Raw genomic sequence first — 121,896 nt, 5'->3', positions numbered from 1 at the left:
CAAAAGGTCTGGGTCCATTGTGAGTCCTAGATTTGTTACCAGCTGGCTTTGAAAGACTTTGACGCCGTCTAAGTCTAAGGTCAGATTAGATAAATCATTTCTGTATTTTTTAGGACCGAAGATTTTTACCTGGGTTTTATCAGAATTAAGATGAAGGACATTTGCTGTCATCCAAGTTCTCAACCCAGAAACACATTTTTCCATAGCATGTGGAAATACTCCAGACTTTATAGACATTCATAGCTGAGTATCATCTGCATAACGGTGAAAATTTACCCCAGAGCTTCTAATTATGTTTCCTAAAGTCAACATATAGAGTGAAAATAACAGAGGGTCTAGAACTGAACCCTGTGGTACTCCATATTTTCATATTTTACAGTGGAGCTCCTGGATGAGCAGCCATCATAGTGGAGATATTGTGATCTATCAGATAGATACGATCTAAACCACTGAAGTGATAAGTGCGCTAAGGCAGGAACAAACCATTTCATGCCGATACAGGGGGGTGGTCGGTCAATATCGATGTTTACTTTTTGGTCAATGGGGATATTTAACTTATATTGCCAAACACAAGTAAAAACAAATAAATCATTAATTGTATTATTATTTTTGAAATATATATACATATTAGTGGTGGGCATAGATTTATTTTTAAATGTAGATTAATATCACCGTAATCTTGGAGTTAATATAGATTAAAATGGCTCATTTGAATTCCGCCGAAGTTTGACGACGACTCTTCCCTTGCGCTACATCAGTGCTTCGCCCGGTATCTTCCGCATTAGCTAAGGGATGCTTTGCGTTCAGGTGGTATTTGAGAGTGGAATAACTCCTACAATAAATGAATTCCGCATTGCACAAGGTGCAAACAACCTTAGTCTTGTCGAGGTGTCCATTGGGAAGCTTCTTAAAAATAAATTTTCCCGGAAGCCAACCCGGTGGCTTCATAGCGAATCCATGTTAGCACGTCACGTTTGATGTGGTAATTTCATACACAAGGCATACACACAGGTTCGAAGACTCGTTCTCGCCCCCTACAGTGGAATTCGGCTAGGTATACATCCGCGCTAAAATATCAAGTAGAAAGTCATCATAGCTTGCGTTGTTCAGACCCAGCTCCCAACCCAACTTTAAGAATAGATTAACGGCGATATTTTTTTTTTCGCCCACTACAAGTCTCACGTTAACACAGCACGTTAACGCCGATAACGGCCCACCACTAATATATATATGTATATATAAGCCTACTCAATGATGATGGTTTATATGATGTTTAATATAATTTACATTACATTTAGCAGACGGAGCGACTTACAGTAAGTATATGGACACGTCATTTTGCATGGCCGGGAATTGAACCAGCAACCTTCTGATTACTAGCCCGATTCCCTAACCACTCAGCCACCTGAGCGAAACTGATTATGTAATTTAATATTAGTTTTTACCTATTTTAGGCCCTTAGAATCGTCCTAACTTTCCCCCCTATACGGCGCCCCTGTACATTACAGTGACGTGAATCGTTTCGCCTGCCTTCCCATAGTGCACCACGCCCGGGGGCGTGGCAGACAAGTGAATGCAGAGTTTTAGTTTTTTATATATATATATGTTATATATACATATATAACTAGACCAAGCTACGGGGCTCTTAAAGATGGCGTCCCCGTTCATTTCTATGGAAAGTGCTCAGTGGCGCAGTAAGGCAAGCGAGAGCAAAAAACAGACCGCACCATATTTCAAGTTCCGTCTCGTCCAAAACAGACGCTTGTCATACTCCTATCAGAGCCCGTCTACGGAGAGCCTGTCCACTCCCTGTTAAGCCCCATTGTACTGAATTTGGTTGCAAATTATTTAGACTCAAATTTGATAGACTCAAATCTTTTCAGCTCGAATTTGATACTGATTTTTTGGTCTCAAATTTTTTAAGCTCCACATTTTCCAGCTCGTATTTGATAGGGTCGAATTTTTGGGCCTCTAAATTTTTATGCTAACATTTTTTGGGCTTGAATTTGAGCCTTGAATGTTTGGATCAGAATTTTTTTTACATTGAAATATATATTAATTTGTGAATTTGGTGTTGTTTAAATTTCAATATTAAGTATTCAATGCCTTTTTAAAATCCAAAACATTATGTCAGTGATTTGCTTCCATACAAAATTAATGGGAGTCTATGAAGCTAGACGGCTACTTTTGTCTCTTTCACCTGATTGTCGTTGAGAAATCTCAGATTTGATTGTAGTTTTTGCAAGTTCAACATGGATTAAATTATAGGTCGAAAGTTGAATGAACGAGTACTCATGTCCTTTTGATTTATTACAGTGAGTTGTTGCCCATAAAATGCTAGCATTCTGCTACTAAATGCTGATTGTATGACGTCATTGACATTTTAAAAGGCTTTTTAGAACAAAAAAGCGACTAGATTTTTTTTACACCCAGCAATGTGTATTTTCTTTGCCTCCTCTTTCGAATGCAACATTCAAATTATGAGACAACAAATTATATCCTGAGAACAGTCATTCTGCACTCACTGTTGAGCGCCCTCAACCAGAGTGGAACTGCAACCAGATCAGAAGCCAGGAGTTTCCCGAGAGTGGCAGTTCTCACCATATTAGACATTCTCTGCTACTATTTTCGAGGCTCGGTCCAACTGCAGACTCTCTCCTCAGGCCCCTCGGAACAGAACTCTCTCCTTAGGCCCCTCTCATGCAGAGTTGAGCCTGCTTGACAGTTGTAGCAGGCTCAACTGCGCATGTCGGTAGCAAAAGACGAACTTCTCCCCGGTCTATTACACTTGGAGTGTCGATAAGGTCATCATTTTATCTCTGGCCACTGGATTGCAGGGCTAGATATTAACTTTTTGAGGGCTCTTGGCCTTTGGATAAATACATTTACGTTTCACTTGTCTATGCGCAAAAGTCACTTGACCCCGATACCCTTAAATAGCCTGACCAAGTGATCGGGCCAAACTAACCTGGCTAACGGAGGTCGCTTTCTCAGGCAAATGACAAATGAAACAGGCTTGGTTAAAGAAATCCGAGATGCTGGCTATCTTCATCAGGCTCGTATCTACATTGGGCAGTCCTCCCTGACGTTTCTGGTGTAGAAGAGTGAAATACATTGTGCACACTGCCTGTGAGCGAGTCTGACTGAGGCTAACGTCAAAACAGTGTAACGGGGACGCAGTCTCACTCAGATTGCCAGTTTAAACAAATCAGAAACATAATCGGACCAGCTGGCTAAAAGCAGAATTCCCATATCTCTTGAAAGCTGCCCTGCTCGACTTTTTAGATGTAGAATTGACTGTAAAACTGTAAAATGATGAACTTTGTGACATGACGTGAAGACATGAATGCTGCTCGACCATGCAGTCTGTAGCAGGCGACACTCAAATGTCAAGACTTTCGTGACCCAAATCAAAATTCTGATGCGACAAATCAATGGGTAATCGCTTTCTCTCTTAAAGGCTGTCCTGCTCGACCTTTTTGTTCTTTTTAAATCTAACTATTTGTATTATCCGTGTGGTCCTTTTGCCATTTAAAATGCTATCCTTTCCCGGTTTTCTGCAACCACATTGCGCGCACATCCCGAATGTTTACAAACAAATAATTGGTCTATTGATTTTTGCTAAAACCAAAGTTCATTAAGTAACATTACGTGCAAAGTTAATATTTTGCAGGTTTCTTGTTTTTATTTTTTTTCACCGAGTCCAGTAGGCTACTGCAATTGAACTAATGCGATTAACAAAGGCATTCAAAATTTAATGAAACTAAGCAAAGAAAATAGGGAAATTCAGTTTCGTAATTTTGAAGCGAATTTGCTTTTACAACCGATTTTCAGCTGCTTTCAAAGGGGCTGGCTACCTAACAGAACAATGATATAAAGTGGAGATACTTTCAGTATAGATCAGTTAATGTTGTTAGGCCACATAAATAAATGCATTTACTTATGTCAAAACTGCCTAGGTAGCCTACCGCGATTAACAAAGGCAAACTGAAGCTAAGCTTAGTAAGGAAAAAAATTCTGTTTTGTTTCAAAAAATTACGACAACTGGCTCAACCATTGTGCATGTAATGACTGAACATTACCAAATTTAAAATAAATACTGATACACAAAAAATCACAAATTGTGAGTCTTGAATCTGTCCATTATCAGTCCAATATCAAAACAAGAGAACACGAGTTGTCCCCAAGTGAAATCTCAAAATCTTCAAGCTTTATCCTCGTGGGTTGGCTCGCCATCCAATTCAAAGCATCCCCCCCCCCCAAAATTACTTACCTAGATGTGTTGCAAGGCCAGAATATACAAATCAATTTACCATTTCACATATTGCAGTACATGTTGTCTTCCTTCAAACTAAATTACTTAAATCACATTTAATTAACTTTAAATAAGGAGCGGACATCAAAGTTGTAGGCTACATACATTGTTATATTCATGCCAGCCTCGTAGTAACATAAGTGAAGCTTACCAAGATTATAAAAAAGTGTGCTACTGCCGTTTACAGCAAACACCAATGGATCCAGGCTAACAGATCAATCTCCAATAATAATATTTTTATCATTAATTCGTTTTACGGGCCATTTCCCGAAGCCATTGTAGCCATAGAGCATGTAAGAAATAACGATGGTTCGTTGTTGTGTAGTGTTTCAAAGAAGATGAGGAGACTGTCATGCTTTGCAGACACTTTATTACACAAATAACATTATTACTGAAAATAGTATTCTTGCAATAAAACCTCAGTATGTCACAATAAATATCAGACACAGCTCACATCTGATTGTAAAATCTCATAAATACAGCTTTAGATATACAGGATAATAATCTTTTTTTCCTTTCAATTGAATGCAATACAATAAAACGTACATGTGACACTAGCAGCAGCTCTTTCCATTATGTGGCACGTTTCTAATAATTGGTGCTGCAGAAAGGCAAAGTACTTAATTAAAAAGGCACAAATGTACAGATAAAAGTGGAATTTAAATATTGTGAACCAAAGTATAAAATCCTAAAAGGATAAAAACTGAATAACATTTAGCTGATTAGGTATGTGGATGAAAACTCTCCTATCAGAAAAAATCATTATAAAAATAAAAGTATTCTTGCTTTCTTGTCTCCTGTTAAAATTATATTCTATATAACTTTTCTGATTTCTAATAGTACTCAACTCAAATCTGGTCCAGATAACTTACATGTATAAATAATGACAGTTACACAATATACTTGGGAAAGTAGTATGTTTCCGCGCGCAAAAAAGAAAGAAAGATTGGCAGCCAACACAAAACTGTTAAATATACAATTAAAGTACATCCTGGGAGCATGAGCGGAGAGAGTTAGTCAGTGTGCGGGTGCAAGGGCAGGCATTGGTTTAGAAGACACCAAGGGGTCTTAGGAGGTGGAAGAAGGGACGGGCGGAGGTGGGGCAGAGTACTCCTCGTTCTCTGAGTCTGTGGCGTCCTCATCATCCTTCTCCTGGTCGCTGCCCTCTGTGCTGAGGCGATCAAAGCCTTGCCTGCTGTAGCCCTTGTGAGTGGCAAAGAAGTTGCCCAGGTTTAGACTGCCAGCTGCTTTGCCTGTAAGACAAACACTTTGAAGTTATCCCAACCTGCTGCAGGGATGGAAGCACAAACATTTCATATAAATGTCTGGGACAAAACAAAACATACAAATGGTGTTAAAATGTCTCTGTTTGAGGTTATGATTATACTAGTGCTGTCAGTTTAACGCGTTATTAACGGCGTTAACGCAAACCCAAATTAACGGCGTCAATTTTTTTATCGCGCGATTAACGCTCTTTTTGACCTAGCAAACTTTGTAGTTTTTTTTTCACATTCTGTTGCAACAACCACTGACGTTAGAAAAACTACAATACCACACCGGATCTAGCTAGACTGGAAACAAAACAACAGGCACGCCACACCCACTTGTTTGGGCTTGCGAGCCGGCTAAAAAGTCGTAGCAGAGCCCGTTTACGGATATTAGACATTCTCTGGTAGTAGGCTAACATTATGTTTTGAGTTGATTGCCAGCGCCAGACGCCGAAATGGATGCCAATAAGATTCTGAATGGAAAGTTTACTTTTAAAAGGTTGCCAAATGGTTCCATTGACAAGACCAAAGTGATCAGTGTGTTCTGTCGTTGTGAACTGAGCCGGAGGGAATGAGCTATCATCGCAGCACGTCTTGGAGTCGAAAATATAATTTTGATGGCACACAGCCAAGCACACAGCTGATGCGAATTCTCCGCCTGCTCGTCAAAGCCAGGCGATTGCAATGTTGTTTTCAATAAAAAAAAAAACATTTGCACTAAGCAATCCGAACCACTTTTCCATGTCGATAAGAGCATTACAATTTGAAAAAAGAATGGATGAAAAAGAAATCAAGGGACATTTAAAATAGATACAAATGTGCGATTAATTGAGATTAATCGCAAGTTAACTATGACATTAATGCGATTAATCGCGATTAAATATTTTAATCGTTTGACAGCTCTAGATTATACTCTTAATTCACGGCCTGGATCTCGGTGTTTCTGAATGCACATTTCATGCACAGGGGTTTGAGGAATTCTAATATTATTAACTAATGCCTTCTGATTCTGATTATTGATCACTTGCATTGCTGATTCTGATAGCTGATTCAATGTTCTAGGAATTTGGAGGGGAGCTTGTGTTAACTGTTTTGTACATGGAGCAAGGAAGACAGAAGGAAGAAAGAAGAGAACAGAAGATGCCCAAATAGGAATTCAAAGCCATGTCTCAATCTTTATGTTTGAGTGTAAACGACACCGGCCTGCGAATGTGCTTGAAACCAGAGTAACTTTTGACAGGTCTCCCTCCATGAGCTGCATAGCTTTGCCTTAGTGTGTGTTCTCTCATCTTAAATCACTTTAATCTCACTTTCGGGATGGCTTGGATTGCTTGTAAAATGAACCCAAATCTATCATTGCTATGCTAAAATGAAGTTATATTTGCATATTATTCACCAGCAGATGGCGATCTCTGCATGACAATTAATTGTGCTGTGTTGTCTGACGGAGAACAAACTGGACTCATACCAAGGGAAAATTCCCTTCAGGGAAGGAATGCAGGAGTGAATCTCTCTCTCCCTCCACCTGTTCTGTCCATCTGTCCATCACTATAGAGGTGAGCTCCAGGGGTCAAGAAAGAAGTCTGTTAATGCAGTCTGGCTCCTTCACCTCGTCCTAAGCAGTTGGCAGTTGGTGTTTTTATAAGGGAGTCGGACAATTATGCTGGAGGAATAGACTCTTAGGACTCATCCAGGTTTCTAATCATGTCTTCTTAATGGTACAATAATGGCCAGAGACAACCGCGAAAAAGGCCAAAGATTCCTATATAGTGTTTTGTTAGTGGTCAACCAAGAGATTTCAGACAGGTGGATGTACGTGTTGTGGGAGAAATCTGGGATTTTGTATGTGATTGTGTTAAACAAAATCAGTAGATCAGCTATTGCCTTATTATCTGTTAATGTATTCTGTGGCTCAGCTGGTTGTCAAACACTTTGTCACTGTACTTATTCCTCCGATGTTACCTGTAGCCTGACAACTACTCCTTAATCTTCCTTCTCACATGGGGATAGCCAGTGATGCTGTGTTGACAGACAAGCTGTGACCCTTGGGAGGCAGTGCCCACAGGTCTGTGGTTCACCATTGGTGCAGAAGCTTCATTAAGTCATATTGGCATGAGGTAACATACATTAGCTCCAATTACTTGTGGGTGCTGGTGTAGAACATTCTTTTTTATTAAGATGGCTAGATGTATGTTGGTGATTGTATTGTGATTCTCTTTGATAAGGATAGTATGCTATAATATTTACATGGTTGGACATCAACGCGGATAGACAATAGATTAAAATATATAGAAAGTTTGTGCTTTTTTTGTATTCCGGTAGAGTTAGCATCTGGGGTCTCATTTATAAACGTTACGTACGCACAAAACGGGGCTGAAAATGTGTGTACGCCACTTCCCACGCAAAGGTTGTGATTTATAAAAAACAAACTTGATGGGAGAATGTACGGTCCTCCACGCAAACTCTGACCCATCCGTAGGCCTACGCACATCTTGGAGACAGTGGGAATTGGCGACACAGATGACCGTACTGTAGTCAAACTGCAGAAAGTAAATGTGGGACAAACGATTACTCGTAATATTTATATATTTTGTTTAGCGCAAACGTTTGTTTTACTCCATTTCATCATCATCATGAACATTACATCCAGCAGTGTTATTTGCACTTGTATCGAGTGATAATTGTTCCATAAACACCTTGTACCATCAAAATTCAGCGCTCAGGGGCGGAGCAAGGGTTGTGTCTTAGGGGGGGCGGAAACTGATTGGGGGCCCCCCTGTTATTAACAGTTTGCAGCGCAATAAAATATAACAATAAAAAGTAACCAATGGCAACCTCTATTGTGAACAGCACATATAAGCCTATCTAATAAATGTGTTCAGTCATCATAGCCCCTAATGTGCGAACAAAATTTAGGCTTAGGCCACTAGCCTCGCATTTAGCATTCATTAGAATCTTTCACACAGTAGGCCTACACAAATCCATGCATAACATGGGTTTAATGATCTGTCCATTTACCAAATACACTATATTCAAATTCAACGATAAGAGGTCATAAGCCCCCCAAAATTAGTTAAAGTTAAAGAAAGTAGCCTATAGTCAACCAAAGCGTGACAACCAATAATAAACAAACATAGGCCTATATAACAATTCTTTCAGCAACAATTTGGGCAAGCTGCACGCGAAACAAGCCCCAATGAAAAAAATGAGTGTGCAACACACACATGACGCGCACTGCAGTTGACCACCTACAGGTATGCTACGATTGAACTAAAATTCCCCAAGAATATAATCATTTTCTTTTCCGAACTGACATGTATTGTGCATCTCTCAAAACCAGCAAACTCATAGCCTACACACAGGTCAAAATACAAACACATTATTTATCAACTTCAGATGGCTGAAAGTCCTCTCTGCCTTAGCACTGCTTATCGGAATTGTCAAGTACCTAAAAGAATGGCAAGGTTGGGAAAGCACGGTCCATGTCGTTGTCAATGAGAAATGTTGTGTTTCTCATTTTGTGTTTAGTTTTTCCATGCTCACCTCACGGTACATTGTACGAAGTGTAACAAATTCATCAACCACATCATCGGCCTTAGACAGATATTCCGAATAGAACTCCGCAAGCGCTCTAACTTTCCGAACTTTTTAAAATTGTATTTTAGTTAATCCCCGTGCTTGATGGAGTAACAGGAATGAATGAGACACTAAAACCACCTGATGATCACGATAATCCTTGTTCATACAACTAGCCCAGGAACACTGCGCCACAATCATAATCTCAGCTACAAAGAAGGAATCTGATATATTTGCACACAACTATATAGAAAAACTATATTTAGTCAACTTGACTACCATGGATACAATCAACGTTTTGTTGCCAAAGAGAAATTATGAAAAAAATAAAATAAATCAAGATCGCGGGGCGCCCCCGCCCCCACTCCGCTACTGTCAGCGCTGTTTCACCATTGGATTGTCCACTACGTGAGTGCAGGAGGGGGAGATGCCCCAACTGCATGGAATACAGGATAACATCACATATCCGACTTTACATAACTGAAAAACACAGTGTAGCCTATAGCTAAATATATTTCTTTAATATTGTGCATATATCATCATTTGTCCAAAACTGGAAATACAGCCGTTAAGCTCCCGTGCAATTGCTACACTACGTCCTCGTTATCAGTCCAAACTTTAATACTATTCATAACAAAACCGGCAGGAAGAAACATGTGTTTACGCATTTATTTTCAAATTGTTACCTCACATTGCTTTTTTATTTATTTGTGATCCCGCTGCTGTGGCCACCAAATAGGCTTATGTGTTTTTTTGCTACTCCCTCTGGCCTACAAGTATTTCAATGTCAGTGTCTGAGAAGTTGCGCCTTTTCGTTCTTTTCCCTCCTGACGCCATGATTTAACGTAATGTAGAACAATCGCATGCCAGGGCCATTAATATACTGGATTAGCATTCATTCGTGCGTGTTCAGGGCGGGGTAAATTGCTGATTCATGTACGCACAATCGTGGGCAATCTGTGATTTATAAAGGGAACAATGCTTACCGGTGTGCGTAAGCACGGTTTTATAAATCAGATTTTTTTTTTCTCACCCTCCTGGGAAATCCATAAACCTTTTTACAATTATTTATTTATCTTGCTAGTCAGGTACGGTAGTTAATTAAGGGACTAAGTGGTAACATGCATCCAACATGCTGCACATACTGTAACCACACACCTCTGAGTTTTCCCAAGATTCCTCCAGCAGAGTTGGGTTCCAGTTTCACCTCACACCCATCTGTGAGAAAAGAAGAGGATTCCAATTTCATAATTCCATCCCATTGACATAAAGCCCAGCAAGTATTGGTTAAAACACTTGAATCTTGTTTAGCTGTTGTTGCATTTTCAAGTGTTTATACCTAAAGACAGAATTGACCAACAGATTTATAGCAACTACTACCCCCCATACCTCTTTATTGCATCGTCGGGTTTAAACACACAACTGTGCTAAATGAACGCATTACTATTTACCAGTCACTTTTATCCAAGGCAAAGTACATGTGGGGGAGGGATTCAAAACTGCGAACCTCTTGAGCTGCAGTCTGTACCAAGCCATCAAAATATTTAAGTCACCATACACTTCGAATACAGTGTAAAGAGTTAGAGTGTGTACAAACACTTTACCAACAAAGACCCTTTATTACTCAAGGCAGTAGTCATCACAGCTATATGAAGAAGCAGCTGCATTGGGTCAATTTGCGTACCTCCATACATCCTGCTCTTCCTCCAGCGGATAAACAGCCCAATGGAGATGACCACCACCACTGGGATGAGCAGGAGGGTGCTAATGACAGCCGGGGACACTCCCCGGGCACTCTGTTTGGCTATGGTCTTGACCTTCTGCTTATCCTCCTCATGGGTCTGCTGCTGCTGGGATTTGGGGGGTGGAGGTGACTCAGGGGCATGGTGGTGTTCCTGGGTGAGGACCTCTGGGGGCTTCTGTTGACTGGCCACTGCCACATGAAAGGACACCGTGTGTACAGGCTTCAGGTTGGTCTGGACGAAGGTCTCCGTTTCTATAGAGAGGTGTATTTATGATGTGGATGGTAAGTTTACTATAATTGATTGTGACATGAGAATTAAAGTTCACATGTAAATGTTACTAGAATTTTTTTGTTGAAACATTGCATTAGTTCTGCTTGAAATCTTGAGGTATTAACTAAGTGTGGGACTCTTATAGTACCTCACGATTCGATTCTTGGGGTCACAAATCGATTGGGGTCACAAATACTGAACTGCTACGCTGACGACACGCAGCTGTACCTGTCGTTCCCCCCGACTGATCCGGGGATCTCAGCTAGGATTGAGGCCTGCCTCGCAGACATCTCTGCCTGGATGACCGGGCACCACCTCCAGCTGAACCTCGCCAAAACAGAACTTCTCATCATCCCGGCTAAACCCTCCATCTCCCATGATCTGTCAATCACCCTGGGATCTGCGACGGTGACCCCTTCGTCCTCTGCCAGGAACCTTGGGGTTACCATGGATGACGAGCTCTCCCTCACGGCCCACATTGCCGCAGTCTCCCGGTCTTGTAGATTCACCCTCTACAACATCCGGAAGATCAGGAGATACCTGTCTGAGCACTCCACCCAGCTGCTAGTCCAAGCAATGGTCCTCTCCAAGTTGGACTACTGCAACTCGCTGCTCGCTGGTCTCCCATTATGTGCAACCCGCCCTCTTCAGAGGATTCAGAACGCAGCGGCCCGCCTGGTCTACAATCTACCCAGACGCTCCCATGTTACCCCGCTCCTCATCTCTCTCCACTGGCTACCCATCAACGCCCGTATCAGATTCAAGACCCTGGTACTGACCTTCCGAGCAGTGAACGCGACTACATCAAGTCTCTCCTACAACCTTACACCCCCACCCGACACCTACGGTCTTCCTCAGACAACCGCCTGGTGGTCCCACCGCTCAAGACTGCCAGGTCCCAACACAAGCTCTTCTCCTGCCTGGCCCCCCAATGGTGGAACCAGCTCCCCACCTCCATCAGGGACACCGACTGTCTCCCCACCTTCAAGAAAAGGCTCAAGACACACTTGTTCCGGGAGTACAACGGCACTTAGGAATGCTTGGCTAGACCTGTTGCTAGTTTCCTCCAGGATCACAATGACTCTTATTGAGTGACTTGTTGCTCTTGTAGGTTAGTTATAACAAAGTTAAGTCTTGTACTCGCTGTGAAATATTTTACTATTGATTGTTCTTCCACAGGTACAGTCCTGCACTTTTTATGGTTCATGTTGTTTTAATTTGCACTTTTTGTGGTTCATGTTGTTTTAATTTGAAAACTTGTATACATGTAGTTGCATGCAACTACATGCTCTTATGGGTCTTCCCTTTTGGCACTTGTTTAGTTTTCCACAATGTATGCTTCATGTTTTGGCTGCTTGCAATGTTTGGGACTACCTCGTTGTTATGATCAGTGACCTATGCTCTTTTGTAAAGCTCTCTCTTGGAAGTCGCTTTGGATAAAAGCGTCTGCTAAATGCATAAATGTAAATGTAAATAGATTTTTTGCGATTTTTAATAAAAACAAAACTAAAAAACAAAGACTGAATCGTGATTCAAATGTGAATCGATTTTTTCCCCCACCCTAATTTTCAACATATTTTTTGCCCCAAATACTGAAAGTCCTTAATCTAGCACAGCTTTAACTCCAGGAAATAAAAACTCTAATATTGATAGACTCTCAGAACATTTTTAAAATATAGCTCTACACACAGAGCTTCTGTGGTTATTTAAAATGAATAGCCACACTGCTGACCTAAACAATTCTAACAAAGACCGGAAGTCTGAGCAACAAGTTTCCCTTTTATATTAAAAGATAATTCAGGGCTCCAGACAAAAATAAATTACTAGGAGCACTGTAACCCCTAACTGAAAATGTTAGGGGCACAAGAAGAAAATTACAAAATGTTCAGGCATTTGGGGCTGGTTTTGAGCTGATTTTGGGGCTGGAAATCTTTGCTGGACCTGGCAACCCTGGGTATAGGCTACTTTGTGGGTAGCTAGCTTTGTTTTCTGTTCAAAAAGTCTTGTCTTTGTAGGCTTATTTGAATAAACGACGCACAAAGCTGTGTGTCAAAAGGGAGAAGTTGGCCAACCTCCCATCCAACTCCTCACAGGCGCATTTGTGCAAGTGCAAACAGGTCTCGAAAATGGCACCCGCAAAGCGCCAATGGCGTGTAGATTTTTGGAATGGCGACTAAATTGTGTCCGATGCTCCGCCTTTTGGTGAGTGAAATTGCGGAGTACAGCTGCCAACTACCACACCCGACATGGTTAAAAAAAGCTTGCAACGCCAACACGAACAGATGTGCGCGCATCTAGGTGGCAGAAAACCGGGAAGATAGCCTTTATAACAGCTAAAGAATGACACGGATAATGCAAAAAGTTAAATTTAATAAGACTAAAAGGTCGAGGACGTCAGCATTTACGAGATAAAGCAATTCCCCATCGATCTGTCACATCAGATTTTGATTTGGGTCATGAAAGTCTGGAAATTTGAATGAGTGTGTCCCCAGATAGACCGCATTGTCTTACTAGGCGGCAGCCATGTGTCTTTCTTGATCATGTCATGTCACAAAGTTCATAATTTTACAGTTTGGTCAATTGTACAACAAAAGTTTTACACCAAAAAAGTCAAGCCGGGCATTTCAAGAGATATGGGATTTCTGCTTTTAGCCAGCTGGTTCGATGCGAAGACCAAACCTCATGGACAAGGACAACCCATCTCACATTGAGCAAGAGGAATAGTAGGCCCCTGGAACCCCCTGAATTAATAAATTATTAAGTAAAATTGGTTCATTTTGTTTAATCCATTTTGTGATTTACAATTATATTAAAATCATAGGTAAAGGTTGTTTATGTCAAACAATTTCAGAGTACGTCTGAAATGCCAGGTTTAATTTTGGTTGTTTTCGTAATCTTTTTCGAAAAAGAAAAAATATAATAATAATTTGCAGTTTGCACATGTGCGAGTAGTAATACAAGTAAAAATACTTGCACAGTCTCAAAAGATTGTCGCAAAATATGACCTTTAGGTCACAATCTAAAGTCCTGTGATTGCAGTAGTTTATCTTCAAGCAGACCAAGTCAGGTCTTCAAATATCTTTAACGGTGCGTTCACACTGCAGCGACGCGAATCACTTGCCATTGCTCGCCATCCCACAGTGCACCACGCTCAGGGGCGTGTCAGACAGATTCATGCAGAATTGTAGTTCTCTAAAAGTCAATGTTGTAGTGCATATAACGTCATGGCAAAGTGTGCAGACTTGGATTTACATACTCGCAATATCAATCAAAAACAGCTCTACAACTCAAAACTGTTTAATACACATACACGTTGACATGTGTAAAAACGTTTCACTATATTAGTGTACTCGAAGTCTGCTAATCGATACGACTAGGGAGTCCCAGCCGGGCTAGCTACTTACCACAGAACAAAGTTACGTAATGTGACAAGACTAAATTTCAAAGTACAAAAAACCCACCAGGAGCACCGACAACGTCGGCAACCCTGCACCATGCATCATTCTTTTTGTTAATGTCTCTGTACAAAAACAGAGAAGTATCGACAGGACTGGGTACGCAGCCACACAGACGATTAGTTTCTCCTCCATCTTGAAGCTGAAAACTAGAAATGTTTACCATGGTTGCTGCGTGACGAGAAACAAGAAAACACTCCGATTGGCCATCGCTAGCAAAAATCGCTCCTCATTTGCATAAAGTTGAGAAAGTCTCAACTCGAATCGCGTCGCTACCCACAATGCACCACGCAAGCGATTCGCTTGGCTCCATTGAAAATGAATGGAAAACATGTCGCTCGCATAGCGTCGCTGCAGTGTGAACGTCCCGTAAGACCTACTACTAAAGTATGCCATTAACTAAAACAAATATCCTCACTAGAAGTTAGCCAATCCCACTCAGTTAATTTCTGATGATATAACTGAAGACTACACAATGGCCTTCTTAGGCAATCAATGTGATGAGTAAAATGCTGCCCTGTAAGGAATATGTTCTACAATCAAAATCCCCCAAAAGTTTAAATATAAAATATTCATAAAATGTAAAATGCACCTTCTATTTCTTGTACTTCGATTCCACCTTTCTTAACAGAACGATGTTCAGCTTCTGAAACAAAAACAAAGAAAAGGCCTATCCTTGTTACTCAGGCAGGATATATTAGATTTGCAATGATTAATGATTTGAACTAGGTAATTCATTTTCATTTTAAATTCCAGGCAAGATAAATTAATCAATCAGTTTTAGAACGGGACAAAGCCTTTTCTTGAATATACACGAGAAACAAATATGCAAAAAGGTTATGATGGGGGGGGAGGGGGGGGGTAACGACATTGACTGCTCTTATTTGGTATTATTACAGCTGAATGTAATTAAACTTATTTAATGAGTGACTCAATTCAATTGGAACGAAAATGATTTGCACATTACTGCTTGCACGCCACTTACTTTCAGAAGTAAACTTTATTACTGAGTCTGAGGCTGCATCACCAACAAAGACAGCACCGTCTTTGTTCACAACTATATCATGAGGCATCTTAAACTCCTGAAAATTCAGAACAAAATTGTAAAATAATTTGTGTTCAACAAATGTTAGCATACAATCCACAAAAAATATAACACATAAATACAATTAAATCACAGCTCAGGTTAAAACGGCTTCACAAGCTAAAGAAGAGTTTCTGGAATCATAGATGGATTGTTAGGCTGCAAGGTGAACCACGAAAAGTCTTTTAGAAAATGATTCCCACTCCACAGTGTAGCTTCTACACAATCTTTAGCTTATAAAAAAGAGCGAGTTGTGCTAAGCTACCAGAAAAAAGTTTGTCGCTAAAATTCCAGTCGATTGTCGATGCGTCTAGTTTTTCAGCACGTAATAGGATTTTGGTGCACGGTTCGACACGTGATCGTTCTACACCAATAAGGTAGCTGCTTTTATCAACATGGATAGATATGGTTGGCAAACAGAGGATGAGACCTTGCACGTCACCTCACAGTCATCATCTCACAGTCCCATAATTGTACTGATAACTGATGCAATTAGACACAGATGAAGCTTTATTTCTCAACAGCACTGGAACTTTTAACTAAGCATCTATTACTGCACTTACAATAACAATCTTTATTAGATTTGTTAGACTGTAACAAATATCGGCACTGCAATGAAAGTGTTGTACCTTACCCTTTCATCGTTTCACATTTGGGGGAGTGTGCCTTTGTATTTGGGGGGAGTAGCATTAAAGGGAGCATTTCATCCTATTTGGGTTGAGTTTACTCGTATTCGGGGGGAGTGTGTTCATACTCTGGGAATGTGTGTGTGTTCATATATAGGGGGAAGATTTCTCATATTAGGAGGAGTGTGTTCATTTGGGGGATGTACTCGTATTAGTGGGTGTGTTTTGCACTTCAGGGCCACCGTATAATACCCCTCCTTGCCACAGTTGATTTTGTGATACAGTAGTGTGTAAACAGCTAAATGAGTGATTGATCAAATGAAGCATCATGTCTCTTGGTGCGCTTGATAGTCATTTCCAGTCAGATTGGTTTTGAATAACCTACCTGAGAGTCTGGGCTGTATGTGTCCAGGATCTCTTTGGATGAATAGTTTATCACAAAACCGCTGAGAGGAGCTGAGCGTCCATATGGTGATTCCCCATTCACAGCATAAATCAGACCACCTGGATACACACATTCACATCAGACATATATATATCATGAATATGGATTTTGTTTTCAACCCTCCATGAACATGAGGCAGCTGCACAAGATAAAAGCCTCATCACAAAAGCTTACATTTTAATGAGGCCCACGTGATTACCCCCTCAATAAATACAATATTGTACTGATAATACAAATGTGTTATTTTTGTAAGAAGTCTTTTGTTTTTTTTTATTAAAACATGTCAACTGAGATCAATGGCTGCTGAGATTTTTGGGACTTTGCAACTGGGATGCGTATTGTATATATTCATGAACCCCAGGCAAAGCATAAAGCCAACTCTGTTCCATAATGTCCTCACCAAAGAATCATGTCTGCTACAACAGTTATATGTTACTGCTATCTAATTAAATTCCCCATATTATGACCTTCCAGAAGAAAAAGCCCCTCCTTGAGTCACCACCTTACCGCGGTGGAGGGGTTTGCGTGTCCTAGTGATCCTGGAAGCTATGTTGTCGGGGGCTTCATGCCCCTGGTAGGGTCACCCAAGGCAAACAGGTTCCAGGTGAAAGACCAGACAAAGCGTGGCTCAAAAAACCAACCATGAAGAAATACAACAATGGTTCTCAGTTGCCCCTGCCCGGAAGCGGGTCACCGGGGCCCCCCCCTGGAGCCAGGCCCGGGGGTGGGGCTCGATGGCGAGCGCCTGGTGGCCGGGCCTTTTCCCATGGGGCCCGGTCGGGCACAGCCCGAAGAGACAACGTGGGACCCTCTTCCAGTGGGCTCACCATCCGCAGGAGGGGTCATGGGGGTCGGGTGCAGTGTGAGACGGGCGGCGGCCGAAGGCGGGGGCCTTGGCGGTCCGATCCTCGGCTGCAAAAGTTAGCTTTAGGGACGTGGAACGTCACCTCGCTGGCGGGAAAGGAGCCTGAGCTGGTGCGCGAGGTAGAGAGTTTCCGGCTAGATATAGTCGGCCTCGCCTCGACGCACAGCGTGGGCTCCGGAACCAGTCTCCTTGAGAGGGGCTGGACTCTCTTCCACTCTGGAGTTGCCCTTGGTGGGAGGCGTCGAGCTGGGGTGGGAATACTGGTTTCCCCTCGGTTCGGCGCCTGTACATTGGGGTTCACCCCGGTGGACGAGAGGGTAGCCTCCCTCCGCCTTCGGGTGGGGGGACGGGTCCTCACTGTCGTTTGTGCTTATGCACCAAACGGCAGCTCAGAGTACCCACCCTTTTTGGAGTCTCTGGGGGGGGTGCTGGAAAGCGCTCCTCCTGGGGATTCCCTCGTCCTCCTGGGGGACTTCAATGCTCATGTGGGCAATGACAGTGAGACCTGGAGGGGCGTGATTGGGAGGAACGGCCCCCCCGATCTGAACCCGAGTGGTGTTTTGTTGTTGGACTTCTGTGCTAGACACGGTTTGTCCATAACGAACACCATGTTCAAGCATAAGGGTGTCCATATGTGCACCTGGCACCAGGACACCCGAGGTCTCAGTTCGATGATCGACTTTGTAGTCGTGTCATCGGACTTGGGGCCGCATGTCTTGGACACTCGGGTGAGGAGAGGGGCGGAGCTGTCAACTGATCACCACCTGGTGGTGAGTTGGCTTCGATGGTGGGGGAGGACGCCGGTCAGGCCTGGCAGGCCCAAACGTAATGTGAGGGTCTGCTGGGAACGTCTGGCGGAACCCTCTGTCAGAAGGAGCTTCAACTCCCACCTCCGGGAGAGCTTCGATCATGTCTCGGGGGGGGCCGGGGACATTGAGTCCGAATGGGCCATGTTCCGGGCCTCCATTGTTGAAGCGGCTGACCGGAGCTGCGGCCGCAGGGCGGTCGGTGCATGTCGCGGCGGTAACCCTCGGACCCGGTGGTGGACTCCGGAGGTGAGGGATGCCGTCAAGCTGAAGAAGGAGGCCTATCGGACTTTATTGGCTGGTAGGACTCCAGAGGCAGCTGATGTGTACCGGCAGGCCAAGCGGAACGCGGCTTTGGCGGTCGCGGAGGCAAAAACCCGGGCATGGGAGGAGTTCGGCGAGGCCATGGAGAATGACTTCCGAACGGCTTCAAAAAGGTTCTGGACCACCATCCGGCGGCTCAGGAGGGGGAAGCAGTGCTCTGTCAACACTGTATACGGTGGGGATGGTGCGCTGCTGACCTCGACGGGGGACGTCCTGGATCGGTGGAAGGAATACTTCGAAGACCTCCTTAATTCCACCAACACGCTTTCCGACGTGGAGGCAGAGTCTGGGGACATCGGGGGGGGCCCTTCTATCTCTGGGGCTGAGGTCGCCGAGGTGGTTGAAAAGCTCCGCGGTGGCAGGGCCCCTGGGGTGGATGAGGTCCGCCCGGAGTTCCTTAAGGCTCTGGATGTTGTAGGGCTGTCTTGGTTGACACGACTCTGCAACATCGCGTGGACATCGGGGACAGTGCCTCTGGACTGGCAGACCGGGGTGGTGGTTCCCCTCTTTAAAAAGGGGGACCGGAGGGTGTGCTCCAACTTTAGGGGGATCACACTCCTCAGCCTCCCTGGGAAAGTCTATTCAGGGGTCCTGGAGAGGAGGGTCCGTCGGATTGTCGAACCTCGGATTCAGGAGGAGCAATGTGGTTTTCGTCCTGGCCGTGGAACAGTGGACCAGCTTTATACCCTCCGTGGAGTCCTGGAGGGTACATGGGAGTTCGCCCAACCAGTCTACACATGTTTTGTGGATTTGGAAAAGGCGTTCGACCGTGTCCCTCGGGGGCTCATGTGGGGGGTGCTCCGAGAGTACGGGGTACCGGATTTCCTGATCGGGGCTGTCCGGTCCCTGTACGACCGGTGCCAGAGTTTGGTCCGCATTGCCGGTAGTAAGTCGAACTTGTTTCCGGTGAGGGTTGGACTCCGCCAGGGCTGCCCTATGTCACCGATTCTGTTCATTACCTATATGGACAGAATTTCTAGGCGCAGCCAGGGTGTTGAGGGGGTCCGGTTTGGTGACCTCAGGATCGGGTCGCTGCTTTTTGCGGATGATGTGGTCCTGTTGGCTTCATCGGGCCGTGACCTTCAGCTCTCACTGGAGCGGTTCGCAACCGAATGTGAAGCGGCTGGGATGCGAATCAGCACCTCCAAATCTGAGGCCATGGTAATCGACCGGAAAAGGGTGGAGTGCCATCTCCGGGTCGGGGAGGAGATCCTGAACCAAGCGGAGGAGTTCAAGTATCTCGGGGTCTTGTTCACGAGTGAGGGAAGAATGGAGCGCGAGGTCGACAGGCGGATCGGTGCGGCGTCCGCAGTGATGCGGGCTCTGCATCGGTCCGTCGTGGTGAAGAAGGAGCTGAGTCGAAAGGCGAAGCTCTCTATTTACCAGTCGATCTACGTTCCTACCCTCACCTATGGTCACGAACTATGGGTAGTGACCGAAAGAACGAGATCGCGAATACAAGCGGCCGAAATGAGCTTTCTCCGTAGGGTGTCCGGGCTCTCCCTTAGAGATAGGGTGAGAAGCTCGGTCATCCGGGAGGGGCTCAGAGTAGAACCGCTGCTCCTCCGCGTCGAGAGGAGCCAGCTGAGGTGGCTCGGGCATCTGATTAGGATGCCTCCTGGACGCCTCCCTGGTGAGGTGTTCCGGGCACGTCCCACTGGGAAGAGGCCCCGGGGAAGACCCAGGACACGCTGGAGGGACTATGTCTCTCAGCTGGCCTGGGAACGCCTTGGGGTCCCCCAGGAAGAGCTGGCGGAAGTGGCCGGGGGGAGGGAAGTCTGGGCCTCCCTGCTTAGGTCGCTGCCCCCGCGACCCGATCCCCGGACAAGCGGCAGATGACGACGACGACAGAAGAAAACACCCAATTTATCTTTCTGGCCTTGAATACAACCATAAAAGACTCACCATGAGCCGGCGTGTAAGCGATAGCAAACACTTCTTCACCAAATTCTTCCTTCTTGATCTCCTTGACAAATTCCCCGGATTCAGCTACAAAGCACTGAATACGGCCATTCTCCCGATCAGCCACACACAGCTCCCGTCTGTCGGGCAGGAAGGCCAGACTGTGGGGGATCCGGAATGGGAGCCTCCTCCGTCTGTCAGACGAACCTGATAGGGAGGGACAGAGACACGAGTGGGACTTTAATGTGGGGATTTGGGGTTTGAATTATTGAGTAGTGCAAAGATACCGTTTGTGTCGGTAGGTAGATACATTTGGTCAGTCTTTATGGTTACAATTACATAGATATGACTTAATATGAACAAGCTGTGCAGTTCATCTTAGAACTTGAAAGTGATTCAGGTTCAACATTGCACAACAAAGCATTGTACTTGAGGTAATAAAGAAATCTCAACTTTAACTGTCAGCACAAAATATCGGCATAATATCACAGGTAAATCAATAAGAATTCAAATGCATGTTGTCAAGCCTTAATGTTGTCGTATGTTGACCCAAATGCATGTTGTCGAGCCTTAAAATGTCCTTCCCAGCAGACAAACCAGTGATAAACATTTTACTCTATTGCGTGCGTACCTGCTCCCCAGTGCGAAAGGTATTTGCCCTCTGGTGAGAACTTGAGAACCCTGGCATTGCAGTATCCATCAGATATGTAGACATTTCCGGTCATGGTATCGACAGCTACATCAGTGGGCTTGCAGAAGTGCTCTTTATCACTTCCTGGTTCAAAGGCTTCACCCAGAACCACCAGGGGCTTGTCCTTGCCCTTGTTTCCCACTTTGAACACCTGGATGGACGCAGTCATGTTACAGTCTGGCAGGTCAGATATCAGACAGAAGTTGTTTACATTTACATGTATTCATTTAGCAGACGCTTTTATCCAGAGCGACTTCCAAGAGAGAGCTTTACAAAGTGCACATGTCACTGATAATAACAACAAGATAGCCCCAAAAACCTTGCGAGTAGCCAAAACATGAAGCACATATGGTGAACAACCAAAATAAGTGCCAACGGGATGTTTAATGTGAAATATATGGCAACTACACACTCTATTGACAAATATGGAAATATGGAGCTCAATATATTTAGATAAAAAGGAAGATAACCAAATAAAAATCCATAAAATAAAAATCTATATCTGTGACTTTTAAGAAGGCACTTGGGTCAAACTACATGTACAAATTAGCATATTAGAAGGGCATTATTGGGTGTGCTCAAGCCTTCTGCGAGCACAACCATTGTTCTCTTTCATATATATTTGGTGGCCAAGCAGCAAAGCAGCTGCACTTAAGTATTTCTACCTTTTCTTATTAGGATTCCTCTGTCAGGAGGAAACCTATTGTTATTGTTAGTATTACGGTTGTTTCAAGGGAGTCAATGGCAGCCCCTAGACCAAAATGGTAAAAACCGTAGTTTAGGAAAGTTAAGGCTACTTGGTTCCCCTTTGATCTTTTGGTGAGCAGTCTCACAAGCCCTACTTACCCGGTGTCATGGAGCCGACCAGCTAAATACTTATTTAGCACTAGCACTAGCGTTTCAACCTGCATATACCTACAACTGCCAGCTGTGCTCTGTTTTGCTCCTCTTACTCCTCTAGTTCTAGGTTAGTTATTCTCTCTTCAAGCATTACATCTTCTGTAACACTTCCATAATGGAAATGCATTTGGGGCATAAAGGCCAATGAAAACAGCCAATGAACATGAAACTTACCTGATGAAGGGCCACATCAGTCACCCAGTAATTATTATGTGCATCTGTAGTTATTCCATGAGGCAAGTAAAATCTGTGGAAGGTAGTAACAGCAAATTCACCTTAATTTCCGATATTAAAGACAACATTAACCCACAGTGTCTTAAAATAAAGAAACTTGTAGTGTAATAATAATAAATCCCATGTTTGATTTCAGACTTGTCAGCATTTCTCTTCTGTAGAACACAGGGAAAGCCCCATTTGTGCTTACATGTTTCGTCCGGAGGCCTTGAGGACATTGCCCTTGACAGGATCTATGACTAGAATGGTGGATTGTTGGATAGGACCAAGGGAACGTTGTTGGTATCTGGCCTGGTTGTCAAAGGAGCTGCAACAGAAGACTCATGAATTTGCTATCCACAGGCAAACAATGTTAAGAAGTCTAAGGTTTTGATGAAAGAGTGATATTTATCATTTTATATGATGATATGTGTGAGGTTCACACTTTTGTGAAAGTAACAGGGACCTCAGAATCAAAAGAAGATTTGTGGCACAGCTAACCAATACTACTGCAAATATCTAATAACTATGACAACAATAAGGTACAGTCATGATCTTATGATTAGTCTGAAGGGGAAAATAGTCACACAACAAAATTGTTGTGTATTTAATGTGTAAAATGCTTAGGGGCTTGTCGGCACAGTAATATATGTAGTCTTGTACATTCTGTCTTTTCAAAGTGTAGCTGACTTTGTTTTCTGACACTTTTACCAGTAGCCTTCCAATGAACCTCAATCTAACATGAAAAAGAGCCTTATGCATAATAAAATACTTTTGCCTGAGTAACCGCAAAAAACAAACAAAAAAATGATAGTATTGAGTATCCAGCACTCTAATACTACAGGGACATTGGTCGTTCTAAAACCTGAACTTTACCCCTTCGACTAATTCAGTCCTAATTGCATACAGATACATGATATAGATAGAGGACACTTCCTGACTCACTTAATGACCTTGCTTATTACCATCCCCTCTCATTTACTTCTGCTTGTAGGCAAGCACCAGTAAATCTCCAAAGCACAGAAGGTTAACTGTTAATATTGTTTCTTCTCTTGTAAATTACAGGGGACTGATTTGTATGATCAATGACTTGGCTTCAAATTAAGATGTGAAATATTTCTAGCGGTGGGCCGTTATCGGCGTTAAAGTGCTGCGTTAACGTGAGACTCTTATCAGGCGATAAGAAAAATATTGCCGTTAATCTATTCTCAAAGTTGGGTTGGGAGCTGGGTCTATACTACGCAAGCTATGATGACTTTCACCTTGATCCCTTACGGAAGGAAAATATATTGCAGTATATTGGAAAATATCATGTGATATATTAGGCAATATATGTCCATATATGGGATTCAATAATTATATTGTACCGAAATACATGGGATAATATATTGATGATAAATATATTACTAATATTTTATAAACTATAATTTATATTCATGTAATATATTGCAATATATTGCAGAATACAGCAATGATTGCCGTTTTCCATAAATTGCAACATATTCAACATGAATATATAATATATGTGTTTATATATCCCAAAATATATGCAATTTTAAATCTATAAATACCACCATAATGTATTCCGATTTATATGGGAAAATGTATTGGTAATATATGTAAAGATATAGTGTCACATGTATGTTTAATATATGGTAGATTATATTTGAATTATATGGAAAAAATATAGCTGTAAGCAGCAATGGTGAATTCCTCGAAAATGGCAAAATATTGTAAAATTGACATAATAGATAGTTACACCGGGATTACCTAGAAAACTAGAAACTGTTTTGTAAAAAAAAAAACAAAACGCCTATTTCTGGAGTTGAACCTGGAACCCTTCGGTTACCATAACAACCTCTCATCCAATTGAGCCATTCCAAGATCTAGACTTTGCAGTGTTCAGTTACTGAATAATAAAATAAGACGTTTCTCCTATGGCAATCATAGTCACATTTGGTCGAAGCTCAAACAGCTCTAATTCAGTCATATTTTCACATATTAAGGTGAAACTTTGCAGGGTACTTCAGGGGGAAGTCACCTTAAAGCCTATTGCTGACGGGGGAATCCTAATTATATGGAAAGATATACATGAAATAAATGTACAGATATGTGTTCAATATATTGTGGAATATATTTGAAATATAGGTAAGATTTATGGAAAAATATTTGAAATATATGACAAGGATCGCTTCCAGCAAACCTCTTTTGAATTAGCCACTTCTCCGTAAATAAATGTCAATCTTACGGTATTTACGTATCTGGGGGCACATTTTCAGTTAGCAGGTGGTACTGTTTGAATCGGGATTCCATTTGAAATACTGCTGTTGACAACCTTATTAGAATACCTTCTAGATGGCTGAGCGGTTAGGGAATCAGGCTATTAATCAGAAGGTTGCCGGTTTGATTCCCGGAAGCGCGAAAATGAAGCTGTGTCCTTGGGCAAGGCAATTCACCCTACTTGCCTCGGGGTATGTCCCTGTACTTACTGTAACTTACTGTAAGTCACTAGATAAGATCGTCTGCTAAATGACTTAATGTAAATATCACTATATATGTCTGTACATTGTATGGGCATGTTCTCATATATGTACACATGCATTGTACAATATATCTTTCCATATAATTTTACATATATTTAAAATATATTCTACCATATATGAAGCATACATGTGACAGTATATCTTTACATATATTACCCATACATTTTCCCATATAAAGCGGCATAAATTAGGTGGTTATTTATGAATACATAATTGCATATATTTTGGGATATATAACCACATATATTATATATTAATGTTCCATATATTACAATATATGGAAATATTCTGCAATATATAGCAATATATTACATGAATATATATTATAGTTTATAATATTAGTAATATATTCATCATCAATATATTATCCCATGTATTTCCATATATTATATATTGGTCAATGTAATGGAAAATAATATATTACAATATATTAAAATGTATTTCAAATCATATATTGGTAAATATATTTTCTTTCCGTAAGGGATATTATAGCGTGGATCTATACCTAGCCGAATTGCACTGTAGGGGGCGAGAACGAGTCTTCGAACCTGTGTGTTTGCCTTGTGTATGAAATTATTACATCAAACTTGACGTGCTAACATGGATGCAGCTATGAAGCCGCCTGGTTTGCTTCAGGGAAAATGTATTTTTAAGAAGCTTCCCAATGGAAACCTGTTGTTTGAGTGCAACTGAGGCAAGCTATCTTAGGCAGCACAGCTCTATCAGCCAAGCTAACTAATCTAATAAACAGTTAATAAACACAAGAACATCTTATCGAACATAATTTATTTTCATCATCAATTATCATAGTAGAACAGCTTTCTAAAGGAGTTTGTAATGCATTTTGGAAACAGGAGATGAGCCCCTGGTCTAATGTGCCACCTGGCTTGCGAAACCCGTCCTTTTTAGTCATTATTTGGGTAGCACACATATTCTGAATACCTTCGGCAGAATTCAAATGAGCCATTTTAATCTAGATTAACTCCAAGATTACAGTGAGATTAATCTACATTTTAAAAATGTATCAATGCCCACCACTAAATATTTCATAAAAGCTTCCAAATAGGAATACCCAACTATCCAACCATGTTTTTCACACACTAGTTGCAAACCAATTGTATTGAAATGCCAAGCCAGACATCTTTACAAAAAATCTTTGCAAATAATAATAGGCCTTACTCTTCTGAAATATTACCAGTGCTTTCTCTTATTCATAGGACCACATGGACCACAATTTATGCTAACCTAAGGACCTGGGGAGCTAACTAAATTTGACTGGGAAGAGGGAAAACAACATTTTCAGGGCCTAATGACAGGGTAAAATACTGATCGCTGGAGGAGTCAGTTCAAATTAGTGACTCAAACTTGTTTCTCTGAACAAAACAAAAAGCTGTAAAAACATTTGCATAACGTTGCCAAGAATTAACACACAGCCTGAAAGACTCACACTGCACAGACATTATTACATTACAGGGGCTGAATGCATTATACAGCAGGCCTGAGGTAAGACTGACATTGAAAAACAACAAAGAAGTATTGAAATACTCTGATGTGGTTTCTCATGTCTGAGTCATTCACTAGGGTCACACTAGACAAGTAAATTTGTGATTTATCTTTCACCTGTCTATTAAATGTGCATCCAATTAAAGAATGGCAAGATGTGAAAGAGAGAAAACATTCATACAAAGCTATATATGCGATTGTATGAATTACTAATTACAATCGTAATTTCTGCCCGTCAAACCCGCTTTCTAAATAGACATATTGTAACCCTCACAGAACAACACATTTGCATTGGCACACCACTTTTGTTAAGTTACTTACTTGACACCCCATTGGTGGTCTCCTCTTTGGAAGATGACAAGGTTATTATCTGAGTCAAGGGCAAGACCAGACACCTGACCCAGTTGTAGTGGGTTTTCCGGCCAGTCCATCACCTCCTCCAGGTGGTACCCTACACGCATGCATAAACAAACAAGCACACACACACATACACGCATACATACACACATAGACAAAATGGAGGTGAGTCAAGATTCTGCTGTCAGCTTTGAAAAGTCACATGGTTGTTTGAAATGGGTAAAATTAAAGAGGCAATCGCAGAGGCGATCACTAGCATGGGGTAATGTAAATAAAATAACAGTCTCACTGCTATGACATCTGGCTCTCTTATCACCCACTTTTTTCTTGCTAATTCATCTAATCATTTTGGATTTGGCTCACACAGATGATCACAACAGGAACAGTTTGTCTCGCCGTTCAGAAACCATTTAATCCCACTATCGATGCAATTGTGTTTCAATAACAAAATGGCAAATATGATGGGTGGCTGGCAAAGCTGATTGCACCTTAGATGACAGTGTAAAATAACAGAGGTCAAAGAAAGTTTGCTGTGAGTTAATGGATGTATGCCCAAATGTATGCATGGAATCTTATTGATGAGCTATTCAGAAGTCAATTGACATTTAGCTGCTAATGTGCATCTTCCTGCATCTCTTCCCTCAGGGTGAACTGTGCGGTGATGGTGTTGTCATCTCAGAGTTCATTAGAAGACAAAAAGCCTTGTGGCAAATGTTGAGAAAGCTATGAGTGGTGAAACTATGTGTAGGGATATTGATTAATAGGTCATGGAGAGTATTGTAATAGACCCATGATCATAACTGTTTGTCTGAGCACTGATCCTACATCTATAAAGTTAAACAATTTGGATTTTGGTTTCAAAACCTATTGACACTGTATGACTATGGTTAGCCTGTGTTCTGCTCCTCTCTCTCACCAACAGTCTCTGGAGGAGGGGATCCCTCTCTGAATTACTCCTCCCAAGGTTTCTTCAATTTTTTCTCCTGTTGGGAGTTTTTCCTTGTCTTCCTTGAGGGTTTAGGTTGGTTGAAGGGCAGTTCTATGGGCGTATGTGAAGCCCTCTGTGACATGCTTGCGTGTAAAAAATTAAAAGATTTGATTTGATTGAAGGGACTAACAAAAAATCGGTTTCATTGTGGTTTATAGCATAAACATTAGAGCAAAAATTCTCCAACCAAATATACAATTGTTTCAAAAATAAACTCCAACGATGCATTTAATTAACAGCTGAATTACTAAATGCAAACTTATAAAGTGGCAAAACCTTTGCTAAGCACGAGTCAGATGTTAGCAATTTGGTAAGAAAATGACTTGCAACACTTTAGCTTGTGAAACAAAACTAGATTGACCTTTTCATTATAATAATTGAGGGCACTACATGTAATGGTGCATGTAATCACAATAACAAGATTTTGAGTATGTTCTAAACAATTACAAATAAATTCAATGGGCCTCATTCTCGAACGCAGTTAGGAAGAATTTAAGAAGGAATTTCTTCTGAATTGGATTTAGGAAAACATTTGGCATTCATGAAAGTTTTCTCATCTGGGATTTGTTCTGAACTTCAGAAGACTTTCCGAACTCGAAATAGCAGTCGTAAATCGTCCAGTTGTCTCAAATGCGATTCCTTAAAAAAACAAAAGGGGAATCGCATTTAAGAAAACTCCATGTTAGAAGTGTTAATGAATTTGTGAGAAATAGTTGGTGATTGCGTTCACATCAACTTTAGACTATGGCAAGCCGTTTTATCATTTAACCAATGAATTCTTGATATCCAAAATGCATATGATTGCAGATATCAAGAATTCATTGGTTAAATGATAAAACGGATTGCCATAACAGACATCCTCGGATTTAAATAACAGTAAGAACAAATTAACCTTGCTTAGTGTGCACACAGTTAGATCCAGTGGAGAACAATTCCACTGCTCATCTTACTGGTATGATGTTGCACCGTTGCTTTTCGCTTGGACATAACTTGCGTTCCTGCTGCTTTCCTAATTGTGTCGATTCTGACTGTACACGTCACTGCTGTTGCGTGCCCTTATAAGGAGCTGTCTGGGCGTGTATGTATGCAAATTCAGGAGCACGAGGACGCGCTTTCAACCTAAGAAAACTCTTCCCGGGGAGCACAGTTTAGAAAACTTCTGCAGCGTAGGAACACATTTTCAAGCGTTCATGAATTTGGCGGATGTCTTTTTCTTACGTTGTTTTTCCGAAAACCGTTCAGGGTAAAGGGTGAAGAAACAGGGTGAAGAAACTTCAGAACATTTTCGAGAATGAGGCCCAATAATTTTCAGCAAATGAAATAATGAACACCCGTGGCCTCATCTTAAATCTTAAGTAGTTTGGCTAAATCTAAAAGTGTTAAGCCAGTTTTACGTAATATGTTAAGAATTGAAACTGACTAACTTGATTGAGCAAAAAGGAGATGTTTTTCACTTTCTTGAAATGGATCGATGATAGAAAATATAGTTTTTTTATTGGGGAGAACGGCTAAAAAAGGCTACTGTTGTGACTGAATGGGGCCAATATTTAAGGACGTCACATGGAAAAAAATATTTTATGCTTTTTTTTTTTCACACAGAATTGGAAGCAAAGTTGACACAGCCCAAATATTTATGACAATCAAGCAATTAATAATTTGTTACGATGCATATGTAGTCATGTTGCACTTTTCTACTATCTAATAACTACATCCAAAATGTACTCCTTGATAGAAGGGAACAATTAGGCCTGCCTAATCAATTACTCATTCTCATCAGTGTAAACTAAGCCCATCTACTCTGCTTGCAAACTGTCCTGACTTCCCTTTTTTTTCCAGCCCGCAAGGGCACTTTGAAAGAGCCAGCCTTCCAACAAACAATGCAGAGAGCTTCTCTTGGAATAAAGCAGCACTGGAAAAAACAGCCTTTTTAACAGCCACCCAATACAGCAGATGCATAAAATCAAATTCACCTACACCTGTTTGTGTTCATAAATAGATTTTCACACCTGATCAATACCGCTGGGCCAACACCCCCGTTAACATGCATCCCCTGGATGTCATGCAATATTTCATTTTGATTGGAGCTGAGCAAGTAATAACAGTGGGCTTCCTAAAAATAGCTGGTTGAAACAGAAGACCCCCAAAAAAGGGAACTCAATTGGCATTGAGCAGAAAGCTACTAAACTGAAACATTCTACTTGATTTTTCCTGGTGATGTCCCGAGCTGATCAGAGAGCTTTATTTTAAACTCTTGGGGAAGAATCTTTTGAACAAACACATAAGCTGCTTATGAGAAACTCAACTCAACTTCATTCATGTCTTTTGAGCAAAATTACCATTGGAGATTCCACCAAACCTGGACATGTATGCTCCACTGGGCCTGTACTCTGCTGGGGCCCAGCTACACTGCCAGAGCAACACTTCCCTTTTTCTTAAGGGCAACAATGAATGTACCTCATAGTACATCTACAGGAGGCATGGCTTTGGTCTCATCACCATTTATAAAGCGATCCCTGGTTTAGTTTGTTGACCACTCCATTTAGCTGATTAATGACAGCAATGAGATGGGAGGACATGAAGGTTTAAATAAAAAAGTATAATGACAGCGCACAGACAAATTTAAAAGGACACCCCAGAGATCAAACCAACATCAAAAATACACTGTCTCTGACATCACCAAAAGTCCCCCTCAAAAAACCCACCTTGTTTTTGGGTGCCAGCCTCGGTGGCGGCAGCGTTAGCGGCTGGTATTCCCAGCTTGCTTCCCGGCGCCCTGGCCGTAGCCTCTAGCTGGTGAAACTTGTGCACTCTATCCCTCACAAGTATTGCATCCTCCCTGTCCCTGAAGCCTAGCCTGGGACTGGGCCAGCCCAGGTCCTTCTTTTGCATTATGCTATCAATCTGAGCCACCAGTTTGGCCTGGGCTCTCAGGGCCTCGCTGGGGTTATACTTATGTACGTGGACTAAATCCTTGCTCTCGCTTTGGAACTTGGACAGAAGGGAATAGAAGTCACCTGCACAGACAGGACAGAGGTAGACAAAAGGAAGGGAAGGAAAGGGGAAGGAAGGAAGGAAGGAAAGGGGAGAAAGATGGGCTGTGTAAGTACAGCTGTGGAGAGGGAAAATGTAAGTGCACCGTGTTGGGATTGATATGCCACGCAGCTGGAAAAAGGGAAGGGCATTAGCTGAAGACACAGGGAGTGATAGGTGTGATGTCATGCGTAAATCTTATGAAATTACAATGTAAAAAATCCATAATGTCCCATACTAATATGATTTTGTTTACTGAGTTACTACTGTTCCTAAAGACCATAATAATGAAATTACCTACGGTTTAGTATGAGCCTTCAATGTAAACTGCCCAACAGGTTTCAGTTTATGTTTGAATACTGCATGCGCTGGTTCTGCAATGCGCCACCTTTACTTGTAGTGTGTGAGCTAATGCAAAGTGAAGTAACCGTGTCAAGAAACCTGTTGAAATTCATGGGGAGCTATATGCATTCTGGGAAGTGCTACAGTACATCTGCAGGAGCATGTAAACAGTCTCTCTCTGCTTGAAAAGGTCCGATCTGAAAGCCAAAAAACGGTGCATCACACCCCAGCAACACCATGGAAGTGTCTCCACAGTGGCAGACTAACACTGTATCTAAAAGACTCTTGAGCCCAGTATAATAGATTGATTGAACCAGTCTAGCACTAATAAAAAGATTATAGAGTAATATGAATAAAATAAAAATTATTAATGTCTAATTTCCTTTCCAGTGCTTTTAAAGGGGCAATTGACTGTTTTGTCTTGGGTATTTCACACTGTTCCTTAAGGTCTCCGAATAGGGTATGTAACATTGGTTGGGTTGAAAATGGCCCAGGTGCTGTTCTATGCCCCCTGATAGATCCTCTGACATGTTCCCGGGAAAAAACACTAGCTTTTCTCCTTTTATGGTATGCTAATTCATATTTAAATAAGCTGCACGCTTATTGGTTGGTTTTCAACGAGTGAAGCTGGGGAGCAAAAACGCAACACGGCCAAAAGCAGCACTCACTGAAACACCGAAGTTGGAGACTTGAAATAAAAACGCGAAAATAAATCTATTGTGTCTATACAAAACTGTTTTCAACAGATTGACTACATATCATTTGAAATGATAACATTACTTGTTTCCACTTCTGTAACCAAACCATATCGTGATTCAACTCGGCTTCAGTTAGCTAGCTCTAGATATCTTGCTGAAAAATAACCTGACAAAGATCTGGACAAACATGCATTGTGAATTGTAGATTTACATTACACAGGTTATTTATTTGAATGAAACAGTCAGGAACATGAAACAACGTTAGCCCCATTGCCAATAAACTAGGCTAAATGATCACACATTCTACCTATGCTCTTGCGTTAGCAAGCTAAACTAGTTTAGTCACATGCCTACAGTCTAGGTGTTACTAGTAACAGTTACAAGCAATGCTAACGTATCCTGTGTAGCAGAGAGTCAACAGACAAAGCATGGTACCATTCACACCTTTCTCCTAACCCCTACAAGGGAAGGGTCTTTCCCCCTTTGTCCTTATCTCCTAGAGCAGGAGCTTCAAAGCCAGAGGCCACACAGTCCCACAGTATCAGAACAAAATGATTTACAAGGAGGAACTTTCTTGTGTGGATTTACAAACATATTCTCAAGGACTACATGGCTCATGGACACCAATTCAATGACAGTAGTCGATGTGTTATAATGTGTTTTTCTCATTTACCTAGAACGTTGTTTAATTGATGTTTGATTATAACTCCCCTTTAGATATAGTTAAATCAGTCAATCTTGGTATCAGAATAATTGTATCATACTAACAAAACCAGTCATGAACGTTGTATTGTTATATTCTGAAGTTAAAGCATTCCATGGACATTTGAGATAATGGAACTCAAAGCTATAAGCCACTTGACACCTCTGGGCAGATCCCAGGACGACGCCCAGGTGGAAGTAACTGACCAATGAGAGAGGTCACCTTCACACGGATAACCCCCTGTTCTTTGGAGTATAAAACCCCCAAACGTACAAACCCCCCTTGTTCGTAGGATTAACTTGAGGTGTTCGCGACATTCTCTAACCTTTACCTCATAACCTGCACATTCACTTTGCGCCCGGAATTTTGACGAGAGATTCCGTTTCCTATTCGTTGGACATAACGAACCATTGACTCCGTTCTTCAAACCGACAAAGTAACTGCGATTTGCAATATTTCTTACTTGTGACATTGGTATGTTGTGATTTAATTGTTGATGTTTGATTGTATTTTACGAATGATTTAACCTAACCATCGTTAGGTCAGTTGCCATTGATCGTCCATTGTTACATAGTAGCCTCTTCCTTTCTACCTCTTCCTCACTATCTCACCTCCCCCTCAAAACGCGCTAACGCAGCCATTGTGTAGTGCGCTCCCATTCAAATTTAGGCCTACTGTACTGCGTTAGCCCAACTAACCCATAATGTATCTGGTATGTGTTCACTGTAATTACATTCTCTTAAATAAATCATTGTGTATAATCCTTGCACATCTCTCACGTTATATGATCTGCTCTACTTTCATAGAATTCACTACTTAAGATTTGACTGATTATTACGAATGCTATTATTCAATATTATTGCTAATTGCTAATTCAATATTATGCTATTATGGTGCCCCCAAGAACTACTACAATTTATTATAAACTAAGTATTGCTAATCTTAAACGTGCAAACCGCGCTACACCTGTATCTAGCACCTGCCTTTCTCCAGTTCTTTCAAATAGATCTAGACAGGCGTTAGCAATAAGCCAGACTGCTGTTTGTTTTCTGGCAATTTTTTCAGAAGGTTCCCTTCTAATGCCGACTACAGCTAGTCTAGCTAGAGTCATTTGATGTGTGTAGAAACGTATTTAGCATTCTACCTATGCTATATACAGGACACGTTAGCATTGCTAATAACTGTTAGCACAACTTCATACTGTCCTTACAGCTTGCGGTTGCAATGAGCATACGGTCGGAATAGCACCTCTTTCCAGGTTCAGATTCCTAGCAAATCCTGCTTGAAATTGTCCAAGGTTGTCAAAACTGTCTTGGGTGAAATGTTCAGAGCAAATGAATGATTGAGTGTCGAACGCCGGGATCTTCTCATAGACAAACAGCAGCCATGCCTGTCGAATGTTTGGCTCCTTGGGAAGACTGTGAGTGTTAGCCTTCCCTGTACAGCCTGGAACACAGCATTTACGACCGTGGTCCATTTTCAATATCCTTGTTATAATTCAAAACATTCTTCTTTGTAATTCCTTATAAGTAGCCTACACAGAGCAGCGCACAGCTAAACTAGTATTGGAGATAGACGCTACCTCTGGCTGGTCTGGATGTATATTTTGGGGCGTGACAAAGATACACACCAGAGCCAAAAAGGGCTGTCCCCCATCCTACGTCACACCGGTGGCTTTGTTTGAAAAGCTAGCGTTTTACAGCCACATTTTTTCTTTGTGAGATTTGCATACTCTCATCTTCTGAATAAACGTACCGGTACGTTTATTTATTTTTTACCCGAAAAATCCACCCGGTACGTTCTTATTTTGGACGGTACGTTTATTTTGGGGGGGGAAATCGAGACATAATTTTAGAAAATTCCATGCATTTTTTTCGGAAGGGAAGATAAATTTGAACTCTTTGATGTGAAAACGTTAGCTACCTTAGCTAGCTAGCTACTGACAAGTAGCTTACATTAGCTATAGACGTTAGCTACCAACTGGTTGTCAGTGCAAGCTAGTAAATGTTAGCCAGAGCCTCATTATGGCTCTGATGTTAGCTCTAGCTACTGTACACTCACATAACGGTTCCCATTCAGCACACCAGCATGACAGTCACAACCACAACCTATAGACAACGACCCTCTCATCGTCAAATAGAAATCCCAGGGCATTTACTTTTTTATATTTTGCAAACTCAAGTACAGTAGATACTTTGAAGGTGTAAGTAGTACTGGTGCAAGTTCAGGATTGTATGCCGCACAAGACATGGAATATGAGGTGCTGCGAGATGAGAAATATCACAGCACCTGCAATTGTGCTGCGCGGCAGTCGTGTCTACTATAAGTTTGTTGAGGTATACCAGTAGTCATGGCATGTTTGTTATTTGACAGATTTGTAACTATGTATTTCCAAGCTAGAGGCATTGAAGTATTTTCCTAGCAATACTTTATTTGGTAGTGGTTGTCATGTTGCCTGTAAGCTGTTTTAGGAAAAGTGATAACTAGTACATGTATGTTTGTAACTAGACAGACTCTTTTTTTTCCTTTGTAAGTATGTCCAGTGGTTTTCATGTTATGTTGCAGTCATGGTGACAAAGTTTTTGAGGAAAAGTACTACCATATATTTGTAACAGCCTCTTTTTTGAAAATGTCTAATAATGATTATGTATTTCCAAACTTAAAGTGTTGAAGTTTTTTCCTAGCAATGGTATATTTGCTGTCCATTTCTATTCCTGATTGTAAGTGACAGTAAAAGATGTGCACTTACACTGGTAGGAACACATTTTGATCCCATATGGACAGGGGGTACTTTTATTCCGGGGGGTACTTTTATTCGATTTTGAGGATTTGACCGGGGGGTACTTTTATTCCAGGGGGTACTTTTATTCGGAAGATAAGAGTAGGAAAGAGGTGTCAATGGACTTTGATATTCACTGTATGTTCATTTTACCCGCCGAACTGTCGTTATTCAACTATGACAAGGTAAAATCGGTTTTGCAATCAATCGCCCCTCTGAAAGCTTCAAACGGCCCAAACCAATCCCATACCAGTAGTCATCTTAAATAAACACCTGCCAACCCCAAGATAACCTCTAAAACCTTTCTCAAACACACAAAACACAAACTATTGAGCTCCCCACCCATTGTGATATACGAGTGCTGGCAGCTCCTTATTTATTGAGTCTATCCATCAGAGGCAGGCCCTACAAACACACAGAGACAACGGCAGTGAGCTGTGAATGACAGTCACTAAATTTGTGTCCTAATAACAAGAAAAAGCTAATATAACTATAGATTTATCAACTTGTCCCAATCTGGGAGCTCTGAAGAGGCCCCAATAACAAGAGGCTCAGGTTGTCACAGTAATAGAGGGAGGGGGGAAGGAGACAGAAAGGGAGGAAAGAAGACATGGGGAGAGGTGAGGGAAGAGGGGGAGAAAAAGGCATGAGAGGAATGGGGTGAAAGAAAATGAGGAGACAGAAAGCGAGTGGGTGACAGATATAAATGAGCAAGAGGCGAAGGGGTAAAGAGTGTGGGAGATGAGACAGATATGGAGGAAGCGGCATTGCAGAACCAAGGAATAGGGAAGGGAGTCTGATGTCAAAGGAGGAACAAAAGCAGCGACACCCTCATTAGCACTGCAAGATGAGAAATGGGGGAGAAGGGTTGAAATTGACTACAGCAGTGCTGAACATAAGGCATCAGATACAGATGCTTTACTATGGTGCAGTTTTGTGTTTCCATGTTTGTACTACTGCTTAAGGATCTAAGCTCAGACTAAGGGATATAAATCTCTCTTTTGGTGCCTTTACACAAATGTATTATTCAACAGCATTTCAAGTGCACTCAATGCCTCTTCCCATAGCTGTTGCCTCAAATGTGTATCCATCTAACAGATATGAAAGTAGGGGCGGCACTGGCAACGTAACCCAGAAACAGTGGCACTCAAGAAAAACAACTGTAATGGGAAAGAGGCGGAGTCAACACATGATTGACATCCTGTTAGTTCTGGACGTGGCTGCTCCCATACTGGAAACCATGGCAACAGGATTAACCTATTTGTCATAGTGAAGGTGGGAAAGCGAAAGGGGGATTGTTCACCTTCATGCCTGGGTGGACAGACCAAGTGGGTTAAAACATTATTACCCACCTCAAACTGAGCTTAAGTCTGTCAAAAAAAGAAGTGCTGTCGCAAAATGATTATTTGGCGTCGGGGGGAAAAGATCTAGTCCAGACAATATAGGAGAAGGAATTTAGAAGACATAGATATAAAAAAATAAAAAATAAAATGACTCTCCAAACTGTTCCCACTAACAAGAAACCAATTAGACAGTAGACTGGCATATGGATTTGCAGGAGCTGCATGGTGTTATTTTGAACAACGTCTGCTGAAACAGTACCCAGGAAGACAACAGCTTATATGAAGCAGACCAGGGCTCAATAATAAATCCTATACCGACTCTGGATAAATACTCAATTTTATTTACCTAAGCTTAAAACCCTTCAGGGTCATCTCTTAGCAACTGGTATAAGCATGGTTTTAATTTGTGTATTCTAATTAGCTGATGACTCATGTTAAGCTTTTGTTTGTGCATGTAAAGGCAGACAAGAAGGGAAGTTTTTTTGTTGGGGAACAGATATTTGCAATTTTGGAACGGTTTTCTTCCCCCAAAAAACATTTCTTATTAACAAATTATGATAACCACAAGAAACAGAGAATTTGCTATTTGGAGGCCAGTGTTCTCAAATGCCCTTGTGACATTTACCGTATAATGAAATGTAATAATCTATCCAGGATGTGCTGGATAAGCTACCAGCATACTAACCCTTGTTTTCATTGTTAGGAATGTAGTAGCTACAGCTCGTTTTGGCAGGGCTCAGGCTGGTAGCTGGCACACGCTGTCAGAAACTGCGTGTGCCAGAGCTAGCGTGACCTTGTGTACTTGTGTACAGCATGATGTCATTGGTGCACAGAGGGGACCAATTACGGGCAGGAAATGATGCATTTGGCTCCTGAAGGAAGAGGAGCATGCTGGAGTGTAATGGAGGGACCACTGGTCTCCCAGGGCAAGTCCAATCTGGTGTCTTAAATACCCGACAAGCTGGTGATTGGAATGGTATTGCATTCAGTCACATCTAATTTAATAAGAGTATCAGCGTACCAAGCAGCTTAACTCATCCTCCAAAGGACTGGTGTAGAGCCAGGACATGAGCTTGTTTAATGATGATAGCGCTGACTGCCAGTCAGCCATTGCCAATTTACTACATGCAGCTCAATGAAGATTGTCTGCTTATTTAGTCCCGATAGATTGTAACAGCAGCAAGTCTGACCATCCTGGCGATGTCTTAACAAGTTATTGAAAAAACTGATTGGACTGAACCATGTCGTCGTCGTCATCTGCCGCTTGTCCGGGGATCGGGTCGCGGGGGCAGCGACCTAAGCAGGGAGGCCCAGACTTCCCTCCCCCCGGCCACTTCCGCCAGCTCTTCCTGGGGGACCCCAAGGCGTTCCCAGGCCAGCTGAGAGACATAGTCCCTCCAGCGTGTCCTGGGTCTTCCCCGGGGCCTCTTCCCAGTGGGACGTGCCCGGAACACCTCACCAGGGAGGCGTCCAGGAGGCATCCTAATCAGATGCCCGAGCCACCTCAGCTGGCTCCTCTCGACGCGGAGGAGCAGCGGTTCTACTCTGAGCCCCTCCCGGATGACCGAGCTTCTCACCCTATCTCTAAGGGAGAGCCCGGACACCCTACGGAGAAAGCTCATTTCGGCCGCTTGTATTCGCGATCTCGTTCTTTCGGTCACTACCCATAGTTCGTGACCATAGGTGAGGGTAGGAACGTAGATCGACTGGTAAATAGAGAGCTTCACCTTTCGACTCAGCTCCTTCTTCACCACGACGGACCGATGCAGAGCCCGCATCACTGCGGACGCCGCACCGATCCGCCTGTCGACCTCGCGCTCCATTCTTCCCTCACTCGTGAACAAGACCCCGAGATACTTGAACTCCTCCGCTTGGTTCAGGATCTCCTCCCCGACCCGGAGATGGCACTCCACCCTTTTCCGGTCGATTACCATGGCCTCAGATTTGGAGGTGCTGATTCGCATCCCAGCCGCTTCACATTCGGTTGCGAACCGCTCCAGTGAGAGCTGAAGGTCACGGCCCGATGAAGCCAACAGGACCACATCATCCGCAAAAAGCAGCGACCCGATCCTGAGGTCACCAAACCGGACCCCCTCAACACCCTGGCTGCGCCTAGAAATTCTGTCCATATAGGTAATGAACAGAATCGGTGACATAGGGCAGCCCTGGCGGAGTCCAACCCTCACCGGAAACAAGTTCGACTTACTACCGGCAATGCGGACCAAACTCTGGCACCGGTCGTACAGGGACCGGACAGCCCCGATCAGGAAATCCGGTACCCCGTACTCTCGGAGCACCCCCCACATGAGCCCCCGAGGGACACGGTCGAACGCCTTTTCCAAATCCACAAAACATGTGTAGACTGGTTGGGCGAACTCCCATGTACCCTCCAGGACTCCGCGGAGGGTATAAAGCTGGTCCACTGTTCCACGGCCAGGACGAAAACCACATTGCTCCTCCTGAATCCGAGGTTCGACAATCCGACGGACCCTCCTCTCCAGGACCCCTGAATAGACTTTCCCAGGGAGGCTGAGGAGTGTGATCCCCCTAAAGTTGGAGCACACCCTCCGGTCCCCCTTTTTAAAGAGGGGAACCACCACCCCGGTCTGCCAGTCCAGAGGCACTGTCCCCGATGTCCACGCGATGTTGCAGAGTCGTGTCAACCAAGACAGCCCTACAACATCCAGAGCCTTAAGGAACTCCGGGCGGACCTCATCCACCCCAGGGGCCCTGCCACCGCGGAGCTTTTCAACCACCTCGGCGACCTCAGCCCCAGAGATAGAAGGGCCCCCCCCGATGTCCCCAGACTCTGCCTCCACGTCGGAAAGCGTGTTGGTGGAATTAAGGAGGTCTTCGAAGTATTCCTTCCACCGATCCAGGACGTCCCCCGTCGAGGTCAGCAGCGCACCATCCCCACCGTATACAGTGTTGACAGAGCACTGCTTCCCCCTCCTGAGCCGCCGGATGGTGGTCCAGAACCTTTTTGAAGCCGTTCGGAAGTCATTCTCCATGGCCTCGCCGAACTCCTCCCATGCCCGGGTTTTTGCCTCCGCGACCGCCAAAGCCGCGTTCCGCTTGGCCTGCCGGTACACATCAGCTGCCTCTGGAGTCCTACCAACCAATAAAGTCCGATAGGCCTCCTTCTTCAGCTTGACGGCATCCCTCACCTCCGGAGTCCACCACCGGGTCCGAGGGTTACCGCCGCGACATGCACCGACCGCCCTGCGGCCGCAGCTCCGGTCAGCCGCTTCAACAATGGAGGCCCGGAACATGGCCCATTCGGACTCAATGTCCCCGGCCCCCCCCGAGACATGATCGAAGCTCTCCCGGAGGTGGGAGTTGAAGCTCCTTCTGACAGAGGGTTCCGCCAGACGTTCCCAGCAGACCCTCACATTACGTTTGGGCCTGCCAGGCCTGACCGGCGTCCTCCCCCACCATCGAAGCCAACTCACCACCAGGTGGTGATCAGTTGACAGCTCCGCCCCTCTCCTCACCCGAGTGTCCAAGACATGCGGCCCCAAGTCCGATGACACGACTACAAAGTCGATCATCGAACTGAGACCTCGGGTGTCCTGGTGCCAGGTGCACATATGGACACCCTTATGCTTGAACATGGTGTTCGTTATGGACAAACCGTGTCTAGCACAGAAGTCCAACAACAAAACACCACTCGGGTTCAGATCGGGGGGGCCGTTCCTCCCAATCACGCCCCTCCAGGTCTCACTGTCATTGCCCACATGAGCATTGAAGTCCCCCAGGAGGACGAGGGAATCCCCAGGAGGAGCGCTTTCCAGCACCCCCCCCAGAGACTCCAAAAAGGGTGGGTACTCTGAGCTGCCGTTTGGTGCATAAGCACAAACGACAGTGAGGACCCGTCCCCCCACCCGAAGGCGGAGGGAGGCTACCCTCTCGTCCACCGGGGTGAACCCCAATGTACAGGCGCCGAACCGAGGGGAAACCAGTATTCCCACCCCAGCTCGACGCCTCTCACCAAGGGCAACTCCAGAGTGGAAGAGAGTCCAGCCCCTCTCAAGGAGACTGGTTCCGGAGCCCACGCTGTGCGTCGAGGCGAGGCCGACTATATCTAGCCGGAAACTCTCTACCTCGCGCACCAGCTCAGGCTCCTTTCCCGCCAGCGAGGTGACGTTCCACGTCCCTAAAGCTAACTTTTGCAGCCGAGGATCGGACCGCCAAGGCCCCCGCCTTCGGCCGCCGCCCGTCTCACACTGCACCCGACCCCCATGACCCCTCCTGCGGATGGTGAGCCCACTGGAAGAGGGTCCCACGTTGTCTCTTCGGGCTGTGCCCGACCGGGCCCCATGGGAAAAGGCCCGGCCACCAGGCGCTCGCCATCGAGCCCCACCCCCGGGCCTGGCTCCAGGGGGGGGCCCCGGTGACCCGCTTCCGGGCAGGGGCAACTGAGAACCATTGTTGTATTTCTTCATGGTTGGTTTTTTGAACCATGTGCTACATTCTAATATAGTTTATCGGGAAAGTATCATTGACGAGTAATAACACTGGCAATCCCTGACAAGATGGCTCAAGTTGTTACTGCTAGACAAGCCGTTTTTCAGATTCACAATAGACACCATTTCTTCTGAATGCACCCACGTATCTTTAATATATATTTACCCACCTCCTTCACAATGTAATTTCATATATATTTCAATGTTTGTATGTAACCAAATGGTGTTTTTGCATGTTTTTTTGTGTGGGTGAATGAAGGACAAGCCTCTTGACAAGCACCTACAGCAATTTCTCTTTTTTCTTTTATGCTTATTGAATATTGAATGTGCTCTATTTTAAACCCCGCTCCAGCTGCTAAAAGCGACTCCGCAGGTGTGCTAAGACTAAAGAATGGAAAGTACAAAATCTCAGCAGACCAAAGAAATTCAACCACCAATTTAATCTACAAACAGGACGAGACACATATAACCTTTTATTTGCTTGCTGTTCATGCTCTAAACTCTGGAAAAGTGAATGCAGATGAAGAAATCTGATGTGTGAGGAACCTGATTGTCCCAATCAAAATGACTGTTTATGTCAAAACTGTGTGCCATATATGTGTTTATAGATTTTTTTTATTTCTGCTCTTTTCATGAGAAGAGCAATGTAATCAAAAGGAGAGAGCATCCCTCGCAGTCATTGCTACCTAAAGGGCTTGAACAAGGTTCAAGATGATGTATGAATTTCCATGGCAACCTAAAGGAAGGCTTGTATTGGCTGGTTCCTGTGTCATCAGCAGCTACCTCATTCCCCTCGTCCTCCACTACTTTTTTCAGAAACCAAAGTGTCACACAACAACATATGGTGGACAAAATACAAGGAAACCCTGTTCCTAGAGTAAAAGTCTGCTTGGACCTAACCCATCACAGTGCTTTAGACTCTGAGGGACCATACTCCCTGACATATTTTTTCCATTGTGGATCAAATCGCTATGCTATATAGCCACTTTTTTGCAGTCTCATCGTGTCTTTCATTTTCTCTGCTCTCTTTTTTTTTTTTTTCTCTTTTTTTAACAGCTCCCTTGTAGTATCAGAGCCATTATCACAATGCCCTTGATGCTAGTTGTTTTCAAATATTCACATTTAAAAGAAAGCGTAATTGAAGCTGCAGTATTTACTGCACTTAATACTGCACTGGTGTAGATTTTTAAATGTAATTCAATTTTTTTAATTTATCGTATACTTTAATCATCCCAAGAGGCAAAATAAAAATATATACTCCCGTTTCCTGCAAGTGCTTTCCCCTTCACATTTAGCAGCAATTAGAGGGTGAATAAGTGCATGTGTTTGTGTGGGTAAGCACAAGAACAAATGTTCAGTTTGTGTCCTTGTAACAGTTTGTTTAGAAATACCCATCCTGAACGTAAAAAATCTGTTGGGATTGGATGCAGCTATTTGTCTCCTTTCCTCTTTAAAAGAAAGCGTGATTCAAAACAACCTCTGGAATAAGTCATTCAGCAATGTTCAGCATGTGAGTGATTGTGTGTTCTGCCTCCTAACGACTACTCACCCTGATCCAGGATCTCCTCCTCTGCTCTCTTTGGCTCCAATAGTGTCATGTCATCTTGATGACCTTTAGTGAAATGCAAGAAGGAGAGGCAAAGTTGAGTCAGAAAAAGTTTCTTTTTTTTCTTCCTGTTTTGAAAACTGCACAGCTTGTGACATTTTATGAGCAACCTGTCAAAACATTTGTGCTGGAAGGTAGAACAAAAATAACTTTAAAGATAAATCTCAAACTACTGTATTGGTTATTTGCGTATTTGATAGACTTGATAGTGTTTTCTACCTGTTGCATGGTGTCCCGAGTGCATCATAGTCATCATGTTGTCTGGACTGACAGGAATAGGAACGTTGGCTTCTGACGGAATATGGCGGAACAGCTCTTTGGAGCCATCCTGCATGCAGTCCATGAAGGGGTCTGCATGCTTGTTGTCCATGTAGTACATGATGTAGAAGTTACACATCTCGTCATTGGAGGTACCCCTGCAGGGGAATTGAGAGCACATGTTGAGGGAGCGTTGAGAAAAGGCAAAATGGCATAATATCAATAACCACAACGTGACTAAGGTTGCCTGCAGTAATAGAACGTAGAAGGGGCGAGAACACATTTTCTACATTCACAAACAAGATCAGTACATTTAAGATTCATTTGCAGATCTGATGGTAATTTTCCCAACTTCATCAATATGCTAACGCAATTAGAGGACTTTTAAGGCAACCACTCCCCACCCCCCGAAGGAATCAATTTTAATAATGCCAGGAAAAGATAGGAGAAGCTGGAGGGGAGGGGTGTGCGGGGGCGAGACATTTCCTGGGAGATGCGTCAATGCACTCTCCGCCACAGCCATGCACACGCTCTCTCTCATGCTGTCTCTCCCCTCGCTCTCCATGGCAACAGGAATGACATGGCATGGCACACAAACCGCGCATATGCACACATTCACACACACGAGGGGCCACTCAAAAAGGAAATCATGAAAAATTCACGTTCCCAGGAAACCTTCACAATAACGGCCCTGTCTATATACTTGACAATACTTTCACTCCAACTCTTGAGTAAATACACGCACACACACACAGTCTCCATGCTAACCTAGCTCCTGACAGATGTGTATGACACATTAGGCCACCAGAGACCAAGGGAGCGTAGAGAAGAGACAAGAATAGAATAGAAGAAAGACAGGAGATGGGGAGGTGCGCTCTTGTGGAAAGCAGCTTAGCATCACAGCTGCCTGTCACAATGCCCAGTGATGTATAGTTTGGAAACTCAACACCATGCAAACACAAGTGGGGCAGATCCAACAGACAGCCCTGGACGGTCAAACAAGGACCAAGGCTACAGTGCAAACAGCCTGCATACAGTACCGTGGCTCTCCTTTCACTACAAATCATCTATTCTCTGGGGTGGGGATGTGGGGGATAAGAGAAATGGACTGGGTTAAAGATGGAGGGCTGTAGATGGCGGATGGTATATGACTTAAAATGTGCTGATAACGGTAGTACTGTTTATCATGAGAGCTTACCCGATGTAAGTTTTTGAGGTCCTCCCCTCTCCGGTGAACACGCATCGGGAAGCAATCGTGTCTCCATACCTGACATCAACGCCCTGGGTGGCCGCATAGAACGCCTATATTGCGTAAAACAGAGGTACAGTGAGGCAAGAAGACAAATTATCATTACATGGAAGTAGTTGTGGAAAAAAAATCATGGAGGAGACACCAGCCAAACAGTATAGCATCCCATGTTTTCCAGCCTACAGTACACCATCAAAAGTTATACAATACATGATTTGTTTACAAAGTTGTATGACAAATACAAAATTAAGATTAGATTAAACACAATACTGAAAAATTTGGCACATTCCAAGCTGATAGTATTCTAAATGTATGGTTATGGATCAAAATGATCAAATAAAAAATAAAAAATGTTTTAGTGTGGCTTTACAGACTTGTAGGGGGTTTAATATTGGTCAAACAACCAAAACTAGAGAGGGTACATTTTCTGGAGAAATTGCAGGGTGTGCTTGCTTGCGTCGGGTGGCAGGTGGGTCCGTCCCTTCTAGCTATATTTTCAAGCATTTAGCCTAGGGCTGGGCGATATGGGTAAAAGATTATCGATATACATATTTACATTCGATAACGATAATTAAGTTGAACAAGAACATTGCCAAGCGTCCATTTCATATGCCGACAATAAAGCGTCTCTTGACTTGCGTACAAGACGGCGACTTTGGCACCAGTATAGACCTGAAGGACGTGGATTTCCATGTGCCAATCAAACCAAAACACTGGAAATACCTGCGCCTTCAAGGAGCAAGTGTATAAGCACACCTGCCTGCCTTTCAGCTACGCACTGACCCGCAGAATGTTCCCCAAGTGTTTAGAGGTACATGGAACTAATTGGAGACACGTCACATAAACCTCCTTGACCTCGAAGCAGTGCATCGCTTGTTGCTCCACTTCTCCCGAGTGTTGAAATATCAGGATATTCTCTTTTGATCCGACATGTTTACTGTGGCTTATGTCAACCGACCGGCCCGCTCCCCGTCACTCCACTCTCTGGCGACAGAGATTTGGACATGGCCGTTTGGACATGGCCGTTACTTGTGCTCCCTGAGAGCCTTGCACATCCCAGGCAGACCTGATGTCGCAGGATGGCCTACAGAAGGACGAGTTGAAACTCCACCAGTCCATCATCTCCCTGGTCTGGGACCGCTTTGGCAAAGCAAAGATTGACCAGTTTGTGTCCAGGGAAAACACGCAGTGATGAGCCCCCCAGTGATTGGGGCCCAAATCATGGCTTGGTTACTGAAAGGGTCCTGCTAGAATGCAGCCAAATTTGAATTATAAAAAATAAATCAAACCACGCCCACTCATAGGAAAGCTGCGCCTCTCTACACTGTTATATCTTATATCAAACCATGACCCCAAAACCGCGATACATAATGAACCGTGACTTCAGTGTACCTCACACACCTTAAAGGGGTCATTGATTGCAGAACCGAATTTACCTTGTCACAGTTGAATAATGATAGCCTGACGTTGTCATACTCATAATTCTAGTCAGAATATGAGTCTGAAACTGCTCCGTTGGGCTGTGAGAATGGGAAGTGTTTCAACCGAACCCTTCGCTCAATTGGATAGACCTACAACCAATCAGAGCAACGTAATATGTTGTTTGTTGAAAACAAATTAAACCCAACCACTCTTTGGTGATGTGGTTGATTACGTTACTGTTGATCATCTGTCCATCATCGTATAAAGCCCGCCCTGACAATTTGATTGGTCCAAACAGCTCCTGTTCGGACATACTTTTCCCCAAAACTAGCGATCCCAGACCCAACTTTTGACAACAATTTTTTTTGAGGCCGGGGCTAAGTTGGGCTGGCTGCCAGGCTAGAATAATGACAGTTCAGTTAGTAAAATGGACATACTGTGAACCTCAAAGTCCATTGACACCTCTTTCCTATCTAGATCTCACAACTTGAAACAGCAGCTGGAAAACGATCGGTTTCTGAATTTGTGACGTCACAAATGTAGCATCACCTTCGTTACGCCCCAACATTTACATACAGACCAGCCCTCTGGTGTTATGGCCCCGGATCTCAGACACTAGTTTAGCTGTGCGCTGCTCTGTGTACTTCCACAAGAATTACAAAGGACAAAGTTTTTGAGTTTTTAAAAGATATTGAAAATGGACCATCGTAAATGCAGTGTTCCAGGCTGTTCAGGGAATGCTGACACTTTTCAGAGTCTTCCTAAGGAACCAAACACTCGACGGGCTGTGATGTTTGTCCATGAGAAGAGTTCTTGTTTAAACCGGTTCCCAGTGAACCGATTCCTTGGAATCGTCAGCCAAATTCTTTAACAAACGGTTCTCTGTGCCGTTGCGCATGCGCAAACTTTTATAGTTTATTCAGACTGCAGCAAACATGGCAACTAGGCAAAAGCGTTCTAAAGTTTGGTTGTATTTCACACGACAAAATGACAAAAACACCACTTGTAACGAGTGTAAAAAGTATATTTCGTCGAAGGGAGGAAATACAACAAATATGAAGAAGCATTTAAACACAGCATGGAATGTTTGAAGATGATGATGGAAGTTACTGGAATGTCATGTGTTCGATGCATGCAGCAGCGCAGCTAACGTTCGCGCTTCATCTCTAACTATCCAAGGTAGAGCTAAACTCTTCAAAAGTGATCACAACCACTTGTCACTGTGTGAAGCAATTTGCCTTTAATGTGTATAGTTGATCAAGTTATCTTCGGTCCCGTCGTTTGAAGCATACATTTTAGCCACAGCATTTGTCTGCCATTATCAATCACTTCACATTACTTATCGGAGGGCGTGTGTTATCAGCAAACATTCGCGTTGTCGTGTTAACCCATTATTAAACCGAGCATATCAATTTTTAATCCATTATTAAGCATTTTTATTGTTTAAAGGTCACATGATATGCTTTTTTTGGATGCTTTTATATTGGTTCCCTACTACTGTATCTGAAATATCTTTCTCGAAATTCAGCCTTGGTGCATAATTACAGCCACTACGAGCAGTCCCTCAATGAGCTTTCCTCAAAACGCGCTGTTTCTGTGTCTGTAGCTTTAAATGCTAATGAGGAGGAGAGGGGCGGCAACATGCGCTAATGTTTACAACGGATGTATCGCAATGGCTCGTAGCCCCCGTTGCTGTAAGATGCCTCGAATTTAGCCATTCTCATCTGATCACCCTGGTTTGCAGAGGTGCACACTCATAGTCATTTCAATGAGGAGAAAGGCGGATATCGCGCGCCATAACACCAACAGCAGAACGGTTATCCAAATAACAAAGAAGTGTACAACACTTGCGTTGCAGCGTTTGTATTCACACACACACACTTGATGCCATCCACCTTTACATTAGCAACAGTAACTCAGCTTTTAGCTACAGAGCTAATGTTACAGCCACATTCTAAGGGTAGCAAGCTAGGTAACCATGTACACTAAAGCAACAAAATGATATAGCGTTAGTTAACTTACTTGTCCAAGGTTTGTAGCTTGACCAAGGAGATTTAGTAATGATCCAGAATTTAATTTCAGCAAGACCAGCTTTGTGTTGGCTCAAGTTCAGGAAACAATAGTGGCTGTAATGTTTGGCGCAGACATACAAAACTTTGGGAAGTTGTGTCGGAGCATTTCCAGCGATACTGGTTGTGCAGAGCTTGGATGAAGGAACTAAAAAAATACTTTTGTTTTGATTTGTACATCCAAAAACTGAGCAACTGTTATGCTTCGTTTGTTTGTTAGCCATGATGTTTCTCCAGGAAAAAACGATATTGCACTTGCCTTCGCACGATCGTAGCTCACATTTTCATGGGCGGGCCAGATTATCTGGGCGGGCAAAGCAGAGAGAAGGGCGGTAGCCTGGCTCCTTGTGACGTCGTAAGGAGCAGATATTCAAACAGACTGTTTGAACCTTCATTTTCTCAAAGGCGGAGAAGAACACCCAGGGCTTGGTTTACACCTATCGAAAATTTTGGGCCACTGGGGGACCAAAGGCAGGCTAGGGGAACTCATATTAATAACTTCCTAAAGTGACGTTTTCATGTCATGTGACCTTTAACAGAATGGCTGATGTTTGACACTGTCATATTATATTATTTGACCTTGGCTGAAAATGGAAGATTCTATAGCTAAGCTAGCGTAGCTAATAGAAGTGTAAAAGAAGAGCAACGGAAAAATGTAAATGTGTATGTATACATACTGTGTATGGTGTGCAACATTATAGAAAATTATATAAACTGAATGTAAATAAACCCGTTTGTGCTCTTTTTCCCCCACCTTGCCCAATAAGAATTTATAAGAGAACCAATAAGGAATTGAATCGATAAGCAGGAATTGATAAGGAATCGGAATTGTTAAAATCTTATCAATACTCATCCATCTTCCTGACTGTGTTTCATTCAAATAAATAACCTGTGTTGTCATGTAAATCTACAATTCAAGATGCTTGTTTGTCCAGATCTATTTTTCAGCAAGATAGCGAGAGCTAACGGAAGGTGAGTTGAATCACGACAGTTTGTTTGCTAAGCTGTAGTGCTAACGTTACCCACGTAAGTCAATCCTGTTTGCTTCGACAATAGAATTTAGAAAATTTGAAAGCTTTTTTTTCACACAAAAAACTAACGTACAAACATTTTCGAAATCTGACTCAATGGCTGCTGGACATAACAGATTCAGCCACTAATAGCCCACTAATAATAAGACTCGTATCACCAGTCCTGTCGCGTTAGCATGAGCAAAGTAGGGCTAGGCCAACTTAAGTTTTTAAGGTGATAGGCTACATCATATTTGACGTTGAACTATGAAAAATAAACCGTTTGCATTCAGCGTTTTTCGAGTCACCCGGTACTTTGTAAATGTAAATACTTTTATGAAATGCTGCCATACCACAGATTTATTTGCAATTTTGACTAATAACACTGACAAAGTAGGCTATGGCAGAGTTTTTAGTTCTGCAGCCAATTGTGCTCGTGCCGTGTACAAAATACCAAAACAAAGCGCAGATTAAGGAAAGGGAAAACAGTAACACTTTCTTTTAAATTATATATTTTTAGAGTTGCTTTATTTGTCTTAAATAATATAATCTACAATTTCTGTAGAACATTTCGTTAATTCAGCAATGATGACACAAGGGGGAATCAGATCTCACACTGCCATACGGCAGCTCGACTAAAAAAATCTTAGTCGACCAAGAGCATATTGACCAGAAAATCGACTAGTCGACTGAGTGGGGACAGTCCTAAATGTTACATACCCTATTCGGAGACCTTAAGGAACCGTGTGAAATACCCAAAAAACTCAATGACCCCTTTAATAGGTATTAAGGTCCTTTTAAGATGCTTATTAACATGAATGTATAAATATGACTAACCTTACTAAATACTTTGAATCTATTACCCAATTAATGCATATTACACCTGGATCTAAAGAGAACAGACAATTTCCTATTCCAAGGTCTAATAGTTGCTTTTTGACCGCTCAGTGTATGAGGCTTGGCTAGCTATTTAAATGTGGCATTCATAAATCTTTTTTAAGCCTTACATATTCATGCTATGGGTTCAGTGTCTAGACAGTTGGCTGTCATGCGTGAATGGTCCGTATTCAAGTTAAACAGTGACCGGGTCGACAGGCATGTACCCAGCTGGGACCTTGTGCTACCTGAATGTGACTGTATTTTCAAAAAGAATTTGACATAACCAAGTGTGTATATATTCTAATAATCATATTAGAAATATATTTAAAGGCTGATGGGCTAAACAATAACAAATATTTCTGACTTTTGCCTGCAGCAGCCCCCTTAGTCTGTGTTCTTCTGTTCGTGGCATTTTGAAGGGCCTGACATCGCCTGACAGCAACACAGCAAGCGACGTGTGTGTGAGATAAAACCTTGTGGAAATAGAAAGGGCAACAAAGGGAGCACGTGTGGGCAAGGCGCATGCCCATTCAAATACGTGAAGCCTGATGTGAAGGATCATTATCATGCACAAGCCTGACACACAGGATCACAGCAGGGCAAGGTGACTGTGAGAAGCTAACATCTCCTTGGGCCAGGCAAAGCTAGCTTTTTCCATCCCGCATCTCTCCTTTATCTCTTACTATCCTGTCTTCTGCATGAGTCACTCTTCAATTATGGCGGTGCAGTGGAAGGCGCAAGAATCTCAGCCTGGGAAAGATGAACAACATGGATTGTGCAGTGTATGGTGAGATTCAAAGGGTAGGGCTGGAGGGTAGAATATCATTCTGAATGTCGTCCAAGTGGTGATACAATGCACTGTGTTAGTAAACTCCCCAATAATAGATTGCCAGAGACACAATTAGTTTGATGTATTACACAAATCTATTTAATATATATAGTTTAAAAGATATTATCAATGAGTAACTAAAATGTCCGGAGTTAAAACCATCTGACAACCTTTGTATCTAATCCACAGCAGTGCACAGACCACGTCTGACTGAGTAAACAATTTCAGGTCAACCACCCTCGATACTGAGCTACACAGCAAACAGTGAACTAATCTCGTTAGTTGCATTTGTGCATTGCACAAACCCCAGGCATCAACTAAACAAATCTGTCATAGCAACCTTCAGGAATTCAGGATACTGTCTCAGTATCAGTCCAATTCCAAGCCTAGTTCATATTTTTTTGGGTGATATCCTCTTTTTCAGATGGTAGCCAGTAAACATTTTGATGTTTCTTGTTTTTGACTCTGTAACTCGATACAACTATCAAATCAGCAGAAATCTGCGCCTCGTCCATTAATTGTATATAGCGGGAAAAGTTATCCCTTACCTTTCAGCGTGAGAAATGGTTGAGAAATACAAGGTGTTGCTTGTGAGCGTGAGCAGGGAATGCGTGAGACTTGAGAGCCCTGATAACACTGTGAAATATGCCATAGCACTCCCCGGACCCACACTTACTTGGCATTGTTGGAAAGGGATAGTGCTTGTTTGGATAATTAAGATGTCATTGGAAGTAACAGGACTAGCAACATGGTAGAAAAGAGACTTTTGTATTGGTAATCTAGCTAAATGCTCTTATGGTCGTAATATTTGTCAGGCTAAGTACGTGTATGCCTATGCAGGATAGCTTCCGCACATATCCTTTGTTCGTTTGGTGCGTGCTTTGTGCATGTCTCCCTAGGTCTTGAATGTATGCAGTGTTTCCCCTACCGTTGTTTTGAAGTGGCGTATCTATTTCTGGCCATCTATGTTATTTCAGTAAATGGTCTGCAAAGACAAACAGACAACATACTTGTGGCAACTGTGGCGACTGCCGTCCAATCAGAGTCCACTTTCCATCTCGAATCCTGTATCCACTGACGACCTGACCTGTGACGGAAAAGTTAACGCATCTTAAATGGAAATCCCATGATTCAGCTGTACATGTATATCTAAATCCGGTATCTTGTGTTTAAAAACAGATTGCTTTAGATCCAAGTAGCCTCACATTAAGCAGATCAACCTGCTATTGTCTCTGATGTAACATTAACAGAGACTGAGAACCATTTTATATTGAAATGAAACTTACCGAGACGATGTGTGTGGGTCCTGAAGGCAAATGGGTACATTGGATATGAATCATATTCGCAAGCAATATCAGCGTTGGTAACTGTGGAACAGACATTTTCAAAAATAACTTAAATGGCATATTAATGCATCTTATAAATCTTGTAATAAAGGAAAGCACTCTTAAGTATTTGCTAAGAAAATTTAGCAAGAACTTCCAACAGCTTTTAACAAAAGATCACGAAACAACGGGGGGGGGGATCACTGCACCACACATCGATTTTTGCTTCTAAACGCCTGTTGATATTGTGCACATGAATTTTATAGTAAAAAAAAACCCCACTGAGGACCCAAATTTGTTTAAAAATCCATTACCACCAAATAGATGAAACACAATCCCACTGCAGAGTAACTGTGGCTCCACGATAAAACAGATATACTGTATATCTACACAGTATATCTAGATATACTGTATAACAGATATACTCTATACTGTCATCTAATTCCGATGCCCCCACTGGTTATAATTACCACAGAAATGTGGATGGGAGAGGAAGTCGATATGAGGAATGAATGGAGCCTGTGTGGAGCAATGTGCCTGACACAATGAGGGGTGGACGATGGATTGGAAAACCATTGACCACCAGATTTCTGTATGTAACTAAGAGATGCACAGACACACATACACACTAATAATGAATACCTCTACTGCCTGGAGGGATGACAGTATCCACAGACATCATCAGATACATGCCAGCAATGAAGGGCTGTCTGTGGGGAGAAAATAGACTGATATAAAAGCATTGCAGACAATTTTACCTGACCAGAACAACATCTAGACTGGATTTTAATGGAAACTCTTATGAAATGAGTCAGCTTTTTACACTAATAAGGATGCATGGTAAGTCTAGCTACCAAATCTCACGCCAAGGTTTTTGGAAAAGTTGGCAGCCCTGGTGACGTGCTAACATGGATGCAGCTATGAAGCCACCGGGTTTGCTTCAGGGAAAATTACTTTTTAAGAAGCTTCCCAATGGAAACCTTGACAAGAGTAAGGTTGTTTGCACCTTGTGCAATACGGAATTAGTTCACTGTAGGAGTTCTTCCAGTCTCAAATACCACCTAAACGCAAAGCATCCCTTAGCTAATGCGGAACATGCCGGGCCCAGCACTGATGTAGCGCAGGGGAAGAGTCATTGTCAAACTACTATGTTTGAGTGCAACTGAGCCCGTCAGCACAGCTCTATCACCTCTTATGTAGGCCTACAGTTCAAAATTCATGTTTAACTGAATAAACAGTTAGTAAACACAAGTACATCTTATTGAACATCTTTTTTTTTTTATCACCAATTATCATAGTAAAACAGCTTTCTCAAGCAGTTTGTGATGCATTTTGGAAACAGGAGATGAGCCCCTTGTCTAATGCTCCACCTAGCTTAAGAAACCCGTTCACAAAGACTTACTTTTAGTCATTATTTTGGTAGCACACATATTTTGAAAGCCTTCGGCAGAATTCAAATGTGCCATTTTAATCTAGATTAATTCCAAGATTACAGCGAGATTAATCTCTATTTTTTTTTTTTTTTAATCTATGCCCAACACTAATTTGTACTGGCACCTTTCTTGCAATAAAAGAAAGCGCTACAGTACAGTAAAAAGTAAAAGTTTATCATAAAACATAATGTGCAATAACAATAACAACAGACAATTAAATGAACAAGTAAAAACCTGATTAAAAAGGTAGGCTTTAAGCAAATTCTTAAAATGGCCAAGCGAATGAGCATTTCTGATGGAAACAGGTATTTGGCTACAACCCGAATTCCGGAAAAGTTGGGACGTAAAATGAAAACTAAAAGACTTTCAAATCACATGAGCCAATATTTTATTCACAATATAACATAGATAACATAACAAATGTTTAAACTGAGAAATGTTACACTTTTATCCACTAAATGAGCTCATTTCAAATTTGATGCCTGCTACAGGTCTCAAAAAAGTTGGCACGGGGGCAACAAATGGCTGAAAAAGCAAGACAATAGGAAAAGATTCAGCTTTGAGAACATCTAGCAACTAATTAAGTTAATTGATATCAGGTCTGTAACATGATTAGCTATAAAGGGATGTCTTAGAGAGGCAGAGTCTCTCAGAAGTAAAGATGGGCAGAGGCTCTCCAATCTGTGAAAGAGTGCGTAAAAAGATTGTGGAATACTTTAAAAACAATGTTTGTCAACGTCAAATTGCAAAGGCTTTGCAAATCTCATCATCTACAGTGCATAACATCATCAAAAGATTCAGAGAAACTGGAGAAATCACTGTGCGTAAGGGACAAGTCCGAAGACCGTTTTTTGGATGTCCGTGGTCTTTGAGCCCTCTGACGACACTGCATCACTCATCGGCATGATTGTGTCTATGACATTACAAAATGGGCTCAGGAATACTTCCAGAAACCACTGTCGGCAAACACAATCCGCCGTGCCATCTGCAGATACCAACTAAAGCTCTATCATGCAAAAAGGAAGCCATATGTGAACATGGTTCAGAAGCATCGTCATGTCCAGTGGGCCAAGGCTCATTTAAATTGACTATTTCAAAGTGGAACAGTGTTCTATGGTCCGACGAGTCCAAATTTGACATTCTTGTTGGAAATCACGGACGCCGTGTCCTCCGGGCAAAAGAGGAGGGAGACCTTCCATCGTGTTATCAGCGTTCAGTTCAAAAGCCAGCATCTCTGATGGTATGGGAGTGCATAAATGCAGACGGTATGGGCAGCTTGCATGTTTAGGAAGGCACCATGAATACTGAAAGGTAAATAAAGGTTTTAGAGCAACATATGCTCCCCTCCAGACTACGTTTATTTCAGGGAAGGCCTTGTGTATGCAGGACAATGCAAAACCACATACTGCAGCTATTACAACAGCATGGCTTTGTCGTAGAAGAGTCTGGATGCTGAATTGGCCTGCCTGCAGTCCATCAGCTCCGTCCTACATTTCTGACCTGCTGACAGTCCATCAACCTATAAGAGTTTTCTGATATGCGAACTTAGCCTCTTAATAGTTCATAGATCGAGACTTCAGACTAGAGGAGATAGAGCATCCTCTATTGCTGCTCCAAGACTGGAATAATCTTCCTCTGGAAATTAGAACAGCACCTTCCTTGTCCATTTTTTAAGTGAGGTTAAAGACCTTTTTATTTGATTTCAACATTTGAAATGAATGTTGATGCGGTTATTCTGTTTGTCTGTGTCTGTTATCATGTTGTGGTCCTATTTAGCACTCTGTATAGCAAATTGGTCAACGGAAGTTGTGTTTAATTGTGCTTTATAAATAAAGTGATTGATTGAGATCTTTCACCTATAGAGAACATTTGGCGCATCATTAAACGAAAAATACGTCAAAGACGACTACGAACACTTCAGCAGCTGGAAACCTATATAAGGCTGGGACCAAACACCAAAACCAAAACTCCAGACACTCATAACCTCGATGCCCAGACGTTTTCAAACAGTTTGAAAAGAAGTGGAGATTTTACACCATGGTAAACATGCCCCCGTCCCAACTATTTTGAGACCTGTAGCAGGAATCACATTTTTTATGAGCTAATTTTGTGCATAAAACTGTAAACTTTCTCTGTTTAAACATTTGTTATGTTATCTATGTTTTATTGTGAATAAAATATTGGCTCATGTGATCTGAAAGTCATTTAGTTTTCATTTCATTCAAATTTTTAAAACGTCCCAACTTTTCTGGAATTTGGGTTGTATTTGGCTCCCTATCAACAGTAACTCTTGGCATTCCCCAGGGTAGCAGAAGCTTCCCCTTTTGAGTGAGCCAAAATGGAGTGGGAGAGTGCTCGAAAGTGTCTATGCAGCACCAGGTGTAAAATATGGAGACAGAGGACAGTGCGACATGGAGCCGGAGGAGCCATCCGTCACGTCATTCTTACTCTATTACTCAGATAGAGGTGTGAAACCTGAGCGCTTCGGCGATGAGACTGGTGTTTCACTCAGATCAATGACCCATTTCAATAATGCAATTTTTCTCTCTGGGCATCTTGCCGTACAGTCACCAACATGTATCTGTCATGTTGTGGGTGCAGGGGTAAGACCCAAATGCAGGAGGCAGGCCAAGGTGTTTTATTGTAAACCAGGGCGGGTGATTACACAACAGACAACAGCTTGGTGATTGGCGAGACACAGGAGGTGCAGGGAGCCAGGAGACATAGTCAAGACCAGGACCGGAACACATCCAGGAAGACACCGAACACTAGGTCTGGGGAAAGCAGTACTGAACAATGGGGGCACGGACGTGGCTGTGACATTATCAATTAACATGAAATCCTAATGCCAGCAGCTGCGACTGTTCCTGTCATGAATATTCTTCTTGTTATGTTGGTTTTTCTCATTTACCGCTTGGTGGAACAGTTATGATTTGCTGTCACAAGCTGTTGATATCTGTTTGCTCGCAATTGATCATATTGTTTTATTTAAAGTATTTTTTACATTTTACAAATGTTCACTTCGGTTCGTTCAATAGAGTGTAGTCCATAAGATTTGGAGAGTGACACATTGTTATTTTGACTGTACTCAAGTACGTTGAATGAGAAGTAAAAATGGGAATGTAAGATTAAGGTAAAGGCTGTCAGCTTTCATTTAACAGTATTTGGATCCGTAAACCATGTAGCAAATCTCCAACCCAATGTGATGGAGTACAGAGCCCAAAATGTTTAACTGCATCAACTTCACTGCATACTGTACATACAAAATATGTACGAGTTGTCAGAGGATCGAGATTTACCATGACGGATAAAATACTTACGGTTTGGAAGTCATTCTTAATGTAAGTCCTGAGCAGTCTTTATGGTGGTCTGTAAACAGAAAAATATTTAATTGTTAGTCTCCCTCATCTTCACTCTAAATTATGAACAAAACAAAAGTAGCTTTAATGTATGGAGCCTATTCTCATCTGCAGGTACCCATAATCACCTGGAAAGACATGGTAATGTTTTATTAATTACAACAGAGTCTCACTCACCACACTAGGGAGAAGGCCCTTAATTGGAGGTTTTCCCTCGAATAAAATACATTATTTGAACAAATGACTTACTTTGTAGCTTTCGATTATCTTGTGTTATATTCTGTTAGTTTAATTGCATGAAGAAGCTATTGTATTCAGATTATTTGTCTTGTGTTTACAATACTTTGGAAATATAACTACCAATTATGAATAATCTCACATGCACATGAATGATTATGTACATATTAATATTAATTAGGAATTATGAAACTATTACAGATGCAAAAAGTAGACAGTTATGAACATGCTGCTTTGGTCTCTTGCCTTGACAAGGTTGTCTAGTGTACACAGTACGTTTGGGTAAAGAGACACTAAAGGGCACCACAGAAGCTAGCTTCAGTGGATAAACATGAATAGCCTAGGATTTCGCTGAGCAGCCTACTAAAATGACAGAGAAGTAAGCCCCTAACAGAGATTATTTTAAATTGTGCCAGATTCAGTTTCAACCGTGTGCCGACAGGCTCGTCATGCTCATTATCTTTTGGTTTGACATGAACTCTTGTTGTTTGTTGAACATTGAACACCACAATGACAGTGGTCACTTCCGTGAGGGAAAGATAAGTTAGGAGGTTGAGATAAGTATGTCACTGTGTATTAATCCTAGCTCACTTCTATGACCTGAAAGGTAAGAAGTTAAAGGAGGACCTGTGTTGCTCTTTGCCAAATATTTTGTAAGAGATTATAGCATAAAATATGAACGACTAATAAATGATATTATTTTTATAAACTCACTTCCTGAATTGTCAGAATTTCAACACAATTAAATTCATCGAGTACATGGAATGTTTGATTCAGTTCATAACCATATAAGCCATACAGGAAAGCATATATAATAACCAGTGATGTGCAAGCTACTTGATATGTGTAGTGAGCTAAGCTACTCTACAATAAATTCAGCTTCACTACACAGAAGCTACCACTCATAAAAATGTAGTAAGCTAAATTACAAAAATCTGTCAAAAGTAGCTTGATACATTAGTAGCTACTTTCAGTTAAACAAACTGCATGCCAAGTCAATGCAATTTAGTGATCAACACAATTGTCAGTCAGATAAATGCAATTTTTTTTAGATGTATTTATTGAACAATAGCGTAATCCACAATGCTAATACACGATTGCTGTTATCTAGTCAGACTGGCCGCGCAGGCGCTGTGTGAGTGGAGATGAGACGATGACAGCCCTTGCTGTACTCAGCTCTCGTGAGATCGGTTGTAACGTGAACTGCAGAACGGGATATGCGAGATGCTTTTTCAGTGCTTTGTCAACACAATAATCCACCAACCTTATGTAAGAACATCAGAAAAGTCCAGGAGAAAAATTAGCTTTCGAGGACGCTACTACGCTACTTGATCAATAAAACAGCTTAGCTACTGAAAAGTTACTTGGTTTTGTAAATAGCGACATTACCGCCAAGTTACTGACAAATGTAGTTAGGGTAGTAGCGGCCCATCACTGATAATAACACACCCCTGTGGTGCGCTCTAATGTTGAGTTGGTATTAGTCTGCAGACCATACTTTCTGGCAGACATCCATAAACCAACCAGTTGGAGCTTTGGGTCAATAACTGAGCATTTGCATGCTGCTAAAAGACTGTGGGCCTCATGCATGTACATTTGCAAACTTTGCGTTATTAGTGCCATGGCCAACCCGCAGATTGTGCATGCTGTAAAACTTTAGTTTACGTTGTATTTACGAAACCTGCAGGTCATCGGGTAATCAGCGCCTTTCTCCGCCCACTATACCGCACATTGCGAGCATTTAAACGCGCAATTGAATGGGCCTCCTTCCCTCTTTCGATCATGGATCAGCCACCAAATTCAAAACAGCGATAACTGTTTGAAATGATCCTGATACCAATATTTGTAATGTAGCTAGGAGTTTAACAACTACTGGAATGGAATGTGAACGCTGAGTCGGAGATTCCAATTAATCTTTGATTTCTTCCAGTATCTATACTATTGCATGGCTGCTTAATCTGTAACATGTAATGATTTAGTGTTTACTCAACTCAAAAAGTGTGATCCTTGTGGCAAAAATCCTTAGGCCTATGTCTTCGTCTTGCTCGGGTTACGGCTGCCATTTCACCAGGAGGCATAAGCGCATCCTGGTTTACGCCTGCTTTTAACAGGCGGATAATTATTTTTTTTTTGTTTGTTTTTTTTTGTTGCACTTTGCGCATCTCCTCCCATATCTTTATGGGAAAATCCCACTTTCCCCTGACCCTCTCGTAAATGCATATGCATGACACGGAAAAGCACAATTTGCCATTTTCAGTTCCCGTGACAGGCAGTCTGCGCTTTTACCTCATTGCGGCATGTTTGTACATACCTCGCCATGCTTGTAAGCGCAAATTGCAAAACAAATACGCCTGAAGTGGGCGCAAAAGCGTTGTACATGAGGCCCTGTGTCTTTTGCAGCACAAACATACTTGCCTCTCATCGTCAATAAGGATAAAGTTGTTACAGTGAAAGTTCCACTATACAAAGTTTTGCTGTTGGGTGTTTTGAGAGTTCAGTTTTTGCAGTAGGGGAGACTCCAACAACTTGAGTTGACCTCTGCAATAAATAAAGGTGCCACATGGGGCTTGTGCTTAAGCCAAGCCCCACCAGAACCGGCCCCCGTTTAGGCCTACGCCACCACAGCTGCCCTGCTAATGCATGCACATTCTGGGTTTGATGTGATCGTAGTAAGTGACTTTCACATGCGAGCGGCCCGCGCAATATTTTTTTTTGCTGATTTGAGCAAAAAATACTTGGGAGCTTTATGTCAAATAAACATGGCCATTTTTCAATTTGTAAAACCTTGTTTAGTGAATGTGATGTTGTCTCTTAATCTTTCAGCCCCATCTTTATGTTTCTTAGCCTGGTTTTCCATCGTTATTTTGTTACTAGCTAGCTTTCGATCTGTCAGTTCCACTTTTGTGTGTAAACGAGACTAAGCTACGACAGTGACCCCCGAAGTGCCTTCCTTATATCCAGTTTATTCAGAGATTCTGTTTGATTGCTGTCATGGCACAAAATCCCGCTTCACAAAGGATGTTGGAAATGGAAGCAGGGTTTTCAGTGCTTTTGTTGCGATCTCAGGATATTCAGCCTACATCCAAAACACCGGCACAGGCTTCATTGAGTGATAACTATCACCTGTCATATGTCAAGCGGAAGAGACGCGCGTGATAGTTACCGCTCAATGAAGCCCACAAACTTGCTAAAGAATGAGTAAACAAACGTCTTTGCAGAGCTTTTTTGCTCAGGGGAAAAGGCCCGCAGAGGAGGAGAGAATCCGGTAATTTTTCAGAATAAAACGTCTTTCAGACTCTGACAATCAATTAAAAGGAAATAATGTTATTATTGTTTTTTCTGTGCGGCCCGGTACCAAATGACCAGTCTGTGGACCGGTGGTTGGGGAACGCTAGTCTACAGGTTATCTCGAGCACATGAATAACCGTAACTGATGAGTTTTGCAAGCGTCAACAAAAGGCTATAGTCTGGAGTTTATTAAAAGGAATGGCAAAAAGATGACAGATAAAATGTCCACCTCTTTAGGTTGTATTGAATTGTGTGTCTGCTCAAAGGGGCAGGTGACTGCAGGATGATCAAGTTTGTTTGTTGGATAAGGCTAAAGACATGCTTGTCAGTGGCACAAAGCTTTCAGAATCCTAAATAAGTTGAGCAAGACAACATTCCATACCTCTGGTCAATCTTCATAACAAAAGACATGACATTTAAACACAAAGGTTAGTTTTCTCACCTCTAAAAGCACTGATATCCCCGTAATGGATCTGCAATACGAAGTATGTGATCTTTGACTTTCCTCCGACTTTAAACCCCACATCTGAGAAGCCAATGGAGACGGAAAAGCGAGACAGTTAAGAAGGTAGAGAACACAGAGGGAAATGAAGAGAAAAGAGAATGAAAATCCAGAGATAGAGCCAGAGAGAAACCTGGGGTGAAAGCTAGGGAGAGTTGCCAATTACAACCTCTAGGGTTGGCTTATTTGCACTGATAAAATAACTCATTGTAGAGCTATTAAAATAGCTCAGACTAAAGCCTGGGGATTAGTACTCATGGATATGCCTCTCTGGGGGATTGAAAAATGGAGGGAAGCAAGAGGTTAAGAGATACGGGAAAGAAAAAGCAGGAATAGAGAGAGAAAGATTATTGACAGAGATATTGTAGATGGAAGAGAGGAATGAGTAAATGGGAGAAGGAAGGCTAAAATTATACAGAGAAAAGGAGAAATAAGAATGAAAAAAACTGGTAAATGAGAGAGCTATGGCGAGACTACCTCTAGGCAATTTTGTGGGCGGAGCGTTGCGGGCCCAGGCATACATGATGGCACCATCATCCTCACAGGTGCCCTGGGCACTCCCACAGTCCCTGGGAAAACAGAGCACTTGTCAATAGAACTCCAGGCACTTGGGTTCAAGAAACAAAATATCAACGGCCACCCAGTTTGACTTTTGACTATTTATACGTCAAGGGTGATTCAAAGGGGTGTTGAGCTTTGGCCTGTTCTTCTTTTCCCAGATATGAGAACCACACGAGATTGCTTGGAAAGGAATACTGATTTTCTATACAAACAATTACTTGTTGAAACATTGACAGAAAAAGGCTGCAATATGAGTTTACCTTGTAATTAAGTTTCCAATTTAGCCCTCACAAAGCTGAAAAAATACTGCATACCTAGATGCATTTACGTTTAGAAACCGTCAGGTCATTAGTACTACCCACACGTCTCATACCAACATTGGTGCAATACAGTCCCTTGACCTCATATCAGGACAGGAATATAAGGTAATAGGCTAGTGCGCCACAGACTTTTTTTCTTAATAACTGCCAGGGAAGATATTACTTCTATTTGTTCCATATGAATACACTGTACTCAATAAAGTGCAAAAGGGAAATACATTTTACGGAAAGATAATCTCACGCTTGCAGATTCGATTTCATGCTTTCCTGGATTCTGGGTTGTTCAAGAAAGTTGCGGCCATTTTCTGACAAAATAATGATTATCTTTACTTTTGTCTTTTTTTCCAACCTGCTCTCACAAAGACAAACCGTTTAGTTGAGAGGAGCACCTGGTTAGTAAAATAGATAATGTCACCGCTGGCGAATAACTATGTTGTTACACACTCACTCACTGCTAGGGTTGGGTATCGTTTGGGTTTTTATGATACCGGTGCCAAATTGATACTTTTAAAATGGTTTTGGTGCCTAAACGATACATGAACAGATACGAAACAAAAACAAAGAAGAGCCACAAAACAACGGATGACATTAAAGAATGTCTTTTTTATTGAAGAAAAACAAAAAAACACTACCATGTTCTTAGACTTTCCATGTTCCAACTTGCATTCACGTAAATTCTCAGTTGGGAATTTTTACCGATTATTCTAACACCACATGAATGCAGTAGGCTATAAATTAACTAGCGACTCAGAAGGAAAATTTTTCAATCGACAGCTCAGGCATTCAAGAGGCACTGAACTGAGGCACCGAAATCTGAGTTCTGATTTGGTCCAGTGGGCCTACATACCGATCATATAGGTACCGGTGCCACATTAGCACCGGGTTTCGGTACCCAACCCTACTCACTGCCTCCGCAGTCATGAATTGAGTTGGGATATGTGATAACAGCAAGTTAAAATGGGGGTTCAATTTCTATCTGCGCTCTCTTTTAGCTCAGTGTGGATGTGGTGCTTTCTGATTGGTAGTCACATAGTATGGCCTATTTTCAAGCCACCCCACTGATCCTCTAGAGATTCTTTTGATTTTGAGCGCAGCTTCACACAGACTGTGTCAGAATATCTCCACAGCTTTTCACACTTGGAATGCTAAATGTGCTTTTGGAGGGGGAGAGAAAGAGAGGGGAGTGAAAGAAAAAAATTATCCCCACAAGTGTCTAAGAAAAGCTGAATTATGTATGAAAAGGAGGATGAATTAACAAATTAAAAGGCTGTCCTAACAATGGCACATTTGTTCACAACAGCCATACACAATATACTATTCAATGCAGGTTCTATATTCAAAACAGGTTTAATTCTAAAATGTAAATGGAATAAAATGAAATATGAAACAATACTGAGGAACAGTTCATAAGACAACTAAATGGATGAGCCTGGGCCTTGAAGACATGAGAAGCATGTGTATATTAATGCTGTGCTGTCGGCTTTTGCAGACATTGTGGCAATGTTTTCTAATGATGGCTTTGTTATTCCCAAATAGCCTGAAGAGAACATTCTAAATGTAGAGTAAGATAAACACACCTCCTATGTGAAAGGGACCCTCAGAGCCCTCACACACACATACGTGCAGTCACACACACTCCACCCCACAGGATCCCTGTTGTCAAGGTGGCAGCAGTTACTATGGTAACAAGCAGGTTTATTGGTGAGTGTCTGAGATAAGCAGTCTCTTTCTCTCATGCTCCCTTCCTGTCTCTCTCATACTCTCTGTAGAGATTTTCCCTCTGTGCTCTAGGGAGACAATAGCCATCCCACGCATTAGCCACCTCTGTCATACAAAACCATGGCTACACAGTGGTCCAGCTTATTCTCCTCAGTGACAGGGAGAAAAAACAGTTCTTTCCACGGATACTGTAACAGCTTGAGGGTTTGGTGCTCTCCAAATCATTGTGGGACGCAATATTAAAACTTCAAACTCACTACGCATGAGACTAAACTAGTGCACAGTGCCTGTAAGGCAGATGTTGGTGACACACAGTTATCAGTTGCTTATGTCATGTTGATATATAAAATGTATTATATTGGTTCTCTTTTAAATTGTCTTACCCTCACAAACATTTAGACATTTAGTTAATTACATTAATATATATGAAGTCATTACATGCACAATGGTTGAGCCAGTTGTCATAATTGTAGGCACAATTCACCATACAGCACTGGAGGTGCCAACTAAACCAGCTTCAAACTTTAGCAGTTCAGTTGCAGAAAAATGACCATATTTGCCTTCTCTGGCAAGCTATGACACCTGAGGGACCAGGGACTGATGTCCGCAAGCTGTCAAACATGGTGCATCCCTCTGCTTTAAGAAGTATCCCGTGTGTCACGGCATATTTCAATAAATTCAACGTGCTTTTCCCTTTGCATATAATTGCTTTGAAACGCTTGTTGCATTTAGTGATGTCGGAATCCTTGGCTGTGAAAAACAGCCACACTTTCGACAACTTCGCTTTATGCATTTTAATTGCACTAAAAGCTAGCTAGCTAACGATAGACTGGCAGAGCAAATGTAATATGTTTACTAATTATCACGTGCAGTGAATGGTTAATATGCTTTTACGTCCGCTCTGGTGAGCCCAGAGGGAAAATATGGCATTTTAAAAGTAGCCTACATTTACGGTAGCTAGCTAACGGTAGACTACAGAGAAAAGTGTGATATTTTTACGTCTGTTTCGGAGCGACAGAGGGAAAATATTTCAGTCAACACATTAAGTGGAACCGAAATGAGGGACCGAAATTTGCGTTCTAATCCGGTCAGATTCCTACTGGTTGCGTAACGTTTTTGGTACCCAACCCTAGTCAGCACTGCTCACATGGCTATACCGGCGTTAGTTTATAAATTACTGTACCCTCCCCCCTCCCAAAATTGTGAATTGCCAATTGAAAGGTTGTCCAGCAAGTAAGTCCTTGTTTGACGATGCCTAAAACAATGGAAATTGGGCCAAACCGTTGTGAAGTGTTTGTGTAGTCTACACAGCAACAATTGCAGGGTTCGTACAGATACTGTATAATGAAATTCCAGGACTTTCAATAAATACTATAAATTATCATTATTAAAGCTACAAATGCTATTCAATCAAGAGCAGCGAGTGATTCTCTTTTCTTTTGTTCTTTGATTAACATTAATGAGACCGACAGCAGTGGGTTTATTAGACGGCAGTCTCTTTAAGACCTACGCACCTGATGCACAATTAGCAGGAGGGGGATGGGCTGAGGCGTTAATTTTGAGCTAAAAGACTGTATTTATGTTTTATAGAAAAAGAATAAACGATTCAAAATTATTTAGTAAATTCATATATATTGTTTTGAAATAATTCAAGCACTTTTCAAGTACCTCGTCATTTATATGACTGTTTTCAAGGGATTTCCAGGACTTCAATTTCAAAAAGTCAAATTCAAGTACTTCAAGCACTTTAAGCACCTTGTACAAACCCTGCAATTTTAGCTAATAACCTTCTAGCTATACTGAAATAAACTATCCACTTTCAATATAGTATTTTAGCTAGCCAGCATTCCATTCAAAAAGAAAACCCTGTGTACCTGGTCGTATTATTGGCGTTTGCAATCTTTCGAAGTCCACTCGTCTTTTATGAGTGTGTCATATAAAGCAATGCACTTTATTTTTTGAACCTCAATCAGAGCAATTCACATAATTTCAACTTCATGGTGTCAATGCTGTGATATTTAGATCCATAGTGCCAGCCCAACATGGCTGAAAGAGATTCATTGCGAAACTGGTGGAACATTTCTTTAGGGATCTCAAAATGCATATATACGTTGGGTTCTTAAATGGACACCCAAAAAATTTGAACTTTGCAGTGCCAAGTTCTCTAAATAATCGTAGGCCAACCCCCTCCCCATTTATGTTATGATATGAATTACATGTTTTCACAACCGTAGGTTAAGATGAATCAACTTAGGTAGCAGTGATTCAACATGTTGTTTTGTTACCCAGCCAATAAGAAATCTTAAAGGATATCCCACAAGGTAACATTACGGAGAGGTGCTGCATCACTGACTTACCAGTAGCCGGTAGTTGAGACTGGGGTCCGGCAGCCATACAGCAACATGTGGTGAGCCGTGTCCATACTGGCATGAGGCACAAAGTCCACTGTGCAAATGTAAGAGAAAAGCAGGAAATTAACACAATTATAGAACTTGAATCTAGAGATCCACCGATCCTTGTTTTTTCAATTCCGATCCGCTCCGATACACACTTGCAGATACGGACACTAATGAGATACTGATTTCGTTACAGAGCTCTCTTTTTTTATATACCATGGTCTGGGTGAAATAGTCAATTCTGATTGGCTGCAGGGGTCCATTATTATATGATAATGACAGTAAAACTATCTTTTCACCATTCTAAAATTAATGTGCTGGCTACATAGTATGAGTATGTACAAAGTGTCTGAAATAAGTAACCATAAGAACAGGTTCGCAGTCAAAGCGTCCGTTTACAATTCATTGAAATACAAGCAGGCATGTAAAAATATTTCTTTTAACCTATTTAGAGAATATGTATTTTCTGAATTCACAGTGACAGTGTCACATAATTGCTCATCTCACATCCCATTCGCTATTCACCCAGCTAGTCGATCTACTTCAGCCAGGCTGCGGCCAACAAAACAGTAGCCTAGTCTACACATGGCCAATTATTTATTTGTCAAAATCTTTATATGGATTTGGGGACAATGACATGGCTGGATAGATGGCTAGTCTTCTTGTTAAACATACTGTCAACTTATATTTACTGTTTGGAGAATGTCAACTTTGATGCAATCATCTCACACAGTGTGTGAAATACCTTCAATATTCGGGGGCTCCCCAGCTCTCGATTGTTGCGCAATACCGATCTAAATTTGCTCAATATGCAGTAGCCAGGACTGGGAGTAAAAATAGGCCCTGGACTTTGATCCAGACCCGCCCCCAGAACCGGCCCCTGTATACGCCACCACAGTGCCCTGCTATGCATGCACATTCGGGGTTTGATGTGATGCTAGTAGGGAGTACCACAGCAGTGTTTCCCACACATAGACTAATTTGTGGTGGTGCGCCACAGAATCAACACCGGCCGCCACATATTGCGTTTCGTGAAACATTTTTTTTATCGCTATTTAGGTTAAAACACGCAGCGTATTCGTTCAGCTGCATTTCCTTTCCCCTGCTCTCCCTCCGTCTCTCTGTCACTCATGCGTCTTTCTCTCATATGCACACAGTCACAACGTCAGCACACGTTAGCAACAATGCATACATACGCCGTTCTAGTAAGACCGACAGCTATATCAGCGAGCTTTCAGCATTAGTGCCGTAGCTAAAAGTCGAGGAAAGTTGAGGCTACTTTTCACTAGGTACCTTACTCGAAGGTTCCCCTTCGTTCTTTTGGTGAGAAGTCTCAGGAGCTAGCTACTTACCTGGCGTCCTGGAGCCGACCAGTTAGTTAAATCGTTGTTTAGCACTAGCGTGGCTACATGCATAATGCAGAAATTATATTTTAGTTGTTGTTAATTTTGTGAAGGTGTGAATCATTTTGGATTCATATTTAATGTAACAAATTATTAACAAATTAACTGTGTAACGAATTATTAACGAAGGAATTATTACTACTCCCCCCCCCCCCCCCCGGTCTGACAACCCCCACCCCCCTCCCCGCCACAACTAGATTTGAGCGAAAAACTGTTTTTGGAGCTTTATGTAACACAATCAGTCTATAGCCTACATGACAACACACACGTAACCATTTTTGATAATCCGATATGTTATTATTCTAGTATTATTCTATATGGTAGTGTAGGGCTGTTTTGGCAGCCCCTTTGTCACTGGTCACCCAGACACTCGTCTGGGACAGTCGTTGATTTACATGAATGCTAAAATGACAATCACACCTTAATGACACACCTCTGGAGAGGTGGTCTCAACAGTTGAAGAGGAAGATGGACAGAGGAAGACTCTGAAAATATCATTAAAAGTTGTGTTCTTGAAAATAAGGTTCTAAACAGCTTTTAATGTCATGTTTGATATGCTTTTGTTTCTTATTTAATGTATTACATGCTTGTAATAATTTTAATACTGTAACATGTACATGTACAGGGTTTACAGAGTTTGTGCCTACAGCAGACCAACATGTGTTTAACATATCCCCCTGTCTTGCAAGGGAACCACTTGGTCTACTGTAGCCTTGATTAATGATCCAATTTGAATTTGTATGCGTTTAGACTACTTTTCAGTCATGTGACCGGTGTCCCCATTTTAGTCAGGTTTGGGTGTATATAGGAAGAAGTTTTACCAAACACTTCGAGTTTTGTTTACGATACAGCTCCGGTGCGTTAGGCGCCTAGTCTTCATTGTGACATACCTTTGTTAACCATTGCTCTGAAGGTATGTTTTGTATTTGATGATATTTCATTATCATTGTATTGATTATCTTACTATTTAGATAATAAACTATTATTGTGCATTTTGACGTTACTTGTTCTCTTTGAAACGTATCTATCAGGCTAGGCGGTGAAAACTTAGATCTTGTCTGGTTGATGCGGCTAACTGATTATAAACATAGACTTTTGAGTAGGTTTTAACTTAAGGCCTCTGAGTCACTTACAGTGGATCTCCACGCTCCGAAGGAATTTACCGGGGCCTCTGAGTGATCGATTACATATCCTACTAGGTCGACTATGGTTAAATCTATATTATAGTAGAGATAAACGACTGTTTAGTGAACACGCATACTTTAGGGTCGGTGCTCTGATCAAGCAGACGATTTTTACCTACGTCAGAGTTTCATGTCATTAACTGTTTAGCGCTCGAGGTTACAGGTAACGCACTTGTGCACGTGTCTTAAAATTGGAGTCAGATATTAACGAGTCAATTATCTCCCTGAGAATCTAACCTAAGGTGAATTGTGGTTCCCAAGCCAGGGACGAACACCAAGTGTCTCTGGCCTTTCGATTCACCGACTACAATTGGCTAGTGTTCGTAAAGCAACACTGACATAAGAGGTTGCATTGGCTAAAGTTGTTTGGATGCACGTTGTTTTATAACAAGGAGGCAAAGTTATGCATTACAATGCAGACATGACAATGATTGGCACCAATCTGGCGCACTTACAAGAGCAATTAACTGATTAAATGCCAGGCATAGATTATCGGAGACAGTTGCGGTCTTTCCATGCGCCCACCTAGCCTGATCCTAACCAGACTCTTGTACATTTCATTTGTACAGAGAGTCTGGCCTCGCTCCATTGACAAGCATTGACTTCCTTGTAGGCGGGTACTCTGTTGAAGTTTAAAACTATTGGATCTGCCCAGAGCCACTCTGATCTGCCATAACCAATCGCTAGCGGCTAGCTTCCGTAGCTGGAAAATCAAACTGTTCCCAAACCCCGTGGGGAGGAGGCCCACAATATCATGGCCACCAACAAAACTCCTCAAAACTTTTTCTTGCTCCAGCTTTAGTTTATAAATATTCGGCAGTGTTGCCACAATTGACCGAATGGCTTCACTCGCATCTTTCTCCGCCGCCATCATGGAACTACTACACAAACTAGCGCACAACATCAATGTCGTCGTTCTCAGCCACTCCCTCTGTTCGCTGCTTCGCCGGTAGAAAATCAACCTGAGAAACCTGACTTACGTACCGAATGGCCAGACCCAGTACAGAAGCAAAATTCTAATTGAGCGGAAGTACGTAGGAGGGCAGAGCCATGCTAGCGCCCACCTGCTTCGTTGACCAACCAGCCGGCAAGTCACTTGTGCTAGCAGCAGTAGCAGCTAACGTTACCTCAGCACCTGCTGCGTCTTTGGAGTACTCGGCCTCAACTAAACATTGTTCTTCTGGGGAATCACTGGGTGGGAGAGGATCCTCGTTCTGGTAGTGAGTGGGCCCACTGTGGTAGCTATAACAGCATTGTCATTCGATGCCTTTTCATCACTGAGAGACACCTTTTTGGATGTGAACCCAACGTGTGTGAATCATACACTCTGGTTAGCTTTTGCTTGCTAGCCACTGACTTCTCAACGTTTCTGTTTGGCGCACATGGCTAACTGTGCGTGCACAAGACTGGCTAGCTCCGCTTGGCCCAAAAATGTAATGTTTTGAATTCTGAATAATGGACATGGTGAGCTTAATTTTTTTTTGTGACCATTAGTGACAATATTAATTTATTTAGAAAAAAAAATTGAGACTTTATGGGTTAATCGGGGAGGGGGAGGGGGGGGGGGGTCGAGACCCCCCAGACCAACCCCGTATTTCGCACACTGATGTCACATCCTTTCGCTATTCAACTCGCTACAGGCTGTGGCCGACAGTAGCTTGTGGCCGACAGTAGCTTATGGCTGATAATTTCTTAGTGAAAATCTTGATATTGATTTGGGCACAATGACATGCCTAGTTAGCTAGCTAGTATTGTCAAACATACTGTCAAATTCTATTTACTGTTTGTTGACTGTACGCGATGTTGTCGTCTTTGAATCTTGCTAGCATTACGTTAGCTTTCTGGCTAAAAGCTCAGCAAAAGGAAAGACTGTGTTGGTTCTATGAGCTGAGTGGACTAGAAATATAATTGGCCAACGTTCTCAGCGTGAGAAATACAAGGTGTTGAGTAAGAGCGTAAGAAATGGCTTGAGAGCCCTGTGTTTAGTTAGCCAAATGCAAATGTTAGTAGCACATTAGCTAGCTGGCTAACCAGTACTGCAGGATGTTGGATCAGATGTTTGATCTGCGTTGTCAGTCCAATCTCCGACGAGTACACTAATGACTAAGATGGGCATCCGATTAGATATTGGATTGGATTAGTCCCATCTCTACTTGAATCCCCTTGGATGTTAAATTTGACATTTTCACCCATGGCTTACTCAAGTGGGATAAATTCACTAGTCTTCGTCAATTTACCCTAACCTCCAACAGGACAAACAAGCTTGTTTTGCTGACGGAGAAATAAAAATAAAAATTTCCCTTCAGGATGTTCACTCGTTTTTAAAGGTTGAAAACTGTGTGTGGTCCTTTAAACTGCTAAACTGTCAAAACAACACTCACCTTCAGCACATCCAAAATGGCAAATTATACAAAACGCCATGTAGCTAATTGATGTACTAGGAGATAGAGCATGTATATATTGAAACATTAAAAGTGGCACCCTTTCAAGCTTCTTTGCCTTCATTAGTGAGGAGGCACTGGGTCTGGCAGCGGTACACACAAGCAGAGGCATCAGACTTGACAGGAAGTCAATGCAGCCCTTCAACATGAAAGTGATGGACACCCAATCCCACCCCCCACCCCCTCAGCATGGCCTCTTCCAACGGCCTTCACTGACAAAAGCCTGGTGTGTATATGTGTGTGTTTCCTAATCTTCATACATTTTCATATAAACTTTTAGTGGTTTAGTACTACAAGGAAAGATTCTGCTGTGATTATCCTGTGTGACAAAAGTCGGTGTTTAGAGTTGTCAATGGTCTATAACTAGCTGGGCAATCCCTTAAATAAAGCGGTTGTTAAAATATGTTTTCATTCTTTAAGGCCATCAGATGGATTTTTGGACATTGAGTACATTACATTTAGCCATTTAGCAGACGCTCTTATCCAGAGCGACTTACAGTAAGTACAGGGACATTCTCCTCGAGGCAAGTAGGGTGAAGTGCCTTGCCCAAGGACACAACGTAATTTGGCACAGCCAGGAATTGAACCAACAACCTTCTGATTAATAGCCCGACTCCCTAACCGCTCAGCCATCTGACCCCCCAGTATGGCATTTTTGTTTCCTGTTGATCCATGATGGATGCCTTAAAACAAAATAAACTTTAACCAAGCTTGCATTCATGTGTTAGTCTGAAACGTTTTGACCAAACTCCAATGCTAGTTCAAGTGGTCTCACTTAGCTCTCTTTGCTGCTTTGGAGAAGAAAGGGCCCTTTGCTCAGCAGGCTGCTAGTCCTTTACAGTGACTCGCCTTGCCCTAAATCCATGGAGACAACACCCCATAATTAGGCAACAAATGCATGTGCATTAATCACTGTTAAAAAGAAGGGCTTATGCAGGGAAATAGCGAGAGGAGGGGAAAGGGAGAGTAAAAGGGAGAGAAGAGAAGAAGTGGAGTTAGAAAGGAAGACAAAAAAAAGGGAGAGAAAGATAAATGTACAAAGAGACGGATCATGATGGAGACATGACTATTCAACGCTACTTTGCAACAATCAGTCAGACAGATGCATAAGAAAGCCAGGCCTTAAACAGCTGATTGTCTCCATGAATCCTTCTTTTCCTTACCAATGGCCAGATAGAACAGCTTTTTCTGCCTTAGTTCACACATTCTGAGCAAGGCTAATCTCTATAAGGAGCTCTATCTACCCAGTTATTTTTGGAAGGTAGCACTTGCTCTCTAACCTGCTCTTCCTGTAGGAAAATAATACTTGTATCCTGACACATACACAGACATACATATGGGAAGTGCATTTTGATTTAAATACAACCTAAGCCTTTTGTTATTAGTATTTCTTTCATTTACAATGATAATTTTGGATGGAACCATTTGAGTTACAATGTCAATGAGTTGCGTGGATGACACAATAGCAATGAGCACAACTGCCTGCCTGCCTTGAGTGACCCATGTATATCCCCTCGTTCACATGAATGTAGTCCATAAGGTGTGTACTGTTGCCAGATGTCTTGCTTGTTACAGATTGGAATTGTGAATCTGTAAACATAAACGCGCTTTAACACAGAAAACCCCCTCTTGTAGACCAATAGGCCAACATGTCTATATTTGAAATTGTGTGGATTCAGCAAATGTTTACAAAAAAACATTATGACGTTGTACAACAAAAGCTGCAGTCGAGAGGGATATAGAGCAGTAAACTAATTGTCTAATACCTGGGATACACTTTTCCGCGAGCGAATTTGGATAAACAAACATGTTATTAAGATTTGATTACGTTAGTTGTAGGCTATAGTCTATCACTTAACACCCAACTTCACTATGCTGGTAACAAACAGCCAACCATGTGTTTACCCTGATAAAAACTCTGATCAATTCTAAAAATGTAAACATAAAAAAAAAAAACCCTGGTTGATATATTAGTCAGTTGTTTCTAAACAGTAGCTACATGTCTATTAACAAATAGCGAGATAGACGAGCTGTCATAGCCTACAATCAAGCAGAAGAGACACTGAAACCCATAGGCTACCTCACAAACCAATTGAGAAATTTGGGAAAACAGACTAAACAAAGTTAATCATCGAAGTTGAGAAGAACCCTATAGGCCTAGATGGGGTTGTATGATCCACAGCATGTATTTTACAAAGGCTAATGTTGCCACGTTATGTTGAGATGCTGTTGGAATAACAAGTTGCCTAAAAATAGCCTATGCCATGTTTATGTACCATGTCAGCTTTACATGTGAAATAGGAAAGCTCAGAGGAGGTGAAAGGCTTGGTGAACGGCTTGGTGACCGGCATGGAGAAATGCATGTCGTGTGAACAGCCTTGCACCATTCATGGCGCTTCCAGGCGCTTCGTTGCACTTTGCATCCAGTGTGTTCCAGGCATAAGTCAAGTCCTCTTTTCCATGGCTCAGCAGTACTCAAGGGGGGCTCGAAACAACAAACTCCATATCTTCGTTCTCTCACACATTCAAGTTTCCCTGCACATTACACCATGAATGTAATTACTTTAAGAAACAGAAGAGATGAAGATTCCAATCAGTGTTAAAGAGTTTGTTTAAACCTGGTAAAAGCTATCAACTTATGAATTCTAAAAATAAACGGGCTAACAACTTCCCTTCAGGGACTCTGCTCCAAGATCCCACCTGGCAATTGTTTCAGCAAGTTCACCTAAATGTAAATGTTGGGAGAAAAAAAAATCATAACTTGTGACGGATGGTTTTCCAGGCTTGTAGCTTCAGGTGCTGTGTGCATAGGGACACACACACCCTAATTCAAACAACTACACACACACACACAGGCTGACATAAGCCAGACATACACAAAAGACACCAGCCTTGTCTTAAAGTGCCATGACATGAACATTTCACTTTAGGAGGTTATTTAACATTAATGAGTTCCCCTAGCCTGCCTTTGTCGCCCCAGTGACTAGACATATTGATAAGTGTAAACCAAGCCCTGGGTATTCTTCCCGCCTTTGAGAAAATGAAAGCTCAAACGCTCCAATTTGAAAATGTTCCTCTTATGTCGTCATAAGAGGAAAGGTTACCTCCCCTTTCTCTGCTTTGCCCGCCCAGAGAATCTGGCCCTCCAATGAGAAAATTTACTACGACCGTGCGAGTGCGATATTGTTTTTTTCTCGAGACATCATGGCTTGCAAACGACCGAAGCATGGCAGTTAGCCCCGCCTGTCACCTCCGCTGTAATTCTGCACCAAGGCTGAATTATGGGAAACCACTAAGGCCTATATAAAAGCATCCTTTAAGACCTTTAAGAACAAATACACAAACTCAAACGAGCAGACTGTCCACAAAATCACATCGATTTAAGCTATACCTCCATCCCAGTGCATTTCCCCCTACTATATAGCACTGTACTGTACTTGTTTAGGGACAAAGCAGTGTGCCAGTCCTCGCATGTATTCATGTCAAATATAATTGGACAGGACTGGAGGCAGGTCTTCTCTTAATGGTTTGAGCCAGTGATGGGGTGAGGAGAAGAATGTGCTAGGCCGGGTAGTAATCATGTTGTGTGCCCAAAATGTACAATGTATGCTAGATAAAAAACTACTCCAGTTTACAGACAAGTGAAAAGCCACTTAGATTAAGGGTGTTACTGTAGTAATGGTGTTACTATAGACCAATTATCACCCTACGTCACACAACTGTCAAGCAGGCTCAACTGCGCATGTGGGTTGCAAAAGACGAACTTCTCCCCGTTCTATTACTCTTGGAGTGTCGTTCAGGTCATCATATATCTCTGGCCACTGGATTGCAGGGCTTGATATGAACTTTTTGAGGCTCTTGGCCTTTGGACAAATACATTTACGTTAACTTGTCTATGCACAAAAGTCACTTGACCCCGATACCCTTAAATAGCCTGTCCAAGTGATCGGGCAAAACTAGCCTGGCTAACGGAGGTCGCTTTCTCAGGCAAATGACGAATGAAACAGACAGGTTAAAGAAATCCGAGATTCTGGCTATATTCACCAGTGTCGTATCTACATTAGGCAGTCCTCCCTGACGTTTCTGGTGTAGAATGGAGTGAAATACAACATTGTGCACACTGCCAGTGAGCGAGTCTGACTGAGGCCAACGTCAAAACAGTGTAACTGGGATGTAGTCTCACTCAGATTGCCAGTTTAAACAAATCAGAAAAATAATCGGACCAGCTGACTAAAAGCAGAATTCCCATATCTCTTGAAAGCTGCCCAGCTCGACTTTTTAAATGTAGAATTGACTGTAAAAGTGTAAAATTATGAACTTTGTGTCATGACGTGAAGACAAGGTTGCCGCTCGACTATGCGATCTGTACCGGGCGACATTCTCACTCAAATTTCAAGACTTTCGTGACCCAAATCAAAATTCTGATGCGACAGATCATTGGGTAATCGCTTTCTCTCCTACAGGCATGTCCTCCTCGACGCTTTTTGTCTTTTTAAATCTAACTATTTGTATTATCCGTGTGGTCCTTTTGCCATTTAAAATGCTATCCTTTCCCGGTTTTCTGCAGCCACAGTGCGCGCGCATCCCGATTGTTTACAAACAAATAATTGGTCTATACAATTTCACTCACCCTGCCACTTGGTCAGTCAAAATACATGGGTTTTTGGGAAGGCGACCATTGCCAAAGGCATCAAGGGGAAGGGGTTGACCTGGTGCCAGTTAAAATAAATTGTATGTTTGGGAGCTAGTTACTGAAGTAAATCTATAGTTTGGCAATCTTGGCCTGTACTCATTGAAAATATGGGCGTCATTTGAAATACCAGAAATTGCAGGAACAATGTGTAGGTGTTATACTGTGTTTTGTCATTGTGTGTGTTTTGTCACTGTGTCTGTTTCCTATCATTATTATTATTATAAACATCCCTATTTTCATGTTTTAACACTGTTTCAGATCGTATTCAAACGCACTCTGTATATCACCGTACTATCAGAGTGTGTAGAGGAACAGGAGAGGGTTGGTTTAGCTGCTAGCTTCTTCTTCAGACATTGAATGAAGAAATACAAATATTATTTCTAGGAGATGGAGCTTCTGACAAAGATCTAATTAAGACATACCTTCTTTTGAAATGGGAATGTGTGGAGTTTAGGTTTGGGTTACTCACCTATATAAGCATCCCTGCTTGTCGGAACTGGCACCGCCACACATAAATAGGAATCGGACTGAAACAACAAAACAATCACATCAAATTGTGCAAACACCACTATCAACATCCACTATCAAAGTGAGTAGAAAAACCACTGGTGGTTGATTCAGATCAACAATACATTTATAAAAACAATTCCAGTATGATGCTTGTTCTTAATTTTTGTGTGTACATATTGACAATCATTCCTGTAGCAATCAACACCACTTGTGGGACACAGCTGGGCTGGTGTCTCGCTCAAACATAGTGCCACACAGTACTTCTAAGAGTACAAAAAATGCTCCGCCTTGCTTGTGTAAAAGTTCACAGCTGGGAGATGTAGGACTGTTAGAAGAACTGCAGACAGACCAAAAAAAGGGCAAAGCAGTGAAAAGTCGTTAAGTGGCATGTTTGTAATAAACATGACAGGAAGCTGTTTCAGGCAGAATGCTGTAAATGCCCGGCCGTGGCTTTGGGCTGTCATTTATTTTCCTTTGGTTTCAGGCCTTGGCAAATGATTCAATCAATTCTAGGGGTGGTAGACTAGTTCTCGGTGCATGTGGCAGTATAAATTGTTTTATCAGGATGAGGGCTGTCGATGAAAGTCAGCTTTGATGCCATAGCAATACCTACAGGTAGGCTTAAATAGCTCTTGATGGGATAGCAACATGGTATTGTAACTCTCCTTTTCGGCCTCCCTCACAAATCCCTCCAGAAACTTCCAGAATTCATTATAACTGGCAACCCCCTCTATCCTAGCCTGGCTGCCAGCCCAACTTACCCCCGCCCACAAAAAAATTTGGTTGGGAAGTTTGGTCTGGAGTAGCTCGGCTGCGGAAAAACTATACCCGAACAGGAGCTGTTCGGACCAAAGAAATTGTCAGGGCGGGCTTTATACGATGATGGACAGATGATCAACAGTAACGTAATCAACCACATCACCAAAGAGCGCTTGGGTTGAATTTGTTTTCAACAAACAACATATTACGTTGCTCTGATTGGTTGTAGGTCTATCCAATTGAGCGAAGCATTTGTTTTATGAGTTCGGTTGAAACAACCAAACTCAATACAGTTAAGTGCACATGTCTTACAGTGCCAAGGAGCAGTTTGTTAAATTGCAAGTCAGTGCCATACCATCATGAACAGATTCTTAAAAATGTAGTGCCTCATCTTGCATAGTACTCATCCACTTATCAGTGGGTGAAAAATATCCATAACAACAAATTATCACTGAATTTGCCACATTTTCAGCTATGGCAATTTTTTTTTGTTCTTCTTCAATTACTCATTATTATCTCCTTTTTCATTGTAATCCTATGTGCAAGACAAAAAAACACAAGGCTCTCTTGGGCCATGGTGATGACCAAGGGGAGAGAGGTAGGGGTGAAACCTCTGCAAGATGTGACATCTCAGTAATCCCCCAGTCAGCATGGTTAGGCTATCGGCCACCACAGATGAATCACTGGCGGATGACTCATAAACCTGCACTAAGAATAATGATAACCGCCCACACTGCCGTTCCGCTCCTCCTTGTGTACACACTCGCACAGTAAAAAATTAAAATATCACACACACACAATTATATATGCACCTGCGCAAATGCACAAGTATTCAGCCACACACTGCCACGCACAACATAATACACACACATATATATGAGAGTGCACACACCTACATAAGCAGATAGACACCCTGTCAAAGCACACAAGCCTTGAGCTCAGTTACAACAGATCTGTCATGTTCTGCTCCCAGACTGCTTTTCCTAGCCATAACACATCCTTTTTTGCTCAGAGAGAAAGACATCCTTTTTTGCTCAGAGAGAGAGACAAAGTCAGAGAGAGAAATAGACAGAAAATGAGAGAGAAACACAAGAGAGAGATTCTAGAAGGAGATTTAGGTGGGCTAACCAATGCAGTAGTACTGACTGGATGGCATGCTGGAAGTCTCAATGGAAGCCAATTAGCTCTGTCTGTAACAGTGAGTCAACAGTAATGACTGCATTACAGTAGGATCAATACTGGGCGCAACAACACACACACAGAGACGAGGCATGGGCACAATCGTTCAGAGGAAATAATGCATACCACACTTCCGGTGAAAACAACCATCAACATACCTCCCTGATAACAAAACAGACAAGAACGCATCACCTCCTAGCCTACGAGTTACAAAATGCTACATAAGTAGTTTAACATGTTAACTATATATTGCATTGATAAAGTATAAATGGGGACCTGAATAGTGGGAACTGTTCAAGTCTCTTGGGATCTTGAAAAGGATGCCAGATGTCACCAAGGTAACCAGCAAACACAATAGAACCTTGGAATGGGAACTGGTTCCCATTCCAAGATGGAGGTATTTTCAGAATGTATATACAATGTGAACTACACTAAGGTAGAATATAAACTGGCAGGTTGTCCATTAACAGTAATGGAAGGATAGATGAAAGTTGTTTTCTCTTTACTTGGGTCACAACGAAGCATGAACAAACACAAACAACAAATAATATAAATACTTACCGTTGTGGGGCTGACTCCGGGCATGCGGACATCCAAGGAAAAGTTGTGGGAGTTGGCCATGACCACAGGGGGCTGGATACCCCTGGTGCAATCACTAGGGCCTGACTGGGGGCCCTCCTGGTACCTGCATGGCAGAACATCTACATTAGGCTCTTTTTGACAAGATAACACGATCCAGCATGACATGGCCCACACTAACCTTACAAAATCTGTAGTCATTACTTCACATGGCAGCAGCATGAGGAAGTATAGCAATAGTGACTTGTTCAGACGCAGGACACTGAGTGTTAATGGGTGTACATAAACTGACTCATGTGTTTACTAAGGGCTAATGATGAGTGTGCTATGCCAACACTTGGCAGCTAATGAGTGTACTTCACACATGGACGATTTGGGACCTTGAGAACAAGAAGGATATCAGGAAATAATTGAAAATAAGAAAATACTTAAATCCATGCAAATGATACAACACAAATTGGGGCACCTTTTGTAGAAAAAAAAGAAGAAAGCAAATCAATATAAAATGTCTATTTTTATACTTTTTATGTTTTTATAATATTACTCACTCTAAAACACATCTAAAATTCTATTTTAGAAAGTGAAATAATTTAAATTTTAAAAAGAAAGAAAGCACAAGAGAGTTTAACTGGGTTGAACGAAACAAGATTTTACCTTCTGCACATAAACAAGATTTTTCTAGATAAAACAAATGTATTATTCATCTAAATTTCATAAATTCTTTAAGGTATAAAAACTCCAACACTCGACCCTTATATCACCCCTTCACCTAAGCTACACACACTTGTATTGCGCTTAAAGCAACAACATGACCCCCCTTACCTTTTAAACCTGTGGAGAGAGCTATCGGAGCTATGGCTTTGACAGACAAGCGCCAGTACCAGCAAGCTGCAAAGCAGGACTCCCATCTTGTCTTTCGTAAGCCTCCTCAATTACTGCCTCGGCTGCTTTCTCCTCTACCCTCGCTGGTTAACTGGACGAGGAGCAAGCAGTGCACAACAGGCAGTGCAGAGCGCAGCGCAGCGACTGTGGATGACTGGTGATCCGCAGCAGGAGCGTAGCAGAAGTCACACGGAGCCGCAGGACTGGCGTTTACAGGCGCTTGAGTCTAAGCAGACTCAAGACAACGTTGTTTGGTTCACACTCCGCAGGGTGAGAAAGGAGGATAAACTGGAGGATCTGAAGGAGAAGGCTGTTCTCCCTGCTCCATCCGACAAGCCTCACAAGGTTAGGTGCTCCCTCTTTGTTTTTCTCTGCTTATGACTGAACTGTGCGCGCACACACCAACACACAGAAACAAAGGCGGGACTGGCTACAGTAGCAACTCCCTCCCCCTCTCTTCTCCTCTCGTCTACTGTCTCACAACAAACATAGGCGTGCCCGGCACACACGCTTTCATCCAATGCCCACTGTTCTTAGCAGGCCAAGTTTTCCAGAAGAAAGACGGAGAGCTTGTTCACTGCTTTTTGTTCACTCTTTCTCTCTCTTTTTTATGTCTCTCGCACTCGTCCCTTGTTTATGTGAAGGGATGAAAAGATGACATAAAAGTGATTAATTTGGAGGGTTGCTTCTTGCTTCTTCACTCCTGGAGCTTTCCAGACTGGCATTCTTGTCTCCTCCTCTCCAGAGTGATGTAAGGGTCTGGGCACAGCAAGAGTACGATTCCGGTCACAACCTGTACAAATAGCAGAGGAACGTTGAGAACGGGGGAAGGGAATGTGTGTGACTGACATGCTAGTCCGCTCCGCCAGCAAGCTCTCTCTTTAAACACGCCATTATCATAAGTGGCAGTCCACCCTTGTTAGCGGTTACTGCCTATCCCATCAGATGATTGAGCAGCTGGGGGAAAAGAGGGAGGAGGTGTGAGGGTGTGTGTCTATAATTGTGTATGTGGGCTGCAAGTGTGTATGCGGATGTTGACTCAGCAACACAGACAGTGCCAGTGGAATGTAGCGGCCTGCTACTATCAAGTCAATTATGTTAGAACAATACTGTTGTGAATAGGCTGTCATACTTATGTACATGTGATTTTATAGTCAGATGTATAGAGTCAGATGGCTAAGCGGTTAGGGAATCAGGCTATTAATCAGAAGGTTGCTGGTTCTATTCCCAGCAGTGAAAATGACGTTGTGTCCTTGGGCACATCATTATGGGGTATTACGTGTTGAGGAAAACATGAAAGTAATCAATTTTGGAATACGGCTGTATGTGGATGTGCTGTGAATACTTTAGGGATGCACTGTACAAATGTGTATGCTGTCAAAACTACTTCTGTAACTAATCCAGCTGGCCTCATAAAATATATTTATGTCCAACACAAGGCTTTTTGACAAGCATTCCATCTTGCGTCCCTAGGCCAAATCTTCCTGCTTTTGGGTTTCAAATAATAAGTTTAAATCAACCATATGAACACTGGTTATCTCTAGAATGGATGGCAGTCATCAAATGCATAAAGATTTCAACCAAAGGTCCACAGCGTCAGGACCATCGAACCTGAAAAAAGCAGGGGACCAAACGAAATGTGGAATGCATGGAGGCATGCTGTTCACTGAGACTTATCTTAATGAAAGAGAGGGAGAACAAGTGGGGGAGAAGTTTAGATGAAGAAAAAGCAAGAAAGAGAGAGATGGTGAACGGATGGGAGGGGGTTTAAATGAAGAAATACAGATAAAAATGTAGTGAGAGACATGCGAGTGCTAGGGGTCCTGTGGTGGGCATGGGGGGTGGGCTGCCACATGGGAACCCCACCTACATCAGAGAGCATCTAAAAACAGTTAGGAAGCCCAGTACACACTGACCAGCAACACACACACAGACCAGTGCTTCCCTTTACTTGCATTTTGTAGCGATGGCCCGAGAAAATGTTTTCCACAATGTATGCTTCATGTTTTGGCTGCTTGCAATGTTTGGGACTACCTCGTTGTTATGATCAGTGACCTATGCTCTTTTGTAAAGCTCTCTCTTGGAAGTCGCTTTGGATAAAAGTGTCTGCTAAATGCATAAATGTAAATGTAATGTAAATGTAAAATGTACATTTAACTAGCCAACGTTAAGTTAAGCAGTATGCAGTCACTTACTAACCATTGAACAACCAAGTTAAATTCCTAATGAGAATATAATCCGGATGGTTGTTAAACAAGACTGAATCGAGTAATAGAGTACATTATAAGTACTTGGTCTTTGGTATCTGAATCCAAAATCAAAAGCATTTCATACAGATACCTAATCTTCATCCTTTACTAAAGGTTAATTGCCTGCAACATTTCGGTAAAAGCTCTGAGAGACTACAAGCTTATTGCAAAACACATAGGCTAGCCTGTAAACCTTAGTAAACCTTTAAGCCACTGTGTAGTCATATCACAGCATGATCTCGCAATGGAAAAACACACAGAACCATGAGAACCATAACATCATTTTGTATTGATTCGGTCTCTCACCCTCACCCCCTCTCATGAACACACACATTGCCCCCTGCAAACATCAATCAGCCGACCCATTGAGTTTGTCTAGGACACAGTCACATTAAATGGTGCTCTTTCTGCTTCACAAAGCAGTACAAATAATAAATACTGTAGGGCAATCACAGAGCACCAAGGAACTCACCGGTTGTCAGAAAAAATTAAACTATCCGTGTCTCTATGCCTTTTTGGACTTCAAAGTCAATATACTAGTTTGACTATTGCTAATTTCACAAACTAGTGTGATGCTTCACATTTTATAAGAGGCAGCAACAAAGGATAGCCTATGTGGTGTGCTAACAAAACCTGGAAAGAAATATCTTACTGTGTCTGGAGTATTTGAAAATCTCCCACAGCACAGAGCTTGTACCATTTCTGCCCTCAACCCTACAAGACTTCCCAGGGAGCTAAGCTTCTTACCTGCCTTTCCCATTCAATGGTGGATGCGCCGGATGCTTACAAAAGACCCTGAGAAGGAACAGAGGAGAGAAAGAGTTGTGATCTTCAAACAGCCCGGGTGACTCATCTGTGGGGTGAGATAGATTGAGAAGGGGTTGGGGGGGGGGTGAGTGAAAAGGAGCAAGGAGGGAGGGGGATGCTTAGAATTAGCTCAGCGTTCTCGCTGACATCATCTCTCACGGAGACAGGCTACAGGGTAACTATGGCAACACTCTGTGAGCTCCCACCTCAAAGGGCTCTTTAATGGTCTAAGGCAGCATTCAAAGCATCGTCGCTCGCATCGAATCCAGTTAGGACACGGTGTAATACAATCAAGTATGTTGGAGAGTAATTGTTTTCACAAGAATTTTACTGTATACTAGACAGAACAGGAATACATCTATGATAACGTGACGGAAGCATCATTCCATCATTAATGGAATTCTGCTTGAAAAGGTTGTTTATGTCAACTCTCATAGTTGATATCATTGGCAGTTTCCTTTAAGCAGAACTAAATGGTCTAATCCTTGATATGATGACGGCTTCACAGCACCAAGAGGGTATATTAGCAGGGTTTCTCGCAGCAAATGTGTTAGTTAAAGGTCCCATGACTTGAAAACTTAAGTTTAGGAGGTTATTTAACATTAATACGAGTTCCCCTAGTCTGCCTTTGGTCCACCAGTGGCTAGAAATTTCAATAGGTGTAAACCAAGCCCTGGGTATTCTTCTCCAACTTTTAGAAAATGAGAGCTCAACCTCTCAGGGCCTCATGTACATTCGCAAACGTAGCGTTTATTTGCGCCATGGCCAACCCGCAGATTGCGCACGCTGTGAAACTTCAGTTTACGTCGTATTTACGAAACCTGCAAGTCATCAGGTAAACAGCGCCTTTTCTCCACCCACTATACCGTAGATTGCGAGCATTTAAACGCAGAATTGAATGGGCCTCCATCTCTCTTTCTATCATGGATCAGCCACCAAAGTCAAAACAGCGATGACTGTTTGAACTGATCCTGATGCAGGCTGCAGCCATACCCATCTCCTTTGCTCCGCAGCTTCACTCGTTGTAAACCAACCAATCAGCGCGCAGCTGATCTATATATTCATAAGCATACAGTAAAATGAGAAAACCTAGCGTTTTTTCCCGGGGAAATTTCACTGGATGTATCAGGGGGCATAGAACAGCACCCGGGGAATTTTCAGCCCCTGACGTTGTAATAGTCATAATTCTAGTCAGAATATGAGTCTGAAACTGCTCTGTTGGGCTTCGAGTAGGGGGCGTGTTTCAACCGAACCCGGAAAAAAATGCCTCTTCGCTAAATTGGATCTACAACCAATCAGAGCAAGGTAATATGTTGTTGTTTTTGTGGGCAGGGCTAAGTTGGCTGGCAGCCAGGTTAATGTTACATACCCTATTCGGAGACCTTAAGGAACAGTGTGAAATACCCCCAAAAAACAGTCAATGACCACTTTAAATGAACTGACAACAGAAGTTATAAAACCTACAGTTCTCAAGGACGCACACGCAATCTCAACTGCGGTGTGAAGCGCATGTCCGTGCTATCCTCCGAGACGCACTCTAACAATCACTGCTGATAGACGGACTCAAATTTTGTACAGCCCGATTTCTGATACCGTGGCGGCAGAAATGTAGCTGTGGCGGGCCTCGACAGTGTTTCCTCTATGTTGATAGAGGTTGATGTACTTGTCCTTCGGAAAAGTACATAAACTTTTCACTTGTCCATGCACAAAAGTCACTTGTCCGGGTAAAGATCATAATTTTATTTATATATTTTTTTTTGTTGTTGATGTTTTTAACTAGCTAGTGTCGGTAGCTGTGTACCTAGCAAACATTAGCAGCATTTGCATCAGTTAAAAGGTAAATATTAGTTAGTTCCCGGGCAATAGAAAACATACATTTTGCACTTACTTACTTTCGTTTTCGAAGTGTGTTGCACAACAGCAGGGCTCAATGTAAAACATTTTTTGCCGCTGGCCCCACGGGCCAGTACTCTTATCACCCAAATAAAAGTACCCCCCGGAATAAAAGTACCCCCTGGACAAATCCTCAATCTAATAAAAGTACCCCCCCGGAATAAAAGTACCCCCCGGAAAATTGCCAAATCAGCACGCAAACTGGTAGGTGTGTTCCTACTAGGGCTGCAACAAATGATTATTTTGATAATCGACTAATCTAACGATTATTAGATCGATTAGTCGACTAATCATCTATTTTTTCATTGATTAATCAGAATGCTTTGAACGATTATTCAGCTTTTGCAATTTGTTAAAACATTGATACTTATTCTAACTAATAAATAAAACCAAGAAATCACTTCAGCTTTTGAAAAAAATATTTGTATTGCACTTTGAGCCAAATGAACAGGCTATTACATCTCTTTTTGTCCAATTGTGTCCAACCTAAATACAAAATCTAGTCTCTTGTAAGACAACAGGGTTCTGTTCAATGAAAAACATTGAGTAACAGTATAATTTCTTTCATTCTCATTACAATGGTCATATACACTGATCTGTCTAACTGCTGTCTGTGGACATGTTGCTACGGTGTTAATATCCGTGAAATACTGCGTAATTTGTTATTATCAACTGGTGTAGCTAACTAGCCATCCAGCTTGAGCACACTCACCTCTTGCCGTTTCCATCTCCTTTCGTGCGGGGATGCTTTCGTTTTAAATGTTCATGCATGCACGTTGTGCTACCATGGGTAACAAGTTCCGCCTTGCACACATTACATATTACAGTATTTTTTGTTGGATCTTTGGTGAAACTTTCCCACACAAGACTTTATCAGGCCAGTTTGCACCCTAAAATGTTTACCGCTGTTTTCTTCTATTGGATAGCATACGGGAGGGCTGCATTAGTCTACCGCTACAGCGCCGCACTGGTCAAATCACGTTAATGCAGGTACTTAAAATAGGTCCTATGAGATCAAACGATTTGTCGACAACAGAAATATTTGTAGACAATTTTTGATTGTCGACGTTGTCGATAACGTCGACTAATCGTTGCAGCCCTAGTTCCTACCAGTGTAAGTGCGCATTTTTTACTGTCACTTGCAATCAGGAATAGAAATGGATAGCAAATATACCATTGCAAGGAAAAAACTTCAACACACAAAATTTCAAAAAGAGGCGGTCTGGTTACAAATATATGGTAGCACTTTTCCTCATAAACTTACAGTCAACATGACTGCAACATAACATGAAAACCACTGGAAATACATAGTTATTAAAAGTTAAAAAAGGCTGTCTAGTTACAAACGAACATGTGCTAGTACTATCACTTTTCCTAAAACAGCTTAAAACATGACAACCACTACCAAATAAAGCATTGCTAGGAAAATACTTCAATGCCTGATGCTTGGAAATACATAGTTACTAGGGATAGGAAGATTCACCGATTCGCATCGATGCATCGGCATTAAAGCTCACGATGCGATGGCCCGGATCAAAAAAGTGTGCACCGGATACAATGTGGGGTGAAATCGCGATGCATCGTTTCTAACATCTTTGCATCGGTATAATCCTATGTATTTATATAGAATTATGTGTATGCGAACACCTTTAGTATTTAGAAATTTGACCAATGTTTTGTGACCAATAATGTTATATTTAGATAGTTTCTTAAGCACGCTCTTATCTCCACTGCTGTCAGTGGCCAATTCTCGTGAAGTCTCTCTGCAAAGTTTCGCGCGAGTTGCAGGCGTGTTCGGGCGAGTGTTATCATGGCGGAGGAAGAGTTACACAATCCTACAAATTGCAATAAAACCAAGGTTTGGCAACACTTCGGATTTTACAAGAAAGATAGGCAATTTGACAAGACCCATGCAATTGGCAAGATATATCGTACTGCTATAAAGTACATAGGCAGCACGGCTAATTTAGGTAGTCACCTGAAGAGGCTACATGGTATTTGTGTGGAGACGTCTGCCTCCCCCTCAGATTCAGCTATGGCTACAGTCAGTGGCTAGCTCCACCGGTACCCCTAGCAAGAATAGAAAGCTATTCTCCGACAAAACAAATCCCTGTTGTGTACGACAAAGTAAGACGAGAGATAGCTGAGTCATTGAGAAAAATCTTAAGTAGGACGTATGAGTAGGAAAAGTAGGACGTACCAGTTCAATTGTGTGTAGTGTTAAATTACAGTGTGTTTACAGCAGCTTGTGACTGCCAGTAATAGTTTACCCATTTTTACATTCAGAGAACACATACAACAGGAGAGAAGAACTGGTTTAAGGCAAGGCCAGGCCTGATGTTATTTTATCTTTTGTCAGAGACTTTGTTTAATATGTGAAATAACACTTTCACTTGTTTAGTTAATTGATAATTTGCAGTCTGACAAAGAAATAAATCATAGCATAAATGTAAATCATTATTTACCATATTAAATTGCATAGCATAATATTCCCTTTGCATCGCATCTCATTGAATCGCATCGTGCCGAATCGCACTGCATCGCAATAGGGGTGAATCGTATCGTATCGCATTAGTAGTTGCTTTTATGTATCTTTAATGTATCGGATCGTTGGCAGTGCATCGAGATGTGTATCGTATCGTCCTCAGTGATGGAGATGCACATCCCTAATAGTTACAAAGCTCTCAAATAACAAACATGCCATGACTACTGGTATACCTCAACAAACTTATAATAGACACGACTGCCGCGCAGCACAATTGCAGGATCTGTGATATTTCTAATGACATCATCTCGCAGCACCTCATATTCCGCGTCTTGTGCGGCATACAATCCTGAACTTGCACCAGTACTAGTTACACCTTCAAAGTATGTACTGTACTTGAGTTTGCAAATATAAAAAAGTTAATACCCTGGGATTTTTTTTTTGACGATGAGAGGCTTGTTGTCAATAGGTTGCGACTGTCATGATGGTGTGCTGAATGGGAACCGTTATGTGAGTGTACAGTAGCTAGAGCTAACATCAGAGCCATAATGATGCTCTGGCTAACATTTACTAGCTTGCACTGACAACATTCAGTTGGTAGCTAATGTCGTTAGCTAATGTAAGCTTCTTGCCAGTAGCTAGCTACAGGGATGGAAATTAGCTCCCGCCACCAGCCAAATAAGGGCCACCGTGGCGGGTACATTTAATTATTACACGGCTGTTATTAATGCTGCAAAATGCCACATTTACTTGAATGGTGCTTCCCAACGTTCTGCGGTCAATTATGTTTCGATAACAGACCGTTGCTATGTATAACTGGCCTTTTTGCCTCGGATTCACGTTTTACGTAGCACTCCGGAAGTAGTCCGGTAACTTTTCAACCGGAAAAGCTGATTTGAAGCCTAAAGAATGTCAGCTGATTTGAAGCCTAAAGAATGTTCAACGTGTATGAAGTTCAACGTCTTTGGCGAAGTATTTCTCTGCTGATCAACACTACGAATGGTAACATGTGAATTGAAAATATACACACTGTTTTAAGTTATTTTTTGGGCAAGTAGCCGTGTAATAATCTCCGACATCTCCGCCTGGATGACCGGGCACCACCTCCAGCTGAACCTCGCCAAAACAGAACTTCTCATCATCCCGGCTAAACCCTCCATCTCCCACAATCTGTCAATCACCCTGTGATCTGCGACGGTGACCCCTTCATCCTCTGCCAGGAACCTTGGGGTTACCATGGATGACGAGCTCTCCCTCACGGCCCACATTGCCGCAGTCTCCCGGTCTTGTAGATTCACCCTCTACAACATCCGGAAGATCAGGAGATAACTGTCTGAGCACTTCACCCAGCTGCTAGTCCAAGCAATGGTCCTCTCCAAGTTGGACTACTGCAACTCGCCGGTCTCCCAGCATGTGCAACCCGCCCTCTTCAGAGGATTCAGAACGCAGCGGCCCGCCTGGTCTACAATCTACCCAGACGCTCCCATGTTACCCCGCTCCTCATCTCTCTCCACTGGCTACCCATCAACGCCCGTATCAGATTCAAGACCCTGGTACTGACCTTCTGAGCAGTGAACGGGACTGCACCCGACTACATCAAGTCTCTCCTTCGACCTTACATCCCCACCCATCACCTACGGTCTTCTTCAGACAACCGCCTGGTGGTCCCACCGCTCAAGACTGCCCGGTCCCAACACAAGCTCTTCTCCTGCCTGGCCCCCCAATGGTGGAACCAGCTCCCCACCTCCATCAGGGACACTGACTGTCTCCCCACCTTCAAGAAAAGGCTCAAGATGCACTTGTTCCGGGAGTACAACGGCACTTAGGAATGCTTGGCTGGACCTGATGTTAGTTTCCTCCAGGATCACAATGACTCTTTTGAGTGACTTGTTGCTCTTGTAGGTTAGTTATAAAGAAGTTAACTCTTGTACTCGCTGTGAAATATTTTACTGTTGATTGTTCTTCTACTGATACAGTCCTGCACTTTTTGGGGTTCATGTTGTTTTAATTTGTAACTTGTATAACTGCATGCTTTTATGGGTCTTCCCTTTTGGCACTTGTTTAGTTTTTTCACAATGTATGCTTCATGTTTTAGCTGCTTGCAATGTTTGGGACTACCTCGTTGTTATGATCAGTGACCTATGCTCTTTTGTAAAGCTCTCTCTTGGAAGTCGCTTTGGATAAAAGCGTCTGCTAAATGCATAAATGTAAATGTAATAACCGGGATAATTTATAGAACGCTGTTGTCATTATCGGGAAAATAAGCCCCTTCAGGGCGAACAGCACCCCGATGCGAAGCTTGTCGTGAAAGAAGAACGCTCAGGAAACATCTCTGAAACTTCAGAATCTGATTCTGATTAGCAGGAGAATTGTACTGGGAGTGGGGAGGATGGGTGAAGGAATGTTAGTTTGTTGTTTAATCTGCCCTACTCATTTAAGAAAATGTATATCAGTTCGTGGTTTGTGTATGTATAAGAAAGAAGAGAAAGTGTCAGTGGTTCATTGAGACTTGAGGTTAAATAAACTGCTTAAGTATTGTAGATCTTGTAGTATTTATTTCCACATGCAGTTACACATTGTTGGTTGAAAACAAAAAAGTGGCTGGTAAAAACATTGAGTAGATTTTGAAATCCACCAGCCTCTGTGGCCGGTGGACAAAAAAAATAATTTTCATCCCTGGCTAGCTAGCTAAAATTTTCATATCAAAGAGTTCCGAAAAAAAATTGTGGTATTTTCTAAAATTGTCTTGATTTTCCCCCAAAAAATAAACGTACTGTACAAAATAAGAACATAGCGGGTGGATTTTTCGGGTAAAAAAAATAAACGTACCGGTACGTTTATTTGGGAGATAAGAATAGGTTTGAAACTTACTGGCCCCAAGAACATTTTTACTGGCCCCCCCTCCAAAAGTTGTAATTTATAATTGTTACACCAAAACCAAAGACATTCTGTCAACATTTTTAACCATTTATTAAACACAACTTGGATATCAAAAGAACTAAAATAAAATAACATTTCAAGTGATAAAATATAAAACTTCCATAGCATTTCATCAGTATGATCCTGAGGACCCAAGTCGACACCATTCTTCTGCTGCAGTTCAATAGCCCGGGGGAACGAGCTGGTCCCTCTTAATTATGTGATATGCCGTTGTTATAAGTTGTGCAATAACACGATGGACATCTGCATTTAAATTCCTGACCAGCATGGTCAACGGCCCGAAAGATGGATTGTCAACCACCCGCTTAGCTGTCACGCAAACCAGCTGCTGTCTGCTATTAGCATGGCTGGTCAGGGATTGTTTTCGAAAAATTGTCACTGCCTGTGTACCAATATCCACTTTTGTAGGCTTTAGACGGGAACATACGACAGACGACACAGTGCATCTTAGTTCCATAAAAAAGTTACTTCCGTTTGAGCTCGTAGCTCTCTTTTGCTGCCATCTTCACTTCACGTCTCGTGCCAGTTGTATTTTTTTAAATTGAGATTAGAGAATTACAATTTGACAACCACTTGTCAGTCATGACTCAACTCTTGATTGGCCAACAGTGCGTCCCACGAGCTGCAAAGTTATTTATGCATTTAGCAGATAGCAAACCTACAGGATGTTAAATTTTACAATACGATTTTTTTCAATCAATGCCTTGAAGTGGCCCGATCGGGAGAGTGAGTTGCTAGTTTAACTGTTCCAACGTTACTTTTTACTGGCCCCGGGCCATCGTTATTGTCGAGCCCTGAACGGCATGCTGCACTGCCTATACTTGGCATTGCTTGGTATTATACATTGCATCTTGCGCCATAATTTTTATTTTTATTTTTTGTAGTTCTATATTGTAAAAACTGTAATATTTTAATTTATATTTTATTGTACATTTTACTTAATTGTAAACTTAATGTCTATGTGTCAGAGGAGAAGCTCCAGGTGGTATCAGATTTTAAGTACCTTGGCGTCATACTTGATTCCAACCTTTCTTTTAAAAAGCAGGTGAGAAAGGTCATTCAAATAACCAAATTCAACCTAGCTAATTTCCGATTTATACAGAATTGTTTAACTGCAGAGGTAGCAAAACTGTACTTAAAATCTATGATACTCCCTCACTTACTGCTTGACTAGTTGGGCCCAAGCTTGCAGTACAACATTAAAACCAATTCAGTCTGTCTACAAACAGGCTCTTAAAGTGCTTGACAGAAAGCCCAACAGTCATCATCACTGTTACATCCTAAGAAAGCATGAGCTCCTGAGTTGGGAAAATCTTGTGCAATACATTTACATTTATTCATTTAGCAGACGCTTTTATCCAAAGCGACTTGCAAGAGAGAGTTTTACAAAGTGCATAGGTCACTGATAATAACAACAAGATGGCCCTAAAACATTGCGTGTAGCAAAAACATGAAGCACATATTGTGAACAACCAAAAATAAGTGCCAAAGGGAAGAACCATAAGAGCATGCAGTTACGCAAGTTACAATTAAACAACATGAATCACTATAAGTGCAAGTGTACAGTAGAAAAGCAAGCAACAGTAAAAAATAAGATAAAATAAAATATTTTGTAGCGAGTACAACAGTTAAAATCAGTTACCACTAACCAACAAGAGCAACAAGTCTCTAAGCAAGAGTCATTGTGATCCTTGAGGAAACTAGCATTGGATCCAGCAAACTATTCTTAAAGGCCGAAATATGCTTCTGCGTCTCCGTTTACGGATGGGCGGGCGCACGGATACGCACGGATACGGACGGATAGACTGCGTTTATGGTTCTCCGTAGGCTGTGGGTGCTGAAAACAATTCACCGCCAGAAGAGTAGGTGGCGCAACGGTTTTTTGTTTAGACGTCGTTGAGTGTTTATTTACCTAGGTTACCGAAAAGCCGTAAACAAATTAGCCGTTCCATCAATAAAATACGCACATTTTCAGCAACTACACTGCCCATTTCTCATCACATTTTAATTCAGATTCTGATTTACATGTACCGTTTAGCTGAAATGTGCTTTACAAGCAATGGCGGTCAAAGGATTCTGTTCGTCCTGCTATCACGGCAACCCCGCCCCTACCCCTGACGCAAGTGGTACTTAATACTGACCAATCACAGCCAAGGGGGTCTCCGTAGCTACGACGGACAGTTACAAAATTAAGGAGGTGCACGTCAAGCTCTCCGAGGCTCTACGAGGGCTGACGGAGAGGTTGTAGAGGGCGTTCCACGGAGACGAGGGCGTTCCCATGTGTCCGTTTTTTTCTAAAAACGCAGAAGCATATATCGGCCTTAAGTACTGTTGTACTCCCGACGCATGTATTGTATTCAAGATCCTCCATGGCCTGGCTCCCCCTCCACTCAGTACTTTTGTTAAACAAAAAACCCAAACATATGGCAGCAGAACTACAAGGTCTGCCATGAGTATTAGGGCTACTATATGGGTGGGCGATATGGCCAAAATCTTCTATCACGGTATGAGTAATTTTATATGACGGTTACGGTATATATATCGGTATAGTAATTGTTCTGTAAATTCAATTAAGAAATGGTACAAAATAACCATACCGTACATCATCACACTATTATTTATTTATTACAAACAACTGCCTCACATGAGACAACACTTGAGCTAAAAACAAAAGACTCAAACTGTACTGAAGCTACAATATCCAACTTATCGATTAAAGATTTTCTGGACTGCGTGAGCTTTCTAGCTATCTGTCTACCTGGACACAATCATTTGCGTTCGGGGGTTAATAAAGTACCTATCTATCTTATCGACTATGGAAACTTTATCATATGGCTTCAAATTGATACAATGAGGAGGCTAACAAGTAACACTAGCAGGAAGTAGCATTGCTACGAGTGTTATGCAAGGTTGCTAGGTTACGGAAACTAGCTAGCTTTTTTAATGAATGCTCATTATGTATTTGTAGCCTACTTATCATTTTGATAATAGGCTAGACACTTAGAGCATGTGTTGCCTTCATTATAAGGCTTATATTGGGCTTTTAATTTGTTTGCAGCTCCAGACAGAATAGTTTTTAGGTTTTTTTGGTCCAATATGGCTCTTTCAACATTTTGGGTTGCCGACCCCTGTCCTAGATCAAGAATGCTAGCAATGCCACCAGTGTAATTTTACAACAAGAATTTTACAGCGCGAGACATAAAACTTGAACAACAAATCGAATTGGTTACCTGCAGAATGGGACATCAAATATATAAGTAATTAGCATCGGCATGAATGTGGTCCGCTTAGACAAAATACACTCCACATCGAAAATTCCGTCAGACCAACGCAAATGTGCTTCAGGTCAAACGAAAATAGCAAATCAAATAGAAGTTAAACTACAATTCTAAATATCGCAAGAATGCGATTTATATGATGGCTTACATGCAATACAACAACCAGCCATTTAATTGACACGTGTAATACAAAAATATAGTATAAAGTATACCGCGGTTGAAACGGTAGACACATTTCTACCGTCGCACGGTATATACCGTCATGCCGCCCAGTCCTAGGCTACTATATTTTATTTTTTATTCCCCTTAGTATTAGCTAGACCCCCCCTTAGTATTAGCTAGACTTTGTTCCTTTTGTATAGTTAGTCCACATATTTAAGTTTCAATATTCCTATGTTTAATGTATGCACCTCCCTGCCAAAGTAAATTCCTTGTTTGTGCAAACATTCATGGCGAATAAAATCCTTCTGATGAAAGGCGACTGTATAGTTCCCTTAAGGAAAAGCACTTTTGGTAAATCCGCTTTCTCTGTGAGAGCTTCAAATGTCTGGAATACACTGCCAGCAGACTCACATAACTGCCCCACCCATCACACTTTTACCAAAAACATGAAGACATGGCTAAAGGTCGACCAGATTTGTGAACATAATCCCTAGCTGTGTAGTAAAACCCCATTCTGATTCTGTATCATCATTCCCGTATAAAGTGCGGCATATATTCCAGTGCGGTTTATAGTCCTGTCAAAAGATCGTTGAATTACAGCTGTTCAAACTTTGGCCGAATAGAACAATTCTTGTCACAGGAGAAACTGCTTCCTTTTTTAATATATATATACAGTAACTGACTAGGGATGGGCGATATGGCCTAAAATCCATATTGCGATACACATTGCAGCCTCTTGCGATAAAAATATATATCACAATATATAAATTATAATAGAACCATTTCAGAACAGGTTACATAGACCAGTGTTTCCCACACAGACTAATTTGTGGCGGTGCGCCACAGAATCAACACCGGCCGCCACATTGCGTTTCGTTATTATTTTTTAACGCTGTTTAAAACAAGCAGCGTATTCATTCAGCTGCATTTCCTTTCCCTGCTCTCACTCTGTCTCTCTGTCACTCACGCGTCTCTCACATACACACGCAGACACAGTCATAACGTCAGCACACGCTAGCAACGACGCTTTGCGATGTCAGCGAGTCTTCAGCATTAGTAGGCTGCCGTGGCTACAAGTCTAGGAAAGTGGTGTCTTCATCTTCTAAATAAGTGGGTTCCGAATCAAGTCCAAATAAAGGATGTTGCACCAGCAGGGCTCGACAATAACGATGGCCCGATGGCCCGGGGCCAGTAAAAAGTAACGTTGGGACAGTAAAACTAGTAACTCAATCGCATTGTAAAACTTAACATCCTGCATCTGTTTTTCTATCTGCTAAATGCATAAGCAACTCTCGTGGTGCGCACCGTTGGTCAATCGAGAGTTGCTACAGTAGCGAGTGACGAGTGGTTGTCAAATTTTAATCTCGATACATTGTTTCAACAACCGGCACGCGACTGGGCACACGACTGGCGCGAAACACTGAGGTGAATATCAGAAGATCAAGATGGCATCAAAAGAGACCTACGAGCTAAAACGCAAGCGACTTTTTATACCTCAGTGGAAAAATGAATTTACCTGGGTTGATTTTGATGGAGCTATGATGCACTGTGTCATATGCCGTATGTTCCCGTCAAAGGCAGATAAAAGTGGCTCATTTTACACCGGCACCGACAATTTTAGAAAACAATCACTGACCAGCCATGCTAGCAGCAGACAGCATCTGGTTTGCGTGTCAGCCAAGAGGGTCGTTGACAACCCATCTTCCGGGCCACTGACAATGCTGGTCAGACATTTAAATGTAGATGCCCACCGTATCATTTCTCGACTGATAACAACAGCATATCATATCATGAAGACAGACCAGCTGTTCGCCTCTTTCCCCCGGGCTATTGAACTTCAACAAAAACATGGTGTGGACTTGGGGACTCAGTATCATACTGATGTGGCGTGTCGCAGGTAAGTAGATAACTACTTCTATTGATTATTTTTTAGGATGGGCAGATAATGGTTAAAAACATTTAGCTAATTTGCTAGATGTTATGTTATAGTCAACGTTCTCTGTGTTCGTGTAGGTGTAGCCTATGACTTAACTCTGCTGAAGTTAGCTTTTTATTAAAAAAATGGGACTTTAATCGTCAATATCTTGTCAACTATACCTGCCAGAAAGACATAAACAGGGGCGGTTTTAGGCACGGGCCGACCGGGTAGCCGCCCGCTGCGCCACGAAGTTACCGTGCGTGTCCACTACAGCGGAGCGGGCAGCGCGTTGGCATCGGCTTCCAATTCATTTTCAATGAAACCGGGCCTTGACGCTCGCTTACGCTCCCACAATGCCCTACACGAGCGTCAACGCCCGGTTTCATTGAAAATGAATTAGAAGCTGACTCTGCGCCGCTCCGCTCCTCTGTAGTGGACACGCACCGTACGAACGCGTCCTTACAATAACCTTTATGGTTTTACCATTCTAGAAATGTTTGATTTTGCAATTTAATAACGGAGGTGGCTGATTAAGGCTGAATGAATTTTGACGGAAGAATGATTCATTTTCAATTATAGGTTTGCTATGGTCATCTTTCAAGACCTCTGGGAGCCCTTTTTGGAGGACCTGAAGAAGGCCAAATTCATTAGTGTGCTGGCAGATGCCGCCACTGATGCAAGTGTCCGTGACCTGGAAGGGGTTTACATTCGGATGCTAAAGGAAGGGAGGCCTAAGAATGTTTTCTTGGCTGTAGAGGAGCTGCACCATGCGACAGCAGTTGGTCACCGAGAAGCTTTAAATGCAGGTTAATAGTGATTTGAGGATATTTGATGGTTTCATAACTATATGTTTGGTATGATTTAAAAATAGAGCTTATTTAATAATGACACTGTTAACAGTTTTTCAAAAAGTTGGCCTCCCAGACTGGAAGGAGAAGCTGGTTGGCCTGGGTTCAGATGGAGCTCCAGTGATGGTTGGGAAACGTGGGGGAGTCTCCACTCTCCTCCGAGAAGAGATACCTCACCTCATAAACATCCAGTGCCTGGGCCACGGATTGGAACTTGCAGCCATGGATGCCATACATAGGGATGATAGGATGAAGAAGGTAAGTATCTGTGCGTGAACTAATTTCAAAAGAATTAATTCGCAACCCAGTAATGTTTTACTGCCTATACGAACTTTCCTTTTCATGCAGGTGTCTGAGCTCCTCCGAGGCTTGTATAAGCAGTATCATTACTCGCCTAAAGCTTGGAGGGAGCTTAAAGCACTCGGTGAAGTCCTCCAGAAGAAGGTGTGGAAGCCGACAAACCTGGGAGGAACGAGGTGGCTACCACATGTGGAGAGAGCTCTTACGACGCTTCTCAAGGACTATCCTGTCGTGTTTGCTCACATGGAGAACACTATTGAGACCAGGCAAGTCCATTAAAAAAAAATTACACCAGCTACACAGTTTGCATTTATAGTTATCTATTATTGAACAACTTGAACTTGTGTTGTCTTTCCAGATCTGCTAGCGCAGACATGATTGGGAGGGCGAAGCAGTGTGTGCAAGTTCTAATGGACTACAGCCAACTCCTTTTCATCGTCCTTGTCCAGGACATCCTGAAAGTTTTGAGCTGGTCAGTAGCTAAGTTTTTTTCTATAGTTTGTGAGTAATTAGTGAGTAATCAGTATAGCATTATGAGTGATATGTTTTATCCTTTGCAGTCTAAAGTTTGAAGTTTCAGGAGGATGGTGTTACACTACCTAAGGCCCTTCTGGCCTTTGAGACTGCAGTGCTGATGCTTACAAGCATGCACACAGTACCTGGGGAGAGCCTTGAAGGCTTTCTCAAGGAATCGGCAGGGGGCCAGTTCCATGCAGTTCAGCTCCAGAAGTTTAGCAGTGAGAGCAGGGACAGATTTGACAGGTAGCAAAAGAAAACAGAAATTATGAGAATGTTTCTTAATTCATTTAAATAAGGCTGCTCTTAATAAAGGCCTCAATATCACATTCTCAATTGCCTATTGTCCCTGCATGATTATTTTTAATAATGTTATTTTGTTAGAGTGAAAAGTCAACTCTTGGAGTCCGTGATAGAGAGCCTCACAACCAGATTCAAGGACCTAGAGACACACAAGATCCTTCAAGCGGCTGCAAAGTTGGTGGATCCCAGAGAGTGGCCAAGAGACGAGGCTGAGCTGGCCAGCTATGGTGTAGAACATATTTTGGATGTTGTGGGCTGCGGCAGGCGTCAGGCACGGTACCAGGAGTGGCCCAATGCAAAGGTTCTAATTAAACAGCTGCCCCAGGCCCAACAGAGCACTGCTTGGACAGACTTCATGGCTGACCCAGACAGACAGGAGACCTTCCCCAATCTACTGATGGTAGTTGAACTCGTCCTGGTGCTCCCTATGTCAACAGCTGCATGTGAACGAGGATTCAGCGCGATGAAGAGAATCAAAACTGATTGGAGAAGCAGCCTTTCAGTAGAAATGCTGTGGAAGCTTTTGTAGGTTAGCATTGAGGGGCCAGAGGTTGCACAGTTTCAGCCAGACAGAGTAGTGCAGAGATGGCTGTCAGCAGGGGAGAGAGCACTTCATGTTTGAAGATATAAAAGTAAATAGTTTTTCAGATTATTAAATTATTATTTTTTTCATTAGAAATGTGATTTCAATGTTGTACTTTGTACATCCAGGATGGATATAAACAAATGGTGTTTAATAAATGGACGGTTAAACAATGTTAACAGAGCCTGTTTGTTTTGTAACAATGAACTTTTGAAGGAGGGCCAGTAAAAATGGTCTTCGCGCCAGTAAGTTTCAAATCCACTGGCCCGGTGGGGCCAACAGCAGAACGGTTATCCAAATACTCTTATCTTCCGAATAAAAGTACCCCCCGGAATAAAAGTACCCCCCGGAAAATTGCCAAATCAGCACGCAAACCATATGTGTCCATATGCTATCAAAATTTGTTCCTATCAGTGTAGGTGTGCATCTTTTACTGTCACTTGCAATCAGGAGTAGAAATGGACAGCAAATATACCATTGCTAGGAAAAAACTTAAACACTTGTAGTTTGGAAATACATATTCATTATTAGAAATTTTCAAAAAAGAGGCTGTTACAAATATATGGTAGTACTTTTCCTCAAAAACTTACAGTCAACATGACTGCAACATAACATGAAAACCACTGGACTTACTTTGTTATTACAAAGTAAAAAAAGAGGCTGTCTAGTTACAAACATACATGTACTAGTACTATCACTTTTCCTTAAACAGCTTACAGTCAACATGACAACCACTACCAAATAAAGCATTGCTACGAAAATACTTCAATGCCTGTAGCTTGGAAATACATAGTTACAAATCTGTCAAATAACAAACATGCCATGACTACTGGTATACGGTACCTCAACAAACTTATAGTAGACACGACTGCCGCGCAGCACAATTGCAGGTGCTGTGATATTTCTAATGACATCATCTCGCAGCACCTCATATTCCGCGTCTTGTGCGGCATACAATCCTGAACTTGCACCAGTACTAGTTACACCTTCAAAGTATCTACTGTACTTGAGTTTGCAAAATATAAAAAAGTAAATGCCCTGGGATTTCTATTTGACGATGAGAGGGTCGTTGTCTATAGGTTGTGACTGTCATGCTGGTGTGCTGAATGGGAACCGTTATGTGAGTGTACAGTAGCTAGAGCTAACATCAGAGCTAACATTTACTACTAGCTTGCACTGACAACCAGTTGGTAGCTAATGTCGGTGGCTAATGTAAGCTACTTGCCAGTAGCTAGCTAGCTAAGGTAGCTAACGTTTTCACATCAAAGAGTTTTTTTTTATTTATCTTCCCTTCCGAAAAAAAATGCATGGAATTTTCTAAAATTATGTCTCGATTTTCCCACCAAAAAATAAACGTACCGTCCAAAATAAGAATGTACCGGGTGGATTTTTCGGGTAAAAAAAATAAACGTACCGGTACGTTTATTCGGAAGATGAGAGTAACAAAGAAGTGTACAACACTGGCGTTACAGCGTTTGTAATCACACACACACTTGATGCCATCTACCTTTAAATTAGCTACAGTAACTCATCTGTTATCTGCAGAGCTAATGTTACAGCCACATTCTAAAGGGTAGCAAGCTAGGTAACAGCGAAAATCAAATTAAGATACTGGTTGTGCATAAGCTTGGATGAAGGAACAAAAAAAAAAATTGGGTTTGATTTGTACATCCAAGCACTGAGCAACTTGCTCGCCATTATGTCTCTCCAGGAAAAAACGATAGCGCACTCGCCCTTGCACCGTGGTAGCTCAGTTTCTCATGGGCGGGCCAGATGATCTGGGCGGGCAAAGCAGAGAGAGGGAAGGTAACCTTCCTCCTATCTACGTCACTAGGAGGAGATTTTCAAACAGAGCAATTGAGCCTTCATTTTTTCAAAGGCGGAGAAAAACACGCAGGGCTTGGTTTACACTTATCGAAAATTCTAGCCACTGGGGGACCAAAGGCAGGCTAGGGGAACTCATATTAACGTGAAGGAAACCTCATGTCATGTCTCCTTTAAAGAACTTTTAGCTCAGTGTGATCCTCTGTTGAAGGATAATTTACGAAAAGTGAGGGAGGAAAAGCCAGGCACAAAAATGACCCGTTACTTTAGCCCAGAATCTAAAAATGAGTTCATTAAACTCTGTGGAGACAGAGTTTTGAAAGAAATATTGAAGGAAAGGGAGCATGCAATTTATTATTCATTGATATGTGATGCAACTCCTGATGTCTCCCATAAGGAAAATAATGCAATTATTTTAAGATATGTTGATCAGATGGAGAATGATCAGTGGGATGTAACTGAACGTTTCCTGCAGTTCGAAGAATTTAATGAAAATACTAGTCATGAAATATCAGAGATGATATTGAAGAATTCAGTGTTTCCCACAGATTAGAAATCTAATTGTGGCGGGTAGGGGTGGGAGTTGTCAGAGGGGGGGGGGGGGTCATAATAATTCCTTTGTTAATAATTCGTTACACAGTTAATTTGTTAATAATTTGTTACATTACATATTAATCCAAAATGATTCACACCTTCACAAAATTAACAACAACTAACATATCATTTCTGCATTATGCATGTAGCAACGCTAGTGCTAAACAACTATTTAACTGGTCGGCTCCATGACGCCGGGTAAGTAGCTAGCTCTTGAGACTTCTCACCAAAAGAACGAAGGGGAAACTTCGAGTACTGTAAGTCGCTCTGGATAAGAGCGTCTGCTAAATGACTAAATGTAAATGTGAGTACGGTACCTAGCGAAAAGTAGCCTCAACTTTCCTCGACTTTTAGCTACGGCACTAATGCTGAAGGCTCGCTGATATAGCTGTCGGTCTTACTAGAACGGCATATGTATGCATTGTTGCTAACGTGTGCTGACGTTGTGACTGTGTGCATATGTGAGAAAGACGCATGAGTGACAGAGAGACGGAGGGAGAGCAGGGGAAAGGAAATGCAGCTGAACGAATACGCTGCGTGTTTTAACCTAAATAGCGATAAAAAAATGTTTTTTTACGAAACGCAATGTGTGGCGGCCGGTGTTGATTCTGTGGCGCACCGCCACAAATTAGTCTGTTTGGGAAACACTGGACTTTAGAGGAGCACTTGACATTGCAGATTGCAGAGGCCAGGTTTTCCACAATGGTGCAAATATGTCTGGTAAAGTTAAAAGGGTCCAGGCTGAAATAAGGAAAATAAACCCACTTCCTACATATTCACCCTGTGCCTCTCATACTCTGAATCTCATTGGTGTACATGCTGCAGAGTCATGTCCAGAGGTTTAGCGCTGAAGTTATAGCTAGGTGCCTTATCGACTTAGCTAGTTCTATCCACATAATAGCAGAGTGATGTAGCGGTGGCAGTGATTGTCTTCTTTGTTAGGCGTAGCGACGGTTGCTAGCTGTGTTAGCTAGCTAACATGACCTGGCACTAATCAGCCCCCACTACCTGTACATCTTGCACACAAACAGTGCTCGATAAGTCTTAAACTATTTAAGACTTCAATGTTCTGTAGAGCACTTATCTGCCCAAGTACCTGTACAAAATCGACAATGTGAGCAAAAATAATATCCTGACAAGCCATGTTGATTAATTTGATCTATAAGGCCAGCATGCGATCTCTGACACAACTAATGTCTTCCATCATCTACCGAATCTAAGTGTTCCTATCTGCCTTCGTGCTTTGTGCAGCTGCATTGGTCTGAAGATAACCAAGCCCCTCTCGTTCGCATGTCGGAAATAAATACAGCACAGAAATAAATGTGGTGTGGAAATAAATGTGACGTGGAAATATGTGTGGAAATAAATGTGGTGTGTAAAAGTCTCAAAACATAAATACAGTCCCATGAAATAAATAAATGTTGTCTTTACAAAAACGTCATTTTGAAATAAATAAATGTATTTATTTATTGATGTCGGTAAATGGATTCAGCTATGTAATTATATAATGCTATATTTATATATTTATTGGCATCTTTTTAAATTTCAGAATTTATTTAATCGCCATATTTATGTATGTATTTATGTATTTATTTACCTATTTATTTATTTATTTATTTAATTTTAACTAACTCAACGTTCCATACATCGCGGAACTGCACTCCGTTGGATTATAAAAATGACAGCAAGAGTGCCCGGTTCTCGAGATAATCGTGGGAAACTCGCTGCCCTAAAATCCCATTCAGACATAGATTCCTAGCATTATTAGAGAGATACTTCGCTATCTCACACTCAATGGGCAATTCCATGCAAAGGTCACCCTTACCATAGAAAAAAAAAGTTGTGCTCACACAAATATAACTGTTGTTAAAATGTTCACTTAGGTCTATATTTTGTTGCATGTAATCACTCTGATCACGTCTTTAACATTTTGTAGACTAAGGTTATGCCTATCAAACAGTGCCGATGCTATAACATCCAAAGTTTCTGTGCAAAGCTTATTTATACCAATGGTTAGTTTAATTAACAAATCTTGCCCCTTTGTTACTTTTAAAAACTTAAATTATGTGTTATGGACGTGACGTAACGGACGCTACACAATATAAATCTTCCCAATACACTGTTCACAACAAAAGGGAAATGTTCTTAAATGAAAAGGCAAAGCTGACAATAGTGTTTTCGGCTGTTATAACCCCTTTCACCGACGTGTTTCAGTGAAACAGACATTCCAGTCATGATTATAGTCAGAATCATGGGTAACATGATTTACATTTACATTACATTTTACATTTAGTCATTTAGCAGACGCTCTTATCCAGAGCGACTTACAGTAAGTACAGGGACATTCCCCCAGAGGCAAGTAGGGTGAAGTGCCTTGCCCAAGGACACAACGTCATTTGACACGGCAGGGAATCGATCCGGCAACCTTCTGATTTCTAGCCGGACTCCCTCCCCGCTCTGCCATGATTTAGCCTAAACATATCTTTAACGATCGACATCTTCTCCAGTGATCCTGAAATTTCGAGTAGCCTTATTGTCTTGCCATAACCGTCTTTGTCATAACCTTGATCCCCGCTCCATGTTTGTAATATTTACTTCCTACTACAGAGGCAACTCGAAAGTGCTCGAGGGACTCGATTGGTTTAGGCATTTAAGGCGGCGCTCTGTAATTTGCTGGCGCTACCTGTCGGATCAAGCTGAGGTAGAGTTGACAGCTTCGATCAAAGATGTCTTAAAAGGGGTCATTGACTGTTTTGGGGGTATTTCACACAGTTTATTTGTAACTCAATGTTTTTAATTTCAGTGCTTAATTAATAGTTTAATGTTGAAAATCACTGTACATGTAGGCGTTTTATGTAATCTGCAGAAGACTGGTCCAGACGGGTCACATCCATGATGTTCAAACATCATATTCAAAATGCTGGTTTTCCAAAAAAGACAATGACAAGTATTTTAAAAAATACTTTTGTGTTCATTACTCAAAATCATTTGTAAGACTGTGTCAGGGTATTCACAGCTAAAGATCATTGGTGAGCATTCTGAACTTTTCTAATAGTAATTTGACAACAACTTAGACAACAAAAAAGATAAGGGGTCCTTTTCGTGTACCCAGCGCAATTGACTTTGTACACTGACGCAAGTATCATTCCTATTTTGCACTTAACGGAAAGCGGACTTTTCCCTTCACAGACGCACGTCTGTAAATTTGGGAATGAATTTGCGCTCCCAGGGCAGTTCAGCGAAAAGAGGGGGCGTGTTCTGGCGCAAACGTTCATTGGTGTTATTTTGCAGTTTGCAAAAAACAGTTCCGCCACAGACCAGGAAAAGTTAGTCTAAAGTCAATGGCGCGTTATTCAGATGCTATTTTAAGGGTGCATGCTTGGCCCGTGCGCACTACTGGCAAGGCCAGGCTCATTTTCCTGCAAGCTACGTTACATTTCTTCCATGTCAATGGGAAGACAAAGAGTTTCATGAGTCTCTGTATGTGAACTTGATTTGTAACAAATCAACAAATTCCGTTATAATAGCAATCCGCAAGATAACAAGCGCGCCTGCTCTTAAAGGGAATGTGAGATGTTGCTCTGATAGGTGTGGTTTGGGCGTAACATGCAATAAACCAATGAGTAATGTAGCTACTTCAGACCAACCCATTTTAAATTTGCGCCAGGCGCAGAGTCATTTATCCCGCCGGTATAATAGCTACAGCGCCGGAGTGCCGCCCACAGTCACTTGCGTTTCAATTTTTGATACTTTCGTTTCAGATTGTTAAAATAGGGCCCAAAATGCCATTATCAATGCTATTTTGGTGGCCATCTTGAAAATCTCCAGTGACATTTCAGATGGTTTGCTTAATGTTAAAACTAATTCACAAGTTATTTTAGATGTTGAGAAAAGCGCTGTGAAAGTTTGTTTCTTGATTTCCCAACAGATTCTGTGTGTATTTAAGACACGTCACATCCATAACAGAATAATGTCACATCCATAACGCAGGTTTTTCCTCATAAAATTCTGCATAAAAGACTACATGTTTTAAGAATTGCTATTTTTATGTTCACCTAAGACTCCATGATCATGTCAATATCAAACTTTCTACATTAGACTTAATGGTTCACAGAGTTACAGAAAAAAGTATAGTCTCCAGAAAATAACTGTCATTTCTTGTCACATCCATAACGCAGGTGTTTTTGTAATAATTTTGTGTCTGAAAAATATTTTTTGCAAAAAATTGTTTTCCTCCTCTATTCTACCTATTGAGTACTTTCAGAATATGCATGACTAATTTAAATATTGTAAGAATTTTTGTTTTACTGAGAAATTTTTCTTGTCATTTTGAGTACAAATGTCACATCCATAACGCTGGAATTGCCCCAATACAATATAAACAAGTGAGAATGATAAATCATATGAAGATGCGTGTTACCGTATAATTTACAGCAGTTAAGGACACACAGCGCTGGCCATGTTGCGCCAGTCGCGGAGCCAAAGGGGTGGCCGGGGTGGCACTGGACCCACCCCAGGTGCTACCCCAAAATGTCATTCGCTATCCCTGGGAATTGGATGCTGATTGACATTTCCTTTATCTTGTTAAAAGAAGCGTTTCTTTCGACATCTGGCAGTGCATTTTTTCAAATCGAGGATATTTCCACAGGTCACCAGTCAGTCACAAATCACTACGCCAGCGTCTGATACAGCCCCAGCGACGGAAAACAAGAGCATATTACAGTTATCGATTTAAGGTTTAGCATTGGGGTCGAGGCTTCCTGAACATATGTTAAGAAAGTTGAGTTGCTGGGCCGCAGAGCCATAGAGAAAGATGCATATTGGCAATTTGGTTCCATAACAGATAAGAGAAATGTCTCTGTTTTTGTTTAGCACTTATCACTACCTTAGTAGGTCTTGCTAACAGCGCAGTTCCTACTGTGGTGGAGTTGATTCAATTTCCTTTTTTTCATTTTCATTTATGTAGCACCCTTTTAAAACAACAACAGTATCATTTAGCCATTTGAAATCTATTGTAATGACTTGACTAGGTCAGAAAGGAACAATCGTCTAGGCCAATGGTTCTCAATCTGTGGTACGCGTACCACTGGTGGTACGCAAGAGCCCTTCTAGTGGTACGCGGAGTATGCACGAAAAAAAAAAGTTGAAGCAATCGTTGAAACAAATAAATAAATGTGCATCTCCACCCACACACACACTTAACACATAAGCCCAAGGTTTCTAAATTTAATTAAAATTAAACTAGGCTCTCATCTTTAAGTACGTGTGTTGTTGTTTTTCGTGTGCGTGCGCAGCCAAGAGAAGTTTACTGCGAGTCTCTTTTTTGGAGCTTAAACTCGCGAAACTCCTCCCTAGAACGGCCCTCCCTCGTCCAATCGTACCTTAGTAACCGCTACTAAGATAATAAGGTCCGTCGTTGACGTCAAGCTTTAACATCTGAAGCAACGTGTGCCTACGGGACATGTCGATCTGACATAAGGTATCCTGACAGATTAGAGGGAGGCTTGGTTTTCTTTGCATTTTCAAAGCCCAAGACACAAGAGGAAAGGTGCCGGCGCCGGATTAAACAGTGTGGGAGACCCCACTCCCAACTTAATTTAGCGAACATCAACAAACACAAAAAGCGAACGATATCTATGTTAGTTGAGAGAACATCCCCAAACAGTTAAAGCTATGGTTCATGTCAACTAGTATTATTACCACTATTAGTGCATAACTAGTCACTCGAACAAATGTGTTAATGTCGAAATCAAAATGTTAATGTTAGCTAGGACAAATGTCTGTAAAATTGCGAACGCCAGCAAGTTGCCAGGAGCTTAAAATACTATCAATGTTGAACAAAACGTCCCAACAGGCCGTTATAAACTAATTTTATTTTAATCTTCGTAGCATTTTATGAGTGGGGGACTAACCTTTTGTAGCTCTGGTCACATGACTTGACCAACTAAAGGCATTAAACCGGTAACCAGAACATATTTCTTATTTAGTAAACCTTATTATTATCCTTTGTTAAATTAAAACAGATGACTTTACATTAAATAATTCTTGAAAAAACTGAAACCTGTCACTCCAAGACAGTTACACACACTGACAGCGCTTATCCCCATACTCGCTCTGGTTTTTGGGGTGACAGTTCCGGGAATTGTGTCGGACGTAGCAACAGTAACTAGGGGTACGGGGCCCTGGTGAACAGTCAATTATGCTATGATGTGACTGTTAGTCAATGCCGGTTAGTCACTAACTATATAGTTATGCTGAAATCTTGGCTCCAAGGGAATATTAAGAGAAAAAATTAGGTGAATGTGTCAGGCAGCACAACTCAAAATGAAGTTGCCAACAGTCAAGGCGATCCTAGCGATGGCGATCCCAATAGTGCTTGCAGTGTATTGAGCAGTGATGCTTCAGCACCGGCTAGCAAACGACGCAAAACTGTAAGGAAATACGACTCGACTTACATTAATCTTGGATTTACTTGGAGTGGGGCTGAGGATGAACCAAGACCACAGTGCGTTGTGTGCGGAGATGTTCTCAGCAATGAAAGTCTGAAGCTATCACATCTCAGACAGCATCTTTCCACTAAACATCCATCACTGAAAGATAAGCCAGTTGACTTTTTTCTCAGAAAACGTAATGAGCTAAAGCAGTCCAAGACAACAATTCGGCACAGCGCTACACCCGTTACCAAAGCTCAAGAAGCTTCCTATCGTGCCAGCCTTCGTATAGCAAAAGCTGGTAAGCCGCACACGATTGGAGAAGAACTATGTTTACCTTTGGCCAAAGAGATGACAGGCATTATGTGTGGGGAGAAAGCTGCGCAACAGTTAAGCTTGGTGCCGCTCTCTAATGACACAGTGTCACGTAGGATACAAGCAATGGCAACTAATGTTAAACACATACTGGTGGAACAAATTAAATGCAGTCCTTACTTTTCCATACAACTTGACGAGACCACTGATGTCGCGGATTTGGCTAATTTGCTTGTATACGTCAGATACGAATATCAAAGCGCATCTCATGAAGACTTTCTGTTCTGTCAGCCACTTCAGACAAGAACTACAGCGGAACACAACTTTCAGCTCGTGAATGGCTTTTTCCAAGAGACTGGGCTAGACTGGAAAAAGTGCGTCGGAGTCTGCACAGACGGCGCAAGGGCCATGACAGGTCGCCACAGCGGAGTGGTGGCCCGAATCCGCGAGGTGGCACCTGATGTACAATGGACTCACTGCAGCATTCATCGCTAAGCTCTCGCAGTGAAGAAAATGCCGGTAGAGTTTAAGGCTGTCTTAGGCTGTAAAAACTGTAAATTTCATCAAAGCCAGACCGATGCATTCTCGCCTATTTAATGTTCTCTGTGATGAGATGGGCAGCGAGCATGTCCAACTTCTGTTGCATACAGAAGTAAGATGGCTCTCAAGAGGGAAGGTGCTGTCCAGGCTTTTCGAATTGCACAGAGAGGTCCAAGTGTTCTTACAGGACAAAAACGTCCCTGCATCAGGTGTTTTTGATGACACTGTGTGGCTCAGTCAGCTCGCCTACTTGTCTGACATTTTTTCCCATATGAATGAGCTGAATTTGGGACTGCAGGGACTCTCTACCAGTGCATTTGATGTCCAGGACAAAATCAGTGCAATGCTGAAAAAGCTGGAATTATTCGAAATAAAAATAAGGACTGGTGATGTGTCAGCTTTCCCTAATCTGGAGACTTTTCTCTCTGACAATGACCTCAGGTTCGCTGATCAAGTCAGGGACAACATTGCTGAGCACCTGAAATCTCTCCGACAACAGTTCGCCGAATATTTCCCTACGATTGCCCAGGGGAATACATGGATGCGCGATCCGTTTGTTCTTAAGGCTTCTGACGTCCCTGAGGAGAGCCTATCAGCTCTTGAGCAGGAGCTTTTAATTGAACTGTCCTGTGACGACACATTGAAGTCAGCCTTCAGAGGCCAGACATTGCTGGACTTTTGGATGCAGCGACGCAGCGAATATCCGGCGCTTTCGGACAAGGCCGTGCGCGTTCTAATACCATTTGACACCACTTATTTATGCGAGAAATGCTTCTCTTCTCTCGCCTCCATTAAGACCAAATATAGAAGCAGGTTGGATGCTGAACCAAGTCTGAGGCTAAAGCTAACCGCAATCGACCCAGACATCGTAGCACTCTGTTCACAGAGCCACGCACACCCCTCTCACTAAGCATGATAGGCCCAGAGTCGTCATCACCAATTTCCATTCTATTTTTATTCTTCTTCTTATAAGTAGCTTACATTCCACTTGAATGCATTACTTGAGAATATCACAGTAGGGCCGATTTTCATAATTTTCTATGTTCAATTTATCTCTGTGAATGATTAATGCAAGGCAATTGCTTATTTTGTTTGACTCCAGTATTTGCATATTCATGTTTTGATGCAGTACAATTTATACTTGTTAAACCTCACTAGATTGACTGGTATTTTATAACCCCATTTGCTGGGTAGGCCTATGTTTTGATGCAGATCAGTTATTAGTATTGTCATGTTGTAAGTTTTTAAATACAATACATGAGTTTACATACACTTAGTTGCTTCAGTCATGTGAACAATAATCATTATTAATATTAAAGCCTTCTGTGTAATCTCTATGTATTTACAGGCCTACGCTACTTTATTTTAATTCTGGTGGTCCTTGGAGAGCCAAATCATTTCTAAGGTGGTACTCATGCTAAAAAGTTTGAGAACCACTGGTCTACGCATAAGATGAAGTTCCCGAATTTATGTTTATTAACCACACGGTACACAGGCACAATAAGCCTAACAGCTGTTTGGCCCTAGCCCACGCTAAATAAAAGAAAAGTAGCCCACAAAACAATAGTAACCGTCTCTTGTAAACCCAGACGTAACAGAAAGAACAGACGCTAAACCTGGTCTTGACTTCAAATCTCCAACCACCAGGATGCCCGGCATCCAAACATTCTGGGCATTCCCGTGATCAGCAGACAGCAGGTTGATTGGCATGTGGGACCCCGCGAACACTACTGGTAAACAACCAACTAACAGCCAACATAACACACGTCTTTCGGTGTGGATCGCTACACTATTTTTGTACTTTAACTGCTAAGATTCCTTGATGAGATGCCTTATCAATTTATTATCGTTACAAAAGATTAACGCTGCAGTCAGATAGCTAACCTGTTTGCTATTGTATAATGCCTGTTTAGAAATATGTATTTCAGAGTAGGGCTAGCCATGATGTAGAAGTTTCTTGAAGATAATAATGGGAATGTGTTTAAGATTGAGATTGGACTCAAAAGTGTGTAATTGGATGTGTAAGCCTACATGTTATTTTTGCTTAGTGTTCACTTCAAACATTAAAAGAAAGAATGAGATAGCAGACTTCTTCAAAAAGCTGAGCAAACAGTATCAAGTGGAAATAAACCCCAGTCCTTGCACCACCCCAATACCTCAGAGGAGCATACTAGTCAGTCAGTCACATGCCAAGTTTAGCCTGTGTTTGTAGGCCACATATGTACGCCTACACAAACGTTTTTCCCAGATTAAGGCAGAATCCCAATACTCCCCCTTACCCCTTCCCCTTACCCCTTACCCTTACCCCTTACCCCTTCCCCTTAGTTTTGCGCGTTCCCGTGAGAGCTAGTGGTGTCCTAATACTCTTTTGGAGCTAGGGGTAGGGCTAAGACTAAGGGGTATACACCCCTTAAAACCAAGTAAGATCGGGAGCTTGCTTGAAACCTAGGGATATGTGAATCCTGCGCGACCGGCAACAATGGCGGACAGATCATCCAGAGAGTCCGATAAATGTAATATTTTCGGCTTAATTAATTGATTAAAAAATTATGACAGTCGTGTTTTGTGTTATACAGTCCTGAACATATATATTTGCAACCATTTTCCAAATCGAAACGTTTCTAAAAATCGCTAGTTTGGTACCCTAATGTTACAGTGCTGAATTGCACAACAGTCCCGCATTTCTCTGACTAGCATGTCTACAGTTTTAAGTAAACTCCATTAGCAGCGAATTTAGTTTAATATCAGTCCATAACACTACTTGCTTTGGAGATATCGATACGTGCTAGATGACGTACCTGTAACCAAGTGGTGTCCCATTTCCTAGGGCTATGTAGCCCTTACCCCTTACTTTCGAGGGCCAAGGGCTAGGGGTAAATTAAGGGGAAGGGGTAAGGGTAAGGGGTAAGGGGGAGTATTGGGATTTGGCCTAAGCCTCACTTTAAAATGTTGGTTGTTGATTCATGAGTGCTCTTGTTTTGATGGGTGTGGCATTTTTTGTGTGAGTATACACAAAAAGTTATGTTTTAATGTAAAAGAAGGATCTAACCTGGTTAGACCCAGATTATACAGTGTATTCAAGAAAACAGAGTGACCAAAGTCTCTCCAGTTTGGGAGTAGCCTACACTACAGTGTGTGTAACACAGAAATTAGTTGCAATTCAGATGTAGAGACACAGTCTATTCATAGTAAATGTATAATTTGATTAAAGTAACCCTAGTGGACCATACTAGGTCACACTGAAGAATATATGCTTCATACATTAAGTTAATTTTACATTTACATTTATTCATTTAGCAGACGCTTTTATCCAAAGCGACTTCCAAGAGAGAACTTTACAAAGTGCATAGGTCACTGATAATAACAACAAGATAGCCCCACAGCATTGCGGGTAGTCAAAAACAAGAAGTACATATTGTGAACAACCAAAAAAATAGTGCTAAAGGGAAGAAACCATAAGAGCATGTAGTTAAACAAGTTAAAATTACACAACATTAATCTCTAAGTGCAGGTGTACCTGTAGGAAAGCAATAAAAATAGGATTAACTAAAATAGAATACAACAGTTTAAATCAGCTACCACTAACCAACAAGAGCAACAGTCTAAGCAAGAGTCATTGTGATCCTTGAGGAAACTAGCGTTGGGTTCAGCAAACCATTCCTAAGTACCATTGTAGTCCCAACTGAATTTTAATTTATATTTCTAATCAGCAATCATATGAATAATTTACACTGCTTAGATGCAAGGCTAAGGTTACACACGCATTTTCAGTCTGGTCTGTGGACCCCCTGAAGTAGCCCTGGCCACCCCTTGGCCACCCCATATATAAAAGTCTGGTTCCGCTACTGTGTTGCGCAGCAACAGAATCTGTACTCCTAGACTACTGACTAACAGTTAGTAACATGTAAAGTGTTTTGGCTGAACACATTGAAGGTGAAGTACTTTCGATCGTTTTTGAACCCACCTCTTTTAACATTTTAAACCAGCATTTCCACCAAGGTTGTAAGCTACCAAACAAGTAGACCACAGCAGGTAACTAGCTGTGTGGACAACTACAGGAGCTAGCTATTTAGCTCATGATAGCCATTAAGCTAGTTACTGTACCGAGCTAGATGGCTGCCTCGACTACAGTACAGGCACTTTATTTTTATACTTTGGCACACGCTTAAAAAGTCGCTCTTTGCTAATAATTCAAAACGTGAATGTTAAAAAGTAGCTGGTAAGTGCTTGCAAGTGCTAGCAACCAGCATCTGTAGCTAATAAACGTGAACGTTTTGTGTTTTCAATTCAGATTCATTGCAAGCACGACTTTTTGTCGTATCGTTAAAATATAAATACAGCCCTGTCATAAATCTTAAATACAATATATGACTTAACTCTAATAACATTGTAAAAAAACCTTATAAGCTGAACATCACTGACATTACCTGTAAACAGACGCTGTCCACCGTACACAACGCTCAGGCTATATCACGTAGCTACTTTCTCACACCCAACCCAACAACTGGCAGGAACGAGACCAAACAAAGCAGTTGCTGCGCATTCATTCGACTGCGTTAGATGAGTAGGTCAGCACGAGCCATTGAGCACGTCCACATTGAGGCATAAATATGCAACAGGCCGTAATTTGTTCGCATACTGTCTGTACTTTTTGTTTTTACATGTTTTTATTGAAATATTTTATACTGTTGCAATACTTTTCAATTAGATGCAAGATATGAGCATGAAGCATTCCTGTCAAAAGAGACGTCCTAATTAAAACTGTATTTTAAACATTGCTGTGCCCAGTCAGCATTAATGTTTTCTAGACCTAAATATACTGCAGTCCAATAAAAGTAAGAACATTTAGTTTACAATAATCCAGTAGACATGAGATTTAACACTAGGCCACATTAAATTTAATTATGTTATGGTTAATAATTGTGCACATGTTGTTGGAATGTTATATTTGAGATTTTTTACATTTTTCTTTGTGATGAATTTGCTGTGCCACCCTTTTTCACAGCATAAAGTTGCATGCAGTCATCAAACTGTCAAACACCCCTCAAAAATACTCCCATTAGATTTAAAAACCCTGTTGACAGTATCTGAGATTGTGGTCATTTGGGAAAGTCTTCCCTTCTGAGAAATAGAAGCAGTATGCATGTATGTAGAAAATGTATCTGTCAAAGAGACTGTAGGGTAACAAAGGATTTCTATTTAATCTTGTGTTTTTTTTAAAGATAACTAAAATATAATTGGATGTGTGGAACTTGGCATTGTAGGATGTTTCACTTGTGGTCATCATGTTGTACGACCATTTAGCAAGATCATTTAATTGGGTTGGATAATCTTTGATAATTTGTCAATCTAAAACATAATGTTATATATATAAAGGCTGTCCAGACATTTCCATAAGAGTTGTCACTTCTCTGTCTGTACTCCCCACCTGCTTCAAGAGGACCACCATCATCCCTGTGCCCAAGAACACCAAGGTCACATGTCTGAACGACTATCGCCCAATAGCACTGACCTCTATCATCATGAAGTGCTTCGAGCGGCTAGTCAAATCATTCATCTGCTCCTCGCTGCCCCCCACACTGGACCCTATGCAGTTTGCATACCGATCCAATAGGTCTATAGACGATGCCATCGCTCTGACTATGCACACCGCTCTCTCCCACCTGGACAAGGGGAATACATATGTGAGGATGCTGTTCATTGACTACAGCTCTGCATTCAACACCATCATCCCCTCCAGACTGGTCTCCAAGCTTGTGGACCTGGGACTAAGCACCTCCCTCTGCAAGTGGATCTTCCACTTCCTGACGGGGAGGCCACAGGTGGTGAGAATCGGTGACCGCACCTCATCTGTACTGATCACCAACACAGGCACCCCCCAGGGCTGTGTGCTCAGCCCTCTCCTGTTCTCCTTGTTCACCCACGACTGTGCGGCAACGCACAGCTCCAACCTCCTCGTTAAGTTTGCTGCGACACAACCATAGTGGGCCTCATCTCTGACAGTGACGAGTCAGCCTACAGAGAGGAGGTTGACACCCTGACATCATGGTGTCAGGACAACAACCTCTCTCTTAACATCAGCAAGACCAAGGAGATGATTGTGGACTATCGGAGGCGGCAGGAGGAGGAGCATGCACCCCTATTCATCAATGGATCGGAAGTGGAGAAGGTCAGCTGCTTCAAGTTCCTCACCTGGTCTGTTCACACGGACAAGGTGGTCAAAGCGGCCCGTAAGCGCCTCTTCTTCCTGAGGAGACTGAAGAAGTTTGGTATGGACTCAGTCATCCTTACTAACTTTTACAGATGCACTATAGAGAGCATTCTGACTGGTTGTATCACAGTTTGGTATGGGAGCTGCACAGACCGGGACAGCAAGGCCCTACGAAATGTGGTCCGTTCTGCCGAGTTCATCATCGGCAGGAAGCTCCCAGCCCTACAGGACACCTACCACATACGTTGCCTAAGGAAAGCCAGCAGGATTCTAAGAGACTGTTCCCACCCATCCTTCAGTCTCTTTACCCTGTTGCCTTCTGGCAGGCGTTACCGCAGCATCCGGTCGCGCACACGCAGACTGGACAACAGTTTCTACCCAAGGGTCATCAGGCTTCTCAATGGACACTGATATGGACATTTTTACTGCACACTAGTCACTTATACACTTATACACATAAGTTCACTTATCTAAGCTCAGCATAGATGTAAATTTGTTCTGTGTACTTATATGTTATGTTATGCCAGGTGCTTGCGTTGTCTTGTCTTAACAATTTCAGTGCCCAGTCTAACCTTGTGTTGTTCTGTGCACCTGACAAATAAAAGACTTGAACTTGAGCTTGAACTTGACATTATTTGGGGTTTGTGGTATCTGTCTCTGTGATGGAGCCTTGCAGTTAGTCTTAGGAAAAGCCCGAAATTCCCCTTCAAGACAAAGCAATCAGATGTTAATGAAACTCAATTTAGCTGAATACTTCCAATCCTCAGTGCAATAAGGTATTCTACTGCAGGGAAATCACATGAGAGGTATTAAACATTTGCCAAGTGTGATATAACACACACACACACACTCTTTATACCTCTCAATTGCTATCTCTCTCCTCTCTATCTCTCATATAATAGACACACACATACACAAACGCATAATACATGTTTTATATTACTTGAAATGATTGTGTTCAATATACATTCATACAGTATATTACACTTAACAAGCTAAATATTAATGATAAAACATGCAAGTGTGTAGCTCTCTACGGGTGATGTGTTGTAGAAAAATACTCTTATTGATCCTGTGAATACATCTAGCATTCCCATAATGAGAGCAAAACCTCTACCCCACATGAAAAAAGGTACACGCACAATTTTGTGTCACAGATTCAGTTTATTTTATGTTACATCATATTAACCAGGTTTGTGCTTTCTATTCAGAGCCTTCAACTGTGCCTTCCTCTCTTCCAAAACCATAATCGAATTAGAATTGTTAATTTCGTTGCTGGTTTAAAAATGTTTGTAGGCTGCATCAACTCACATTGTAGAAAAAATATTTGAGAAATCTGTAAAGGTGATAAATTACACAACTATTTAATTTGTACAAATTTAAGTCAAATTGCACCTGACAGTAATGCTAAGTTCATAACTGATTGCAGAACTGAAATATATTCTAAAACTGATGAGATGACTGATGAGTTCCTTAAAAGCACTTTTTGACATATTTGGTGCGATACATTTCAGATCCACATCACATGGGAACACAGGGAGTCAGGTGGCTGAGTGGTTAAGGAATCGGGCTAGTGTTTGTGTGTGTTTGTATGTATCTCACTACTCACTAACAGGGTGGCTGGCATCATGAGCCACCCTCCCGTGTGGCAACTCAAACAGGTAACAGGTGTTGTGAGGGGGATGAATGAAATACATAAAAACTAGTCCCCATCATATCCACAATAGCTGGTGTATGTATCAAAATAAATCACCATAGTATTTCTTTTGATGGAAAGCAGGTGACAGGTGTTGATGAGCTTTTATATCTCAGTGACAATAAGGTGGGTGGGTATTATGGGCAGAAAAAACTTGATCAGTACTAATCATTATCAGTAAAGCTTTGCCTAGAAACTAAACTCTATAGAGATACATAGCCCTCTGTGACATGCTTGCGTGTAAAAAGGGCTATACAAATACATTTGATTTGATTTGATAGCACAGTTCAAGCAAGGTAGAAATGTTGAATTATGGCTACTTGGGTGCATTTCCTTATGTGAACCGCATTTGTTTATCTTCTATTCGTGATTTATTTTTTATTTTACAAATCATGTCATCCCAAAATAATTATTTAACTCCTTAACAAAAACCTACAGGTAGATTTTTTAGTTTTTCACTATAAAAATGATTCCTCAGGTCTTGATTGTTGTGATTAGTGGCAGCCATGTTGCGGGAACATCTTTACCCCCTTGGTGGGGGTCAGACTGGTTTTATATATCAAACCAGAACCAGACCAAACCAAAACCAGACTGGTTTTATATATCTTAAGCTATTTCACGCAAACAAAATGCCACAATATGTCTGTACAACTGCAGGCCTATATTCAGTGTTTAATGTTCAGATGCAATGACTCTAGCTTGAGTGATCCAGATGCAGCTTTAATGTAGGCTTCACATTTAGATATTGTTAGAGTGCCGCCTAGTGGCACAACTACATCGTAAAATCCCCCTTTACATAATGAACAAAAGGCAGGCACTTTGTTGACGCATGAACCTAAACATGACCTGGAGAACAAACAAACACACTTGAATTTACTCATGATTAGGAATTTCGCAGTTCAACACATCCACCAACCCCCTCTGTTTTTTTTTCAACAAAGTCTTTGGAATATCGTGCTGGGCGTTGTATTGTCTGTCTGGCTCTGGTGTGTGGTGGGGTCGGGTTGGTGGGTGTTACGAACCCTAGGTCTAGGGTGGAGGGTACAGAGGCCCGTAACATTGACCTCATGCAACTCGGTGCAGTGTAAGGCACAGTGAGAAACAATCAACGACACAGACCAACCAAAGCGACCGTCAAACGTAAATGTTTAATATAAACACACGGTAAAGGGGGTTAGGGAAAAGGGGCTGAGCTGGACCCAAGAAATGAAAGTATACAACAAAAACACCCCTAACTGAACTTGCCTGCCTCAAGTACTCTAGGCTAACTGCTACAGAGGTCAATACAGAGAACTGGTCCGCTCAGTTCTAACTAGTGTGCATAGACAACGTATTCTCTACGGGTTGTATATTGTAACAAGTGTCTAACTTTAACCCCGCTACAGAGAATAACAATGTGATCAATGGGAGATGTGGGAGTCAGGTGGCTGAGTGGTTAGGGAATCGGGCTAGTTATCAGAAGGTTGCCAGATCGAGGCACTTAACCCTACTTGCCTCGGGGGAATGTCACTTTACTTACTGTAAGTCGCTCTGGATAAGAGCGTCTGCTAAATGACTAAATGTATCAGAATATGTGGTTCTTTGGAAAGACGGTACTGTTTGCACTACAGAATGAAACACACAAAACACGTTGGCTATATTTCAGAGGTAATGGAATTGGCGTTGTTATTATTTTTTATATTTTGTTTCTCTATTACCTCCGTTTTATTTTTTTCTTCTCATGTAAAAAACACACATTAACAAAACAACAATGACAATTGACTCAATGAAAATAACACAAAAAATAAGAACATAGTACTAGTTCCCCAAATCAATGTGAAAGTGTCAATTAATTGTTCTCCCTGATTCCTTTAAGTTTGGTCTATTTATTCTTATTAGCTTGGAGTTTATTTCTGGTTTTAAAATATCTATGGGATTATCACTATTTTGTATTAATTTGATTGTGGGACTCTTATTCTGGAAAACGGGCTTGACATTTTTGTTTTTTTACTCTAATTAAATTATTATTTATCAATAATTATTGATTTTATTGAATCAGAATCAGAATCAGAAAGGGATTTATTCGCCATGAAAGTTTGCACAGACAAGGAATTTACTTTGGCAGGAAGGTGCATGCAATAAACTTATAGGAACCTAAAATTAAAATATGTGGACTATCTATACTAAGGGTACATAAACTAGCAGTACTAAGTGGAATTAGAATTAAATAAAATGTACAATAAAATAAAATATAAGTTGCTGGAAATAAAATATAAGTTGCTGGAAATAAAATATAAGTTTCTAAATTACAATATGAAAATACAAAAAATACAAATATTACAATGATACAAATGTACAAGGCACAACAGCTATTGTGTTTGGCAGGTTGAATTTCTTCAGCTGCCGAAGGAAGTACATCCTCTGTTGCGCTTTCTTGATGAGGGAGCCGATGTTCAGTTCCCACTTGAGGTCCTGGGAGAGGATAGTACCCAGGAAGCGGAAGGACTCCTCAGTGTTGACTGAGTAGTCACTCAGGGTGATGGAGGTGAGTGGGGCTGTGTTCTTCCTGAAGTCCACAACCATCTCCACTGTCTTAAGAGCATTGAGCTCTAGGTTGTTCTGGCTGCACCAGGTCACCAGGTTGGCCACTTCCCACCTATAATCAGACTCGTCTCCACCAGAGATGAGCCCGATAAGGGTGGTGTCTTCCGGAAACTTCAGGAGTTTGACGGACGGATGACTGGAGGTGCAACTGTTGGTGTACAGGGAGAAGAGCAGAGGAGAAAGGACGCAGCCCTGAGGTGATCCGGTGCTGATGGACCGGGAGTCAGAGACTTGTGTTCCCAGCTTAACGCACTGCTTCCTGTCAGACAGAAAGTCTGTGATCCACCTGCAGGTGGAATCGGGCACGTTCAGCTGGGAGAATTTGTCCTGAAGCAGGGCTGGATGATGGTATTGAAGGCAGAGCTGAAGTCCACAAACAGGATGCTAGGGAGTCCAGGTGCTGTAGAGTGAAGTTGAGGGCCATGTTAACTGTGTCGTCCACAGACCTGTGTGCTCAGTAGGCAAACTGCAGGGGGTCCAGTAGAGGGTCTGTGATGGATTTAAGGTGTGCCAGCAACAGGCGCTCTACGGACTTCATTACCACAGAGGTCAGGGCGACGGGTCTGTAGTCATTACGTCCAGTTGGCCTGGGCTTTTTGGGCACAGGGATGATGGTGGAGGACTTGAGACAGGCTAGCACATGGCATGTCTCCAGGGAGGTGTTAAAGATGTAGGTGAACACTGGAGACAGCTGGTCAGCACAGTTCTTGAGGGTGGCAGGGGAGACAGCGTCTGGCCCAGCTGCTTTGCGTGGGTTCTGCCTCTTGAAAAGTCTGTTAACTTCACTCTCCTGAATGGAGAGTGTTGTCACTGAGTTGGTGGGGAGCGGGGGGGGAGGGAAAGGATAGTTCAATAGTTCAGGGCAGTCCAAGGCCGAATCCCAATACTCCCCCTTACCCCATCCCCCTTCCCCTTAATACCCCCAGCCCTTGGCCCTCGAAAGTAAGGGGTAAGGGCTACATAGCCCTAGGAAATGGGACGCCACTTGGTTACAGGTACGTCATCTAGCACGTATCGATATCTCCAAAGCAAGTAGTGTTATGCACTGATATTAAACTAAATTCGCTGCTAATGGAGTTCACTTAAAACTAGTGCTGTCAGTTTAACGCGTTATTAACGGCGTTAACGCAAACCCAAATTAACGGCATCAATTTTTTTATCGCGCGATTAACGCTTTTTTTGGCCTAGCAAACTTTGTAGTTTTTTTTCACATGCTGTTGCAACAACTACCGAAGTTTGAAAAACTACAACACCACACCGGATCTAGCTAGACCGGAAACAAAACAACAGGCACGCCACACACTTGTTTGGCTTGCGATCCGGCTAAAGCGTAGTAGCAGAGCCCATTTACAGATATGAGACATTCTCTGGTAGTAGGTTAACTTTACGTTTTGAGTGGATGGCGAGCGCGAGATGCCGAAATGGATGCCAATAAGATTCTGAATGGAAAGTTTACTTTTAAAAAGTTGCCAAATGGTTCCATTGACAAGACCAAAGTGATCTGTGTGTTTTGTCGTTGTAAAATGAGCTATCATTGCAGCACGTCCAGTCTGAAATACCACTTGATGGCCAAGCACACAGATGATGCAAATTCTCCGCCCCCTCGTCAAAGCCAGGCGATTGCAATGTTGTTTTCAATAACAAAAAATATTTGCACGAAGCAATCCGAACCACTTTTCCATGTTGATAAGAGCATTAAAATTTGAAAAAAGAATGGGACAAAAAGAAATCAAGGGACATCTAGAATAGATAGAAATAGACATGTGCGATTAATTGTGATTAATCGCGAGTTAACTATGACATTAATGCGATTAATCGCGATTAAATATTTGAATCGGTTGACAGCACTACTTAAAACTGTAGACATGCTAGTCAGAGAAATGCGGGACTGTTGTGCAATTCAGCACTGTAACATTAGCGTACCAAACTAGCGATTTTTAGAAACGTTTCAATTAGGAAAATGGTTGCAAATATATATGTTCATGACTGTATATAACACAAAACAAGACTGTAATAATTTTTTATCAATTAATTAAGCCGAAAATATTACATTTATCGGACTCTCCGATAAATGTAAAAGACTTGAACTTGAACTCTCTGGATGATTTGGTCGCCATTGTTGCCGGTCGCGCAGTTTTCACATAGCCCTAGGTTTCAAGTAAGCTCCCGATCTTACTTGGTTTTAAGGGGTGTACACCCCTTAGTCTTAGCCCTTTCCCTAGCTCCAAAAGAGAATTGGGACACCACTAGCTCTCACGGGAACGCGCAAAACTAAGGGGAAGGGGTAAGGGGTAAGGGGGAGTATTGGGATTCGGCCCAATTGTCTTTCAAAACGACAGTAGAACTCGTTCAGGTCGTTGGCCAGACGAGAGTCGTTAGTGGAGTTGGGGGCTCTGGGCTTGAAGTTGGTAATCTGCCTGAGCCCTTTCCAGACAGAAGCAGAGTCGTTAGCAGAGAACTGGCGCTTCAGCCTCTCTGAGTACAGTCGTTTAGCCTCTCTCACCGCCTTGCTAAACCTGTTCTTCGACTCCTTGAATCTGTCCTTGTCCCCGCCTCTTTGTCCAGCCTCAGCCTTCTGAGTTTAGCTGTAAACCAGGGTTTGTCGTTGTTGTAGCTCACCCTGGTGCGTGTTGGTATACAGCAGTCCTCACAGAAGCTGATGTATGATGTCACAGCCTCTGTGAGCTCATCCAGACTATTGGCAGCAGTCATGAACATGTCCAAGTCAGTACAGTCCAAGCACGCCTGCAGTTCCTCCATAGCCTCACTGGTCCACTGTTTCGATGTCATCACACCAGGCTTACAGCGCTTAAGCTTCTGCCTGTATGCAGGGATCAGGTGGACCATGCGTGGTCTGAGTGACCCAGTGCTGCATGGTAGGCTTTACTGATAGTAGAGTAGCAGTGATCCAAAGTGTTCTCTTTTCTGGTAGGGCATTTGATGAATTGTCTGTAGTTGGGGAATTCTTGAGTGAGATTGACTTTGTTAAAGTCGGCTAGCACAATAACCAAGGAATCCGGATTTTCATGCTCCACACTCAATATCTGGTTGGCGAGCATACGTTGAGCCTCGTTGGCGCTAGCCTGAGGGGTTATGTAGACGTCGACCAGTATGAATGATGCAAACTCATGTTTCAAGATCAGGAGAACAGTGCTGCAGAATCACTTTCACATCTTCGCACCAGCCATTGTTAATAAAAAAACAAATACCACCGCCTTCCTTTTTACCAGAAAGCAGGGAGTCACGATCCGCTCTCAGCAGTTTGAAACCGGCTAGCTGTAGCGCAGAGTCTGGGACCAGTTCACTCAGCCATGTCTCCGTAAAGCACAAAACGGAAGATGAACGAAAGTCTCTGTTTTTCCACACCAGTAGCTGAAGTCCGTCCAGTTTTTTGCTCAGCGAACGCACGTGGGAGAGAAAAATCCCCGGTAACGCTGTGAGCGCTCCGCGCAGGGCCGGATTAAGACAATGGGCTTTAGGGGCTGCAGCCCCGGGCCTCGCCACCAGGGGGGGCTTGGGTTGCCCGATGTCGAGTCAACGGCACCGCGCACCACATTAGAAAAATTCAGAGTGAAAACAAAAACAAAATGTGCGAAAATGTCCGGTCAAGGAAAGCAGAGTGTGGCCAAAATTCGTGATGGGACTAAACTCGAATAGCTTCGGCAACTTTTTATAGTACAAAATCGTTGTCAATCAAAAGGAGATGCAGTCTTTCGACACACCCTCCAATCATCAAGCAGAAGCCCAGCGTCCAGGCCAGCCCACTCCTCCATTCACTCCTCCATTCACTCCCAGAGACGGTGAGCGTCCAGAGAAGAATAAAATGGAAGGGAAAAAGATGCCAGGAGGAACTGAAAAAGCCAGGTAAAAAAAGAAAGATGTCACTTGATAAATCTAGGTTTCTGCAAGGGTGGGAACAATATGTTTTCTCAAAAGCCCTGAATCTTTCAGGTAAACATTTGGGTTGTAATTTCCGGAAAATATAACTAAGAATATCACTCCAACGTAATGTTCATATTAGGCAAGGCTACATAAAGCTAAAAAAAACTATTTTGCACAGAAATGTATGTAAAAATTTCTACTAGGTAGGC

At 42.1% G+C, this 121,896-nt stretch overlaps 2 protein-coding genes across 8 annotated transcripts; one reads left to right on the top strand and one right to left on the bottom strand.

Moving 5' to 3' along the window:
• Positions 1-4,668: 4,668 nt before the first annotated feature.
• Positions 4,669-111,845, bottom strand: pam (peptidylglycine alpha-amidating monooxygenase). 6 transcript variants are annotated; one of them, XM_047050391.1, is made up of 26 exons: positions 111,743-111,845; positions 82,326-82,431; positions 79,270-80,122; positions 78,430-78,553; positions 75,890-75,947; positions 65,661-65,748; positions 61,181-61,272; positions 60,644-60,727; positions 56,638-56,686; positions 52,527-52,594; positions 51,846-51,926; positions 51,570-51,646; positions 44,300-44,403; positions 43,063-43,259; positions 42,787-42,849; positions 26,853-26,982; positions 22,697-22,813; positions 22,447-22,519; positions 21,313-21,523; positions 20,685-20,888; positions 16,725-16,843; positions 15,615-15,711; positions 15,222-15,275; positions 10,844-11,155; positions 10,318-10,377; positions 4,669-5,568 (listed from the first exon to the last, which is right to left on the bottom strand). In XM_047050391.1, the coding sequence occupies exons 3-26, from the start codon at positions 79,353-79,355 to the stop codon at positions 5,384-5,386; spliced, it is 2,733 nt and encodes a 910-aa protein (XP_046906347.1). In that variant the 5' UTR covers positions 79,356-80,122; positions 82,326-82,431; positions 111,743-111,845; the 3' UTR covers positions 4,669-5,383. The 6 variants fall into 6 exon arrangements, with proteins under 6 accessions (XP_046906347.1, XP_046906348.1, XP_046906350.1 ...); XM_047050392.1 differs by having other exon boundaries at positions 82,326-82,373; positions 111,743-111,825; XM_047050394.1 differs by lacking the exon at positions 60,644-60,727.
• On the top strand, positions 95,457-98,231 carry LOC124487969 (zinc finger protein 862-like). Of its 2 annotated transcripts, none has more exons than XR_006958573.1 (2): positions 95,457-96,681; positions 97,110-98,231. XR_006958573.1 is itself a non-coding variant. In XM_047050397.1 (2 exons), the coding sequence occupies exons 1-2, from the start codon at positions 96,584-96,586 to the stop codon at positions 97,555-97,557; spliced, it is 537 nt and encodes a 178-aa protein (XP_046906353.1). In that variant the 5' UTR covers positions 96,476-96,583; the 3' UTR covers positions 97,558-98,231. The 2 variants fall into 2 exon arrangements, 1 of the variants encoding a protein (XP_046906353.1); XM_047050397.1 differs by having other exon boundaries at positions 96,476-96,681; positions 97,119-98,231.
• Positions 111,846-121,896: the final 10,051 nt, after the last annotated feature.

The sequence above is a fragment of the Hypomesus transpacificus genome, unplaced genomic scaffold (genome assembly GCF_021917145.1).
Source record: "Hypomesus transpacificus isolate Combined female unplaced genomic scaffold, fHypTra1 scaffold_111, whole genome shotgun sequence".
Taxonomy (NCBI): domain Eukaryota; kingdom Metazoa; phylum Chordata; class Actinopteri; order Osmeriformes; family Osmeridae; genus Hypomesus; species Hypomesus transpacificus.
This window is presented reverse-complemented; position numbering and strand designations above follow the sequence as displayed.

Coding starts and splice junctions, on each gene's coding strand:
- pam (XM_047050391.1), bottom strand. CDS start 79,355: ATGGGAGTCCTGCTTTGCAGCTTGCTGGTACTGGCGCTTGTCTGTCAA. Junction 60,728..61,180: donor GCCCACAAAATTGCCTAGAG/GTAGTCTCGCCA, acceptor TTGGCTTCTCAG/ATGTGGGGTTTAAAGTCGGA. Junction 42,850..43,062: donor CTCGGGACACCATGCAACAG/GTAGAAAACACT, acceptor ATTTCACTAAAG/GTCATCAAGATGACATGACA.
- LOC124487969 (XM_047050397.1), top strand. CDS start 96,584: ATGATTGGGAGGGCGAAGCAGTGTGTGCAAGTTCTAATGGACTACAGC. Junction 96,682..97,118: donor ATCCTGAAAGTTTTGAGCTG/GTCAGTAGCTAA, acceptor TAGAGTGAAAAG/TCAACTCTTGGAGTCCGTGA.